The following is a 109248-nucleotide window of genomic DNA, read 5'->3' on the forward strand; positions in this document are numbered from 1 at the left end:
GTTCTTACTTTGAATGTGGCTGAAAGAGGGCATTGTACAGCATTCTGCCAGCTCTGACCTACTGCTCATCTCAGTACCAGGGAGACTCGTTGCCAGTGGGGCACAACCTCTGCAGTTAACTGTGAGTAAACGTGCTTATTCCAATAAAGGACGTTTTCGGAGAGATTAGTCTTCAGGTGTCAACTGGTGTGCCAATGTTATACAGCAGCAACAAGTCCTAGAGGCCTGCGTGTATGCAGGTCCCTGGAGCACTTTTAGTGGGTACCGCAGTGCACTTCAGGCAGGTGGACTCAGGCCCATCCCCCCCACCTGCAACACTTGTGCTGGTAAATGGGAGGTCTCCAAAACCCACTGTACCCACATGTAGGTGCCCCCTTCACCCCTAAGAGCTATGGTAGTGTTGTACATTTGTGGGTAGTGGGTTTTGGGGGAGGGGGATTGGGAGCTCAGCACCCGTGGTAAGGGAGCTATGCATGTGGGAACTTTTTCTGAAGTCCACCGCACTGACCTAGGGTGCCCAGTTGGTGTCCTGGCATATCAGGGGGGCCAGTGTACTACCAATCCTGGCCCCTCCCACGACCAAATGGCTCGGATTAGGACGTTTTTGAGCTGGGCGTTTTTAGTTTCCATTATCGCAAAAAAAAAAAAAAAACGCCCAGCTCAAAAAAGTCCATTTTTTCGAAAATACAGTTAGGCCCGCCCCTTCACGGACTCGTTCTCGGAGATAAACGCCCATGGAGATAGTCGTTTGCATTCGATTATGCCCCTCCACATCACCAATACTATTTAATATCATGATGGCACCACTTGGAAAGAAACTGGAGAACCTGGGCCTCAACCTGTATATATATGCTGATGATGTCACAAACTACGTACCTTTCAGCAAAGATATCCAAGTCATATTAGATATGGCAAAAAAAAGGAATAGACCTGATAGAAGATAGGGCTAAAACCTTCAAACTCAAACAGAAAAAACCCCAAACTACGGGTACTATCAAGCCTGCAAAACCCCACTTCCAACCAAACATTAATAATAGACCAAACAACATATCCTATTGAACTTCAACTAAAAATATTAGGAATCATTATAGACAAACATCTGTCTCTTGAAAACCAGGTAGCAGAAGTGACAGCAAAGAGCTTTAAAACCCTATGGAAACTGAGACGGATTAGAGACTGTTTTCCCAGACAAGCATTCCGCCTCATAGTACAATCTCTGAAAGTACCACAACTAGACTACTGTAACGCGGCATACATAGGATGCAAAGAAAGCATGCTAAAATCACTACAGACAGTCCAAAACACAGCAGCGAGACTAATATATAGAAAGTCAAAATATGATAGAGTAACACCACTGCTTGTAATGCTGCATTGGCTATCAATTAAGGCCAAACTGTTCTTTAAAACAAGCACACTAATCTTCAAAACACTGTTCGGCATGGCTCTCAACTACATGCTAGACCTGATTGACTTATCATCAAGAAATGTGAAACCAGGAATTACTTATTACTACAGCTACCCAACTGCAGCAACATCCTCTACAAATCAATCTACACAGCTGGGTTCAACTACCTAGGGTCAAAATGGTGGAAGATATGTCCTGTCTGTCCTAACCCTTATCCCTTACTTGTCCTGTCTTCTGTCATAATTAGATTGTAAGCTCTATCGAGCAGGGACTGTCTCTCCATGTTCAAGTGTGAAGCGCTGCGTACGTCCGGTAGCGCTATAGAAATGATAAGTAGTAGTAGTAACTCAATCCTCAAGCCTATAAGAAGCATCAACAATTATCTCCAATTCAGAAAGGAACTGAAATGTATCTATTCAAGAACGTTTATGACTAGTCTTAAACACCACTAAGAACTCACCAGTGCCTAATGTCCTGACCCACCCTAATCCCTCAGCGAATTTGTAATCCCGATCCCATCAACTGTAAACCACATTGAACCAAAACTTGTTTTTGAATAACTGGGGGATTTAAGATTGATTGATTGATTGATTAAATACATAAAATAAAATAGTGTCCACCCGATAAGGTCTCTGCCACTGGCCTCCATGCCCTAAATGTCACACTGGTAAAAGGATTTTCTATTACCCCCTTGCTGTAACCAAATGACATCCCTCAATGGGGTAGTCCTATAACTGAACTGCTTTAGAAGGACCCATCGATTTGTTAGGCTAGGGTCCCTCCACTATTTTAATGCCTTTCTTTGTGCTGCAAGGTAGTAAAGTGGCAGAGAGGGTACTCCCAGACCCCCCTCCCCCTCCTCCATTGGGAAGAATAAAACTTTCCAGGAGGTTCTCAGCTGTCACTTATTCTATATAAATGAGAAGAGCTTTGTCTTCCAGCTCTTCAACAGAGACGACAGGAATTCAATGGACATGCTAAGGAACAGATAGGCAATCTGAGCAAAATGTTCATTTTTCAGGTTACTACTCACCCAATCCAGGATGGGTGTAACTTCCGCCATCTGTCTGGCTAATGGTCCAAGTAAGGGTTTCATAGTTTAACAATCCCAACTCTTCTCAGTCTGCGCTGACCTTAACCCCTAATTATTTAATATATCAAGAGGTCCATCTAAAGGGGAAGCTTAACCATAAGTTTGCTTCATATTGGGCAGCTAACTTAATTTACAAGGCTTCAGACCTATTCTAATTTATTTTGTAGCCAGATACTACACTATAGTCTGAGAAATTCCTGCATTAAATTTGATAGTGAGGTTCAAGAATGGTTCAATGAGAAGATCACATCATCTGCAAATAATGTAATTTTATAGCCTCTTTCCCCAACATGAAAACTCTGAATGTTTTCATCCTCTTTGACCTGAACTGTTAAAGAGAACAAAAGAGGTGATAGGGGAAGCCCCTGCCGGGTACCCCTTCCTAAGTGAAATGGTTCTGTGTATTCCCCATTTACCCAAATACAAGCCTGTAGAGGTTTATACAAGGCTCTGATCCATCTAATGAAATTTTCTCATACTCCAACCCTGTGCAATACCCCAAACAAAAAAACCCATTCTACCCTATCAAAAGCCTGTTCAGCATTTACCGACAGTAACATGGTCAGTATTGGTCAAGTTTTCAAATGTGTCACTCGCTTGGTGGCCAGGTATAAAACCTGATTGGTCTTCATGAATAATTTTAGTAATTACAGTCTGAAGTTGATCAGCCAATATTTTTGCTAATAATTTAGAAAAATGTCATCCACATTGATTCTGGAATTTCACCTGTCTTCACTATATCATTAACATCGTAACTAGTCTAGGTGACAGTACTTGATTGAAATTCTTGTAGAATTTAGCGATAAACATATCCAAACTGGGAGATTTTTTTTTATTACACATTTTTATGAGTTCTCTTGAACCTCTTTCTTTATTGACTAAGTTATTTTTTCTTATGCAGATGATTCTTTTATTTTGATTCCAGTTTAATCTGATTTAAATTCTTCTTTCTCTAAAATAACCATCTACATTGCCAAACTTAAAGATTGGGCTTTATCTCACATGTTAAAATTGAAAGCCAGCAAAACAAAAGTGCTCTGGTTCAGCAATCATTTAGAATTGTTGCCTGAGTCCATCTCAATCGGTCAAAATGAACATCTGACTACGGAAAAGTCAACTAAAGTCAACTGCCCCTGGATCCGGCATTTGTGCCCACCCCACCCAGCAACCCTCAATCTATCTCAGGATCTTTGCAGGTGGCGGCAGCAACACACATCTACTGCCTGCGTTAGTCTCGCAGGCTTCCCTCTGCCACATCCTGCCAGAGAGGAAAAAGGAAGTTACGTCAGCAAAGGCAGGATGCAGCAGAGGGAAGCTTGCAGGTCTGACTCAGGCAGTGGATGTGTGTTGTTGCTGCCAAGATGCTGAGGTAAATTGGGTTGGGAAGTTTCTGGGCCACAGGCGGAAGGAGGTGTTGCAACTGCTAGATCCAGGGGTGGGAGACAGGAGTGAGGTGGCTGCAGCTGAACTTTTAGGGTGGGCCTGACAGGGTGATCCTGAGCCAAGAATGGGTAGGCCTGTGTCCACCCAGGCCTAGCAGTAACCATGCCACTGATTCTTAACATATAATGCCACTCCCCCCCCCCCCTTTTTTTTTCCCTACCCTGTCCTTTCTGAATAGATTATAGCCAGGTATAACTATATCCCAGTTTTGGTTCTTCATGAACCACATTTCTGTGATTGCCACTAAATCCAAGTCGACTTCTACCATTATAGCCCCTAGATCTAGAAACGTGTTTCCCATACTACTAGCATTGGTATACAAAGTTCTACAGATGTTAACCTTTTTTTCCCTATAAAGCAGGGGCGTAGCTACGGGCGGGCCTGGACGGGCCTAGGCCCAGCCACTTTCCCTCCAGGCCCGCCCATCCATGATCCCACATCCCCACCGTTCCGGAGCACTGAAATTTGAAGCAGCACTGCGCTCCGCGTGCCTCGCTCGACGACACCAGTCATAGTCATGCCGCTGCGCGTCAGATGCGCTTCGCCGAGCCGCCACTTCAGTTCAGCCGGCACAAGAAGAAAAACAAGTGCGGGGCCGCACCGCTGCAGGCATGTGCTGTTGGCTCTGCCTGTCCTCTGCTCCCGGAACGAGAAATTGACGTCAGCGGGGGCAGAGGATGGGAGAGCTGACAGTGCATGACTGAAGGCTGCTGCGGGCGGCTCCGCACTTGTTTTTCTTCTTGTCTTGACGCTGCTGCTGCTGCTGCAGAGGGCCAGAGTGAGAGAGGAAACGTGGCTGATAGGGGAAGGGTGTCCGAGAGAGCAGAGGGGAGAGAAAAAAAGAAGAGGACGCTGGAGAGTACAGAAATAGAGAGAGCGAGAGATGGGGAGAGAGGGGGCGTGGAAAAGAGCAGAGGGGAGCAAGAGAGAGAGAGATGGGGAGAGAAGGGACATGGAAAAGAGCAGGGGAGAGACAGGCTGCTGGGGAGAAGGAAGGGGAACAAGGGGGATACCCTGACTGGTCAGATGGAGAGACAAAGAGGAGAAATGCTGGATGAAAGGAGGGTGAAAGAGGAAAAATGCTAGAAGGAAGGGCAGAAAGAGGGAAGATGCTAGATGGAAGAGGGGTACAGAGACAGAGACAGATGAGTAGAAAGATGGGGGAGAGAAGAAGGGGACATGGAAAATGGCAGGAGAAAGAAAGAGAAGCTGCTGGAGAGAAACTGGTGGAGACCTTAGCTGGTCAAATGGAGAAAAGCTGGATGAAAGGAGAGAGAAAGAGGGAAATGCTGGAAGGAGGGAGCAGAAAGAGGGAAGACGCTGGATGGAAGGGTAGGAAGAGAAAGAGGAAAGCCACTGGTAGGATGGTTGGGAGAGAGAGGACATGCTGAATGGAAAAGGGTAGAGAGATAACTGTCTAGAAGGAAGGGGAGATAGATGGAGACAATGGATGGAAGGATTGGGAGAAGGTAATAGGTGGAAGGATGGAGAGAGAATGAGGGATGACACTGGATAGAAGGGTAGGAGAGAAAGAGGGAAGATGCTGGATGGAAGGTTAGGGAGAGAAAGAGGAGACGCTGGATTCAGAGAGAGGGAGAGACACTGAAAGGATGGGGAGAGAAAGGGGGAGAGGATAGAGTTAATGAAAGACTGCAGAATAAGAGGAAGGGGCATGGGGAGAACAAAAGTGAGGAAAAAATGAAAAGGGATAGGTAGATGAAGTAAAAAAAGGGAAATTAAAGAATGGATAGTAAGATCGGATGAAAGTTCCGGAGCGCGGAGCTGCCTGGAATGAATGGCGGCTCCCGCTCAACTGCCTGTCCAGGACTCCAGTCCAGCCCACCACCACCACCAAGTGCACGCCATGCAGTGCACGTTTTACAGGAGGGTTGCGGAGCGGAGGTGAGGAGCACGAGCCTGGCCCTTGAAGGTTCTTCTTCATGATTCGACATTATTTTGAGGCGAGCCCAGCAGCAATAGGAGCCGGTAATAAAAATTTAAATACTTTTTTTCATCATAATTTCTAACATTGTGTGATGTGTGCTGTGTAATTTTTATTAAATTGAGCTAGCTGGGGCCTGCTGCCTGCCTGGGGCTGGTGGTCACTATTAAAATTTATTGTTGGGGAATTTCTGGGTTGGGATGGGCTCCTCATTGCCCTAGGTAATATGGGTGGGTAATATATATATATATATATAGTGCCCACCCATGTTAGCTCTGGGCCCAGCCAAAATATCAGGTCTGGCTACGCCACTGCTATAAAGGCATTTGATGTCTTACATTTCTGAGGATTAATGGCCTTGGGGCTTTTTTCCACCCATCCCAAGTGAATTGTGCATGTAAATTTGGATGCACACCCAATCTGGCACACAATTTAATTGAATAACAAGCCAATTAGTGCTGATTAATTGGATGCTAAAAATCAAATATCAATGCTAACTGGCATTAATTAAAATGTACATGCATATTTTTAGGTACTGGGATTCACGTGTAAAAGAAGAGGGATGCGGCCATGGCAGGGTCATGGGTGGATCGGGGCATTGCTGCAATTTATATGTGCTGTTATAGGAAAAAAGGGAATCTATACCTATTTAGGTGCAAGGATTTACATCAGGGTTTAGTCAATATAAATCCTCACGCCTAAAGTTAGGCATGGATCCCAGCGCTAAGTGCTATTCTATAAATGGTGCCTAACTTTGAGTGCGATTTATAGAATAGCGCTTAGTGTGGGGTTTTTTGGCACCATTTATAGAATTTGGTCCCATCTGTGCAGTAATGTATTCATCTCCGGGATGCAAGCTTCCTTGATTTGGCCTTTAACCTCAATAGGAAGGATCGATGAGAACATCACCTGTGCACCTATCTGCTTCACCCTCTGTCCCAGAGCCATGAAGTTACTTTTGATACGTTCAGTGGAATATCAGCAGTATCATTTGTGCCAACATGGATGAATAGCATAGTATAGTGGTCAGTGGGCTTGATGAGTTCTGGCAAACATTCTGTTACATCTCGAATCTTGGCACCAGGCAGACAGCACACTACCCTGGACATCATGATGGTGGAGGAGTGGCCTAGTGGTTAGGGTGGTGGACTTTGGTCCTGAGGAACTGAGTTTAATTCCCACTTCAGGCACAGGCAGCTCCTTGTGACTCTGGGCAAGTCACTTAACCCTCCATTGCCCCATGTAAGCTGCATTGAGCCTGCCATGAGTGGGAAAGTGTGGGGAACAAAAATAAATAAATAAATGACTGGTTGGCAGATGGGTGCTTCTGTTCCTTCAGAATAGAATCACTAACCACCACTACCCAGAAGAAATGAGAGAGAAAGAGGAAATTACAAACCAAATTTCAGTTTAGGATAGCAAAGTAATTTTCTGTATGTTATTAACAAATTCTAAGCTTTATATGATGAATACTGATATAATCTAATAGAGTGGGCTTTTTGTCTTGTGTTAGGTCAGAATTTATGCTTATTTTAATAATTTTGTGGATGTTATTGTAACCTGGCTTCTCTTTGAACCCGGTGTCAGTCTTACTTTAACAGAAAGATGTAGTTGGGCCGGTTTACCTCAGACCTTGACACCAGTTTCAAAGGACTCGGTCCAAATATAAACAAACCTCATCTGTTTGTTTCAAAAACATTCAGGGAAAAGAAATCTAAATAGATTAATGCAAACTCAGAGTCAGATGTCGGTACAATAATTATAAAGTGTTTATTAACAATAATTGATATCGATTGTGTGTGTTGGAGATTTTAATACATGTGATAAGGCTTAACAAGTGTAACATTTAGTTAAACCCACACTTTTATAACTGCAGGTGGTAAGCTGTCACTTAAGTTTTCTCAAACAAAGAATTTGGATTGAAACTTCAAACAGAATTTCTTCACAACTACAAGACAACATCAGATAACTAAAGTTTCATTCAGATTAACTTTTTTTTTAGAACTCAGGCATTTTGTTTTTCATTTTCAATGAAAGTATTGATTGTTTCCTAATATTCTATTTCAGGTGTATGTGGGATAACCTCTCAGATGTATATGAGACTACTTGGCTTCTACAATAGATTCTCAGGTAAGTGAATAAGGATAAATTAGCTATGTCTAACTCAATTCAGTCTGTATTCATTGGTGCTGCTCTTTTCCTTTCGTGATCTTGTTTCTTCTCCTTGCTTACCTAGGAGCCCTCTTCAGGCTTGCCTCTGGGAGTTCTTTGTCCCATTATCCTTTTTTCCTTATTAAACTCAACAAGGAATAAATCTATCTGCCTAAACAGTTGATTTCTTTCCCTTGCTTTTAAATTGCGTGGGCCACTAATATAAAACTTATGCTTATATTGTATTCTCTTTTCTAAAGAAAGGCACTCTTCAGCTTTTCACAGCCAGGTGTCACTCAATGACACACAGCCTGTCCCTGGCCTATTCATACAAACAAGACTCAGTATAATCAGTCCAATCACTCTCTAGAAAAATAAAATACCTTCAATTACACTCAGTTACACTCTCTCAGTTACTGTATACTGTGTATCCCAATTAAAAATCAAACTTTTCTGAGCCCAAATAAGATAAGTCTTTAACACTGTTCCGAGAAACACAAAATATTAAGGAAATTTCTCAGCCTTTCTGAACAAACTGTACCATTTTCATCTCCAAGACAACAGAGTCTGTATCCATGGTTACTGACTCATTTGACATCACTCATGATATCACACATTCCCCCTCTCGGACCCTAGTCTAATTACAGCCATGCATTTGGAATACTTAATTAGGGCAGTTATGCACACTACAAATTTTGCAGACACTAATCTCCATTTTGAAATTAATCTTCCCTATAGGTTTGAATGGGAAAAGTACATTTTCAAATATTTATGTAAGAAAACAAAAACCAAAAGTCACCAAATTTCCCATGCCACACTAGCACAACTATACCAATATCCCTGTGTTTTTAAATGTTAAAAATATGATTTTTTAAGACATCACACATTTTTCTTAATAAATTGACTTTCTCAAATTATCACATAAACCATTTTAATAAAAATCCCCACTCATCACCACAATTAACAGAAACCAAAAATGCAAGTTTTTTAGAGTGCAGGACCTCCGCACCCAAAATGCCCATAGTTAGCCATAAAATAACCCCATCCAAAATTCAAATGTATCTAACCCACCTCCCAGAGACCCCCAGAACCCCCAAGGACCACCAAAATTAAATTTAAAATTACTTTTGGAGACCAAGCGCCACAACATTAAAAAGTACCCTAAAAATTTGTAAAAACTTAAAACCAGCCCCACAGACCTCTTTACCTGGATCCCTAGATTTGAACCTGACCACCTCCACAATGATCCTCAAAACCAGCAGTATAAAACCACAAATTACCTGGAACTCCTGCTGGGCAGCTCAAAACTTGAGGCCCTGACTTCAGTTTGGGCCTAAACATAGCTCCGAAGGTAATTCACGGATCTGCCAGAACCTCTGGAGCTGGCACTAGGCTTCAAACCAGCCACTTTCCTGATTGCGGCTGCCCGGGAAAGCTAATTTCCCGGCCAGGCAGCCATGGAGGAGGTCACCCCCAAGATCCATGGAGCCCTCCAGAATCCTCCAACAAGATCCCAATGGAACACCAATGAATGGAAGAGACCTAGGACCCTCTTCTCAGGTACATTTTATTCTATTTTAAATAAGCTAAAAAATGTTAATTATTTAAATTTAAACTTTTTTTCCCTATAAATGAACCCTTAGGTTACATTATGTTTACCTCTTATGTTTTTAAAAATATAGATTTTAATTTGTTTTATGTAAATAGCTCTGGGCAATTTTGCTAGTAGGGCATTTGACAAATGTAAAGTATAAACAGATGCTTAGGGATTGTTTCAATCCAGTCATCTGTGCGTCCATTTGAAGACAAGGTAACCTGCAAAAATTCATCAGTCAATTCCAAGATTGGAAGAACGATGTAACATGGACCTGGCACCTTCTTCCTGAAATGGAACTTGATTTGCTAATGTTAAGAGGCATTACATTAGAGAAGTGGTTCTCAAACCTGGTCCTGGAGGCACCCTATACAGTGGAGGCAGTGCATGCAAATTTCTCTCATGAATATTAATTGTGGGTATCCTGAAAACCTGACTGGCTGGGGTGCCTCCAGGAGCAGGTTTGGGAACCACTGCATTAAAGATACCAGTTTTGTCTAGAGACTGAACTTATTATTCTTGGAGACTGCAAGAAAAGCCAGGAGGCCTGGCAACCTTACGCTTAGCATTACACCAGCAAGATGCCTCTTCTTTCTGTAAATGGAGTCACAAAAATCACCAAACAGTTGGTGAACTGCTAATCACTGTCCCCTCTAAACTGAGCGGGAGTCCTTCAACTACATTGCTGCTAATAGGGGGTGGTGCTTCGGTATTGTGTTTTCAGTCACAAGGGGCAGGTTCCCTGGAGTCCTGCAGAGCTTACCTGTCCCTCACTATTGAAAATGTGATGGTGAAACAGCACCCCCCACTGGCAGGACTGTAGGTGGAGGACTCCCGCTCAGAAGGAACAGTGCTGCTAATAATTGCAACAGCACAATGTCATCAGGGGCCTTCTTTGCTACAATAAAATCAAACATATAACAGTCTGTTGTTTCGAGCAATAGTAATGGCATTTAGAAGCAAAATAAAACAAAACAAACAACCCCCCCCTCCCCATTTCACCATAATCAGATCTCAGAACGGATGTGTAGCACGCTGGGAGAAGTTGACACTTCTCACTTCCTTTTGCAGTAGAAACTTTAAAAACCACAGAAATTTTTGCTAAGCCTGCTGAGTGCAGGCATGGCTGAGGCTAAGGCAGGAGGAGCTGGAACCTTTGCGAAAAAGGTCCAAAAGCGAATCGTCCGGGCCCAGGAGAAGGTAAGGATCATATTACATGAACAATGACAGTGCCTACAGATAAAAGGAAATATTAACTGTAATACTCATTCCTACAAGCACAAACAGAAGAGTCTTAGCAGTACCACTATCCACCTGGAGGTAAGGATAGAGTAATGTTAGCAGTAATAATGCAGTATTACATTCATTGTCTGCAGGAAAGGACACGGCAATATAATATAGTTACATTTGTGAGAGGCCTGTCTTACAAAAAGACTAAATTAATACAACACAATACATAAAGAATCAAATAAGCAATATGTCTACAAATCATTCAAAAATAAAAACACAAAGACAATAAAACCAGAGATAAGTAAAAGCAACAGAATGCTTCTTGTATTGTAAATAATCAGGAATGGCCTGAATCTCTCTAGAAATAAAGTTCCACAACTGTGGAGAAAGATAGGAAAAAGCTCCACTCCAAGTCCTAAAATAATTAATCAATGAAACTAAGGCTGTCTGTAACAATACTTCCTGAGAGGAAGGCAACGCCCTCCTGGGGAGATAATAAAATAGATCTTTTGCAAGTGAAATGAGCAATCCTGGGTATTCACCTTAAAAATGAGAGTTAAAACTCTAAATTTATGTTAGTAAGAATGTTCTGTACCTGTAGGTGAGGATAGCATTAGCAATAAACAGAAAAAAAATGAAGGTAGATAAAGACCTGGCCTATCCAGTCTGCCCAACCATGCCATCTACTCTCCATATCACTCCACTAGAGATCCTATGTACATGTCCCGAGCTTTCTTGAATTCAGATACAGTTTTTGTCTCCACCATTTCCACCAGGAGGCTGTTCCACAAATTCATCACCGTTTCCATGAAGAAGTATTTCCTCAGGTTTCTTCTGACTCTGTCCCCTTTCACCTTTATCTTATGCCCCCTCATTCTAGAGCTTCCTTTCAATTGAAAGAGACTCACCTTCTGTGCATTTATGCCATGTAGGTATTTAAACGTCTCTATCATATCTTCCCTCTCCTGCCTTTCTTCCAAAGTATACATATTAAGGTCTTTAAGTCTGTTCCCATATGCTTTATGATGAAGACGACTGACCATTTTAGTAGCCGCCCTCTAGACCGACTCCATCATGTTTATATCTTTTTGAAGGTGCGGTCTCCAGAATTGCACACAATATTCTAAATAAGGTCTCACCAGAATCTTATACAGAGGCATCGTCACCTGTTTTTTCCTACTGGCCATTCCTCTCCCTGTGCATCCAAGCACCCTTCTAGCTTTTGCCATCGCCTTTTCTACCTGTTTGGCCACCTTAAGATCAATATATATATGATCACACCCAAGTCCCGCTCCTCTTTTGTGCCCAAATGTCCTTCACCCCTGACATGTACTGTTCCCTCGGGTACTTGCAACCCAAATGCATGACCCTGCATTTTTAGCATTAAATCTAAGCTGCCAAATTCCAGACTATTCCAAGTTCTTTCTCATGTTATCCACACTAAGAGGAGTGTCTATTCTATTGCAGATTTTGGTACCATCTGCAAAGAGGCAAACCTTACCAGACAGCCCTTCAGAAATATTGCTTACAAAAATGTTAAAAAGAACCGGCCCAAGAGCTGAACCTTGCAGCACACCTCTGGTAACATCCCTTTCCTCAGAGTGAGCTCCATTTACCACTACCTTCTGTCACCTTCCACTCAACCAGTTCCTAACTCACTCCACCCCTGACATCTCACTGATGCAGCCTATGGCACCAGCAGAAGTTTCCCTTTCCAGTGGCAGCAGGAGACACTTTAATAAAATATCATCTCCTGCTGCCGCTAGTCCAGTCCCACAGCTCTTATTGCGAGAATGGTCCTGCAGCAGCAGGAAATGATGTTTTATTAAGGCGTCTCCTGTTGTCGCTGGAAGGAGAAGTTGTTCAGTAGGAGATCCTGGCTCCCCAGCAGGAGTACGGGAGATGATCCGCAAAAGTGGAAGACTCCTGCTGAAAGTGAGAGAGTTGACAGGTCTGTTCGGAATCTTGTTACTCTTTGGGATTCCGGAACCTTGCTACTCTTTGGGATTCCGGAATCTTGCTACTCTTTGTTCTTATCCCTTATTTGTCCTGTTTGTCTGTCCTAATTATATTGTAAGCTCTGTCGAGCAGGGACTGTCTCTTCATGTTCAAGTGTACAGCACTGCGAACGTCTAGTAGCGCTATAGAAATAAGTAGTAGTAGTAGTAGTAGTAGAGAGGCTCCTGGCTGTTTAAATCGTCTGCCCAGGGCTAATTGGGCATATTCAGAAGCACTTAACTGAATAGTGCCGCTGAAAATGCCCAGTTAGAGCCCAAGCCACAATCAGGTATTTTGTGGGCAGTCTGGGGGCACAGTTAGCATTTAACCAGTTAAGTGCCAATATTCAGCTGACTATCATACTTAACCAGCTAAGTTTTAGCTGGCCACATATGCTTGGATATTCAATGCCAGAACCTGGACGCAGCTTAGCATTGAATACCCAGACATAAAGCCAGTGACGGTCAGCAAAACACTGACCACCACCAGAAGAATATCTACCACCATATGTTTTTCAATTTGCGATGCACTGAGAGCAGGATTTCTTAGGATCAGCAGAACAGAATGGGTCAATATTCAGCCAGAGAAGTCATCATTTTTTGAAACACTGGAGGCTGTGGCTGAAATGGATCTGGATAGTGGCCGGTGCTGAATATCCAGATAGGGTGATCAGCTCTGCTTCTATCCAGAGATCAATAATATTCAGCCCACTATCCGGATAGACTGCCTAACTTCATCCGATTACCTTTCTGCTGTTACCCAGTTGAATATCACTGCTAACCAGATAATGCCAGAGACTCCACTCGCTGTGCTCATGGACCGTCCTGGCACTACCTGGATAGCACCGGTGGTAATGCCCAGATGATGCTGTAGAAAATTGCAGACAGACCCTGACCAGCAGTGCTTGTCTGATTTGCAGGTGTTGCTTTTGAATATCGGGCACACGTGCTTGAACCAGGGCCACCAAGAGGGGGGCAGGAGGGGCTAAATTCCCCAGGCCCAGCCTTCAAAGGGGGGTCTGGGCTCAGGGCCTGGCAAGCTTCTTCCTACCTGCTTCCAGGTCTATCCTCTCCTGCTCCTGCATGCCGCCCAGCATTCCGGATGATTGAATTAAGGCAATATTGCTTTAATACAATCATCTGGGTCCTGACTCCTGGCACAAAGGAGCACTGGAGCAGGAGAGGACAGAACGAGGGAGCAGCTCAGCTGTGCTACATAGACAGAAAGGTGTGGAGGCAGGGGCAGGCAGCGTCGGCCCAGGGAGGGGGGCATGTGCGTGACGGTGCAGTCCTGCCCTGGCCCGGCTGTGTCTCTAGACGGCCCTGGTTTGAATACTGTCAGCTTGTGCAGGGGGAGTATGAGACAATGTGAAGTCAAAGAGGGAGGAGAGAAATGAGCCTTCAGTCTAAGGTCAACGAGACCTCTTACTGTGTGTTTACCTCCTCCATGCTAGAGGACTTGGGCTGACACAAGATCTTTGTATGCTCAAAGCCTAAGATCCCTGGTTAGATAAATAAGCTCTCCGTGCCCCCCCCCCTCCCCTCCACTGTACCATCAACATCTTAATTCTCTAAGGAAATGTTTATGGAGAGAGTCCATTAGAAAAGGAAATGACCAAATGGCTGGCCAAACATGCTGCATACTTAAAAAAAGACATATGAGCATGGCTGGTGGAGCTGACACAGACACTGCAACACTAAGATTCAGTGCAGTGCAGTTTCCTGCTCTCTCTGCTTCCTCTTTATTTCTCAATTTCCAAACTGAAGGTTTCCCCCAGGGGACCTGCTGACCTGGGTTCCAAGCACCCTCCTTCCCCTTTAGCTGCTTTTTCATTTACATAGGTTCTACGCTGTCACTTGAAGAGGCTGAGCTCAGTGCGTTGATATTTTGTTTCAAAGATCATGAGGCCACAACAGCACCATACACAAGATTAACAAGAATAGATATTCTGAAAAAAAAAATTCAACCAACTCCAACCAATTGTCAGTTGTGTTAATGGGACAACCATAGAACTCTGAATGGGTACATTCTAGAAGAATCTCCAAAGTTTCAATCACCCATTCGAAAGAGCCACTAAGAAAATGTATTTGTGGATTCTTTTTTAAATGTAGCCCACCGAAGAGTACATTTTCTTTTTGAAAAAGGTCACCTCTCAAAATGTATATCCCATATATACCAGAAAATTACACAAAATACTAATATTTGACCTAATCATTGAAAACTCCACATTCAGCCAAATCCACAAAGGGACTGACAAATAGATAGTAACATAGTAGATGACGGTAGATCATAAAGACCTGTACTGTCCATCCAGTCTGCCCAACAAGATAAACTCAGTACATACAATATGTGATACTTTATATGTATACTTGGTCTTGATTTGTCTTTGCCATTTTGCATGGCCTGTAGAAGTCTGTCCAGCACTGTCCTTGTTCTCCAACTTCTGAAGCAGAAGCTGAATCTGTCTAGCCATGATCAGGGCACAGACCGTAAAAGTTTGCCCAGTACTAGCTTTACTTCCCAATTACTGGTGCCACTTCCTTATCTCCACTAAGATTCTTTAGATCCATTCCTTCTAAACAGAATTGTTTGTGTTTCTCCCAGAGATTTTTGAGTTCCGTTACCATTTTCATTTCCACCACCTCCCGTGGAAGGGCATTCCAGGTATCTACTTCCCTCTCCGTGAAAAAATTTTGACATTATTCCTGAGTCTGCCCCTTTCAATCTCAATTCATGTCCTCTAGTTCTAGCGTCTTCCCGTCTCTGGAAAAGGATTGTTTGTGGATTAATATCTTTCAAGTATATTTGAATGTCTGTATCATATCACCCCTGTTTCTCCTTTCCTCCAGAGTATACATGTTCAGGTCAGTAAGTCTCGCTTCATACTTCTTGCAATGCAAATCCCATGCCATTTTCGTCACTTTTCTTTGAACCGCTTCAAGTCTTTTTACATCCTTCGTAAGATACAGCCTCCAAAACTGAACACAATACTCCAATGAAAAAACCCCAACATACTTCCAAAATCTTGTTTTGATCATGTTACCCCTCTCCTTGTCCAGCACCACTGGCTCCCTATTCCTTTTTGTCTGCAATATAAAATTTTGGTCTTAACTCAGAGAGTTCTTCGTACAACTCTGTCCTCTTGGGCTCCTTGTTCAGCCTATGAAAATCATCTCTCTCTCTCTCTCTCTACCCCCTGTGCACTGTTGTTGTCTTCAGTCCATTTGCCAATCTGCCTTCTTCTTTGCTGCCCTTTTCCTATGGAACTCTCTTCCACCTTACCTTTGCTTGGAGTGTTCCAAGTTTAAAGCAGCATTAAAAACTCATGCCATTTCCGGATTTTGCTAGGCTAGGAGACTGGTAGCTTGCCTTGTTGTGTTTTTTTTTAATTTTTGCTATATTGTACAGTCTTGACTATCCGACATAAACAGAACAGGCCTGTTGTCAGATAAGTGAAAAGTCAGATAATATGAAAACAATGGTAACCCCTCAAACAATGCATAAACAAAAGGGATAGGGTTCCTGATTTTCAAAAGTTCTTTATCAACAACACTATAGTACATTCTGCAGCATGACTGGAACACTAAAATATAATTACTGTACTATACTATACCATAAAATGAGACCAATACTGTAAAAACACAATCATAAAGAGTACTACTTTCATGCTTTATCAATATCATGTTACCCAAGTTACTTCTGTAATACTAAATGTATTTCCACCATTCATGATGTATTGTAAGCCACATTGAGCCTGCAAAGAGGTGGGAAAATGTGGGATACAAATGCAACAAATAACAAAAAAAAAAATACTGTACTGTATAGTAGTAATGCAACTGGTAAACAAATTGAAAAAGTGCATTGTAAAATTTTGTTTGTTTGTTTTCCCATTTTACTTCTCTTCCTCACTACAAGGTCACACCAGCACCTAAATAATATTATATCAGTTGTTCCACATATGCCAGTGCAACTTCAGTTGCCTTGACCCCTTCACTATGACTGACTTTTACAATTGTATCTACATGTTCAGCCTCACTTAAGGTGTCTTCAACGGCATCATCTCCGTTCACATTCCCATTCGCCATAGCAATCATATCATTGTCAGTTAGTTCATCTTGCTGGTCTGTCTGTCTGTCTGCATCCATTCTTGTGTGTCATCCTCACAAGCATTTTTACAGCCTGGTATTTCCTGTAACAAAGGAAGGAGATCTTCCTCGGCTGCTCTGTGTTCAGTGACATGTCCTTGTTCATTTTCATTTTCAGGAATTAACTTTCTCCGTGATTTTGCTAGGGTTGGAGGCTCAATTTCATCCTATGACTGAGCGATCCAGTAGATAACATCTTTAATGTTCACTTTCTTTAAAACTTCAATCATTCCTTTCCCTTCATCCAGTGCATAAACAAATGTTGTAAGAAGCTCAAGGCAACAGTTTTTCTTTAAGGCTTCCAGTACACCCTAATGTGACATTGGGAAGCAGAAAAAGCATTCTGTCAGCACTTCTCAGTTCATCCTCGTCAAGATGAGATGGTGCATTATCCAAGAGAACGATTGCTTTCCTAGGCAGGTTTATCATTTTCAAGAAGTTTTCTACTGATGGAACAAAATCCTTGGAAAACCAGTTACGAAAGATGTCTTTGTCCATCCTGGTTCCTATAGGACACTGGAAGTGCAGCAGGAGCCATGTTTTTAAAGGCCCTAGGATTTTTTTGACTTTCTAATGAAAGCCAATGGTAATTTATGTTTACCAGTTGCATTGCTACAGGCAAAAACAGTCACTCTTTCTTTACTCCATTTATAATCTGGAGCTGAGGCTTCGAGCCATGATACAAGACTTCTTGATGGCAACATTTTAAAATTTAACCTGGTTTCATCACAGCTGTATATTTGGTCCCTTGATATGCCTTCCTTTTTAAGGAGACACTGAAATTTCACTTTCAATGTGACAAATTCCTCAGAGTTTGCGGAAGCTTCGTGGCTTAGTAAAAGGGCCCCTTAAAGAATAAGTTAGTCCTTTACACACCTTTGAGAACTCTAAGGTCCTCTCAAGGAAATTATTATCTGTCCCCTCATCAAAAGAAATTGTATGATTACTACTACTATTTAGCATTTCTATAGCGCTACAAAGCGTACGCAGCACTGCACAAACATAGAAGAAAGACAGTCCCTGCTCCAAGAGCTTACAATCTAATAGACAAAAATAAAGCAAGCAAATCAATTAATGTGTAGAGGAAAGAGGAGAGGAGGGTAGGTGGGGCGAGTGATACCCGTCAGCGAGCCTTCTCAGGAGTAGCCCCCACACTCTGGAATTTACTCCCAGAGGGGCTACATCTAACTCAAGACTACATTTACTTCAGGTGAAAGCCTGGCTCTTCTCCCAAGCCTTTAATACATAGGGTGACTGACTATACACTACTCTGTACCTGGACTAGCTTGCTACACACACTGTAACTTGTTTAACTGTACAAGAACTTGCCTTGAGTTTAGCCACCCATCTGTTTATCCCATCTATATGTCTGCACTTGGCACCTCATCTACATGGTAAACTGCATTGTAGAAAATCATTAGCATCATATCTGTGCTATTTGAATGTTCTAATGCAGGGGTAGGCAACTCCGGTCCTCGAGAGCCGCAGGCAGGTCAGGTTCTCAGGATATCCACAATGAATATGCAGGAGATAGATTTGCATACCAAGGAGGCAGTGCTTGCAAATCTATCTCCTGCATATTCATTGTGGATATCCTGAAAACCTGACCTGCCTGCGGCTCTCGAGGACCGGAGTTGCCTACCCCTGTTCTAATGCATGCTTATTAGATGTTTCATTAGTATTATGCTGACATCGTAATATATCTCTGTTATTTGAATTTCAGTGCTGTTAATTGTGTATGTTTTTGATACTGTTTCAAGGTAGTCCTATTATTAGGTTTTAATTTGCTGTTCTCAAATTTACATCATTTATTATATTTATGTTTATATTTGATCATTTTTATTATTGTTATGCTGTTAACAAATTTGTAAGTTTTATGTTAACCTGTACTTAGGTGAATCTCTTCATAAAGGTATTTAATAAATCCCAATAATTAAAAAACATATGCATTTCCTCTGAAAACAGGTGTAAAACCACTGGTAAAAATACCCCCCGACTTTATACCAAGGAGGGCAAATTTGAAAACTGGCCCCTACCGCCTTTGTGTCTTATGCCCCTAACCACTATTAGTCCTATCAGGGAAAATAAACCTGTGAAGAAGGGTCATTACTACATATGTACCATAGGGTGTCAGCATGCTGACAGAATGTGACCAATTCCATGTGTGCATGCAAAAAAAAAAAAGGTTTGTGGTTAAGAAACGTAGGTGCCTGCTGCAGGAAGCTTTTTTTTCTTCTTGTTTTTTTCTCCCCTATCAGTAGTATTTCAGTGTTATGTTCTCACAGGCCTTTGGTAATGGTGGAGAAATCACCTTCCTTGCCTGTACTGGTGATTATGAAAAAAAAACGGAATGTGGTTTCACTGTGCTGTTGACCCAGGGGAAAGTTCATCGGATGTAGGCTGAGGCAATGCTGCTTAACTTCTCCCCTCCCCCATCCCACCACCGTCACATTAATGGATTTTTAACACACACAGTAAGTGTCGGCACATAAAGTACTGCATGGTCCATCCAGTCTGCCCAAAAGGTGGTTAGATCCACACCTGTACAGGTTATAGTCATTCATAATTAGACACTGGTTGGTATTTTGCCATCATGTCAATCATATAGGCAGTTAAATATGATGACGTCTTGGAACAATATATGTTAAAACCAAAAATATTGCAAACAGTATTTAACTTGCTAATTTCAACATTAAGAAATTGTAAGCTAGGCTAGGATTTTTGTGAGTCAGAACCAGGGCTGTCCTGAAGGTTGGTGGGCTGGGAATATGCAGGTGTAAAAAAGCAGAAGCAGGACACATTCTCCATGAAACGTCAGAGGAACAACGTGGGAGTAGATGATGATAAACTGACTTCCAGCCTGGGAGGAGATGTTCAGAAGTTCTTTATTTGAAAAGCACCAGTGGAATGACCCGACATGGGTCCATGTTTTGGTGGATGCAACCGCCTGCCTCAGGGGTCACAAGAAACACTCTTCATATAGTGATGTTTGAACCTGGTGCACTGGATGAATAAAAACTTCAAGGTAACAGACTGCACTGGATATACGATGTACAGTCTCCCATGAAATGGTGACGGTCAAAGCCAGAAGGATGCTCGGATGCATAAGGAGAGGGATGACCAGCAGGAAAAAGAAGGTGATAATGCCCTTATATAAGTCTCTGGTGAGGACCCCAGTACTGCATACAATTCTGAAGACTGCACCTATAGAAAGATATAAACAGGATGGAGTTGGTCTAGAGGGCAGCTACAAAATTTGTCAGCGATCTCTGTCATAAAACAGATAGGGACAGGTTTATGAACCTCAACATGTACATGCTGGAAGAGAGGTGGGAAAGAAAGGATATGATAGAGATGTTTAAATACCTCAGTGGCATTAATGTACAAGAGGCGAGCCTTTTTCAAATGAAGGAAAACTCTGGAATGAGAGTGCATAGGATGAAGTTATGAGGAAATAGGCTTAGGAGGAATCTAAGACAATTCTCTTTCACGGAAAGGGTGGTAGAAGCGTGGAATGGCCTCCCGGTGGAGGTCATGGAGACAAAGACTGTGTCAGAATTTAAGAAAGCATGGGACAGCCACGTGGATCTCTTAGGAAAAGGAGAAGTTAGTGGTTACTGAGGATGGGCAGACTGAATGGGCCATTTGGCCTTTATCTGCCATCATGTTTCTATCTAACTTCTCTTAGGGAATATTTGTAGAGAACGTCCATTAGGAAAAGGAAAAGACTGAATGGCTGGTCATCCCCAAACGTACTGCAAACTTAAAAATAAACATATGAGCATGGCTCGTGGAGCTGATACAGTCCACCCCTACTCTTTTTTTCTGTTTTGCTTTTGGATGTCTATAGGAGTTGTCTCTCCATTTTTGTCTTGATTACCTGGGTATTCACACCAGGCTGTCCCCAGATAACTATCTGGACAAGTTAGGACAGTACCAGGGCAGTCTACAATGATTCTCAGCGGCATAGACCACGGATTCTGTAGAGACCACCCAAATATGGGTGCAGATCATGGATCTGCACATAAACTAATTAGTCCATAAGGCACTAACAATCAGTTATTGGAGTTAACAAGCACTTCATTGGCAGTAAATAGGAGTTATGCAAACATCTGCCCTATGTCCTATTCTATAACGTGCACCTAAATTTCATAGCAGCAAACCCTAAAGGGGGTGTGGCCATGGGTGGGTCAGGGGCATTCCCAGAAATTAGGCATGATGTTATAGAATACCTGCATTTGCACATCTAATGGGCGTGAGCATTTACACCAGCTTTTTGCAATGTAAATGCGCGCTAAGCTAGTATTCTATAGATGATGTGCAGAGCACCATTTACAAAATGTTAGCTTAGGGCGGATCATCCTGGCACTTAATTGTAGGTGCCATTTATTGAATCTAGCCCTACGGACTAAATTCTATATGTGGCACCTAAAAAATCAGCGCTGAAAAAAATGCTGTTCTATATACCGTGCTTGGTATCTAGAATAGCGGGTAAGCCCATGAATTGCGCCTACATTTAGACATGGCCATTTGCACCAACAAAAACGTGGTACAAATGCCCGGGTGCAGAACCCCCTTATTCTATAATTACTCGTGTAGCTAAAAGTCATGCCCCCAAACTGCCTCGATCCACCCATAACCCTTCCATTTCTGTGCCCCCTTGTCCTCTCACGTGAAAATATTTAGGCGTGGATATGTTAATTGAATCTAATTAGTGCCGATAATAGCTTGTTAAGCCAATAATTGGCACCAATTAGCACAATCAAAATGTGCACGCAAATTAGGCGCACCACCAAATTTGCGTGCAAATTTTTTAGCGCTTTTTATAGAATTAGGAGGTATATGCATAATGCTGCTGAAAATGTACAGATGGCCCTGTTCAGTTGCTGTTATCAGGGTAGCACCTGCTGCTCTCTAGATAACTGCCTTTGAACATTGGGCTCCTAGTTGAGTCTGCTACTTAACAGCTCTAAACTAAATATACAGGGCTAGATTCTATACATGACGCCTAAAAAATTGGCATTGAAAAAAATACGAGTATAAAAGAGTAGGGGTGGGCCAAGGACTCTCATCAGCCGGTGGTAAGTTGAAGTAACTTTATTTAGCACCAGATGTCCACTTTGTTTATTCTTCTTTACTTCTGCACTCACATTTTTGTGATTTTCATCACAAGTGTTTGACCCCTGAAGCAGACTGTAGATCCGTTGAAACACAGTCCCGTGTCGGGTCACATGCACATCTGGTGCTGAATAAAGTTACTTCAACTTTCCATCAGCTGATGAGATTCCTTGGTCCATCCCTATTCTTTTATACTGGTTTTTGGACTACCCATGAGGGTTTTCATACCCTGACCCGTTGGTTGCTGTTGAAACAAATACTGTAAGAACTTCTCAGCAAGCACCTCTCCGTGCTGTCTGCTCTCGACCTGCACCTCTCCGTGCTGTCTGTCTTCACCCACACAAGAGCTTGTGAGCATGACACAGGAGACCTCGTGGCACTCTGCTGACTTGCCTCTGGAACTCGACCGCTCCCACTATCCCCACTCAGGAGACCTCCTCTGGAGACTGACGCCTTTTCCACTCAGCTTCACTTTGAGTTCTCTAGTCCCCCAGAACCCGCCTGTAGTCAGTGGGCCTTTCTGCACCCTTCCCTGGGGATACAATTATTGCCTGGGTCCCACCAACCCTCTGCTCTTCCCTTGGTTTCAACTTTCAGTCACTGTTATTCAACTGTCAAGGGTAGCAGGGATTCTCTGGTGTCCTTGTCTTCAGGGGATTATTCAACAACAAGGTCCCATCTGGGATAGTGCCCTTTGTAACCCCCACAGGGGCGCTCTCTGGTGTGCATTGGCCCTCTAGTGGCTCCTGCCTGGCTTCCCCAGCCTTTTACCTCAGGGAACCACCTTGAAACCAGACTTCTCTGTGACTACATTCATTCAGGCCTCTAGGTTTGGTCCTCCCCTTTCCCTCAGGGTGACCTCTTCCTTAACCTGCAGTCCTGGCCCGGCCTCCCCCGCTGTATCACCTGGTAACCGACCCACCTTACCAGTTCTTCTGGTGGGGCCCCCAGGTCACCCTTCTCTGGAAGATCTCACAGCTTCCTCTGCTTGCAAAAATATGCAAATTAGCTGGTTGCATGTAAATTCAGTTTATTAGCTAGGTTACAGTCTTGTGGGCCTGGCTTGCCCTCTATTAATATGTTACTGCGATTCACCCCTGAGACCATTTACTGGGGACATCTGGGTCTCAGGGTGTAACAGCCTCCTCCCCTGGATAGGACCTTCTTTATTCACATTAACCTTACGGTCCTATCCTCCACCCCACGGCTGTTAGTTCTGTCTCAGTAGCAATTGTGCATAACAATCATATCCATTGCCTGGCCCCCACCAGGTAAGTACCTCTTTGCCTTTGGAGGGAATCTTCTCCTGATCTCTCTCTTGAGCTCTACTTCAGCCAGCCTCTTTCTTCAGTCCCTGGCTTATAATTCTCCAGTTCTGGGTGTTGCAGGTCCCCCCCCCCCCCCCCCCATCTTCTCTCCTCTCCCTTGGCTAGAGGATGCTTTTTATAGGGTGCCCAATAATCCACTCCACCTTTCTTTAGACCTCTCCCCCTGCTTCCAGAAAGGTCCGCACCCAGAACTTTCTCCACCTATCCAGCTTCCACTCAGAGAGTCCCCCTGGTGGCCTCCCCGGGAAGTACAAGTCCTATGCCAGGAGCACCCCCTAGCTGTTCCTTCTGGTCACTACCATGGACTATACTCTTTGGCTCCCTCTAGGGGCCAGATCAGGACATTTTAGGTTTTCAATGGGAGAGCGCCCTCTGGCGGCCTCCTCATGTAAGGGCAGCCTCTTCCTTCTCACAATACGCCTAAGCATATTCTATAACGTATGCCTTAATTTAAGCCTCCTGGACACTGGGTGGGGGGCGGGGATGGTGCTAAAACTTCTGCACCAGCTGATATAAATGCTTGTCGTCATTGCCTTACCTTTCTCTGAGCCAAAACTAATTCACTTGCGAAACTCCATCCTTGGAACAGCCCCCCATTCTGAACAACTGCCTCCTTCACAAGGACACTGACCAAGACAAAACTGGAAACACTTGACCATTGGCAAGCAAATACACTGGGTCTGACCAAACACCAATATTTATCTTTTTAACCACTGTGGCTATGCTGCAGATAATTCAGGACATTCTCAGCTAAAGGAGGGAAACAGTTAGATGCCACAATTTACAGACCTCACTGCTCTGTATAAATGTACTGAGTTTCAAAGTGAAAATACATGTATACTTTCACTTTGAAAATTAATATAAAGCCTAGGGGTAAAACCTCCACATGGCCTTTATGCTCAAGCTGACAGATTGAAAATCACCTCCTAAATACATGAACTTTCCTATTTTTTTCAGGTTCTTCAAAAACTGGGTAAAACCATGGAAACAAAAGATGAACATTTTGAGCTGTGTGCAGACAACTTCAACAAGCAACAGGTAATGTGTATAATGCTCGAATTACAGAAAGAAATTTGATGAAAGATCCTTACCATTATCAAGCCTAGGCAATTTTACTCCATTTCAATTGTAGTTCAATTGGTAAAATCTCACAAATGCTCTGACACTGAAATCAGAAGTAAGACTGTAGGATCCTGAAACTGTAGTACTAGAGAAGGCTCAGCTTGGCAACACTCAGGGAGAGATTCCTGGAACTGCAGATCTGTATCAACCACAGCTTGAGGTCAATGACTGTTAGATTCCTGAGGTATAGCACTGTGGAGGAACAGTGAACAAGGCTCCCCATAAGGCTGTATTACTTACTGGAGAAGGCTCAGCCTGGGATCACTGAGCATGGATCCCATGAAGACGTAGTACAGAGAGAAGCTCTGCTTGGGATCAGTGATTATGAGACCCATGGACAGTACCACAGAGGATAGCTCAGTCTAGCAGTAATGAGTATGGGGACCATGAGTTTGTCGTACTGGGGAGAGGTGAACTTAGGATCAGTGAGTGGGGAGCCATGAGGTTGTAGTACTTCCCTACACCCCTTCCCTACACCCCTTCCTGTGCACTCCGCTCCATGGATAAATCCTTCTTATTTGTTCCCTTCTCCACTACTGCCAACTCCAGACTTCGCGCCTTCTGTCTCGCTGCACCCTATGCCTGGAATAAACTTCCTGAGCCCCTATGTCTTGCCCCATCCTTGGCCACCTTTAAATCTAGACTGAAAGCCCACCTCTTTAACATTGCTTTTGACTCGTAACCACTTGTAACCAATTCAAACATGCGTGGGATAAGCATAAAGGAATCCTGTGCCGAAGGAATGGACCCTCAGGAGCTTAGTCAAGATCGGGAGGCGGGGCTGGTGGTTGGGAGGCGGGGATAGTGCTGGGCAGACTTGTACGGTCTGTGCCACAGCCGGTGGTTGGGAGGCAGAGCTGGTGGTTGGGAGGCGAGGATAGTGCTGGGCAGACTTATACGGTCTGTGCCCTGAAGAGCACACGTACAAATCAAAGAAGGGTATACACAAAAAGTAGCAAATATGAGTTATCTTGTTGGGCAGACTGGATGGACCGTGCAGGTCTTTTTCTGCCGTCAGCTACTATGTTTTTTTACTATGTAACCACTCGCCTCCACCTACCCTCCTCTCCTCCTTCCTGTACACATTAATTGATTTGATTTGCTTACTTTATTTTTTGTCTATTAGATTGTAAGCTCTTTGAGCAGGGACTGTCTTTCTTCTATGTTTGTGCAGCGCTGCGTTCACCTTGTAGCGCTATAGAAATGCTAAATAGTAGTAGTAGTACTGGGGAGAGGTGAGCTTGGAGCCAAAGTGGAGTTGTGAGGCTGTGGCTTAACAAGTGGGGAGCTGTGAGGTTATAGTACTGGGAAGGGCACAATGGCAAAACCACTTATTCACTCTTCTGAAATGATAGATCTGTCTTCCAAGCTCATGTGATTGTCTCTAATCTGCATTGTTCAGACAAATCCACAAAATGTTAGGTTGCCAGATGAAATAACAGACTCTTCATAGGCTTCATCCTATTCCTCTTGATACACTTCAGCTCTCTTCTAAAGTGCCAGCTTTTCTGCCATTACATTTAGATTTTATTATAGCACATCTTTTGATGGATTCCTGGTTAAATTGGTCTTATAGCCTTTCATTTTCTACAGCTGGATTCTTTTTGTAAGTGAGGCTATAGAAAGTCTGTACCCCCTTGAACATCTTACATTTTGTTGTGTCAGTGCCTCAGGATTTGCAGGTGGAGCATACCATGCTCCACACCTTTTGAGGGACAAATCATATACTCAAAAAAACTAAACTGAAATACATCACCTAGAAAATTCTTTATGCCCCTAACCTTGGTGAAAGCAACTTTGGCAGCAATTGCAGCTGCGAGACTATTGGGATATGTCGCCACTAACTTTGCACACCATGGACTAGATTCTATACATCATGCCTATAAAATTGGCGCCTAAACATATTTTATAAAGTATGCCTTATTTTAGGCATACATTATAGAATAAGCCTAAATTTCCTCGTGGGATATAGAATACAACAAGCACCGGTCTGCATGATTAAATTTAGTCACTGGCAGTTACTCCAAGTAAAACTTGGTGTAGATTCTGACGCCTAAATGCGTGGGACAAACACGAAGGAATCCTGTTTAGAAGAAACTGATCCAAAGAAGGTTAGTGGAGATTAGGTAGGAAAGCCGGTGCTGGGCAGACTTCTATGGTCTGTGCCCTGATTGAGGCTGAATAGATTTGGATGGGCTGGAGTGGAGCTTTTCAGGGGCTATGACAACAACTTCAGAAATGTTAGAACAAGGCTAGTGCCGGGCAGACTTCTACGTTCTATGCCCTAAAAAAGGCAAGGATAAATGAAGATCAGATATATATATATGATGTATCACATCATACCATATATAATGAGTTTATCTTGTTGGGCAGACTGGATGGACTGTAAGGTCTTTAACTGCCATCATCTACTATGTTATTAAATTAGGCACGGTCCAGGTGTATTCTATAACAATGCACATAGATTTAAGAAACACCCACAGACCACCCATTCAGTGCCCGTCTAAATATTCTTGTCCTAATAGAGTCAAGACTGATAAGATGAAAGGAAGATACAGTAAGAAGATTCTCCTGAGATGATCTCAGTCCTCGATGGAACATAAGGAATCAGTAATCTTGATGGGTATAATGGAAGACCAGTGTGGACAACAGAAAGGATCTTGTACATTATTCTGTGGTTAATAGGCAACCAGTATTCCTTGCTGGTCAAACTTTATAGAATGTGTTATCAATGTTAAGGCCATGTTCGGAACTGAAGTCTTTTCAAATCCTAGAGAGTAAGTCATTACAATAATCTGTTTGGCTAATGATCATTGGATGAACAGGTACACAGAGGGCTGGTTTAGTGAATATGCCTCTAAGAGAGGAAATCATGTGAAGCTTATAAAAACTATGTTGTACTATACTGGAGATATGTGCTTGAAAGGTCAAATATTGATCAAGGATCACAGCCAAATCTTTGACCATAGGAGTAAATGAAACTGCTATTTCTGTAATCTTAATAGAGTTAATCAAGTCATCAACCCCTGTACATGAGAACAGAATACCTCGGGATTTTCCAGGATTCAGTTTACGTCTATGATCTTTAAGCCTATTAGTGATAGAATTTAACTTCTCATTAAAGGAAAGTATATCCTGAGTACTGGTACAATCCAAGATACCTAAAACTTGAATATCGTCAGCTTACACATAAGCCGTAAGATCAAGGGATTTATGAAACTGAGCTGAGGGGCCATGAAGATATTGAAAAGAATTGTACCAATATAGAGCCTTGTGACACGCCACAGGGAAGAGTATAGGGTGATGAGTGTAGATCTTGCTAAAGCACAGAATTATTACAATTTAAGAGATAAGAAGTAAACAAATCATAGGCAGTATGTGAAATACCAATGTCATCCAGATGGCACAAAACCAGAACATGACTGTAATGCGGTCATATATAGGAATATTTCCAAATTGGAGGCACTAAATCCTGAGCCAAACTATTGGTGATCATTGTGTGAATATAAGGTAACAAAAATGATGAAAAACATTTTACATATTTTGAGGACACAGAGAGAAGCATTTTTGAAAGGGACGTCCTCATTTCGATTTGGACGTCCTCGCAAAACATCCCCATCTAGGTGTATTTTCGAAACAAGATGGACGTCCATCTTTCGTTTCGAGAATATGGTCAGGGACACCCAAATCCTGAAATTTGGTCATCCTTAGAGATGGTCATCCCTAGACTTGGTCGTTTCTGGTTTTCAGCGATAATCGAAACCAAGGACGTCCATCTCAGAAACGACCAAATGCAAGCCATTTGGTCATGGGAGGAGCCAGCATTTGTAGTGCACTGGTCCCCCTCACATGCTAGGACACCAACTGGGCACCCTAGGGGGCACTGCAGTGAACTTCATAAATTGCTCCCAGGTGCAAAGCTCCCTTACCTTGTGTGCTGAGCCCCCCCAACCCCCCCCCCAAAAAAAACCTACTACCCACAACTGTACACCAGTACAATAGCCCTTACAGGTGAAGGGGGCACCTAGATGTGGGCACAGTGGGTTTGTGGTGGGTTTCGGAGGGCTTGCTGTTTCCTCCACAACTGTAACAGGTTGGGGGGATGGGGCTGGGTCCGCCTGTCTGAAGTGCACTGCACCCACTAAAACTGCTCCAGGGACCTGCATGCGCTGTCATGGGCCTGAGTATGACAGCTGAGGCTGGCATAGAGGCTGGCACAACATATTTTTAAAGATGTTTTTTGAGGGTGGGAGGAGGATAGTGACCACTGGGGGAGTAAGGGGAGGTCATCCCCGATTCTCTCCGGTGGTCATCTGGTCATTTCGGGCACCTTTTTGTGCCTTGGTCATAAGAAAAACATGAGCAGGTAAAGTCATCCAAGTGTTCGTCAGGGACATCCTTGTTTCTTTCGATTATGGGTCGAGAACGTCCTAGTGTTAGGCACGCCCAAGTCCCGCCTTCGCTACGCCTCCGATATGCCCCCTTGAACTTTGGCCGTCCTTGCGATGGAAAGCAGTTGGGGCTGTCTAAAATCGGCTTTCAATTATACCGATTTGGACGACCCTGTGAGAAGGACGCCCATCTTCTGATTTATGTCGAAAGATGGGCGTCCTTCTCTTTCAAAAATGAGCCCAAGAGTCATTAGGAGCTGTAGTCATTTTAATAACTCCAAGTATATGTGACAGCACAGGTATGGATGGTAGACTAAATGAAGAAAGAATACTCCTTGGAAGAAAGAGCATATCAGATGACGGAGTAAAACAAGCCATTGACACAGTAGCCATCTATAAGGGCAATTGACCAACCAAAGTTTGAAGATTCAAGATTTTATTAGAGAAGTGAGTTGCTAATCCATCCATTACAGCACAGGGTGTAGAACAAGCATCTACAGGTCTGGGAGTACTTAATGGTCACATAATACTATGTAGTTTAGCAGAGTGAGGAGCTCTTAAGATTTGTTTGGAATAATAAGTGCACTTTGCTGACTGAATAGCCTGTTCATAGGGATAAGCAATAGTTCCATTAGCATATAGGGTAGGTGTATTATGATTTTTTTCTCCATAAGTGCTCTTTTTGTCTGAGCTGGCGTTTTAACAATCCAAGAGCGAGATCAAACCAATGTTCTCCTCTTCTATTAGAATCAGTAGTTGTAACCAATATAGGACGAGCCAATTGGGAGTAAACTTCTGAAATAGTGTTGTTCCATAAGGAAGTCTGCTCCAGACTATTATTCATAAAAGTATCCTCCAAAAGGGGAAAAGCTTGTAATCCTTGTCATCCTATTTAAATTTCTACATTGTTGTAGACAATCTTTGGGCATTTTTGCAACATTATAAAGATTTATTTGGCAGAAAAGCAAAAAAATGATCTGTCCAGAGGGAGAATAAATAGTCATATCTGAATAATATGAAGAACTAAATAAGATCATGTCTAGGGTGTGTTGGGGAGTTAATAGTTGAAGAAGGTGTAGGTCTTGAATGAAATCTGTCGTGTACTCTGATTGGGGGTTGTCAAGGTGTATATTAAAGTCACAAAGGAAGAGGAGTGAGATACAACAAATGAAGATTCCAAAATATTAAAGCAATCCAGTGGAGGTGGTGGAGACAAAGACTATACAATAAAAGCCTAGAACAGGCACCTGGGATCTCCTAGGGAGAGGAGGAGATAGTGGATGCTGCGGGTGGCCAGACTGAATGGGCTATTCAGCCTTTATCTGCTGTCATGTTTTATATTTCTATGATGTGCAATTACATGCTTTTACAGAATCAATTGAGGAGTGGGGAGATGTGGTCAGTGTTTGAGTCCTGGTTTATAGTTTATTTTATTTACTATACCACCTTTCCTATTAATATAAAAAGCAGTTTACAATATCACACACACACACTCACCTTAAACTGTATAAAGTACTTGGTTCACACTTTCCAAATGAATCACATTTGCTAATTATCGCTAGTGCCCTGTTAGTGTCCAGACAGCTTCTGTCCAACAACGGGCCTATCAATGACTGCAACTGGCCTGTGCTTGGTCAGTGAGCACAGTTATAGGGATAGACATGCAGAAAATACTGTCCAGTGGAGCCGTGAACTACAAATGCATGTAGAAGTACAAAAAGAGAAGTATAAAAATAGCTGTATGCATGACACGTTGCATTGTACTTTGGCAAAGCAGAATATTCAAAGAATGGTATAAGCAAGTGGGCAAGAGTGGGTTCTTCCTCTGTCCCTCTCCAGTAGTCATAAGTCAGATCTGTGTTATCTCAGAGCAAATCAGCTCTCATGATTGATGGCATGAAAGATTGTTGCCAAAAGAATCAATTAGGGTAAAAAAAAAAGTCCATGTGCAAGTGTATTTTCAAAGCAATTAGACTTACAAAATTCCATAGTAACCTATGGAACTTTGTAAGTCTAAGTGCTTTGAAAATGAGCTCCATATTATCCATAGCACAGAGTCTCTCTGAAGCAGCATAACAAGAGGTGCATCTGGAATTCAGTGTTGTGACTTTGGTAAAGAGTTTACACTGATAATGGCTGTCTGTAGGTACCAAGTCTCACAAACGGGCACAGCAGGGAATAAACACAGTTAGTTAGTGGACTGATGGGTAGAGACTTTCCTGACTTCCTCTTTGCAGCACATACAGGTAGGAAAAAAGGCCCAGTGTTTGCGGCAGCGGCCGTTTTTGCCAATCACCAGGGCCCTTTTTACCGCAGCAGATTAAAAAAAACTGAAAATCGACATGGCCATGTGATAAAATTACCTTTACCACATGGCCATGCAGGGGGGAGCACTTACCGCTACTTGCTGAGGTGGCAGTAAGGGCTCCCATGGTAACCCGGCAGGTTAGCGTCACACTAATAATTACAGAAAAAAATTACAGAAAAAATTTCCATAGCGCCGGAGATGGCGCACGCTCAAGACGGAACTACCGCCGGATAACCATGTTGTCCAGCGGTAGTTCTGGGTTGCTGTGCAGCAACCCTTTAGTAAAAGGGCTCCTATGTTTCCTGCTGTCCTTGGAGAACACCTACTACAATCCATACATATATAACAGCATATTAATAATATGCCAAACTATATGCCCCTCTTTGAACAGAGAAAGTGATACGCCTACATGTAGCCACATAACAACCTGATAGAGAAACTGAATTTATGTGGCTACTTTGTGTTTGAAAATTGGATTGCTTTGTGTGGGCTTGAAAGAACACAAGTAGCCGAGCACTTAGTCGCAGTACTGAAAATTTACCATACAGTGCTGTAGAGGCAAAAGCCATTTTCCCTGGAGGGAGGGAGCCTCTTCCATCACTCAACAGTGAACCCTAATGGCCAGGCTTAGAGTGTAAGGGTACTAGGTTCCAAAGAGAGCTGAGCAGGAGAAACCCCAAAGGAAGACATTAAAAAAAGGTTTAATTTATAATGAAAAGAAAAGAGATTTGAGAAATCAAAGAGTGCATAAAATACATGTGAATCCCTAGTAACACATTTTACTTCTTTATTTTCTTTTCAGAAAGAAGGCATCAAGCTTTATCAAGACTTGAAGACGCTGTTGTATGCGTCCACCAGTAAGTACCCAAAGCCAGCACTAATGCGGTGTGAGCTTTAGGGAGAGGATTAAAAAGAGGTTATTGGAGGCTGTTCTGGTGGCTCAGTGGCAATGCCATGTGCTATAGAAATGCTAAGTAGTAGTAGTAGTGCTGTCATGCGCAGTCACTGGGGTCTGTTTTCGGGCACAGCTTCTGCTTCTTAGTGGGAGATGGTTGGGTTGGTGGATGATTGAGGATGGTTGGGGTGGTGGATGGTTCACGGGCCCTGTAGAGGGAGGGAGGAGTACTACCACCATTCAGCGATGACTCTTATTGACGTTCTGATTCCCAGCCAATGACCATCACTACAATGGCTGGACTAAGGTAAGGTTATCAAAATAGGGAAAACAATCCAGGTAGTTGTGAATATTAAGTACAATTACTGCAGTAGAATTCAGTTTTAAAAGGAGGACCATGATAAAATGAGGAAATTAGTTAGGAACATATTAGAACGGGTGACTACAAGACTTAGACATGTATTTATATAATCTATATTCTGCTGAATCCAGTTAAATGGTATACAAGAAAGAGTACAATTAAAAAAAACATCCTACCATCTAAAAACAAATAAACACACAACTTATACATAACAACCTAACCATAACAGGGTACATCATAGCTGATCAACATGCAGACTTTTGTGTATTGTGTGGGGTGTGTAGAAAGAGGGTAATTTTTCCGCAGGGTGTCTAGGAAGGTGCATATGATACGCCTGCTTTACAAAGGCAACATATGTGTCTATGGCACTTGTTTTTGAAGCATATGGATGCCCCAAAATCTGAAATGGACACCCATGCAGAGCTGATCTTAGGCAAGGGCGACAGGAGCGGTCGCACAGGGCCACACGCCTTCAGGGGCCCCGCGGCACTTCCTGTCGCTCCCTGTCATATCGTCGCTCAGCTGCTTTCCTTCCAGCCGCCCTGTGTTTAAAAAGTCGCAGTGGTGGCAGCAGCAGCGAAAAAGCAGGTTAGCCTTTAAGCCTTCCCCTTCTCTCTCAGCGTGCCCTGATGCAATTTCCTGTTTCCAGTTTCTGCGAAGGCAGCACAGTGCACGCTGAGAAAGAAGGGGAAGGCTTAAAGGCTAGAAGCAAGCCTGCTTTTTCGCTGCCGCCGCCACCACTACAACTTTTTAAACGCAGGGCGGCTGGAACAAAAGCAGCTGAAGAAAACTGAGGGCACAGATGGGGCTGGGGTATAACGGGTTGGGACCTGAAACTCAGGGGCTGAAAAGGGGGGTAAATTAAGTTGGGGGCTTGGACGGGTGAGTCACAGGACATGGAGGGGAGGGCAGAGGAGAATCGCTGGACATGGATGGGATGGGAGGGGAGGGGATGGGATTGGAGGGCAGGGGACAAAGGAGAATCACTGGATGTGGATGAGAGGGGAGGACGGGGCAAAGGAGAATCGCTGGGCATGGATGGGTGGGGAGGGCAGGGGAGAGAGGAGAATTGCTGGACATGGATGGATGGAGGGTAGGGCAGGAGAAATGCTGAACATGGATGGAGGTGAGGGAAGACAGGAAGGAGATGCACATGGATGGAGGGGAGGGGTGGAGAGGGCAGGGGACAGAGGAAAATCACTGGATGTGAATGAGAGGGGAGGACAGGGGGGCAAAGGAGAATCACTGGACATAGGACATAGATGGGAGTTTAGGGCAGAGGAGAATTGCTGGACATGGATGGGTAGGGAGGGCAAGGGAGAGAGGAGAGTTGCTATGGATGGATGGAGGGGAGGGCAGGAGAAATGCTGGACATGGGCAAGTCACTTAACCCTCCATTGCCCCATGTAAGCCGCATTGAGCCTGCCATGAGTGGGAAAAGCGCGGGGTACAAATGTAACAAAAAAATGTGAGGGAAGACAGGAAGGAGATGCACATGGATGGAAGGGAGAGGAGAAATTCTGCATACGGATGGAGGAGAGGGGAGAGTTGAAATGATGGATATGGATGGTGGGGAGGGAAGAGAGGGGACATGAGATGAAGTGAGATGAACATGGATGGAGGGGAGGAGAGAGAGGAGAAATGCTGGAAAAGATGGAGGAGAGGGAAGAGAAACATATCTTGTCAACAAGGGGCGGGGTGGGGCTAGGTGGGGGTGGGGCTCGGGGGCCCAGTGACTGGTCTGCACAGGACCCTGCAGTTGCTAAGACCGGCCCTGCACCCATATGCTTGAAACATCCAAATCCCAATTTTGCCAAGGTAGGATTTGGACATCTGGCACTGTCATTTATCCAAATAGCAAAGGAGCATGTTGTGGATGTGTTTTGGGCAGGATTAGGGAGGGTCCAAAATAAGGGCATCTAATAGTGATTACCGAAGGGGAAGAAACAACCTTCTTTGTTAAACTGTTCAGTGCTGCGTAACCCTAGTAGCGCTCTAGAAATGTTAAGAAGTAGTAGTAGTAGTAGACCTGTTTCAGGCACGTCCAGGGTACAAAAAGGTGTTCTGATTGAGCAGCTGTCCACTACAGGAGTTAAGGCATGACACCCCTTTAATCCCCCAGTCATTGCTGTCCCCCTTCCTAATACTACTACTACTACTTAACATTTCTAAAGCGCTACTAGGGTTACGCAGCGCTGTACAATTTAACATAGAGGGACAGACCCTGCTCAAAGAGCTTACAATCTAATAGACAAGTTAACGGTCAGTCCCAAAGTGAAGCTAAAGGGATACCAGACTCAATGACAGCTTTTGCTATTATATGCATTCTTAACAGAGCAGGAAGCAAGTACTAGTGGTTAGTACAGTGAACTTTAAACCGAAGGACCCAGGTTCAATCCCACTTTTTTTCCACTGTAAGCCCTCCAGGAACAGAAAAACTCTTACTGTACCTAAAAGCAAAAGCCACCTGCAAGCCTGAAGGCTATTGAAGTAGTGTACATTCCGGTACAGTAGGTATTTTTCTGTTTCTGGAGGGCTCACAATTACAAAATAAAAGAGTTAATGTTGGATTTGAACCAGGGTCCTTTGGTTTCCAGTCCACTGTACTAACCACTAAGCTGCCCCTCTGCTCTACATGGATGTCTGTGTGGTCATGCTGCCATACAGACGTCCATGTCCCTTGTTCCCCCCCCCCCCCCCCTTCTTAATTTGGATGCTCCAGTTTGTAAAATGGCTGTTCATGCTGGATGTCTCCAGCACATGGATGTTCATCTCACATATTTTCAAACAGGAAATCTCAACATATTTACTGTTTGAAAATATATGTGAGATGGACGTCCATTTCAGAAGTTCTGATGTGGACATCCTTATTCTGACTTGGATGTCCTTTCAAAAATGCCCTTCAATGTGTCTTTATAGGAGGATGATCGAAACATTGATATTCAGTACCAGGGCCTGGATAGTTGCCAGCATTGAATATTTGAGCATAAATCAGTGCATGGCTCTCAGTGTTTGAAACAAATGCTGACCTCTGCTGGCTGAATATTGGGTGGGGGAGAGGGTAATTGAATTCTGTGCTTCAGCCTTTACTAAAGAGGATGTTCTTTGAAGCAAATCACCCTGAAATGAGAAGATATATTAGAGTACATTGAAAAGATAAATAGTGGCAATCACCAGGACCTGATGGTATTTATCCTAAAGTTATGAAAGAACTCATATATGAAATTGCAGGCCTACTTCTGATACGTTACATATTTAATTAAAATCTGACACTGTACATGAAGTGCTGAGGGTAGCTAATATAGAACCAGTTTTCCAAAGAGGCTCCAGAAGTGATTCAAGAAACTACAGATCATTGAACGTGACATTGGTACCAGGCAAAATGATAGAAACTGTAGTTAAGAAAAGAATTACTGACTATATGGATAGACATGCATTAATGTGGAAGAGCCAATATGGATCTAGATAAGGGAAGGCTTGTCTTATCAATCTATTAGACTTTTTTGAAAATGTAAATAAATATTTGGATAAGGTTGAGCATGTCAATAGAGAGAGTTGTATAACAGGCCATCTAACTTGTACAGTAGGTAGGCACATAGTTACATCAGTTGTCAAAGGGAACGATCTTGGCTGTAGAGAGGGAGAAGTGGGATAGGTGGTAGGATGGGGGAGGAGCATAGGGCAGAGCAGAGGCAGGATGAGGAGCGATGTGGCAGTTTTTTCTCTTTCAAGAAGTTGTCAACTGTATGAAATAGGACTATTTTCCCTATCTGGATTTCATGTGAAGGGTTACCACCAGGGGTGTGCTGGTAAATTTTTAACAACAGGCTCTTTCTCCAGACATAGCCAGCTCTGCAGTTGGAAGGGCCAGGGGTGGCCGGGTGGAGGGGGTGGGGGGAGCAACACTTGCCTCTCTCTCCTCCCTCCCTTTGTGTGGGCAGGCTAGGCATACCTTTGCTGGCAACCAATAAATGGACTGCCACCACTCCCAAGGTCTTGCTCTGAGCAACATGCTGAAACTTCTCACACATGCTGGAGAAGTCCCAGCCTGCTGCTCAGAGCTGGAAACAAAGAGCGGGGAGCAGCAGCAGTCTATTTACTTGGCTGGCAGGGCTCAGCATCCCCACCAGCAAAGTAAAAGAGAATTCAGCAGGGGTCCCAAGCCTACATTTTGGGAGCCAGTTGTTAAAGTAGCCATGGAGGGCCTTACTTTAACAACCGGCTCCCAAAATTCTTAAAAACTTAACAACCGGCTCTTGCGAGCCTGTGAGAGCCTGCTCCAGCACACCACTGGTTACCACCAAGGAAAAGGACCTTGGAGTTATTGTGGATAATACATTGAAATCCTCAACTCAACATGCAGCAGTGGTCAAAGAAGCAAACAGAAGGTTAGGAACTATTTGGAAAGGGGTATAAAACGAAAGTAGGAATAGAAGAATACTTCTGGTTCAATCTATGGTGTGACTGCACCTCTAGTAATATGTGCAATTCTGGGCCTCATCAGGGCTGGCTTCACCATTAGACAGACTAAGTGGTCGCCCAATGCAGCAAGTTATGGGGATGGCAAAGAGCAGCTGCCGTCGAAGCAAAACAATAGGTCCCAATTCAAAGAAGTGTTGGTGCTGTCAGAACTATTTTTCTTTTACTGTACCTACAGTTCAAAGGTGCCACCCCTAGGTGTTCACCTAGTTTGCCTAATGGTTAAGCCAGCCCTGAAGCTGGGTTTGGACAAGTTTTTGAGCACAGGTCCATTAATAAGTATTAGTTAAACAAACTTAAGTGTCCACATCACTTATTTCTGGGAGTGAACAACGTTTATGTTTATTAATTTTAATATACCACTTAAACTAAATACCCTCATAATAAAAACAATACACTGATATCATACTATGGAATGCCAATAAGCAATACGAAAGCCTATCTCAAACAAAGACTACATTCATTCCACCCATAGTATCTACACTAAATTATTAAATCAATAAAATTTTATACAAGCTACCAGTCATATTTCCAATATGGAACAGATTTTTCTATTGAGATCTCCTGGGTACTTTTCAAGTTACTGAGACTGGCCACTACCAGGGAAAGGATGCTGGGTTCAGTGGACCTTTGGTTCAGCCCAGCATGGCAATCCTTATCTTCTCAGGTTATCAATAGAAATCAAACAAAATAAAACATGGAAAAGAAAATAAGATGATACCTTTTTTATTGGACATAACTTAATACATTCTGATTAGCTTTCGAAGGTTGCCCTTCTTCCTCAGATCGGAACCTTCGAAAGCTAATCAAGAAATGTATTAAGTTATGTCCAATAAAAAAGGTATCATCTTATTTTCTTTTCCATGTTTTATTTTGTTTGATTTCTATTGATAACCTTTAAGAGTGGACTAACACGGCTACCACACCTCTCTACTTATCTTCTCAGAAATACATGAAAAACAAAAGTAGACCAGACAGACAGGAAATATAGAGAGGAGGGTAGTAAGAGTTACATATTAGTTCTAGGCATTTTCCAAACTTTGCCATTGTCATTTCTGCTTTTTAAGCTTTCTGTCTATTCGCGAACCACCACAAGTCATGCCTGGGTCACCCGCTTAAAGTTCTGTTTGCAGTTGTTCATGTCTAATTGACCAGTGCCTGTCTGGGCATCTTATTTAAAAGAGGACCACATTAGACTCCTGATTCTGTAAAGATTGCCGGAAATTGTGTGCGCAAATTTAGGTATGATCCCGATTTGCACGTGAAGTTTAATTGTTATGTGCCTAAAATTTACCCATGGTCCCCCAAAAAAAGAGCTCAGAAAGGGCGTTTCAGGGTGGAATGGGGGTGGAGTTTTTAGTTACACATATAATTTACAGAAGGAAGACCCCTTCTCGCAAAATTTAGGTGCAGGGATTTGCATCACGTTTTCATTGGTGCAATGGTAGTGCCTCAATTTATGCGGAACGATAATGATTCTATAAACTGCGCCTAACTTTAGGAGCAGCTTATAGAATACTGCTTAAGCGAGGGTTTTTCGATGCTGATATTTAGGCACCATATATAGAATTTACCTTTATATCTACCAACTCAATGTGATTCTTGAGAATGAATGTATTGAAGCTTTGGTACAGCGAGTTTGTTTGTCCTAATACCAGTGCTGGATTTAACTTTTAAGTGCCCACAACTGCCATTGTCCAGATCCTCCCCTTGATCCCCTCTCACCTGCAGCTCTGCTATTACCACACAGTAGCAGCATGGTTGGGAAAAAAAATCTAGCACAAGGCCTGCTTCTCTTAGTGCTCTGACAAGCCTTGAGGTGCCCTGCTCCCTCTTTCTGCATGAGTTTCCCATAACTAAAGAAGCCCGCGTGAATGGCCAGGGCGCCACAGGGGCCTGTCAGAGAACTATGATCCCACACTGGATTTTTACTTTCACCTTTCTACTGCTGCTGCCGGGAAAGGTCAGAAAAGCAACAGCAGGTCCAAAAGGAGATAGTAGCAATGCCCTGGTGCCCATGAAAATTTGTTGCTGGAGGCATTTGCACAAGCTTGCCTAATAGTGGTATGTTACAAAGATGAGACGATGAATTTAAGAGAAATCAGTGGGTAGAGAGTCCTGACCACTGCTCTGTAATCCCCTGTGTCATTTCTTCTTTTTCTAGGAATGCATCAATCCTCCAAGGAATTATCCAAAACACTGCAGGAAATCTTCCAGCCATACTGGGATATAACTGATGACCTGAAATCCATCGTGGAGGTACAAAACAGGGATGAGCACTTGGGCCTTAATAGACAGAGGAAGTTTGGCCAGGGTTGGCCTAACCATTAGACAGACTAGGTGGCCACCTAGGGCAGCAGCTTCTAGAGGAGGAACAAAAAGCAGCTGCCCTCAAAGCAAAATAAACAGCCACACAAATTCCAAGAACCATCAATGCAGCCATTAATCTGCAAAACAAAGTTTCATATTTAAAAGCATGAAGGTTTGCCTAGGGCATCCAATACTCTTGCAGCAGCTCTGAGTTTGGCTAGAAAAATAAAAGAGAGATAACCATGTAGGGCAGTGGTTCCCAAACTGGTCCAGGAGGCACCCCACCTACTATTCAATACTCTCCCCAAAAAAGGTATACAGGTAAAATTCACCAATCATCACTTCCGGTGGAGCCATGAGGTAGGGCAGACACTGAATAACACTGCTCCTCGCCTCCCTTTCAAAAGCTTGCATAAAACATGGATTTTTGCCCTAATTCACTCAGCTAATTACCAGAAACACTTTCTGGTGAGCCACTGATTGTTTCATCTGCCCACATGGCTACAAAATCTTTGCGAAAAGAGCAGGACAAGGGCTGACTCTTGAAGAATAAGATGGTGCTGAGTTCCGTCCCACTGAGCCCCTCTGTTAGCTTGGAGTGGACTGCGGAAATAATCTCTGAAGTAAAGGTGGCTGTTGAAGCTGCTATTGATAAAATGTTGCAGCAGTTTTTTGATAAAATCGATGATGCTCACAAGCGCATTGATGGTATAGGCCTGGAACTGGATGAGGGGCAGCAGCGGACTGGAGTGGTGGAGGATTCCTTGCACTGGGTGGAGACCAAACAAAGCACCTGGGATAAGCAATTGCACGCCCTTACTGACAAGGTTGAAGATTTGGAAAACAGGGCTAGGCAGATAATCTGCATTTGGTGGGCATTCTAGAGCTCATTCAGGAAAGGGACCTGTTGAACTATCTAGAGACCTGGATTCCCCAAAACTTACAATTGAGTAATCAGCATGGCCCGTTCCGTATTGTGTGGGTCCATCACATGGGGCTCAAGGACCTGACATGGCCAGACCACGTGTGGTGATCCTGCGTATGCTAACTTCACTCACAAAGTGGAAATCCTTCGTGCCTTGTGAGCTGAAAAGATATTGCATGTGGATAATCACAAGATTTTGTGTTTTCAGGACTATTCGGTGGCAGTTGCAGCCTGCCGCCGAGAATTCAGCTCGTTGTGCTCAGCACTATATAAACATCAAGTCTGTTTTGCACTTCTCATCTAGCCCGCCTCTGGGTGTGCATGAGAATTGTACTGCTTTTTATGACACCCTTGCAGAGGCGCAGGCCTTTTGGACTCGGTGGTTTGGGGAGGTAGTCCAACTTCCCCATCTGACTTGAGCGTTGAGCTTCTAGGTGCTTGCTGGATAATATTTCATCATTTCATTTTGTTGGGATGGAGTTTGAGATGCCATCATTTTGCCCTTTCTCCTGGCCTTTTGGACTTTTATTTGACTGTTGCAGGGCACTATGTAGTGACTATTGGAAAAGACATTATGTGTAAGCCTGCTGCCAGTTTCATAGGCCATTGTTCTGTTGCTTTTTTTGAGGAACTTTGTGTTCTATTTGGTCTATGTATCTTTGATTGATGGATGTGGATATATGCTTAGGGGTGATGTGTCAGTGGGGTGTTGTGTGCGAGTGTTGTATGGAATGGGAATGGGATAGACATTCATGGGGGAGTCTTGTGTGGGGGTATGAGTGAGAAAGGAAACTTGGGGTTTGGGGTAGGGGCGAGAGGGTTGGTTTAAGGGTGTGCTTCAGGTGTGTTTGGTTAATTGCTACTGAGTGTCATCTGGGGCCTCTGTGGTTTGTGGAGCGGTGGGATTGACCTGGTGAGGGCTTGGCATTGGGTCCCCTTTAATAGTATTGTTTCCTTTTTTTGGAAAAACGTACTATGGTTATACTGGGGGATCCCCCTTGAGAGTTTGTTCTTGGAATGAGGTGGTTATTAATTCACCCATCAAGAGAACAAAAGTTTGCAAGAGTTAAATAAAGAAGGTGTTCATATGGTTTGCCTTCAGGAAACCCATCTTAATGATGGGGAACATCAAAAGTTGAAGTACAGCTGGGTTGTTACTGTGCAGTATTCTTCTGGTACTACCCATAGTGCCGGGGTGGCAATTTTGATCAGTAAATTTGTTCCCAGACAGATTTATAAGGTGCTTGTGGGGTGGTAGGGTTAGATATGTGTTGGTCCACTTGATTGTTCACAATACAGAGTTGATCATACTCAATGTTTACACCTGTTCCTTATAATTTGGGGGGACTTAATATTGCAATGGATCCTTCATAGATTGGTTGGAGGGAGGGGGCCATGCAGAGCTTAGAGCCAGACAAGGTTTACAACATTTTTGCAAGGTTTTAGATTTGGTAGACCCCTGGCGGATTCTTCACCGTTTAGACAAAGATTTTACTCATGTTGCCAGGGCACACTCGATCATGTCCCACATAGACTGTATTTTTGTGACATCCCTTCATTTTTACCAGGTATTAGATGCGGCCATAGATCTTCACACTTCATCTGATCATTCCTTAATTCGATTGGCCTTGCAAGGAGTCTTGAGCGAGTGACTACCTAATGTCTGGCGCTTCCCATCCCATCTGTATTGGGACTCCAATTGGATGAAGTGTATGGCTTTTGCTACTGATATGTTGTATGTCCTCACTCATCCACTGTGCTCATTGTCTTGGCTTCTGCACTTGGTGCATTCCCATGGCAGAGTTTCTGGTTTGTCACTTAACCTTGCTAAGTCTGAGGCCATGGCCAAGGGAGGGTACCAATATGCTGACTGGGGGGATGACTGTCCATTGCAGAAGGTGCACCATAAACTGAAATATTTGGGGGTTTATTTGACTAGTAAAGTGACAGATGCCTACCGGGAAAATTATACCATATTACTTCAAAAAATCTTTAGATGTTTTTGCTCTGTGGACTCTTTACCATTGTCCCCTTATTGGGTGTACAGCTTTATATAAGATGGTGTATTTCCAAAATGGTTATATGTTTTATAGACCTTCCCAATATATTTAAACTAACTGTGATGTGGCTCTTTTTCAGAAACGTTTGGCTAAGTTTGCTGTGGACTGGACTTCTAAAAGGCCTAATCTCCCTATAACAGCTATCTTTGCCCTTTTGGTCAGGGAGGCTTGAACTTACCTGATCTGAGATGGTATAATGTGGCTTGTATTGTGAGACATTTAGTGGACTGGATTGAAAGGGATTTTATTATTTTACTCCTACTGTTAAGGGATTTAATATTTTACTCCTACTGTTTTGGAACAACAGTTGGTCTGCATCCACCCACTTGCTGTACTAGCTTCATAAAAAGCATCCCACATGAGTAATGACAGCTGCAGCACATTCTATTTTAAAAACTTTGTGCCAAGACTGGAAGTGGTTTTGTAAACAAATAAAACTTCCTTCCACTTCTACTATGCTACTTCCTCTCTAGGGTAACAGAGATTTGGACCCTGATGCGACAAAGTTTTACTTACAGTGCTGGTCCCCAGCATGGGTTAAACTATGTTTGTCATTTGTGACTGATGAAGGGGCCATGAAATCTTTTGAGCAGCTTCAGCTACTGACTGGCTGGCATATCGACAAGTGCAACATTATGTTAGAACCCTGGACATATCTATGCTGAATGAAGATGCAGTGGATCTGCTTTCTGAAACTTTACTTTTGGCTCAAACACTAAGGCAGGTTATCACTTTACCAGTTTCCGCTGTGTAGCTTGGCACTGGAGCCGACTCTGTGGGTGCTGTGGGTGCATGAGCACCTCCAATATTGAGAAAATTCCTTGTATGTGTCCAGGGAGGGGTCATTTCCATTGGGCTTAGCACCCCCAATAATTTTGAAAAGTTGGCTCCTATGTAGCTTGGCACCTGCCTAGGACTAGCAACTTCGGACAGTGTTTGGGATATGGACCTACGAGTTGAGAAGCAGGTTACAGGGGATGGTCTTTGATTGCTCATAATACATTTGAAGTGCCTGGCTCACTCTACATGCTTTCAGGAACAACAGTATAAATTTCTGCTTCACCTGTATATTTCTCCCCATCAGGCGTATTTGGCTCAGCTGGCGTGTATGGCCAAGTGTCCACGATGTAGAGATGAACCAGCCATGTTGGTGCATATGTTTTGGACCTGTGTATTGATAAAACCTTGATGGCTATGGGTGCTGAATTATCTGTCTATGATCTTGAGTAGACACCTGCCTCTTCGAGTGATCGAACGATCACTGTTTTCAAATTTTGTTGCTTTGGGCCTTATCTTCTTTTACACAAAGCCTTCTTCTTGTCCAGAAAGTGCATCTTGATGTGCTAGCGGCCAGCATGATGCTGCCCCTTCAGTGACTCTCTGGAGGAATGAACTCTTTCATCTGATGAAAATGGAGAGATTGGATATTGGACGGAGATCTCCTAGGGCATGGAAACTCTTCCAACAGGTTTGGTCCCCGGTGTGGGATCATTTGCCTCCATCGTACTCATAGTATCTGCTGAACTTGTAATCTGCAGCACTGAACTTTTGGGGGAGAGGGTGAGAGTGGTTGTTGGTTTTAGGGTTCGATCACTGTGAAGAATCAACACAAATGATTTGAACTGTTTGGTTTGGGGGAGGGGGTTATGGGAGGTGTAAAAATTGAAAAATCACCACGTTGTATTGACTTTTGGAGTGTTTTTGATGTTTTATTGTGGTTATAATAAAGATTAATAAAAAAAAATATTCACTAGTCATCAATTGCTTGTTCAACCAAAGTGATACATATCAATTATGCACAGCATAGGCATCCATCTAATGAGAAGGGAAGGAAAAATCCTCAGAATCATACCTCCGCTATATAGTGTGAGTGGTAAGGATTTAAAGGAATATTCATGAGAGATTGGCTTGCAGTGGTAGGCAGTACATGCAAATCTCTCTCATGAATATTCATTGTGGATATCCTGAAAACTTGACTGGCTGGGGTGCCTCCAGAACAGCTTGGGAATCAATGATGTAGGGGCGTCGATATTCAGCAGTGATCAGCGTTTTGCTGGCTGCCACTGGCGCCAAACTGAAATTCAGTGCTGGGCCATGTCAAGACACTGGCATTCAATTTCTGAGTTTGCAGATCCAGCTAACATAGAGCTGATTAAGGACAATATTTGGTACTTAACCAGCTATGGGAACATCCCTACAATAGCCAGTTTTGAGTTTGTCACTAACTGGTTACTTTCAGCGGCACCAGCCAGTTAAGTGCCGCTGAAAATGACTGGTTAGCCCTGAAAAAGCCTGATTTTATCCATTTCTAGCCAGTTAAATCGCATTAACTATCGACCCCGTAGTCTCATTCCTTCTAACGAGTACTGGATGCTAGAAAGAAAGGGACAAGCTTATAACACAGGCACTAACATTTGCATGCTCATTACACACATACATGCTTAGAACAGGCTTGGCCAACCTACAGCCCACAGGCCAGAACCCAGCCCGTCAAGCGCTGCTATCTGGTCCGCACCTGGCTGGCTTCAGCTGCATCAAAAGTGCCTAACTTCAGCTTCCCTGCTGCAAGTCTGGCTCTCTTAGAGCTTGAGCCGCGTGGTGCAGGAAGTTCGGGAGCTCTCACAGTTTCAAGTCATCAGTGGTACGTGCCTTAGGTTGAGTTTCTGTTTATCTTTCCCCTGCAGAACAATGACCTCCTTTGGAAAGATTATGAGGAGAAGCTCTCGGATCAGGCAGTGACAATCATGCAGAACTATCTGGACCAGTTTCATGAAGTTAAGGTGTGGCCTGACATTGTGAACCCAACATAGGGTTTCTACATGTGATCCCTCTGCTCCTGGTGGTAAAGCTGCCAAGTTACCCATTCCAGGAGGGAGACTTTTTAGCCAGTCCTGGATTTCTGCCAACCTCATCCTGGTACATTATTGGACCTGCAGCAGTGATTTCAAAGGATCAAATCATGGACTACAAATACTATGTTGCTTAGGGATGTAAGTTTAAACCAAGGACTGGCCAAAAAGTCTCTCTCCTGCAATGGGTAACATGACAGCTGTGTGGTGGTCACAGTTTATTCTGAATTATACATTCTACTTTTTCTTCCTTACTGAGCCCCTCTCCTCCCATCCCACTCAGTTCCCTTTAAGGGGCCATCCTGCATGGCTCTACTCTTTATTTCCCTCTGTCTGTCTCTCATAAAAGAGTCAAGAAACAAAACAAAAAGCACCAAGGGCCTTAAAGAAAAGGGAAGTTAGAGTCTTTAATCATATACGTTGATGAAACAATGATTAAATGGACCCAACACGGTCCGTGTTTCGGCGCCCAGTGCCTGCGTCAGGGGTCGCAAGAAACAGCTGACAACATGTGGCAGCATTGTAAGAACAATACAATTTTGAGAAATAATGTACTGCAACATCGTGTGATCCCATTCACACAAAATGGAAAGATATTTGGATGAACAAACGCAGCCCTTCAGTCGTGGACTGCGTTTGTTCCTCCAAATATCTTTCTATTTTGTGTGAATGGGATCATACAACATTGCAGTACATTACTTCTCAAAACTGTATTGTTCTTACAATGCTGCCGCATGTTGTCAGCTGTTTCTTGCGACCCCTGACGCAGGCGCTGGGCGCCGAAACACGGACCGTGTCGGGTCCATTTAAGCATTGTTTCATCAACGTATATGATTAAAGACTCTAACTTCCCTTTTTTTGAAGGCCCTTGGTGCTTTTTGTTTTGTTTCTTGGCTTTTTGGTGCTTTGCTCCCCCTCTCTCTGTTAGTCTCATAAAAGAGTCATCATGTCTGTAAAGTTATTTTGCATTCATGTACAGGGGGAGAGAGAGTTTAGTGCTGTACCTTCCTCTATAGCTTATGTTTCATCTTACCTTTGGTCTGCTTGACCAATTATGTGATTTGGCTATCACTTTCACAGGAGCGTATCGCCAAACGTGCCCGGAAGCTGGTGGACTATGACATTGCCAGACACAATCTGGAGGCTCTGCAGAATGCCAAGAAGAAAGATGAAATCAAAATCATCAAGGTAAATGTCCTGGTACATGCCTCTGGCTAAATACATACCTGTAGGTCCAAGTGCTCTTTTGCAGAGATGCCCATTTCCAGGCTGGAGATTTTGGGACAGTCCTGGAGTTCTGATCACCTTATCCTGTTGCATTATGGGTCTTGCAACACTGATTTCAGCACTACAAATCCCACACTGCTTTGGGATATAAATTCAAAACTAGGACTTGCCAAGAAGTTGCCAGCCTGGAACTGAGTAAACTTGGTATCTCTGCCTTTGGTGCCCAAGACTGAGTAATAAGTATTTATCCAGAGGGAAATGTAATTAGTTAAAAATGCACCAATGTAGCTGGTTAGAGATGAGTCTTAATGAGGTGCTGTGAACTAGGGTTCCTTCCTTCCGTACTAGCCCAGGAGGCAGGACAATCCTGATTTTTAAGAAATTGCCTTATGTCTTACTTAAGCAGGAAGAGGATAGATCACGGTCCTGTTTTTAGCTTGGCAGTACACCAGAAAAAAAATGTGACTGTACCCCAGGGTGGGGTAATTTATATTGTGCGTTACACCTCCAAGGATTCATTTTGAAATGTTGGCAACTTGTGATTGGACCCTCCCCAGGTGCACAAAAATATACAAAGGTAGAGCAATTAAAACAAAAAGGCATACAGTCCATGACAAACAAAGTAAGATGATAGTAAAAATGCTCAAACTTGCTCAGTGTCAATATCTCTTAATCTCCTTTGTTGTGTGATGTCACTTCTGCATCTCTCAGCTGCCGCTCTCCTCCTTTCTCCTGCAGAAGGCTTTTGCACCCTCTCTGCTCCTCCCTGTTGCAGGGACCATTAGCAGCCCCTTAACCTCCTCCTCTGTACCCCTTAGTGCTTGGTGAGCTGTGAAGTGTAGGGCCAGATATATACTCTGACCTCCCCTCCTTGCTCCTGCTTTCAAAGTGCACAGTCACTCTGTATCATGCAAGTCCCTTCTCCTCTTTCTGGGATTTAATGGTCCTCTCCTTTCACCACGAGTTCAGCCTCTCTGGACTAGACAAGTAGGATGCACCCAGGGCTTGGGTCCTACCTCCTGTCACTAGGGTCTTCAGCAAGCACCTGCACTACCCTTCTGTTCCATTCCTTCGCCCTGTTCTGGATATTGACCTAGCTGCAGTCTTACTCTTCCTAGTTCTCCTGGCAATGGGATCTTCCTTTCTCCTTATTTAAAAGGGTGATTCTGTAACAGTGGGCCTGGGTGGGGCTTATTCTGAAAAGGACAATGGAAGCCTGTTTTCTTTTATGCAGTTAGGTGAAAGCTTACTGTAGAGCTGGTGTAAACCCTCAGCTTGAATGCCGAAGATATGAGCGTCATTTATAGTAAAGTGACACGTGTGGGAGTCTTGCCCAGACTCTGCCTATGTGCACCCCTCCCTATAAAATACACACTGGGCTAGATTCAATAAATGGTGCCTAAAGAATCAGCACCAAAAGCCCCCACTTAAGCAGTATTCTATAAGCCATGCGTAACGTTTGGTGTGGTTTATAGCGGAGAGGTTGCGTATGAATTTAGTTGCTGCCATTTGCACCATAATTTACATGCGAAACACCGTTATTCTATAATTACACGTGTAACTCAAAATGCCCATGACCCTCCTATTTCCACTCATAAATTTATGTGTGTTAGTCCCAATTAAATCTATTGCCAATAACTGCTTGTTAAAAAGCCAATTATTGGCACTAGTTGGCTCATTATTCTATTAAATTGCAAGTGTAAATTGGGGACCACAATTTTTGATGACATATACAGAATCAGGGGGACTGTATAAAATATGTGTATATTTACAGACTAGTGCTTAGGTGGATTTTGGCATTTATGTTTCAATTTACTGTTTTCAAGTTTACCTCATTTATTGTACTTAGTTTATTCTTGGTTATTTTACTATTGTTATGCTGTTAACAAAATTGTAAGTTTTATGTTAAACTGTACCTGCTGTGCACCGCCTTGGGTGAATCTCTTCATAAAGGTGGTTAATAAATCTCAATCAATCAATCAATAAATAAATGTATGTGCTTATGTCCACACATACATGCCTATATATCAGTATTCTAATCATTTACATGCATAAATGTTTGCACCTACTGCATGGTTACTGGGATCCCTGTATGGGAAGGAAGGAAGACCCAGGACACACCCTTTTACCCAACCAGCCCACCCCTTCGTTCCTCTGCAGCAGGGGCCCCAAATGTTTCTCCTGTTACTGCAAGGACAGCACATTGTGGCGTCCTGCTACAGACACACATAAAAAACACTACCACAAAGCCTACAGAACTTGCACCTAGATTGAAGGCGAGCACATTGGGCTATGGCGCCTGAAAAATCTGCGCAGAATAAATGTCCACCTAAGTGTATTCTATAAGCGGTGCCTACATTTAGGCATGCTATAGAGAATATGCTTACTTGATATCCCAGTGCCTAGAAGTATGCGCATCCATATATACCAAGGGAAGCATGGCGTAAATACCGACACATAGATTTAGGTGCACAGGGGCATATTCTATAACAGTGTGTGTAAATTTGAGAACACGTACAAAATGTCCATTTCCCAGCCTATAACCACGCCCCTTTTTGGCTCCGCACATTAGAATTTAGACACTGTGCATTACAGAATAAGCTTAACAAGTTAAGCAAATAAATTCTAATTATTCCCAATTATTGCTCATTAAGACCTGTTAAAAATGCTGATTGGCTTGTTAAGCCAATTAAGTTACATTTGTTGTTATAGAATATGCTTGTATTTCAGCACGGAATGCTAAGCATGATATATAGAAGCTTTGCCCTTGGTCCATTCTAACTCCTCTCCTGAGCAAGTAGATACTGGCTTGCAACAGGCGTACTTTTAGGCATGACCTCAATTTATAAAGAGACTTTTCATACATAAAATAGAATTGTACATGCAGATAATCACCCCCAAAATGTATTGTTAATTCAAAAAATATCACTGTATATTGTACTTTTTGTTTTCTTTTGATTTAATAACCTTCTATTTTTGTCTCTCTGCAAACACATCATAAAAGCCTAACAAAAAGGTAGTGAGTAATAAAGGGCAGTGTTGGCTCGATTCGTAAAATGGGGAAGGGTGCAAAAATGAGCAGCATGAAACAACAAAGGACCTTATTCTAAAAGGATGGAACTCATTGTGTGCCTAAAGAAAAATATCTTTTATGGAATAAGGCCTGAAATAATCCTCATGTAGCTTCTGCTGCTGAAAACTTCCAATTATTCTGGCTTTTCCACCATCGTGTCAGCACACTGCACACTCACAATGAAGATGGAAATGGAGAAGGGGTTCTCAACCTAGACCTAGTCGGGACACATCGTCATTCAGGTTTTCAGGATATCCACAGTGAATCTGCATGAGCTAGATTTGCATATACTGGAGGTAGTGCATGCAAATTTGTCTCATGCATATTCATTGAACAGGCCAGGCTATCAACCCAAACAATGATCCAATTTTCAAATATTTAAACAAAAATCATTGACAATCTCTACAAATTATTATTCCTTTATTACAATAAATTACACTTTAAAATGAATTTTTTTTAAATTGTCTAGTCTAACCATAAACCTTATCTCTCATTAAACTTATGTGATATAATACAATGATCTGATCTAGACAATCAGCACATTTCAGACTCACTGGGACTTACAGTCCAACCCACCCTCCCCTCACCCACCCACCCCAGGGTTTAACCAGTCATATATAGACAAGCCAAAAATCATTAACTTTACTCCTCAGTCACATACAGGCAATCTTGCCGACTGTTAACCCTATCATAGTACACCTGTTCATACCCATTTCAACCAATCAAGATGACTTTTATTCTTTGTAATAATTGTGGTGCGGAAGAAAAAGCAATGATGGTGGAACAAAAAGATATGAAGATGCCCAAAGAGAAAAGACACCCCCAAAGCACTAATGTTGAAACCCATACCAGGAAACTGTTGGTACTAGGGGATTCCATTATCAGAGGCATTAACTTTGAAACACAGTTCAAGGGGCCATGCAAAGTGAAATGCCTTCCAGGCTCCTCAGCTACCAGGAGTACCAAGCAAATAATCTCTATAATCAGAGAAGAAACTAAGGAGTCAAACACTGATATTGTTATTCACCTGGGAACAAATGACTTGTCCAGTAATACCCCACTTGCCATGCAGAGAGCTTTTCAGGAGCTGGGAGAGGGGTTAAAACCTTTGATACAAACAATAGCTTTCTCTGAAGTACTACCTACCTTTGGAAAGGAAGAGAAAAGATTGCGAAGTACTGAAAATTTCAATAGCTGGCTCAAAGCCTGGTGTCACAAAGAAGGTTTTAGGTACATAGAAGGATGGGGCAATACATGGAAAAACAAAAGACTATATTGTAATGATGGGCTGCATCTCACTGTGGCAGGAAAAAAAAGTGCTTGGGGAGAAATTCAGACAATATGCTTGTAGGCATTTAAACTAGATGGCGGGGGTGGCATATGGAGTCAGGTCACGTCAAGTGATCATCCTCAGCTAAAGACAAGATGTGACACTAGAAAAGAAAGCAATGAAAACAACAATCTTAGTAAATCACTTCTTATCAACACAGCAGAAAGTGAGACTAAACAAAAAACTAAACAGAAGACAAAAATGCCACTGAAATGTAGATGGAAAGCGATGATCACAAATGCTCGCAGTCTAAGCAACAAAGTTCATGACCTGCAAGCCCTGATGTTAGAGGCAGACTTAGACGTTGTTGCAATCATGGAGACATGCTTCAATGATTCCCATGAATGGGATGCAAACATACCAGGCTATAATCTATTTAGGAAGGATAGAGATGGTCATAAAGGTGGAGGAGTAACTCTGTATGTGATTAATGATATCGCAGCGATTGAAATGACAAGGGCCTGAGGAAAGGAAGAAGCGATATGAATCACCTTAAAAAGAGATGATGGAACCTCTGTCCACATGGGTGTTGTCTACAGGCCTCCGACACAATTGGAGGAACTAGATAAAGATCTGGTCACAGTTGGGAAAGAAAAGAGAGGTGCTGTTGCTGGGAGATTTCAATCTGCCAGATGTGGGTTGGAAAGTTCCATCTGTGGAATCGGAAAGAAGTAGAAAGATCATGGATGCTTTTCAAAGTGCTCTACTCAAATGGTGATGGAACCCATGAGAGAGGAAGCAACGCTGGATCTGGTGCTCACAAATGGGGATAGTGTGTCAAATGTCTGAGTGGGTGCCCATTTGCGCAGCAGTGACCATCAAACAGTTTGGTTTGATGTAACAGCTGAAGTTGGGGGCAGCCACTCAAAACTCAAAAGTCCTGGATTTTAAGCATGCTGACTTTAGTAAAATGGGGGAATACCTGAGGAAGGAGCAGATGGGCTGGGGGAACATACGAGAAGTGGAAGGGCAGTGGACCAGGCTGAAAGAAGCTATAAATATGGCCACAAACATTTATGTAAGGAGAGCAAATAAAAGCAAGAGAAAAGGGAAACCGATATGGTTCTCCAAGCAAGTGGCTGAGAAAATAAAGACTAAAGAGTTGGCGTTCATGAAATACAGAAAAACTCAAGAAGAGGAACACGGAGAGGAATACCAGATGAAAAGAAGCCAAGAGAGAGATACGTCTGGCAAAAGCGCAAGCAGAAGAACAAATGCCTAGAAATGTAAAGAGGGGCGACAAAAATTTCTTCAGGTATATTAGTGAAAGGAGGAAGACTAAAAATGGAATTGTGAGACTGAAAGATGCTGCAAACCGCTATGTGGATAATGATGAAGGAAAAGCAAATTTGCTAAATAAATACTTTTGTCCTGTTTTCACTGAAGAAAATCCTGGAGAAGGACCACGATTGATTGGTAAAAGTACATTTGAGAATGGAGCGGATATAGCACCATTCACGGAAGCGAGTGTGTATGAACAACTTGAAAATCTAAAGGTGGACAAAGCCATAGGACTGGATGGGATCCACCCCAGGATATTGAGGGAGCTCAGAGAGGTTCTGGCGGGTCCTCTTAAAGATTTGTTTAATAAATCCTTGGAGACGGGAGAGGTTCCGTGGGATTGGAGAACAGCGGATGTGGTCCCTCTTCACAAAAGTGGTGATAGGGAAGAAGCTGGAAACTACAGGCCGGTAAGCCTCACTTCGGTTATTGAAAAGTAATGGAAGCGATGCTGAAAGGATAGTGAAATTCCTGGAAGCCAATAAGTTGCAAGATCCGAGACAACATGGTTTTACCAAACGAATCTCATTGAATTCTTTGACTGGGTGACCGGAGAACTGAATCAGGAACGTGCTATAGATGTAATCTACTTAGATTTCAGCAAAGCTTTTGACACGGTTCCCCACAGGCGGCTCTTGAATAAAGTTGACAGTCTGAAGATAGGGCCCAAAGTGGTGAAATGGATTAGGAACTGGTTGACGGACAGACGCCAGAGGGTAGTGGTAAATGGAATTCGCTCGGATGAGGGAAAGTGAGCAGTGGAGTGCCTCAAGGATTGGTGCTGGGGCCAATTCTGTTCAATATATTTGTGAGTGACATTGTTGAAGGGTTAGAAGGTAAGGTTTGCCTTTTTGCAGATGACAACAAGATTTGTAACAGATTGGACACCCCGGAGGGAGTGGAAAACATTAAAAAAAGATCTGCAGAAGCTAAAAGAATGGTCTAATGTTTGGCAATTAAAATTCAATGCAAAGTGATGCACTTAGGGAATAGAAATCCACAGGAGACGTATGTGTTAGGCGGTGAGAGTCTGATATGTACAGACGGGGAGAGGGATCTTGGGGTGATAGTATCTGAGGATCTGAAGGTGATGAAACAGTGTGACAAGGCAGTGGCCATAGCCAGAAGGTTGCTAGGCTGTATAGACAGAGGCGTGACCAGCAGAAGAAAGGAGATGTTGATGCCCCTGTACAGGTCGTTGGTGAGGCCCCACCTAGAGCATTGTGATCAGTTTTGGAGGCCGTATCTTGCTAAGGATGTAAAAAAAGAATTGAAGCGGTGCAAAGAAAAGCTACAAAATGGTATGGGATTTGTGTTATAAAACGTACGAGGAGAGACTTGCTGATCTGAACATGTATACCCTGGAGGAAAGGAGAAACGGGGGTGATATGATACAGACGTTCAAATATTTGAAAAGTATTAATCCACGGGAAGGCAATAGAACTAGAGGACATGAAATGAGGTTGAAGGGGGATAGACTCAGGAAAAATGTATTTTTTCATGGAGAGAGTGGTGGATGCTTGGAATGCCCTCTCACGGGAGATGGTGGAGATGAAAACGGTAACGGAATTCAAAAATGCATGGGATAAACATAAAGGAATCCTGTTCAGAAGGAATGGATCCTCAGAAGCTTAGCAGAGATTGGGTGGCAGCACCAGTGGTTGGGAGGCGGGGCTAGTACTGGGCAGACTTCTACGGTCTGTGTCCTGAAAATGGTAGATACAAATCAAAGTCAGGTATACATATAAAGTAATGCATATGAGTTTCTCTTGTTGGGCAGACTGGATGGACCGTACAGGTCTTTTTCTGCCATCACCTACTATGTTACTATGTATCAATTACTATCTGTTGATTAGCCCACAATGTTTCAAAAGTTCACTACTGCTCTTAACCTAATGTTCACTATTTGAGGTACAAGAATCTCAAAACTCTCTTAAATCAAGTCCGCTCACATGATGTGCCAGAGCTTAATTCTCAATTGATCAAACAGACTCTGTCCAATGTTAGATCGTTGTCTCAGATCCTGCTGTTCACTCCACTGTAACCTCTACAATCATGTAACTGAAGATCATGCACACTAGCCACTGGAAGTAGAGAGCTGCACAGGAACGGGGTTAGCTGGAATCCCGCGATTACTGCAAGGATTCTCTGGATGGACTCAGGTCCGCCGGGATCCAGAGAATAGGACCCAGGTCCTGTGGGGGCTCCTGTGGAAGTGCAGACAAGCCTTCCCCCACCTCCTGCTGAGCCTCAGGACGCCCTCCCCGAACACACCTCAATGAACCCTGGTGGTCTAATGGTCTCATCGGGGCAGGAAAGATCCTCACTCTTTCCTGCCCACTGCCACTGATCCGCTCGCTGCCGCCGCTTCATCAAAATGGCTGCTAAGATTTCAAGCGGCAGCCTTATGAGACTTCAAAGGGTGTACTGAGGTGCATTCAGGGAGGGCAGTGCTGGAGGGGAGGAAAGGTGGATGGATGGATGGACAGATGGATGGATGGGAGGGGGCTGTAAAAAGGGTGGATGGAGTGTGGGTGCAGGGAGGGAGGGGGTCTGGAAAAAAGATTGATAAGGAGGGTGAACGTGGAGGGGGAAGGGAAAAGGGGGAAAGAGAGCATATGGGATAGAAGGGGATGGAAAGGAGAAGAAAGGGGGACATTCTGCTAATGGATGTTTGCTTTTTTGAAAATGTACATCTTTTTTAATTTTGTATTTAGTAGAGTACGGAAGAAAACACATTTATGTTACTTTTACCAGTATTTTCACTGCTTATAGAATCTGGCTTTCTTGGGAGGGAGGTCAAGGTGACTGTGAGGCGGGTGCGATTCAGTGCAGCAGGGGCAGGGCTGGGTGGGCCAGGGGTAGGGATGGGTGGTAGGGATGGAGAGATTACTTGCGGTGAGGACGAGTAGTGATGGGTTAGATTCCCGCAGGGGCAAGCAGGGACGGGTTAGATTTTGGCGGAGATGGGTTACATTTCTGTCCCCGTGCAACTCTCTAACTGGAAGTTCACCTCTGTCTTAGTCTCAACATGAAATCATGTTTCGCCTTGACATTGTCTTCAGGAGACTAACTGTGATATATAAAGATAAAACCCCTTACATTATATATCCCACTAAATTAAATACAACATTGTAACAAAATACTATAAACAATAAAAATCAACTCACCTTACATGCTATTCATTGTGGATATGTGTGTCACGAGGACTGGGTTGAGAACTCCTGTAATACTGGAATCATCTCCAAGCTGTAACACACCTCTTTGTGACCTGTTATTAGTCTGAACACTTTCTCTCATGCAGGCAGTGGAGGAGTTCAACAAAGCTCAGACTGTATTTGAAAATCTTAACAGGGAACTGCGGGAAGAGCTGCCAGTCCTGTACAACAGGTAACGGAGTAAGCATCCTAGTACCAGAGTAAATACTGTATTGCAATATATCTAAAAGTCTGGTCAGCCACCTACTATTCATGGGTATGATGTCACTTCCACTGTGAATTAAAAAAAAGTTCACATTCCTTCTAGTTTTCAGGTCATTCATATACAATAGAGTCATGTAGGTGACAGCCTCTGCAGAATTTCAGAAATTAACAAGTGGGGAAAGCATGCAAAGCATGTCTCATGGAATTCTTTCCAACTCTGCATATATGTGTGTGTAAGCGTGCGCGCATGTATGTATGTATGTATGAGTGAGATAGCGAGAGAGTGCACATGCAAGTCTCTGTTTGAATCTGTGTTACCTGTGTGCTCTCTCTGTTTTGTTTATGTTTCACACATGTGTTTTGTGTGTGTGTGTCTCTATTGTCTGTTTTGTTTCTATGCATATGTCTGTCTGTGCATACTTGTATATATGTTTCTGTACATGCATGGGTAGGTGTCTTTGCATCTATATCTGTGTATCTGTGATCTGGAGAGGAAGACAATTTCTTAATCACTATGGGGCTCATTTTCGAAACAGAAAAATGTCCACAAGATGGCATAAAGTTGCAGATGGCTGTTTTTCTTGGAATAACATCCAAATCATGATTTTCGAAACTCATACTTGGAACTTTTTCTCTGCAATTTGTCTAAATTGCAAGGGGGCATGTTGTAGGCATGTTTTGAGTAGGACTAGGGCGGATTTACGATTTGGACATTTTTCTTCAACAATGGAACCTGGAATGTCCAGGACAAAAAATAGGACTTTTTTTTTTCTAGACCCGATGAGCAGTGGCGTACCAAGGGGGGGCGGTGGGGGCGGTCCGCCCCGGGTGCACGCCGCTGGGGGGTGCCGCGGCGCACGCCTGCTGCGAGAGTTTGCTAACTTCTCTCGATCGCTGCAGCTCCCTCTGCCCCGGAACAGGTTACCTCCTGTTCCGGGGCAGAGGGAGCTGCAGCGAACGAGCAAAGTTAGTAAACTCTCAGCAGGCGCGCACTGTGGCACCCCCCCCCCCCCAGCGGCATGCACCCGGGGGGACTCTTTTGTGGGGGGGGGGGTCTTTCGCCTGGGGGGGTCCGCGCTGCATCGGGGGGGGCGCTGCACCCAGGGGCCGGGGCGTCACCCCGGGTGTCCGCCCCCCTAGGAACGCCACTGCCGATGAGTGCTGAAAAGGTGTCCATACTGACCAGATGGCCATTGGAGGAATGAAGGCATAACCCCACCCCCTATACACAATCCTCCAGTGATCACTGACCCCCTCCCACCCCCCCCAAGAGGTGAAAGTGACAGTACATATCAGATCTATGACCGCAGCAGATATAATGGGCATTCCTCTTAGAGCAGGAAGCAGGTCCATGGAGTAGCCTGGTGGTCAGTGCAGTGGACTATAGCAAAGGGACTCAGGCCTATATCTCACTCTAATCAGTATACTTGTGATGGAAAATGTGAGTCCTCCAAAATCCACAAAATACCTACTGTACCTACATATAGGTGACACCTGCAGGCTTAAGGGCTATTGTAGTGGTGTACAGTTGGGTACAATACATTTTTTTTGCTATTCCTGGAGGGCTCACCATGCAATATAAGAGGATTATGGTGAGATGTGTACCTGAGACCTTTTATATGAAGTCCACTGCAGTGCTCCCTAGGTTCCCCACTGCTCTGCTGGGATGTCTTTTTGGCCAGTTTACTAAGAATCCTGGCCCCCAGACATAGGCGTAGTTTGACTGTTTCATTTGGGAAGGCAAAGAATGGGGGGAGCACATTAGCATATCATTTGCATATATACATATGCAAATGATATGCTAATATGGAGGAAGGAATTGAAATTTACAGGCAAAATATCACAGATGCACATTTCAAAAAGCTGACACATTTCAATTAATAAATTATGAATAAAATACTTTTATCTACCTTTGTTGTCTGATCATTTAGTTTTTCTATTCGCTTTGGTCCCAGTGTCTTCTGTTTTATGCAGTGTCTTCTTTCCAGTAGGCTTCCCTCTGCTCCCCACCCTCCCAGTCCCATCCATCTCTTGCTCCTTCCCTCTGCTCCCCACCCCTCCCAGTCCCATCCATCTTCTGTTCCTTCCCTCTGCTCACCATCCCTCCGTCCCATCCATCTTCTGCTCCTTCCCTCTGCTGTGCCTGACCTCTCCCAATCCAATCCATCTCCTGGTCCATCCCTCTGCTCCCCACCCCTCCCAGTCCAATCCATCTCCTGGTCCTTCCCTCTGCTCCCCACTCTCCCAGTCCCATCCATCTTCTGTTCCTTCCCTCTGCTCACCATCCCTCCGTCCCATCCATCTTCTGCTCCTTCCCTCTGCTCCCCACCCCTCCCAGTCCCATCCATCTCTTGCTCCTTCCCTCTGCTCCCCACCCCTCCCAGTCCCATCCATCTCTTGCTCCTTCCCTCTGCCCCCCCCCCCTCCCAGTACCATCCATCTTCCCTCTGCTCCCCACCCCTCCCAGTTCCATCCATCTTCCTTCTACTGCCCCCCCCCCCCGCGAGGTCCAAGATCGTGACTCCGTTTACCCCTCGCTTCCTCCCTCCCTCTGGCGCAGGCAACAGTCTTCAGCTTTTTCAGCATTCCTGGCAGCGGTAGCGATGTACACGCTGCCTTCGGTCTGCCCCGGAAGCCTTCTCTTCAAGTTCCTGTTCCCACCTATGCGGGAACAGGAACTTGAAGAGAAGGCTTTGGGGCCGAGCCGAAGGCAGCGTGTACATCGCTACCGCTGCCAGGAACGCTAAAAAAGACTGCTGCCTGCGCCGGAGGGAGGGAGGAAGAGAGAGGGGTAGACGGACACGCTCCTCTCCGTCCGCTTGGCTTCCCTGCCCTCTCTGTCTGCGTCCCGCCTTCCTCAGAGGAAGGCGGGACGCAGACAGAGAGGGCAGGGAAGCCAAGCGGATGGAGAGGAGCGCGTGCCTGCATGTTTTATTTTTTAAACTAATGGCGCGGCGGCGCCTCGTCATCGTTTGGGCGGGCATTGCCCCCCCTCACCCCCCCAGTCTACGCCTATGCCCCCAGACATCCCAATGGCTTATTTTTTTGTGCAGTTTTCCCTAGTACTTGTTTTTTATTCAAAAATGATACCAAAAGATATATGCACTGAGCACAAAAATGTCTAGAAAACATTGATTTCTGAAACAAAAGATAGACGTTTTTCTGGTTTGAAAATCACTATGTTCACCACTTAATTTTTGGACATTTTCAGCAAAACGCCCTAAATCGGACTTAGGTGTCATATTGAAAATGCCTCTCCACGTTACAGCAGATCAGTTCATGTATGATGCAGCTGTTGGAACTGGTTCTCCCATAGAAATGAATTGGGGCTGCTGAGGGAGGGGGACTCTTGCCTCTTCCACCCATGAGAACTTCCTCCAGATCAAGTCCTCCCTTCCTGTGACGAGAGCTGCTTTCCCATTGGCTGAGTCCTACCCCACGTCTCTGCTGTTAGTTAGAATGGAAAAAGGCAGGACTGGCTCATTCACACAGTAGGGGAGATGCCAGGGTGTGCCCATCCCAAAGCTGGAGATTTACCACAGCAGTGATGGAGATTGATAGAGATACCCATTGCTGATGCAATTGCACTGGTTGCCATTATAACGGCGAGTTTATTTTTAAACTTTGTTGTTTGGTATGTTTGATAGTGCATGCTGAAGCATCTCGCTTATAGGTCTGTTAATAAGATTGTCTTCTAGGAATATTTCCCCTGAATCCAGATGTTTTTTTTAATTTACAGTTTCTGGATCCCAGAAACGGTGGTTTATAATAAGGTTTTGTCTAGTACATTACATATTTGGCAACTATACACTGGAACGATGTACCAACTGGTATTAGAAGACAATCTAATTACATGATTTTTCAAAGATTGTTGAAAACGTTTTTATTTAGAAAATTTTACGGAGTTAGTTGTCATAATGCAAATGCTGTTAACAGTAATTCCTGGAGTTGTTCCAGTTTTCTTTCTCGTTTTGTGAGCCACACAGAACTTTCTAGGTATGTGTGGGAGTATAGTGTCATGTATGTAACATAATGTAAGAGTGAGGGTTTTTTTTTCGCGGGGCCCCAGGCATGTCCTAAAACTAATTCTGACAGATGCACATTCCAAAAACTGACATATTCCAATCAATAATAGAACATAAAATTTTTTTTTTACCTTTGTTGTCTGGTCATTTTATTTTTCTTATTGTGTTGGTCCCAGTCTCTGGTTTCTGCTTTCTTCTTTTTCTCTTCCTTTAATTATCTTGCCAGAGTCTCCTTGTCTATTGGCACTTCTTTTCTCTCCATGGTCCACCATCCATCTTCTCTCTATGTCTCTATCTATCCAACCCAGCATCACACCTGTGGCCTTGCCCCTATCTTCCCGCCATGTTGAGCATCTCCCATCTCTTTGTCCCTATTTTTGCCCTGTCCAACATAACTCTTCTGTGTCTCTATGCCCCTCTAGTGGACCCCCCCCCCCAGCCAGTATCTCTCCCTATCTCTTCTCTCCCTCGGCCCCATCCCTCACTCCTGTCTGTATCCCCTTTGCACATCCAGCATTTCTCCTCTTACTTCTTTCTCTGCAGGTTCTGAAATCTCTTCCTCTCCTCTCCTCATCCTGGAAGCTGTTTCTTCTTCCTCCCCACCCCAAGTTGGCAGTTATCCTGGCCTCTCTTCCTCTCCTCCCATCTTGGCTTCTCTTCCTGGCAACTGCCCTGGCACTTTCTTCTCACCCCCAGCCATCTTGCCATCTTTCTATACCCCCCCATCCTTTCTCCTCCCCCATGTGCACCGTTTTGCCCCCGCCCTTTCTTCAATCCATGTGCAACATTTTCTCCTCTCCCTTCTCTTCCATCCACATGCATTTCCCCCCATCCCTCACCTTCCATCCATGGTGCAGCATTTGCCCCCTCTCTTCCCTTCATGTGCATGCCAATCCCTCACCTCCATCCATGTGCAGTATGTGCCCCCCTCCCTCCTCCCTCCTGCAGGTTCACAGCTCTTCTGATCTCTCTCTATCCTCCCTTCCCTCCTGCGGGTCCAGAGTGGTTGCATTCCTACCATCCCTCTGTCCTCCCCCTCCTTGGGCCATACAACCTGTGGTGTTCACAAAAGGCCCCCTTCAGCTGCCCCGATGCTTTCCCTCTGCCACGTTTTGCCCACGTGGCACAGGAAGTTGCGCCAGAGGCAAGAACCCTGGGGCGGCCAGCGAGAGCCTGTTGTAATCGCTGCCTACAGTGCCGGGTAACAACACAGGTTTGTAGGGCTTGGGGGGAGGAAACAGAGGTTAGGTAGGAAGGTAACATTGGACTTGCGGGAGGGAAGGGGGGGGATAGAAGGAGGTATGAGCCAATGCCACATTGCCAGAGAGCAGGAGGGAGTCAATGCTTAAGATCGAGCCCCTTAAGCGTGTGAGCTGAAGGGGGCCTGAATGCATGTGTCACACACCTGAATGCATGTCTGGGATTAGAGAACTGGAGACAGAAGTTTAAACTCTGAAAAATTTCCAAACATATTAGCTATTATTCTACCTTCTGGACATTGATCCAAAATTCTGCTGAATCCTGAAAAAAACTTCCTGAGTCTGAACACATCTCACAGAGCCCCCTAAATATGTGGATACAAGTATGTGCCCAGTTTACCAATGGCTTCATCTGGCCCTGCCCACGGCAACTGATATTAGTTAGTAAAACACATAGCAATGAATAAGAAAAGTGTATGATTCATTATGTTACTATTCACAGTAGAATTAACAACAAAGAAAATGAAATACAGATATAGGAATTCTTCACAATCCCCGTGTATACATCTGTGAGGTGTATGGGAGTGTGTGCATGTATCTCTGTTCTGTGTTGTGCATGTGCTGGACATATGTTGTGTCTGTGGGGAAGGTAGAAGGGGTGGTGGGGCACTTGTGTGTGTGTGTGGGGGGGAACTAGTTTGGGGTGATTGGGGGAAATTTGGGGCATGTTGTGTTTAGCAGCGGGGGTGGACTACGTTTGAGCAGTGGAGTCAATTTGTGAAGTGTTGGAGCAGGTTGCAGGGGATGGAGACAGTTTTGTGGGGGGCAGTTGCAGGGCAGTAGTTTGGGGGATGGGGCTGTTTGTGGAGTGGTAGAAAAGTTACAGAGGTGCAGTTTTAGGTTGGGGGCAGTTTGCAGGTGATGGAACAGTTGTGGAGGGTAGGTTTTGCTGTTGAGATAGTTTGTGAGTAGTAGTTTTTGTGGGTGGGGTAGGCCTGTCATACTAGTATTCTATAAAGGGTAGTAGGCCCCAGGCCCTACTTTATTTCATAGAATAGACTCTGTTATAGAATTACCCTCCACACGGGAGGGGGGGAGAGGGCGATACATTTTGAGGTGGGACGTTTCTATGGGGTAGATTTGGTTATGGGGGTTGTTTAGGGGTGGTCAGTTAGGTGCAGAGGAAGGAGTATGTGTTTGAGGTGGGGGTAGGTGGTGGGAGAGTAGAGAATGGGGAAGATAGTTTAAAAGGAGGAATTCTCTAACTGCTATTTCACTTTAAATATATATTTCTATGCTACAGAAACTGGAACTTGTTCACCCACAGAAATGCATTGAGCAATTGGGGGGGGGGGGGGGGTTGGAGGGGGAGGAGGATTATCTCTCTGAACATCCATTCCAATCTGGCCCATTTTAACTCAATGTTTCTTTTTTTACCTGCTTTTCCCACGTGCCAAGTTTAATCCCATTCCATTAAGTTTTCATAAAGTAATTTTGTCCCCAGACAGAGAGACCTTTGTGGGGTAGGAAAAAATAAAACTGGAGTAACAGGATTGTGTTCCATTCAAAGTAACAAGGAAATTGCTAACAGTAGTTACTGGTAGTACCCAGTTTTGGGTCACCTGTCTAATGGAGGTGTGGGAAACAATGAGGCACTTGGATCCAAGGGAGAGGGAGGAGTGCAATGGGATGGTGCTCACTACAAAGGTAACCCTAACGGTGGACAAACAGTGCAGCTTCAGAGAAACCTTTTCCACCTCCTGGCAAACAACTGGATTGGAATCAGTTAAAAACTTTCAAATCTACAGACAGTGTTACTGAAACTTCTTACAGACCACCCTGGCAATGTCCAGATAGTGTTGAGACAAAGCAAGGGTTTCTGTCAAACTGTGTTGGTATCAATTGCGCCAGAATTTCCTATATGACGTGGAGCCACATTTCACTCTCAGAGCTTTTTCAAGGGAATGTATTCCAAATCTATTGAAATAAACTACAACATATATCTGTAAGTAAATATAATCTCTATATATTGAAGCTCATAACCTTTTATAAACATTACCTACTGAAATCTATTTCTGAGCTTACCGGGAGAGATCACTGTGCTCGCTCCTCCCTGCTGCTATGAACCAGGACCTTGTTAAAACGCTCCTATTTATACGTCACTGCTATAGCTGTCTAGTCTAAATGGAAATTCTGGCACAATTGATATATTCAGTTAAAAAATTACCAACGCCAGCTTACATTTATTAGATCCCTAATTGATAAACTGTATTGGTAGCCAGCAATATTCAGCAGCGATCCATACAGCAAAGCAGATTAATTTAGGTCCCGATGATCAGTTTCCCTGCACTGTTCCAAAAAGCTTTGTACAGTTAGCACCAGAAACAGTGCAGGGGAAACAACGTCCTGATGATCAAAACTAATAGCATGCAAATTTATGCGCGCTATTAGTTTTGATCATCAGGCGACTTCTGCGTGAGGATTGTGCCTGGGCATGCAGCCAATGCACAATCCTCCCGCAGAAGTTGTTTGACAGGTCTGGGCTGTCAAAAAAAAGCTCAGACCTGTCAAACATACTGATGCAGGGCTGGGGTCTGATGGACCTCCAGACCCCCAAACCCAGTGGTGTGCTGGAGCAGGCTCTCACAGGCTCGCGAGAGCTGTTTGTTAAGTTTTTAAGAATTTTGGGAGCCGGTTGTTAAAGTAAGTCTCCCCATGGCTACTTTAACAACTGACTCCCAAAATGTGGACTTGGGCCCCCTCCTGAATTCATTTTTACTTTGCTGGCAGTAAATGCTGGCCCCACCAGCCAAGTAATAGACTGCTGCTGCTGCTCCCTGCTCCTTGTTTCTGACTCTGAGCATCAGGCTGAGACTTTTCATGCAAGCGCAAGAAGGTTCCATCATGCTGCTCAGAGCCAGAAACAAGCAGCAGAGAATGGTGGCAGTCATAGGCGTAGACTGGGGGGGGCGAGGGGGGGCAATGCCCCCCCAAACGACGAGGACGGGACTGGCGCTAGAATGAAAAAAAAAAAAAAAACAAGCAGGCACGCGCTCGTCTCCGTCCGCTTCGCTGCTTCCCTGCCCTCTCTGTCTGCATCCCGCCCGAAAGGAAATGACATCAGAGGAAGGCGGGACGCAGACAGAGAGAGCAGGGAAGCAGCGAAGCGGACAGAGACGAGCGTGTCTATCTACCCCCTCTCTTCCTACCCTCCGGCGCAGGCAGCACCAATCTTCTCTAAGCCTTTCTTGTTCCTGGCAGCGGTAGCGACGTACACGCTGCCTTCAGCTCTGCCCCGAAGCCTTCTCTTCAAGTTCCTGTTCCCGCTTAGGTGGGAACAGGAACTTGAAGAGAAGGCTTCCGGGGCAGGACCGAAGGCAGCGTGTACGTCGCTACCGCTGCCAGGAACACAGAAAGGCTGAAGAAGACTGCTGCCTGCACCGGACGGAGGGAGGAAGAAAGGGGGTAAACGAGTCACGTCCTGGACCCTCGCGGGGGGGGGGGGTGCAGCAGAGGGAAGATGAATGGGACTGGGGAGGGTGGAGTGCAGAGGGAAGGATTAAGAGATGGATGGGACTGGGAGGGGTGGTGGGGAGCAGAGGGAAGGACCAGGAATTGGATTGGACTGGATTGGGAAGGAGGTCATGAGGGAAGGAGCAGGAGATGGATGGGACTGGGAGGGGGTGGTGAGCAGAGGGAAGGTAGGCAGAGATGGATGGGACTGGGAGGGTGGGAAGCAGTGGGAAGGAGCAGGAGATGGATGGGACTGGGAGGGGGGGAAGCAGAGGGAAGGAGCAGGAGATGGGTGGGGACTGGGAGGTGGGAAGCAGTGGGAGGAGCAGGGAGATGGATGGGACTTGGGAGGGGTGGGAAGCAGAGGGGAAGGGGCAAGAGATGGATGGGCCTGGAGGGGTGGGTGGGTGGGGGGAGCAGAGGAAGGACCAGGAATTGGATGGGACTGGGAGGGTGGGAAGCAGAGTGAAGGAGCAGGAGATGGATGGGACTGGGAGGGTGGGGAAGCAGTGGGAAGGAGCCGGGCGATGGATGGGACTGGGAGGGGTGGGAAGCAGAGGGAAGGAGCAAGAGATGGATGGGACTGGGAGGGGTGGAAGCAGAGGGAAGGAGCAAGAGATGGATGGGACTGGGGGGGGGGGTGGGGAGCAGAGGGAAGGACCAGGAATTGGATTGGACGGGAAAGGAGGTGAGCAGAGGGGAAGGAACAGAAGATGGATGGACTGCGATGGGTGGGGAGCAGAGGGATGGACCAGGAGATGGATGGGATTTGGAGAGGTCAGGACACGCCGAGGGAAGGACAAGAGATGGATGGGACGGAGGGATGGTGAGCAGAGGGAAGGAACAGAGATGGATGGGACTGGGAGGGGTGGGGAGCAGAGGGAAGGAGCAGGAGATGGATGGGACTGGGAGGGTGGGGGGAGCAGAGGAAAGGAGCAAGAGATGGATGGGACTGGGGAGGGGTGGGTGGGGAGCAGAGGGAAGGAGCAAGAGATGGATGGGACTGGGAGGGGTGGGTGGGGAGCAGAGGGAAGGACCAGGAATTGGATTGGACTGGGAAAGGAGGTGAGCAGAGGGAAGGAGCAGGAGATGGATGGGACTGGGAGGGGTGGGGAGCAGCGGGAAGGAGCAAGAGATGGTTGGGACTGGGAGGGGTGGGGAGCAGAGGGAAGGAGCAAGAGATGGATGGGACTGCGAGGGGTGGGGAGCAGAGGGATGGACCAGGAGATGGATGGGATTGGGAGAGGTCAGGCACAGCAGAGGGAAGGAGCAGAAGATGGATGGGACGGAGGGATGGTGAGCAGAGGGAAGGAACAGAAGATGGATGGGACTGGGAGGGGTGGGGAGCAGAGGGAAGGAGCAAGAGATGGATGGACTGGGAGGGTGGGGAGCAGAGGGAAGCCTACTGGAAAGAAGACACTGCATAAAACAGAAGCCACTGGATCAAAGCGAATAGAAAAAACTACATGATCAGACAACAAAGGTAAATAAAAGTTTATTTTATTCATAATTTATTAATTGAAATGTGTCAGCTTTTTGAAATGTGCATCTGTGATATTTTGCCTGTAAATTTCATTTCCTTCCTCCATATTAGCATATTCATTTGCATATGTATATATGCAAATGATATGCTAATATGCTCCGCCCATTTTTTTGCCCCCCCCAAATGAAACAGTCAAACTACGCCTATGGTGGCAGTCCATTTATTGGTTGGTGGGGCTCGACAAAGGTATGCCTAGCGTGCCCGCACAAGGGAGGGGAGAGAGAGGCATGTATTCCCCCCAAAAAAAGAATTTCAGGGCCGGCTATGCCCAGAGAGAGAGCCTGTTGTTAAAAATTTACCAGCACACCACTGCCCAAACCCCAGCCCCAGAGGCCCTGGATAGCAAAAATGTTGTCCTAAATTAAACCACTTAGCAGTGCTGACAAGGGCTTCACCTGTGTCAAACAGAGGTGTGGCCTAATAGTTTGTGCAGTGGCCTAAGGACCAGACAACAGGTTCAATTCCCACTGCAGCTTCTTGTGATTCTGTGCAAGTCACTTAACCCTCCATTGCCCTAGGTACAAAAACATAGATTGTGACCCACTAGGGACAGAGAAAGTATCTGCATAGATCTGCCATTTTCAAGTCCCAAACTTAAGGCATTTTGTGTCTAGGCTCCGTTCTAGATAGCACAGTGGCGTACCAAGGGGGGGGGGGGGGGGTGGTGGGGGCGGTCCGCCCCAGGTGCACGCCGCTGGGGGTGCCGCGGCGCGCGCCTGCTCTGAGTTCCCTGACTTTGCGCGTTCGCTACAGGTTACTTCCTGTTCCGGGTCAGAGCAAGGGAGCTGCAGCGAACGCGCGAAGTCAGGGAACTCTGAGCAGGCGCACGCTGCGGCACCCCCCCCAGTGGCGTGCACCCGGGGGGGTCCGCGCTGCATCGGGGGGGGGGTACTGCACTCGGGGAGGGGGACTGCGCTGCATCGGGGGGGGGGTGCTGCACCCGGGGGGGGGGCGGGGCGCCGCCCCGGGTGTCCGCCCCCCTAGGAACGCCACTGAGATAGCACCAGCGTTTTTGCTCTCAGTTGTTTTTATTCCATGCAACTTTGGAGGCAACATTTGTATATGTCAATTTGAAGACCCTTGAGGAAGGCCTTTCTGGCTGAACACGGACCAGTAGGGTCCTAATAAAACTATTTTGGTGCTCTTACTATCGGTTTCAGTCTGGTCCTTTTGGTTTCTTCCGTTCTTCTTGTGGTTGCTCAAACTTAAGGCCCACCTCTTTGCCATTGCTTTTGACTCCTAACCTCTACTCACTTGCCCTGTCCTTTAGCCTCACTTATTTATTCCCTTACCCTTAATTGTTCTGTCTGTTTACCTGTCTTATCTAGATTGTAAGCTCTTTGAGCAGGGACTGTCTTTTTGTGTATGGTGTACAGCGCTGCGTATGCCTTGTAGCGCTATAGAAATGTTAAATAGTAGTAGTAATATAATACATGTAAACTGCTTTGGCAGTATATCAAATCCATGACCATTTGCTGACTATACATTTAGGGCTAGATTCTATATATGGCGCCTGAAAAATTGGCGCAGAAAAAAAATACACCTAGGCATATTCTATAAATTTAGGTGTATGTTATAGAATACGTGTAAATTTCTGCTCAGAATATAGAATATGCTGAGCGCCCATCTGTGTGACAAAATTTAGTTGCAGGCAGTTACACCAAGTAAAACTTGGTGAAAAATCCCAATGCCTAAATTAGGCGCAGACCAGGTGTATTCTATAACAATGCGCATAGATTTGAGAAACGCCCATGACCTACCAATGACCATGCCCATTTTCTACTATGCAATTTAGAATTTACGCACATCATGTTGCAGAATATACTTAGACAGTTGTGTGTGCGTGTAAATTCTAATTAATGCCAATTAGTGTCAATAATTACTTAAGCAGAAATTATCAGCACTGATTGGCTTGTCAACTAATTAAATTGTGCATGCAAATTTGGAATATGACTGGATTTACGCATTGGACCTTATTTTGCGCTATAAGTCGTGCATATATAATTCTATATATGGCGCTGAAGGAAAAACATAGTTAGCACTATTCTATATACCTCATCTAAAGTTAGGCACGGTTTATAGAATACAGGTATCGCTCATGCCTGCGTCTAAAATTTAGGAGTAGCCATTTACACCAACTAAAAAACCTGGTGTAAACGCTCATGCCTAACTCAGGTGCAGATCGGGCATATTCTATAACAGTGTGTGTAAATTTTAGGGATGCCCATGACCCGCCCATGCTTCTCCAATAGCCACGCCCCATTTTTGCAATCCACGTTTTAGAATTTACATGTACCACTTTACAGAATATGTTTAGAAAGCTGCACGTGTAATTCTAATTATGCCAATAATTGCTTGTGATTGGCCAATTATCAGTGCCTACTGGCTTGTTAATTAAGTTGCACATGCAATTTGACCGCACTGCCATATTTGCGCACAAAACTTTAGTCGCCATATACAGAATTACCCCCATAATGGTGCTGGATATATAGGAGTTGATTCAAATTCTGTGGCTGTCATTTTAAAAACCCATTGTTTGTGAGGTTTAAATATTGGCCTGCTTAATAATAATACTAACAGCATTCTTCACTGCTGAATATGCAGTTCCCAACTGGATCTCCCCACTGTTCCCACATATCCTAGAGAATCTCCCCTTATGCTCTCTCTCAGACCTGTTATTTGTGTCTTCATTCCTCAGCCGGATTGCATGTTACGTAACCATCTTTCAGAACATCTCCAACCTAAGGGATATCTTCTACAAGGAAATGAGCAAGGTGCCCTTTCATTTACTTTTATTTTCATCAAGTATAGACCGGCTTAGAGATCTCTTACAAAGCAAGAGATAGGTCTAACTTTCTATCTTCTTGTATTGAAAGTGAGTTCCATATGCTGGAGTTGAGGAGTAGCCTAGTGGTTAGTGCAGCAGACTTTGAGCCTGGGGAACTGAGTTTGATTCTCACTACAGCTCCTTGTGACTCTGGCCAAGTCACTTAACCCTCCATTGCCCCAGGTACAAATAAGTACCTGTATATACCATGTAAACCACTTTGAACGTAGTTGCAAGAACCATAGAAAGGCAGTATATCAAGTTCCATTCCCTTTGGGATTCCTCCACTCATTCCCAACTGTGTATCACTGAAAAGAGGGTGTCTAATTTTGGCTATGCTCATAAAAAGTTATTAATCTGTGCTTCCAGTTACATGATCATATAATTTTGGAAGCTGAAGCCCCACCATGGTTAGCTATGGCTAGGGTTGTAGTGTCACCATGCTCACAAACTCGTCCAATTTTTCAGCTGTGGAGAATTAAAGTTATCATGGACGCCAGCCTTTCCAACATAACTCCTTCCTGGAGGACAAGTTTTAGCTTTCTTAGTCTCCTCAGAAATAAATGAACATGGAAATCTGTGTTTAGAGATGTGAAGTTTAATTTTTTGTATTTCTTGCAGCTGAACCATGACTTGTATGACATGATGAGCAAGCTGGAGAAGCAACACTCCAACAAAGTGTTTGTTATTAAGGGAGTAAGGTAAAGCTCTGTTCCCCCCCCCCCCCCCCCCTCCTCCTCCGCTACAGGCTGGCTCCTAAGTTGTACAGATCCAGAGGATAATTCTATAACAGTGTGCCTATATATAGGAGCTTGGAGGGCACCTATATGATGTAAATTCTTTAAAGCATGGCTTCCCAGTCTTTTTGTGTCCATGACCCCCATGATTGGTACCAAATAAAATTGTGTGACCCTTGGAGGTGCAGAATAAATGATGCATCTATGGAGTGCTCATTTGTCATGTCCCCAAACTTAGATTTGATGACCCTGTTTGAGGTCCCAACCCTCAGTTTGGGAAGCTGTGCTATAAAGGACACAGGTGCCTACTTTCCTTATAGGATACTAGCATTGTAATAAATGTAAAACTAATAATAATAATATGTAAGAAAATGGGAATGAACTAATATATTTGTTGAATTACATTAACCTGCACTGTAAGGTTTAAGGACATGTGCTCAGAACATAAAGACCATATATTTAACTTTAAAATGTTTATTTACAATACAGGTAATGTAATAATGTTAAAAGAGAGGCGGTTTTTAGGAATCTTTCACAAGGGAAATGTGATTTACAAGATTAGAAAGTATGAATTATAAATTATGCCTTTGATGGAGGCTGCTGGTTGGAGTGATGAAGGAGGTCCTTGCTGGAAAAGAAGTCTTTTTGTTGCAGAGTTGTTGTTGGAGCCTGGAGAGAGACTTATCTTGGATGTGTGTGAAGTCCAGCAAGGTCCATGGTCCATGGAGGTGCAGATCAGGAAGCAGCAGAGAGGCAAGAGGTAGAGCGAAGAGAGAGAGAACTGAAAATGTTCCAGGCTTTTTATAATTTCTTGTTGGACAATAGACTGAAATCAGGTGGGGTGTACTCGATCCAATGAAAACGCAGGGATAGCTGAAAACTGGTTCCATCTAGTTTTGAGACAGAGCATGGTAACTGGTCCCATGTTTTAATGACATCATAAGAGTTTCTGTCTGGACATCTGCTGGTAGTGACAGGATTAGGCTTTTTTGTTGTTGTTGTTAGACTAGATAGATAGATGGCCTTTTCAGTCTCTGAGTCATTGTCTAGTGTAGGTGGGCTTCTTGTCAGATTAGGTGGAGTTTCCCTGTCTTTTGTTAACTCCAGTCTCTGTGATTGCTGTGAATATGCAGATTTTTGTTCTTTGGAGATGTGTTGATTGACTGTAAGTATCTACTCGGCTAGCTTTTGTTATCAGTAGTCTCCAGGAGGAAGCGGAAGGTGAAAGCTAGACCAGTTTATCTGATTCTATTCCAATAAGTCTATTATATATATATATATATATATATATATATATATATATATATATATATATATATATATGTTTCCAGCAAAATCAATAACTCTGACAATTAAACTCATTTCATGCTACAGCATAAGCAGGTATATGAGTGTGCGCGCTGTTAGCAAGAGCACTTGCATCAGCTTAAATACTTTAATGTGTCTGCATAAAGGGGAATCTCACCCAGGCTCTGCCCATGTGTACACCTACCTGAAAAAAAGGGACTATATAAAATATGAATGTATTAACCAGGGGCGTATCTGGACTCTGGCGGTAGGGGGGGCCAGAGCCAGAGGGAGGGGGCACATTTTAGCCCCCCCCCCTGGCGCCACCGATCCCCCCCGCCATTTCTGGACCCCCCCGCCACTGCTAGACCCCCCCCCCTCGCCACCAATGACACTCTCCACCCCCTCCCGCCGCCGCCAACCCTCCCCCGCTGCTGTCACTTACCTTTGCTGGCGGGGGACCCCAACCCCCCGCCAGCCAAGGTCCTCTCTTCCATGCAGGCTGCGCCGCTGCAAGTTGCAATGCTTCCTGTTCTTCTGAGTCTGACGTCCTGCACGTACAACGCGCAGGACATCAGACTGAATTCCAAATTCTGAGTCTGACGTTCTGCACGTTGTACGTGCAGGACGTCAGACTCAGAAGAACAGGAAGCGTTGCAACTTGCATCCTGCACGGAAGACAGGACTTCGGCTGGCGGGGGCTTGGGGCCCCCGCCAGCAAAGATCGGCGACGGGTTGGTGGCGGGCGGGCGGGAGGGAGGGGGAGGTGGAGAGGGTCTGTGGTAGGGGGGTCCAGGGCGAAATCTGCGGGGGCCCAGGCCCCTATGGCCCCACGCAGATACGCCCCTGGTATTAACAGAATTGCGTTAGGCAGGTTTTGGCATTTACACATATATGTGAACACATGTATACCATTATTCTAATCATATGCATGTAATTGATGCACAAATGTTAGCATCTATTTTATAAAGCTGCATCCCCTCCCCTCAGTTCTTAATAAAATTTTCTTTTTCTCATGTCCATTCACCAAAGCCATAGTTCTTTCCATAAAAAAAGGAGTTAGCTTAGTAGGGTTTTAAAAAGTTTTGGATAATTTCCTAAAAGAAAAGTCCATAAGCCATTAGTAAGATGGACTTGAGAAAATCCACTGCTTATTTCTAGGATAAGTAGCATTAAATCTGCTTTACTCTTTTGGGATCTTGCCAGGTACGTGTGACCTTGATTGGCCATGGTTTGAAATGAGATACTGGGCTTGATGGATCTTTGGTCTGTCCCAGTATGGCAATGCTTATGTTCTTAATGCATTTTATCCCATGTGAGCTGCACCTATAGGCAGTGGTGTGCTGGAGCGGGCTCTCACGGGCTCGCGAGAGCCGTTTGTTAAGTTTTTAAGAATTTTGGGAGCCGGTTGTTAAAGTAGGCCTCCCCATGGCTACTTTAACAACTGACTCCCAAAATGTGGGTTTGGGCCCCCCTCCTGAATTCTCTTTTACTTTGCTGGCAGTGATGCTGGCCCCACCAGCCAAGTAAATAGACTGCTGCTGCTCCCTGCTCCTTGTTTCTGACTCTGAGCATCAGGCTGGGACTTTTCATGCAAGCGCAAGAAGGTTCCATCATGCTGCTCAGAGCCAGAAACAAGCAGCAGAGAATGGTGGCAGTCCATTTATTGGCTGGTGGGGCTCGGCAAAGGTATGCCTAGCGTGCCTGCACAAGGGAGGGGAGAGAGAGGCATGTATTCCCCCCCCCCCCCCCCCCGCAAATTTCAGGGCCGGCTATGCCCGGAGAGAGAGCCCGTGGTTAAAATTTTACCAGCACACCCCTGCCTATAGGTTCTATCCTTAAGCAACAGGCAAACACAAAGGTATTGTGTAGTCTGCATCTCATAACTATCTCAGGTCTAGTAGTGTATCTCCATTTTACAGAAGGAATTTAGGGCCTTTTTAGTCATGGACTCATTCCTCCTCTGCTCCTACAGAAGTTCCTCAGTCACTCTAATACCAAAGCTAACCTCAGGGGCAAGATTTCTATTGCCCCTGAGAAGTTACTGTGCAACTTAGAGTGGTTGATTTTCAGCAGTGGACCTGCAGAGGGTTCCTAAGGTCTGTTTGCTATGCTCAATCTGTTCTGCTGGCCATGACTCTTTCAAATGTGTGGCAGTGCTATTCCAACAACGACATACAATCTTGTTGTCTAGGAATATCACATACTTACATAATTTCCAGCCTTCAAAATTGTAATTTTTTAATTTAGGATTTATTTATTTATTACATTTGTACCCCACATTATCCCACCTATTTGCAGGCTCAATGTGGCTTACAGAGTGTTATTATGACATATTCATGAGGGAATAGTAGATATAGTCAGTGGTAGGATGAAGATATTTAGAGAAAGAGAAGAGGGTGTTAAGTAGGGTGATGTAGGAGGTGTAATTGGTTGTGTGGGTGGGTTGTATAGTGATTTGTGTTTTTAGAGGTTCTTTTTGTAGGCTCTGTTGAAGAGATGTGTCTTCAAGGATTTGCGAAAGTTATTTAGATTGTCCATGGTTTTTAAGGTTGGGGGTAGCGCATTCCATAGCTGTGTGCTTCTATACGAGAAGGTGGTGGCGTGTGCTTGCTTGTATTTAAGCCCTTTACAGCTAGGGAAGTTCAAGTTGAGGAATTTGCGGGCTGATCTCTTGGCATTTCTGGGCGGTAGGTCCACTAGTTTAGACATGTAAAGAGGGGCATCTGCGTGAATGATCTTGTGTACGATCGTGCATATCTTGAATTCAATGCGTTCTTTGAGTGGTAGCCAGTGAAGGTTCTCGCTTAAGGGTGTCGCACTTTCGTATTTGGTTTTACCAAATATGAGTCTGGCTGCGGTATTTTGGGCTGTCTGGAGTTTCTTGATAGTCTGTTCTTTGCAGCCGGCGTACAGAGCGTTACAGTAGTCCAAGTGACTTAGTACCATAGACTGTACCAGGGTGCGGAAAATGCTTCTCGGGAAGTAAGGCTTGACTCTTTTGAGTTTCCACATCGAGTAGAACATCTTTTTTGTCGTGTTCTTCACGTGGGTATCGAGAGTGAGGTTTCGGTCTATGGTAACTCCGAGAATCTTCAGGTTTTCTGAAATAGGAAGGGTGCAGTATGGTGTGGTAATAGTGGAGTAGTTGTTTGTGTTATATTGAGAAGTGAGTACTAGGCATTGAGTTTTTCCAGCATTTAGACGGAATGAGTCTGCCCAGGTGTGCATAATTCTGAGGCCTTGGTTGATCTCGTTGGTGATTTCGGTTATATTGTGTTTGAACGGGATGTAGATTGTGACATCGTCTGCATATATGAAAGGGTTAAGGTTGTGATTGGCTAATAGTTTGGCTAGTGGTATCATCATTAAGTTGAAGATGGTAGGTGATAAGGGGGATCCTTGAGGAACTCCGCATTCCGGTGTCCATGGAAGTGATCTTTCGGCATCTGTTATTACTTGGTAGGATATAGCATTGCTTACCATTCATATCAATAACAGTTAAGAGCATCTCTAATTTAATTTGTCTCAGCCAGATTCCATGGAAGATTATTCCAGGCCATTATTTTTAAAAATCAACAGAAAATAGTTTTGTCTTGATTATAGAGTAAATTTATCCCTGGTTACTTTTAGTTAGGAATCTATGGTGCTCATTTTCAAAGCATGTGGATATCTTAAAATGCCTAAAAAAAAAAAGCCCATCTATTAAAAATGTCCAAATCCTGATTTTGGAAAGTCAGAATTTGGATGCTTCACACTGCAGTTCATCCAAATAGCAAGGGGGCATGTTGTGAGCAGGTATAGTGAGGGCCCAAAAGTATGATGTCAAACAGGGATTTATGGATGGGAAGAAACGTCCATGTCTAAAAAGGACATTTTTATCTAAACCTGTTTCATTCACTTCCAGGTTACAAAAAGTTACTCTAATTGGCAGCTGATCACTGGAAGGATTAAGACATGACCCCCCCCCCCCCCCCCTTTTAATCCCCCAGTGGTTGATGTCCCCTTCTCTCTCCCCTGAAAGTAAAACTGGAAAGGAAAACCAGGCTGTAAGTCAGCTGCAGGTATTTATAGGCATTCTGAACAAAGTATTAAGCAGGTTAGAGGCCTGGAGGTTAGTGCAGTGGACTGTGACTGAAGCGACCCAGGTTCAAGTACCACATCAACTTTTTTTTAATTTTTTAAAAATAATTCTGAGCCTTCCAGAAACAGAAAAACAATTACTGTACATGAATATATAAGACATTTCCAAGCCTGAAGGCTATTGAAATGGTGTACATTCAGGTACAGTAGATATTTTTCAGGTCCTGGAGGGATCACATTTACCAAGGAAAGGGTTATACAGTGGGGGAAATAAGTATTTGATCCCTTGCTGATTTTGTAAGTTTGCCCACTGACAAAGACATGAGCAGCCCATAATTGAAGGGTAGGTTATTGGTAACAGTGAGAGATAGCACATCACAAATTAAATCCGGAAAATCACATTGTGGAAAGTATATGAATTTATTTGCATTCTGCAGAGGGAAATAAGTATTTAATCCCTCTGGCAAACAAGACCTAATACTTGGTGGCAAAACCCTTGTTGGCAAGCACAGCGGTCAGACGTCTTCTGTAGTTGATGATGAGGTTTGCACACATGTCAGGAGGAATTTTGGTCCACTCCTCTTTGCAGATCATCTCTAAATCATTAAGAGTTCTGGGCTGTCGCTTGGCAACTCGCAGCTTCAGCTCCCTCCATAAGTTTTCAATGGGATTAAGGTCTGGTGACTGGCTAGGCCACTCCATGACCCTAATGTGCTTCTTCCTGAGCCACTCCTTTGTTGCCTTGGCTGTATGTTTTGGGTCATTGTCGTGCTGGAAGACCCAGCCACGACCCATTTTTAAGGCCCTGGCGGAGGGAAGGAGGTTGTCACTCAGAATTGTACGGTACATGGCCCCATCCATTCTCCCATTGATGCGGTGAAGTAGTCCTGTGCCCTTAGCAGAGAAACACCCCCAAAACATAACATTTCCACCTCCATGCTTGACAGTGGGGACGGTGTTCTTTGGGTCATAGGCAGCATTTCTCTTCCTCCAAACACGGCGAGTTGAGTTCATGCCAAAGAGCTCAATTTTTGTCTCATCTGACCACAGCACCTTCTCCCAATCACTCTCGGCATCATCCAGGTGTTCACTGGCAAACTTCAGACGGGCCGTCACATGTGCCTTCCGGAGCAGGGGGACCTTGTGGGCACTGCAGGATTGCAATCCGTTATGTCGTAATGTGTTACCAATGGTTTTCGTGGTGACAGTGGTCCCAGCTGCCTTGAGATCATTGACAAGTTCCCCCCTTGTAGTTGTAGGCTGATTTCTAACCTTCCTCATGATCAAGGATACCCCACGAGGTGAGATTTTGCGTGGAGCCCCAGATCTTTGTCGATTGACAGTCATTTTGTACTTCTTCCATTTTCTTACTATGGCACCAACAGTTGTCTCCTTCTCGCCCAGCGTCTTACTGATGGTTTTGTAGCCCATTCCAGCCTTGTGCAGGTGTATGATCTTGTCCCTGACATCCTTAGACAGCTCCTTGCTCTTGGCCATTTTGTAGAGGTTAGAGTCTGACTGATTCACTGAGTCTGTGGACAGGTGTCTTTCATACAGGTGACCATTGCCGACAGCTGTCTGTCATGCAGGTAACGAGTTGATTTGGAGCATCTACCTGGTCTGTAGGGGCCAGATCTCTTACTGGTTGGTGGGGGATCAAATACTTATTTCCCTCTGCAGAATGCAAATAAATTCATATACTTTCCACAATGTGATTTTCCGGATTTAATTTGTGATGTGCTATCTCTCACTGTTACCAATAACCTACCCTTCAATTATGGGCTGCTCATGTCTTTGTCAGTGGGCAAACTTACAAAATCAGCAAGGGATCAAATACTTATTTCCCCCACTGTAGTAGGGTTTCAATCTGTGTCCCTAGGTTTACAGTCCACTACACTATGCACTAAGCTACTTCTCTGTTCTACAAAGATAATTGTGTGGCCATATTTTTGAAAATGATGCCAGACAGACATTCATGTCCCTAGTTTATTTGTCGTTCAAAAGTTGGACATTTCACTTCGGAAAATGGCAATTCATTTTGGACATTTTCAGTGCAAAAATGTCCATCTCACCACTGTAATCAAACAGGAAATCTAGATGTTTTCTCATTTGATTATGGCTGTGAGATGGCCAGTTTTTTTTAGATGTTATGAGCAGGACTTTTTTTTTTTTACTTAGACTTTTTTTGATAATGCCCCTCCATATGTTTCCATTCAGGATTAACTGCACTACAATGGGTGAGAAGTAAAACATGTGTTTTTCCATTCCAGTAACAGGCGTTCACTGGTGATCTCTGCTCCTTTAAGTCCTTCCAACATCTTATTTGCTGCTTCAGAGAACAGTCTTGATCAAACTCCCATCTCACCTTTTGCTATACGTTCCGATAATGACATGAATTCCTTCTCAACAGTCAAGGAAAACATACCTATATCTTCAAAACCCAGTGTAACACAGAATGTGGCTATTGAAGGAACCTCAGATAAGGAGACATCAGAGGAAAAAGTTATGGAATCTACCATTACTTCTGAGGCAAATTCCCTTCCAATGACTGAAGCAGAGCTCAAGGTTTGTGTCTCAGAAGGAAATGTGAGACCACCTTCTAATGATGCATCAATGGCAGAAGATGATGATGGAGAAACTAAAACTGATTCTCCCAAGACAAACATAGAGGGAAATTCTGAGGCTAAAGATTCATCTTGTGACCATACCACACAAATGGAAGTTCTTTCTCTAGATAAACACGAGGACAGTGTTGATGTAGATGTGAGAGCTGTTTTACTTAAAGAAGGAGAACTTACCGAGTCCCAACTGTGCAATGAAACTCCACCTCTTCAAGATAAGGTGGACCCAGGAGGATCTCCTCAACCACAAGATCTCCAAGATGCCTCTAGTCAATCAGAAAAGAGCAGGAAGTTAGTTGAGGAGTCAATTACAGTTGAAAAAGCAGTTCAAAGCTCATCAAGTCTTACATCTAATGAGGCTTCTCAGAGTACAGAGGGTGTCAGAAGTGATCCATCAGCTATACTAATGGCTAACAGCAACAAAACACAAGTAACAGCCATTGAAGGGGAATACTTCCAGCAATCCAGTAACTATGAGGATACTCCAAGCAGAGATGAGGGGGTGGAAGAGATCGGGCACTTCCCGGAAAGGATACCGAATCAGGTAACAAACAAAAATAACATAGTGGTGTAATTCAATCAACTTGATAAGCACTTTTTATTAAAATTATCAGAAGATCTTTTTTACATATCTGGCTAGACGATTAAGATGAAAATAGAGGACAGGAAGGATATTTAAGCATGGTTAAGCAAGCTGTGCAGGAATGTGGGAAATGTTCTAGTGCAGCAAATATTTTCATGAAGATATGGATTCCCTAAAAAAGGGACCAGTGTACATTTCACAGCAGAACACCATATTCCCTTAACTTAGAACTTTGGCTAAACTCATGCAGATATGTTTGTTCTATTTACACATTGCTTATATTTGTATATTTTGTGTTACTCAAACAACCTGTGATCTATGCTGCCCAGAGTAATTCAGATGCCTGCAAGGATCATGTAATCTTTAGTCTAACAGGTCAAATAACGCATATGATCCATGTCTGTTAGGCCCATTTGAGTCTCTGCTCTCATTCTGTAGCTCTGCATGTAATTTTTTAACCCTACTGGTCATTTCGAGAGATCCTGGTTATTATGGAAAATTAATTCTTACCTAATAATTTTCTTTCCATTAGTCCTAACAGATCAATCCAGAGACTTGTGGTTGTGTCCCTCTACAGCAGGTGGAGATAGAGAGAACCTCAGAGGTTTGCTATATGTGGACCTGTGCAGCCAAGTAAACCTCAGTATGTACGATACCAAAGCAGTGGAATGGAAACAATAGAAAACTCTCCTGACATTGTCAGACCAAATGCCCAAAATACTTCCACCACTTCCAAATGTATTTGTTTTTATTATTTAATCAAACGAAGGAACATTCAGAACAACGAAATCCAAAAAACCTAACCAACCGAAACAAAACCGCAGACAGTAAATCCAGGGGGGCCTCTGGATTGATCTGTTGGGACTAATGGAAAGCAAATTATCAGGTAAGAATTCATTTTTCCTTCCATAGCGTCCCACAGATCAATCCAGAGACTTGTGGGATGTACCCAAGCAGAAGAGTGAACGTATGGGTCGAAGCCCATGTAGCGGCTCTGCAGATATCTTCCAGAGAAACCAAATGGGACTCTGGATAGGACGAAGCCCGAGCTCGCATAGAATGAGCACAAATCTGCGCAGGGGCTTGCTTGCTCAATGCCACATAGGCTGAAGTGATGACCTCCTGCACCCAACAGGCTATGGTGGCCTTGGAAGCCATATGACCCTTCTTACTGCCTCCAAAAAGGACGAAGAGATGGCCAGAAAGACAAAATTCATTCATCACCTCCAAATACCTGAGAAGAGCCCGTCTCACGTCGAGGCAGCGAAGAGCCCGGAATTTCTCAGGGTAATCTTCCCAGCGAAAAGTCGGCAAATGCAGAGACTGCCCCAAATGGAAACGAGAAACAACCTTGGGCAAAAACGAAGGACCTGTCCTAATCGATACCCCCGCCTCCGTAAAACACAGGAAGGGGTCTCTGCAAGAAAGAGCCTGCAACTCTGAAATTCTCCGAGCTGAAGTAACAGCTGCTAGGAAAATTGCCTTCAAGGTATGATCCTTAACTGTAATCTCCGATAAGGGTTTGAAAGGAGGATGCTGAAGCGCTCTGAGAACTAGATTAAGGTTCCAGGATGGCAGAACTGGCACGTGCGGAGGACACAATCGATTTACGCCCCTCAAAAAACGAACCACATCCAGATGGGAGGCGATCAACGCCCCCTGAAGCCAGCCTCTAAAGCATGCCAGAGCTGCCACCTGCACCTTAAGAGAACTCAACAAGAGTGATTTCTGTACACCCTCCTGAAGAAACGTGAGGATAACCGATATCGAAGCTGAAGCCGCTTACAATCCCAAACTCACACACCACGAATTGAAGGTACGCCACACCCTAGCATAAGCTATCGAGGTGGATCTTTTCCGAGCCTGAAGCATCGTAGCGATAACCGTGTCTGGATACCCTTTCCTTCTCAACTTCGCCCTTTCAAGGGCCAGGCCATAAGACCAAAGGGGGAGGGATCCTTCATCACGACTGGTCCCTGCAGCAAGAGACTACTACTACTAATAATAATTTCTATAGCGCTACTAGACGTACACAGCGCTGTACACTTGAACATGAAGAGACAGTCCCTGCTCGATAGAGCTTACAATCTAATTAGGACAGACAAACAGGATAAACAAGAGATAAGGGAATATTAAAGTGAGGATGATAAAATAAGGGTTCTGAACAAGTGAATAAGGGTTAGGAGTTAATGGAGCTTGAAGTACTGGCTCAGGAAGTCTATTCCAGGTATATGGTGCAGCAAGATAAAAGGAATGGAGTCTGGAGTTAGCAGTGGAGGAGAAGGGTGCAGATAAGAGAGATTTACCCAGTGAATGGAGTTCCCGGGGAGGAATATAGGGAAAGATGAGAGTGGAGAGGTACTGAGGAGCTGCAGAGTGAATGCACTTATAGGTCAATAAGAGGAGTTTGAACTGTATGCGGAAACGGATAGGAAGCCAGTGAAGTGACTTGAGGAGAGGGCTAATATGAGCATAACGACATTGGCGGAATATTAGTCGTGCAGCAGAATTTTGAACAGATTTAAGAGGAGAGAGATGGCTAAGTGGGAGACCAGTGAGAAGCAAGTCGCACCTCGATAGCTTATGCTAGGGTGTGGCGTACCTTCAATTCGTGGTGTGTGAGTTTGGTATTGTAAGCGGCTTCAGCTTCGATATCGGTTATCCTCACGTTTCTTCAGGAGGGTGTACAGAAATCACTCTTGTTGAGTTCTCTTAAGGTGCAGGTGGCAAATAGGTGGGAAATAGGTGGGAAATAGGTGGGAAAATGTGGGATACAAAAGCGAATAAATAAAATAAATAAAATAAGGGGAGGGAAGCAGGGGGGAGAAGGGGAATAGAGATGAGATTGGAGGCATTATGTGGATATGGAGAGGAGAGGTGGGGGGGACCTGGATTGGGATTGATGTCACCTGCGGAAAGTAGGAGAAGGAGTAAGAGAGTGCAGAGGAGGGTGGGGGAGGAGGGTCGACGAAGATGACGAAGACGGGATGTGTTAAGGAGGAATGGGGATGGGTTAATGGTGGGGAGGAAGTGTAGAAGGTTGAGAGCTAGGAATGACGAGGGGGGCAGGAGAGCTGGGGAGGTGGTGGGGGGGGTGGGGGGAGGTAGGGTAGGGGAGTAATCAGCAGGACGGGAGGGGACAAGGGTGGGCAGTGAGTTCCTGAGGTAGACAGTAGAAGGGGAGGGGGAAAGAGGTTAGAAAGGGACAGGGTGATGAAGAGAATGTGTATAGGGGCCATATATAGGGGCTAAGGTGGATGCGGGTAGATGTGAAGTGGCTAAGGTGGTAGGAGTAGAGGAGGAAGGCAGGAAGGCTAGGACAGGGACAGCAGGCAGCAGCTAAGGCATAGGGAATGATAGTGTTTAAAGGAATCCTAGCCAAAAAGCACCTGGAGACTCTGTGCACTTGGAGCGAGGGCCCTGGGAAGCTCGGGGTGGACCTGGAGTCACCCCCGATACAACTGTGAGGAAATGTAGAAGGGTTGCAAGTCCTCCACAGCACCTGGTTGGAGTGCTGGGCACCGAGAGCGGAGGCCCTGGGTGGATCGGAGTGGACCTGGGTGTCACCCCGGAGAAGGCTGTAAGGATATGCAGATGAGCTGCAAGTCCTCCACAGCACCTGAAAGGCAGCCGGTGGTAGAGCTGGGCACCTCTCAGCTGAGGAAAGGCTTACCAGGGGTTAGGCCGAAGCCAGCATTCCTCCCCCTGAGGGTCGCCTGATCCACAACAGCGGCCAGTCAGAGGCCAAAGGCACCTGGCAAGCTTCCCAAACGTACAAACCTTCTATACATGTTATTCCTGGAATTGTGGACTTTTCCCAAGTCCATTTAGTAGCAGTTTATGGACTTGTCCTTTAGGAAACTGTTCAACCCTTTTTTAAACTCTGCCAAGCTAACCGCCTTCACCATGTTCTCCGGCAACGAATTCCAGAGTTTAATTACGCGTTGGGTGAAGAAAAGTTTTCTCCGATTTGTTTTAAATTTACTACACTACTAGTTTCATCGCATGCCCCCTAGTCCTAGTATTTTTGGAAAGCGTGAACAGACGCTTCACATCCACCTGTTCCACTCCACTCATTATTTTATATACCTCTATCATGTCTCCCCTCAGCCGTCTCTTCTCCAAGCTGAAAAGCCCTAGCCTCCTTAGTCTTTCTTCATAGGGAAGTCGTCCCATCCCCGCTATCATTTTAGTTGCCCTTCGCTGCACCTTTTCCAATTCCACTATATCTTTCTTGAGATGCGGCGACCAGAATTGAACACAATACTCAAGGTGTGGTCGCTCCATGGAGCAATATAATGGCATTATAACATCCTCACACCTGTTTTCCATACCTTTCCTAATAATATCCAACATTCTATTCACTTTCCGAGCCACAGCAGCACACTGAGCAGAAGGTTTCAGTGTATTATAGATGACGACACCCAGATCCCTTTCTTGGTCCATAACTCCTAATGTGGAACCTTGCATGACATAGCTATAATTCGGGTTCTTTTTCCCCCACATGCATCACCTTGCACTTGCTCACATTAAACATCATCTGCCATTTAGCCGCCCAGTCTCCCAGTCTCGTAATGTCCTTCTGTAATTTTTCACAATCCTGTCGCGAGTTAACGACTTTGAATAACTTTGTGTCATCAGCAAATTTAATTACCTCGCTAGTTACTCCATCTCTAAATCATTTACAAATATATTAAAAAGCAGCGGTCCTAGCACAGACCCCTGAGGAACCCCACTAACTACCCTTCTCCATTGTGAATACTGATCATTTAACCCCACTCTCTGTTTCCTATCCTTCAACCAGTTTTTAATCCACAATAGGACTTTTCCTCCTATCCCATGACCCTCCAATTTCCTCTGTAGCCTTTCATGAGATACCTTGTCAAACGTCTTTTGAAAATTCAGATACACAATATCAACCGGCTCCCCTTTGTCCACATATTTGTTTACTCCTTCAAAGAATTGAAGTAAATTGGTCAGGCAAGATTTCCCCACACAAAAGCCGTGCTGACTCGGTCTCAGTAATCCTTGTGATCGAAGACCAGAGGGTAGAGTGTCCACTCCCCCGGCTCCAACTGGTGGCGACTGAGAAAGTCCGCTTGCACATACTGTGACCCCGCTATATGAGCCGCTGTCAAGAGAGAGAGATGAGTCTCTGACCAACGGTAGATCAGGTCCGCCTCGCACGCTAGTGGTGCACTCCCTGTGCCCCCGACGGTTCACGTAGGCGACCACCGTCGCATTGTCCGAGAGAACTCGAACTGGGCAACCATGGAGAAGAGACAGAAACTCCTGAAGGGCCAGACGAATCGCCCGTAACTCCAAGCGGTTGATGGACCAAGACGCCTCTGTCAAGGTCCAAATGCCCTGGGCCGTCTGTTGGAGGCAATGAGCCCTCCAACCAGATAGTGATGCATCCGTGGTCACAATCTTCCATTCCGGGGGTTTGCAGAGGAATGCCCGACACCAGATTCTTTTGAATGAACCACCAGTTCATGATTGTGTGCAGACGGGTTGAACATGGCATCCACCTCGTAATCCTCTGAGAGAGGAGACCAACGGCTCAGAAGGTGCCACTGCAGGGGGCGCATGTGAGCTCTGGCCCACTTTATGACATGCAAGGTGGAGGCCATGGAACCCAGAACTTGTACATAGTCCCAAGCCCGCGGGTTCGGAGTTTGGAACAGAGCTCGCAACTGACCCTGCAACCGCTGTGCTCGAGCTAAAGGAAGAGAAACTATCCCTGTTTGGATATCAAAGCACACTCCCAAGTATTCCAGCGTCTGGGAGGGCGTAAGGCAGCACTTTGGGAAGTTGATCACCCAACCAAGCGACTGAAGCAACCCGACCACTCTGTCAGTTGCCCGTTGACTCTCCTCGAAAGAAGATGCCTGCACAAGCCAGTCATCTAGATAAGGATAGGCTTGAATCCCTTCCTTTCTGAGATAGGCCGCCACTATGACAAGGACCTTAGAAAAAGTCCGAGGTGCTGTGGCTAGGCCAAGGGGCATCGCTTTGAATTGAAAATGACGATCAAAACTGCAAAGCGAAGAAAACGCCTGTGGGGAGGCCAAATTGGAATGTGTAAATAGGCCTCTTTGAGATCGAGAGACGTCAAAAACTACCCTGGCTGTACCACTGCGATCACCGAACGGAGGGTTTCCATGCGGAAATGCCGAACCCTGAAGGACCTGTTGACGCACTTGAGATCTAGGACGGGTTACCAAGAACCACCCTTTTTTGGCACCACAAAATAAATGGAGTATTGACCGCACCCTCTTTCTGCTGGGGGTACAGGCTGGAAGGCTCCCAGTCATTGTAAGTTGAGGAAGGTGTGATGAACTGCCCGCACCTTGGCGGGAGATTTGCAAGGAAATTCCAGAAACGAGTCTACTATCGGACGAGCCAATTCCAACTTGTAGCCGTCTCTGATAACCTCCAAGACATATCCGTCGGATGTTACCCTGGCCCACTGCACCAGGAATAGGGACAGCCTGCCCCCAATAACTGGCTGGAGATGGACCAGGGCCCCATCATTGGGTGGACCTGGCTGCGGGCTAGTTTCTGTTACTGGAAAGGAAGGCCTGCCTGTCACCTCGAAAGGGCTGAGGTCTCTGAGAAGACCTTGCTCTCTGAAAGAGGCCCCACGACCTGGACAGTAACAACGTGTATCCCTAAACTTAGGTCTAGGTCCCGTCGGTCGCACAAATTTGGACCTGTCCTCCGGGAAGCACTGGCCCTTAGAGTTACCGAGGTCCTTCACAATCTGTTCTAGGTCTGTCCCAAACAAAAGCTTTCCCCTAAAAGGAAGCCTTGCCAGCCATGACTTACAGGCCACGTCTGCAGCCCAATGTCGTAAGCACAGCCGCAAGGAAGGCTAAACCGGACTCTAAGGCCAGCAAACAGCCACGAGATCCTCCGGAGAGGAGGCTTTCTGTACCCAAGATAAGCATGCCCGCGCCGCATAGGAGCCACAAACTGAAGCTTGCAGGGAAAGGGCCGCTACTTCAAAGGACAGCTTCAAGCTAGTCTCCAACTTACGATCCTGAGGGTCCTTGAGGGTGAGTGGTTTTCTTAGTGACCGCTGTGATTAATGAATCCACCGTAGGAACCTTCAGCAAGTCTAAGTCAGCAGCAGGCAGCATGTAAAGACGCGACATAGCTCTAGCAACCTTAAGCCTACTGTCCAGTGTATCCCACTGTGCTGAAATAAGGATTTTCATGGCCTCATGCACATGAAAGGATTGAGGTAGGCATTTGGTGCCAGACATAATAGAGGGCACCAGACCTTTTCCCCCTGACGATTCAGGGGGTGAAATGGCCAAAACCTCAAAAGCCCTAATAAATCAGGGATGGAAGCTCTTTCATGCAAAAAAGGCGGGCAGCCGTCGGGTCATCCCCCTCCTCAGAAGGCAGGGTGACCTCATCTGCCAAATCCAATAATTCTGAGAGAGAGCCCGGAGACAAAACCGGGCCATCTGTGTCAGATAGCTCCTCGGGATACAAAATCTCCACACGGGGACGTTTTGGCAGGAAAGACTGAGAGGCTGCAGCAACCGAAGTTTGATGAGGAAGAGACGGGGCTGCCTGAAGAGAAGCTGCTGACTTCTGACATTGTGCATTAATAAAACAAAATCCGGGGGAAAAGGAACTGAAAGGGACTCCCCTGCTCCCTCTAAATTGCTTTCCTCCATTGGAGCCTGTGCCACAGAAGCGCACTGTGCCTTCTGTCTGTCAACCGCCACATGCAGAGCTGGTCGCGCCTGAGAGGAAAAAATGGCACCCGCCAACGCGCACTGCACTAACTGCCCTGAGGAAACCGCCGAAACTATCCCCTGCGCTTCTGACTCGCCGGACGCCTAAGGGGAACCCCCGTTGTGCTGAACACCCGCTGTGGGCTGACGGCGGCACGACTCACACTCCCCCCAACTCTGCTCTCCGGCCCCCACACCGGGAGTAGCGCTTAGCCGCCTCAGAAGGCACTGACATGCTCCACAAATGCCTGCCCCTCAAACAGACTCGGCAGCCCGTCTAACTCCTCCATATGATTAAACAAAAACAAGGTCTCTTAAAGAGACGCTTACCTTTTTTTTTTTTTTTTTACTCAGGAGAGAAAGGCAACACCCGATCAGGCCCACGGCTCTGGGCCACGGAGGAAAGGTAGGGGGAGACCGAGAGGGACCTGGCCACCAGGTGTACACCAGAAGCTACAAACAGCCACTCAACCCCTGACTGTGCTAAACTAGGCCCAAAGGACACCAGTAGCCAGATCAAACCAGAGCTGCACAGAGATGTCCCTCCACCTGCTAGATAGAGAGTACTGAGGTTTACTTGGTTGCACAGGTCCACATATAGCAAACCTTGGAGGTTCTCTCTATCTCCACCTGCCGGTAGAGGGACACAACCACAAGTCTCTGGATTGATCTGTGGGACGCTAAAGAATAGTAAGCTACTGTTGCCCCAAGTCAGATCTCACTTTTAGATGCAAAAGGTCCCAGTTGGCTTCTTGCAACTTCTCTCCCTGTAATCAGCGGTATCTTTTCACCCATATTGAACCGAAATATCTTCAGAAAGACTATTCAGTCACTAGGATTCATAATAAAATTTACAACAGTGAAAATGATAAATGCATCTGAATCACTGAGATCTAGCCCAGCAGGGTTAGGTGTCTGGCTGTGTGGAGAGGGAGTGAGTGATGGGGAAAGCATGCAGAGCATGCCTTGTGGAATTATTTCCAACTGCTCTGCATGTGTGTGCCTGTGTCTGTGTGTTATCTAGACTATGACCAAGAGAGGAAAAGAGAGGACAGGGTAAGTACAACTTGAAATGCACAATTCCTTAACTGCTATGTTTCAGTGTTTCTATGTTGTTGCAGCTGCAACTGCCTTTCCCATGCATTGGGCCATTTTTATTCTTTCCAACCCAATGGAAGTTGCAAAGAATTATACAAAAGGGGTTGAGAATGTCTGTCTGTCAGTCCGTCTGTCTCACCCTCTGTCTGGGGGCAAAATAACACTGAAAATGTAATGAAATGGGATGAAACTTGGCATAAGGGAAAAATCAGTGAAAAGATCTGAGTTTGAAAATGGTTCAAATTAGACTGGGAGTTCCCAAGATATAAGCCCCGTCCCCCTCCCCCCCCCCCCCCCCAAAAAAAAAGACCTGTTGCATATCTGTGGGACGAGCTCAAGCCAATGTAGCACAGAAAAATTAATAGACTGGGATTAAACCTGGCATGTGGGAAAAAATACGGTAAAATGACATACTGAGTTTGAAAATGGGCCAAATCAGAGTATGGGTTTCAGAGAAATGAGCTCCTCCTTCAAATTATGGCTCAATACATTTTCTTGGGAAAAGGAGTTCCATCTTCTGTAGCACAGAAACTTAAATAGAGTGAAAGGCAGCAGTTAGAAAACAGATCAAGGGTGTTTAAAAGATAGAATTCCCTTCTCTTCCAAACCCTAAATTGCCCCCACAGCCTGAGAACTATGCCATCTGCCACACCACTCCACAAACTGCCCCATCTCCAAAACCTGCTTCCTACCACTACCATACCACCCCACTTACTGCCCCAACTTCAAAATCCCTATCCACCTCACAAACTGCTGCCACCCTCAAAGATTACCACTGCAACTGCCCCACCCCCTAAATTAGCTCCCCACAACTGCCCCAACCCTTCACAAACTGCCCCAAGAATTACCCCTGCAAAATGCCCCAGCATCCTGAAAACTGCCACACCTTCAAATACTACCCCCTGCAAGTGCCCTCACTTGCAAATTCCACCCCAGAGCCATCCCCTGAAACTTACCCAAACCCCACAAACTGCACCCTTGAATTTTACTACTATCCTGCAAACTTCCCCATTAATGCCGAATCACCCCACAAACTGCTCAATCCCCACATTCTACCCTTCACAACTGCCTTACCATTCCACAAACTGCCCCAATCACAAAACACAGAAGACCCCCCCTGCAATTTCTCCACCACCCCACTAGCTGCCACATCCCATAATTTGCCCTCCCTCAGACTGTACCACCATGCCACAAACTGCCCCAGTATCCTGAAAACTGCCTCCTACATATTGCCCCACCACCCTGCAAACTGCCCCACCCTAAACCCTACCCTCACACTTTGGCCCTTGCCCGACAACTGTACTACCACACTGCAAATTGCCTCATCCCCAAAAATTACCAAACTGCCCCATCATTCTGCAACCTGCCTTTTCACCTAAAATTAACCCCTGCAGCTGCCCTACCACCTTGAAAACTGCTCCCACCTCTAAAAACTATGTCCCCATCCTCAAAACCCTGCCCGCTACAATTACTTCACCACCCCTCAAACTGCCCTGATCCTCCATAAATACTCCCAGCAACCACTGCACAACCCCCACAGACACAACAAAGGCAGGCAGTGCACATTCTCACACACACAGGTATTGGAAAGAATATAATGAGCCATGCTGTGTGTGCTTTTCCTACTTGTTTGGAGACTTTTATTTTCTCTGGAACCCCAGTCCAAACTGGCCCATTTTCAAACCTGGGGGTCCTTTTACTAAGGCGTGCTAATAATAAAACACCCATGGGAATATAATGGGCATCTTATCATTTAGCAAACGTTCTACATCTGCTAGCGTGTCTTGGTAAAAGAACCCCAGAACCCCTTGATGCGTGTTTCCTTGATTTCTTCCTCACACCAAATTTGCTCCCATTCTGTGTTTTCAGAGAGGCAGGCAGATAAACAGACATTCTCGACCCATTTTGTATAATTTCTTCCCAACAATCTGTTGGATTAGAAAGAATAAAAACAGCATTTAAAAATCCAAGAAAACTAAAAGAAGCTTCAAACAACCACGCTTTGTGTGATTTGCAAATGCAAATCATCTATCATTCTTGAAATTATTTGGTCAAGTCAAATCTCATGGAATCTGCACACCCAGAAACATTGTTTTCAGAATAATTAGAACTAATGCAATTAGAGCTGACTGATCAAGGAATGCACCCACACAGGCATGCTGAGGATGGCTGTTGGTGTCACATTTTACCTAAAGCAGTGTAGTTGCCCTGAGTTCTGCTCTCTTATGTGGTATATTTCTGTTCCAAGGTTGAACCAGGCTCAGCTGAAGACTCTTCCTCAGGTGATATCAAAGAGGAGAGCAAGCAATCTCCAGGATTCCTGTATAAGGTACATTACATCAGATAATACCCTTTGAATTACCATATATAGGGCCCTGTTTACTAAGCCGGGCTATAGGCAAACTTAACGTTTTTAGCGCATGCTAATGCTGGAGACACCCATAGGGATATATGGGTGTCTCTAGCATTAGCATGCGCTAAAAACACTAGCGCACCATAGTAAATAGGGCCCTTAGTATCCCTCATCTGTACAGTTTCTCAAAAGGCTTTCCAAATGAAAGGAAACTTAACGATTCATGGAGAATATTCTTGCATTAAGAACAGTGCCTTCTAAAGTATGATACTACTTGAGTTTCTTGTGTTTCTTTTTTAGTTCCAATATTTTTATTGTGTTTTATAAATGATAACAAATGGCTAAAATAAAGCAATTAGCCAGCTTAACAAGTTAACAGTAACAAGCATCAGCATACATGTTCAAGTTAGGGCAAGTCCGGGATTATTTCGATAACAGATCATAATCATAAGTCACAGGAGTAATACATAATTTCAATTCTGGCAAAGGTTATTACGTAGTGGGTTTAGTAAAGGAGACCATATTTTGTTGTACTTAACAAGTGAGTTATGTTTTTCAGACGCAGCATATTCATATTTAGCTAAAATACACACAGAATTCCACCATGATAAATAAGTTACTTTGTCAAGATCTTTCCAACAAAAGAAAAGTGTTCTAAGGGCTTGATGTAACATTAAATCCAGTAATTGTGCTTGATATTTGTCTATTGATGATTGTAACATTAGTGATCCACATATAACTATATTATATGATAAAACATCTTGAATATTCAAGGTGGAAGATATTGTGTCCCATACAGAATTCTTGTGTTTTAATCCTTCTGTTTAAATTTTATATATATAGAGAGGGTGGGTTATTTATTTATTTATGTATTTATTTTTTGCAAGGCTGGGCTGTGCCGTTTCACTTTCTCAGCACTGAATTTGGGGATCAGGCTATCCCCAGGATCACCTGCTGCACCCAAACTCTGTTATGTCATACTACCACCCAGATACCACACCACACAGCCTATAAGGGGTTTAACAGAGTCCTTGTCACTCAGTTTTGGATACCAAGTAGCATGCCTGCTGTGTTAGTCCACCTTAGTGAACATAACAACTGCCATTAATGTCCAGACCAAAGCTCTGTCAAGCCCAGTATCCTGTTTCCAGCAGTGGCCAATCCAGGTCACAAGTACCTGACAGGACCCAAAAAGTAGCAATATTCCATGCTACTTAACCCTAGAGATCAGCAGTGGCTTTCCCCAGGTTTACCTTAATAAGAGTTTATGGACTTTTCCTCCAGGAATTTGTACAAACCTTTCTTACACTCAGCTACATTAACTACATTTACCACTTGCTCTGGCAATGAGTTCCTTGGAATTCTTTTTTTTAAGTCGGGGGGGGGGGGGGGGAGGGCTACTAGAGTACCATGAATTTTTTTTTTGGGGGGCAGGGGGTTCAGGTCAGATCGGGGGAGATAAGGGGACCCACTATACCAAGGACCAATGCAGGAGGCTAATGGGGGCAAACATATCAGGTTGAGGGGATGGATGGGGTGCCACTGGACACTCATTCCTTTCAACCAACCCTTCTATGCTGGCTGGGACCTTGTGGAATATTTTCCACATTAGGCGCATGTCAGAACCCACTGTTGCCTTCTGTCTATTGCAGCAGAGTACTTAATGGCCTGATTACCATCCATCTTGATGGAGTGTTTGGTCATATCTTCCACATGAATTATACGTGTGCTCAACTCCTCTCTGTATTGCTCGGCAGGTAACGTGGACGTATAATCTGCAGGCTAAAAACAGACACCTTCCAGTCCTATTAACCTAGATGCCCTGTTCTAAAATGAACTTCTTAAAGTCTCATTGCTGCGTGGTTCGAGTCCTTGGCCTGACTCCTCCTTCTTGGGTCAGCTGGGCTGAAGATGCTGCAGAGGCAATACTCACAGCTCTGGGGGAGAGAGTCTTAGGGGCCCTTTTAAAACACTGCAGTACAGCTACCGTGGCATTGACATGCACTAAATCGGGACTACCAGGTACCCACTCCCAGCATGCACCATTTCCAGCATGATAAAAATATTTTTACTGCCGGGTTAGCGAATGAGCCCTTACTGTTGCCTAAATAGGTGGCAGTAAGAACTCCCCCTGGAAATGGCTATGCGCCAATCCCTGTGATTAGAACTGGTCCATTTCTTTATTTTTTTTTTTGGCCGAAAGCAACCTTTTATCCCCTGCGGTAAATGGGAGCCTTGGTGTGCAGCAAATCCACGAGCCGATGCCACCTAGGCCCCCTTTTACTGCAGCTTGGTAAAATGGGCTGTTAGCCACTGCTCAGACCCAGGGGTCCATATTAGCCAAGTTTCAGAGCATCAGATGGGAGGGGGATATAAAAATATAGGTGAAACCCCCAAGCTGTTGTGAAAGAAGGCTGGTGGTTCATAGCCCAATAGGGACCAGTTCTGATTAAGCTGAAAGCCCACCAGCACAGGAGGAAACAGCGGTGACAAAATAATAATAATAAATACAAATAATTTTCCATGGAAGTAATGTCTGTATTCATCCTACATATGAAGTGAAAATTTCACTTATTACCTGCACAATGAGTACTTTTAGGCATGACCTAATCTTTATAAGTGGCTTCAACACAAAAATGGTTTACAAAATTACCCTATGAGGGTCATAGATAGTTCATTAGGGGAGGCTGAGCCAATCCTGGTTTTTACCCCCCCCCCCCCCCTTACCTTTAGGGAACGATGCGGTTATAAGTCCATAGGACCAGGGGGGTAGCCAGACACCCAATTTTGGGAGGGCCTTGGTCCAAGATGGGTGGGCAGAAGAACTACATTTGTCCCACAGTTGATATGGTCTCTCCCTCTCTCGCCTGCATGCCATATGGTCTCTCAAACATCCCCCCCTCCTACATACCTTTGAAAGAGCAGATTTTCACCAGCAGCGAGCAGCAACTAATACACACTGCTCATGTTGGTCCCACAGCCTTCCCTCTGATGCAATTTCCTGTTTCCGCATAGGCAGGAATACATCAGAGGGAAGGCAGTGGGGCTGGTGCGAGCAGTATGTGTCAGTCACTGCTCAATGCAGATGAAGATCTGCTATTTACAAGGTATGCAGGAGGGACACTTGGGTACTTATGCACTTATTGGGAGTTTTTGGCTGATGGGGCTTGGGAATCCCTGCCAGCCACATCATAGGTATGCTGCTACTGGGTGGGCCTGAGCTCAAAGTGGGTGGGCCTGGGCCCACCCAGGTCCACCCTTGGCTACGCCACTGCATAGGACAGTAGGGGTAATGCCAGAACTGGCTCAGCTTGTCCCTGCTTTATGCTGGGATCTTGGAATTCTGGGAAGAAGATTCAAAATTAGAAACTTTATTGTATTGCAGGTTGAAGCAATCCAGGCTTACACATCTGAGTACACAGGTCATCTACAGTTCAAGGAGGGAGATATCATCCTGCTAATACCTAGTGCAGAAGTACAGGTGTAGAACAAGCAGCAGTCATTAGCACCTCAGCAAAGGACCTGCTGTCAAGGACATGCATATTGTCTTTGCTAGTAGCTAGTAGTGATATAGAAATAAGTAGTAGCTGTAGGATTTAATATTTTCTGCCAGCTGTCAAAATCCAACAAAAGATTTTGCTAAAAACAAACAGGAGCATGGGACCTCTCAGCATTATGATAAATTCTTGCAAAATAATAAGAAAAAATTGCTCAGTCGTTTATAATGCTTGTAAACTGCTTTGAATGACCAATTGGAACAGGAAAGTGATATATACATTATTATAAATAAATAAAATAGGAAAGTTGATTAATCATGTTAACTAAAATGATTAACATGTTAATTTTCAGCATGATTAAACATTTTAATCATGATTAATCAATAGCCAGGGCCAGTGCTGTCCAGTAGTTCTCTCTCTCCTTTTCCTCCTCCCCCTCCAGCCATTTTCTAAACTTGCTTGGGTCATGGGCAGTATTTCAATGCAAGTAGGTTTCCTCTGCTGACTCCGAGAGCCTTCATGCAGCTGTGTCTCACCTTCGTGGATAAAGGAAGTTGCATCAGAGGAGGCGGGCCACAGTAGCAGGAAGGCTCTTGGGGCCAGAGGAGGACGTCTGCTTGCATTGCAGATGCTGCCTGTGATCCAGGCAAGTTTAGAAAACGGCCAGAGGGGGAGGATGGAAGGGAGAAAGAGAGAGAAAATTGCTGGACCACCCAGGGAGGGGAAATACAAAATAAGCGTGAGATTAAGTGTGATTAAAAATTTTAATCATCCAACAACCCTAAAATAAAATAATATTGGGTTGATATTTTTCAGCATTTCTATGGCTAGCAGCACCTGCTACCTGATTAAATGCTATTGCAAGAGATATTCAACAGCACTATCCTGCATCACCTCAGCAGGGCGGTCCAGGGCAGAAAGAGACAAATTAGTACATAAGTATTGCCATACTGGGAAAGACCAAAGGTCCATCAAGCCCAGCATCCTGTTTCCAACAGTGGCCAATCCAGGTCACAAATACCTGGTAAGATCCCAAAAAAGTACAAAACCTTTTATACAGCTTACCCCAGAAATAGTGGATTTTCTCCGTCCATTTAATAATGGTCTATGGACTTTTCCTTTAGGAAGCCGTCCAAACCTTTTTTTAAACTCCGCTAAGCTAACCACCTTTACCATATTCTCTGGCAACAAATTCCAGAGTTTAATTACACGTTGAGTGAAGAAACGTTTTCTCCGATTCGTTTTAAATTTACTACATTGTAGCTTCATCGCATTCCCCCTAGTCCTAGTATTTTTGGAAAGCGTAAACAGACACTTCACATCTACCCATTCAACTCCACTCATTATTTTATAGACCTCTATCATATCTCCCCTCAGCCGCCTTTTCTCCAAGCTGAAGAGCCTTAGCCGCTTTAGCCTTTCCTCATAGGGAAGTCTCCCCATCCCCTTTATCATTTTCGTCAACCCTTCTCTGCACCTTTTCTAATTCCACTATATCTTTTTTGAGATGCGGTGACCAGAATTGAACACAATATTCGAGGTGCGGTCGCACCATGGAGTGATACAACGTGGAACCTTGCATGATGTAGCAATAATTCGGGTTCCTCTTTCCCACATGCATCACTTTGCACTTGCTCACATTAAACGTCATCTGCCATTTAGACGCTCAGCCTCGTAAGGTCCTCTTGTAATTTTTCACAATCTTCCTGCAATTTAATGACTTTGAATAACTTTGTGTCATCAGCAAATTTAATTACCTCACTAGTTACTCCCATCTCTATGTCATTTATAAATATGTTAAAAAGCAGCAGTCCGAGCACAGACCCTTGGGGAACCCCACTAACTACCCTTCTCCATTGAGAATACTGACCATTTAACCCTACTCTCTGTTTTCTATCTTTTAACCAGTTTTTAAGCCACAATAGCACAGTACCTCCTATCCCATGACTCTCCAATTTCCTCTGGAGTCTTTCATGAGGTACTTTGTCAGACGCCTTCTGAAAATCCAGATACACAATATCAACCGGCTGGATAGTGGCAATTTTTATTATTATACTGCTGTCTGTACAATTAACTGGATAACACAGAGCAGCCAAAAAACTCTCTTAACTACTTTCCGGATAAGTCCCCATTAAATAGATATTACTCAAGATGTTTAGTAGCAGAGTTTGATTTACAAGGTCAAATGCACTTGACAAATCAAGCTGCATTATAAGAGCTTTTGTTCCCTTATTCACCAGAGTACATATAGTGAATATTAGGTTACATAATAATGTCTCAGTACTAAAGTCAGATCGAAAACCTGATTGTGAGGGAAGTAGAATATTGAATTTATCCAGTACGTTGTCAGTTGTAAAGTGACATGGCTTCCATAAGTTTGGCAAAAAAAAAAACGAATTGAGGCAACTGGTCTATAGTTATTAATTGCTGCTCGAGATTCTGATTTATTTGTAGGAATAGGAGTTAAAATAATATTTCCTAATTAAGAAGGAAAATGTCCTTGAGACAACAGAGTTGTCAACCAATCATAAATCTTAAGCTTGAATTGTAAAGAAGCTAATTTCATGTAACCTGAAGGACAAGAATCCACTTGATAAAGTGATTTAGCAAATTTGTTAATTAACTGATTCAAATCATTCCATTTAACCTCATGAAATTTGCACCAAATCATATCTACTGGGGCTCCATCTAGACAATTTAAAATGTGAAAAATCTGCCATCTGACTACCAGTAAATTGTCATCTGCTCTTAAGGACCCTGTTTACTAAGGTGCGCTAGCGTTTTTAGTGCATGCTGAAAATTAGAATGCGCTAACCGTGTAGATGCCTATAGGAATATTATGGGCATCTACACAGCGCACACTAAAACGCTAATGCTCCTCTAGTGTGGCTTAGTATCTTATCCCTAAAAAATTGTGCTAGTTGTTCCACTGAAGGAGGATCATGCTCTGTTGTAATTTACAGAATTTTGGTAGCTTAGGCTCACGTTTAGACTTTACCAGTATTTTTAACTCACCCAATAGAGGGATTAATTAATGATCAGAGTACCATCAAAATTACTGCTCACACACAGTACTCCAAAATCACTGAATAAATATAATTTATTAAACACCATGTGTTCAATCAGAAAACAACCTACTGCCCCGAAACTCACATCCACTCACACCGCAGCATTCATACCTGGCTTATTTATTTATTATTACATTTGTATCCCGCGCTTTCCCACTCAAAGCAGGTTCAATGCGGCTTACATAGTAATAGAAATACAGAATATTGTTAGAGAGGGTAAGAGTTAAGTATACCAGAATAATAGAAGAGATATTACAGATCTAAACAATTAATTATGCATTACTATAAACAACGCTGTATAATAGTTCAATAGAACACGTGGAATGACGTGACATTCCACGTGTTCTATTGAACTATTATACAGCGTTGTTTATAGTAATGCATAATTAATTGTTTAGATCTGTAATATCTCTTCTATTATTCTGGTATACTTAACTCTTACCCTCTCTAACAATATTCTGTATTTCTATTACTATGTAAGCCGCATTGAACCTGCTTTAAGTGGGAAAGCGCGGGATACAAATGTAATAATAAATAAATAAGCCAGGTATGAATGCTGCGGTGTGAGTGGATGTGAGTTTCGGGGCAGTAGGTTGTTTTCTGATTGAACACATGGTGTTTAATAAATTATATTTATTCAGTGATTTTGGAGTACTGTGTGTGAGCAGTATTTTTAACTACCACAGTAAAAAATCCATGAATCCTAAGATTAAATCAACATCCATCAGCAAATGATTTTTGATTTTATAACCAAAAGAGATACAAACTCACTTGAAAATGTGATTTCAAATCTAAAATCAAAATTAAGGTAAAAGAGTGATTTCAAATAAAAACAAATCATACAAAATTATTTGAAATCATCATTTTAGTTTACTTGATTTGAAATCATACCCAACACTGCTGGAAGCTCACTGCTTTATCCGGATATTCAGCATCAGCCACTGTTCGGATGCTGTTGCTGAGTATCTAGATTTTTTTTTACCTATGACAGCTGGCATTTAAAAAGAACATCACTGCAGGCTCAATTTGAGAGGGTATGCTTTCCGAAAGAATTTCCACAAGAACAAGATGGGGTTCACACTTTCCACAAAAAAACAACAACAACAAAAAGAAGTGGAAAAAAAATCATCAGTACACCTGACAGTATACCTCCCCTGATCAAGAGATAGTTGTTTATGCGCTCCATCATCAGTCGGTATAATATTGAGCACTCATCGATTGACCCCTGATGAAGGCTTTTTAAAGCTGAAACACGGACCGTGTAGGGTCCAAATAAAGCTGTATTTGGAGCATCTTATCCTGGTGTTTGGACTGATCTCTTGAAGTTGGTTTCTTTTTCCACTTCTTTTTGTTGTTGTTCCCAAAGAATTTGCAAGGGCACGCATTGCACTTTTTACACAAAGGGGCATCTATTTGGAGCCGGTTCTACAAAGGAAAGGAGGCACCTTCTTTTCTTTAATAGAATATTAGCATAACAGGTATATATGCTGGTTAATCAGTCAGATTCTGATTAATTGAATTGCACGTGACTTCTGTTTTGAGTGAATCATTGTGTAGTAGACTAAATTATTAATCTGTATTATAATTCCCAGACATTTTGGTCTGGCTTCTTTTAGTTGTGATCCACCCTGAACTGAATAGGTAGTGGTAACAAGACATGATGTAACATATATACATTTAGGCACGAGCACTTATGGCAGCCATAAAGCTGGTGTAAATTCTTGGTCCTGGATTAGGAGATAGGATTCTGTAGGTTACAAGGGTAAGTGTGTGCCCTGCCCACACTCCCCCAGACTCTGCCCATGTTAATGCCCATCAACAAACTATGCAGTATGGAAGATATACGTGATTTACACAATATCACATAGATTTTTGTCATTTACACACATGTTCACATATATACTAAATGACTAGAATACAGGCATTTACTCCTGTATGTGTCACCTAAATCTATACAGCGCCGTATAGAATTACCCCTTCAATACAAAAATGTGCTTTTTGTACAGCAATAATCAAAGATCGCCAGAGTAATCTTCTGTTTGAAGAAAATAACTTGGATATCATATGAAAATTTTGCTCCAGTTTTTGCTTTGCTGCTAAAATTGCTCTAGTTTTGTCTTGGTGCTTTGCCCTTGGAAATGAGTGGAGGAGTGCCTAATGGGCTGCAAAGCAGGGAAGCCAGGGCTCAGTTCTTACTTCTGCCACTGCTGCTCCTTGTGATCTCGAGCAAGTCACTTCACCCTCCATTGCTTCAGGTACAGATTTAGGGCCTGGTTTACTAATTTGTGTTATGTAAGTTATGTAAATACGCCTCATTGACACATTAGTAAATCCAGCCCTTAGAAACATAGAATCAAGACAGCAGACAAAAGCCAAATGACCCATCCAGTCTGCCCATCATCTGTAACCCCTAACTCTTCCTTTTCCTAAGGGATCCCACATATTTATCCCATGCTTTTTTAAACTCTGATACAGTCCTTGACTCCACGACCTCCACCGAGAGGCCATTCCACACTTCCACCACCCTTTCCGTGAACCTTCTTGGCAGTGGCGTAGCAAGGGTGGGGCGGTGGGGGCGGTCCGCCCCGGGTGTTGGCGGGTGGGGGGGGTGCTCCGTCGTCTCCTGCCACTACCACCTTGCCTTTTTTTTAAAAATCCATGCAGCGACGCAGGCAGCGCCTCGCGTCTGCCCTGCGTGTGCTGTGTGAAGAAGAAAATCGCGTCGCTGGCGTCGGGCCTTCCCTCGCTTTGTCCCGCCCTCTTCTGAGGTAACTTCCTATTTCTTCGAGGGCGGGACAAAGCGAGGGAAGGCCCGACGCCAGCGACGCGATTTTCTTCTTCACACAGCACACGCAGGGCAGACGCGAGGCGCTGCCTGCGTCGCTGCATGGATTTTAAAAAAAGGCAGGGTGGTGGCAGGAGAAGAGGGCTCTGTCAAAACGGAGGGGGCGGGGGAGGGGGACGGGACCGGCTCGGGGGGGGGGAGCTCAGAGGGGTGCTCAGAGGGCAGAAGGGGATTGGGGAGGGGTGGGGGAGTGCTCAGATGGGAGAAGGGGTCTGAAGCTGGAACTGGGGTCTGACAAGGGGGCAGGAGGGAAAATGGGTCCATGCCTGGGGCAGGTGGGAGAATGGGTCTGGGGCTGAAAAGGGGGGATGCAAGGCATGTGGTGGATGAAGGGGGCTGGAACTGGAGGATGAAAAGAGGGGGCAGAGAGAGGGGACAGACCCTGGATGGAAGGGGTGCACGTGAGGGAGGGCAGACCCTGGATGGATGGGAGAGGGAGGGCGGGCGGATTGAAGGGGCAGAGAGAAAGGGCAGATGGTGGGTGGAAGGGGGAGAGAGAAAGAGGGCAGACTGGGGCAAATGGTGGATGGAAGGGGCAGAGATAGAGGGCAGATGTGGATGGAAGGGAGAGAGACAGGGCAGATGTTGATGGAAAGAGGAGGGAGAGATGGCAGACTGGGGCAGATGGTGGATGGAAGGGGCAGAAATAGAGGGCAGATGTGGATGGAAGGGAGAGAGAGAGGGCAGACAGTGGATGGAAGGGACATTAGAGAGGGCAGACACTGGATGGCAGAGAGAGAGCGAAGACAGATGCTGGATGGAAGGAAGACAGTGAAAAGAAGATGAGGAAAGCAGAAACCAGAGACAACAAACTGTAAATAAAATATATATTTTTATTTTTTTGCTTTAGGATATAGTATTGTAGCTGTGTTAATAAATGTTTATAAATAGAACATGTAAATAAGGTAATCTTTTTATTGGACTAATTTTAATACATTTTTACTTAACTTTCAGAGAACAAAACCCCCTTCCTCAGGTCAGGATAGGATACTGTAACAGTACCAGGGGCGTATCTGCGTGGGGCCTCAGGGGCCTGGGCCCCCGCAGATTTTGCCCTGGCCCCCCCTACCGCCATCAACCCTCCCCCGTGCCCGTTCTTACTTTTGCTGGCGGGGGACCCCAACCCCCGCCAGCCGAGGTCTGCTTCCACCTGCCGCTGCCTTCAAAACTTCTTCTTCAGCCGGCGGGGGACCCCAAACCCCCGCCAGCCGCCCCGCGCTGTTTAAAATTCATCTTCGGCCTCCGTGGCCGTGCTGCTGGGATAGGCGGCGCTGTTGAAATCCACTTCGGAGTCTGACGTCGCAGCACGTACAACGTACAACGACGTCAGACTCCGAAGTGGATTTCAACAGCGCCGCCTATCCCAGCAGCACGGCCACGGAGGCCGAAGATGAATTTTAAACAGCGCGGGGCGGCTGGCGGGGGTTTGGGGTCCCCCGCCGGCTGAAGAAGAAGTTTTGAAGGCAGCGGCAGGTGGAAGCAGACCTCGGCTGGCGGGGGTTGGGGTCCCCCGCCAGCAAAAGTAAGAACGGCAGCGGGGGAGGGTTGGCGGCGGGAGGGGGGTGGAGAGACTAAGTCATTGGTGGCGGTGGGGGCTCGGCGGCGGGGGGGGCGGGGGGGGGGGGGGCGCTAAAATGTGCCCCCTCCCTCTGGCTCTGGCCCCCCCTACCGCCGGAGTCCAGATACGCCCCTGAACAGTACTATACTGTATTGACCTAAGGAAGGAGATTTTGGCCTCTGGAAGCTAAATGTATTAGTCCAATAAAATGGTATTATTTTATTTTCTGTATTTGTTTTATTTCTATTTGTTAATTTGTAAAGTGGTGATTGGTATTAGTTTTTTCAAATTTACATCTGCTGTCTTTATATTTTGCACAGTACTAGGGGACATTTTCTGTTTCTGTGGTGTTGCATTGTATGCAGAGTCTGGCATCAGGGGTTCAGTTTAATTTTTGTCTAAATAGAAAGTTTATGATTACTTATTCTATAGTGGATTAGGGTGTATCTGTGTTTGTGAAAAAGACATGGCTTTCAGTTGGCATTGACTGTGCAGGATTGACAATCTGTACTAATCTGTCTGCTTTCGTTTTACAATAGGTGAATTGATGTTCTAGTGCTCACTGTAGTGTTTAAGATGCATTCCTTTTCCTTGTGTGACTCGTACAAATTACTGCTTATGGTATGGTAGAATTGCTCTATAGGTCCTGAGTGTTTTGTATTCTCGGTATGCCTAGTACTGGATTTGGGGGGGGGGGGGGGGGTGTTAAAAAATGACCGGCCCTGGGTGTCAACTACCTTAGCTACGCCACTGCTTCTTGGACAGAGAAATAAATACTGTTCCTGTTTATAACTCACCTTGAATTTGGGAAGGTATAATTTCCATTGCAAAAACTAATCGCACAGTGCCCTCTAATGGGAATAAATAGGTAATTCACCAAGCATACAAAAAGAGGCAACAGTCCAGACCCAGTCCATGTCGTTGAAAACCAGTTCAGTCAGTCCATGTTTTTGCTTTTCTTTCAGAAAGTAGCACCAAAAGACTTATAGTGACCTCAGATAAAGCCCAAAATGGGCCCATCTAGTCTGCCCATTAAGGTACCGGTAGTTAGAGTTGTGATTCCTGTTCTGTGCAGGTCACTCCCTGATGCCTTTGTTTAGAATTGGTTTAGGGTGGTAACTGCTTGTCCCTGCAGGTTACCCCATCTCTTCTTAAAAATGCATTTCACTTGTTTCCTGAGTTGTCCCCAGTGCGTGGTTTCCATCTTCCCATTAAGGGATTCTGTGCTTAATACACCTTTATGATTTCCATCACTGTTTTTGTCTCCACCACCTCCTTTCAGCCATCCACCACCCTTTCCGAGAAGAAATATTTTGTGATGCTGTTTCTGAATCACTGTTCTCACAGCTTCAGATCATCTATCCTAGTTCTATCAGTTCCTTTCCTTTAGTAAAGGATTGCTTCTTGTTTTAAACATCTCTATCATGTCTCCCTTCAACTTTCTTTCCTCAATCCTATATATAATTTTGTTGCTCAAGTCTCAGATATCTTCTAAAGATCCCACACCATTTTGGTTACTTTTCTTTAGACTGCCTCTAGCCTCTTTATAGCCATCTTTAGGTACGGTTTCGAAAACTGAACACAGTATTCCAAGGAAGTCTCACCACTGGTGCCAGCCATGACCTGTTCAACCTGTTTCTGAGGACGTGAAACCATCTGGTAATGAACAGGAGACATAGATGCATCTCTAGCTGGAAAGAGATGAGGCAGAGTGATTCCAGAGAAAATCTGCAAGACACCTACCTAAATTTTCACAGCTATCCCTGTGGCCAGGGCCCTCAGTCTTCCTTGATATTGCACCCAAGGAAAAGGCTGCAAAATCAAGCCCTTCAATTTGAAATTACTATGGGAGACAGAGGGCCAGAGCGCAAGCAGCGATGGCTACCCTGTACATAAGTATTGCCATACTAGGACAGACTGAAGGTCCATCAAGCCCAGCATCCTGTTTCCAACAGTGGCCAAGCCAGGTCACAAGTACATGGGAAGATCCCAAAACAATACATTTTATGCTGCTTAGAAATAAGCAGTGGATTTTCCCCAAGTCCATTTTAATAATGGTCTATGGACATTTCCTTTAGGAAGCCTTACTACATTCTCTGGCAACAAATTCCACAATTTAATTACAGTTTGAGTGAAGAAACATTTTCTCTGATTTATTTTAAATTTACTTTCTAGCTTCATTCTGTGCCTCCTAGTATTTTTGGAATGAGTAAACAAGCAGTTCACATATACCCGTTCCATTCCACTCGTTAATTTATAGACCTCTATCATATCTCCCCTCAGCCGTCTTTTCTCCAAGCTAAAGAGCCCTAGCCGCTTTAGCCTTTCCTTGTAGGAAAATCGTCCCATCCCCTTTATCATTTTCGTCGCCCTTCTCTAATTCCACTATATATTTTTTTGAGATGCGGTGACCAGAATTGAACACAATATTCGAGGTGCGGTCGCACCATGGACCGATACAAAGGCATTATAACATCCTCATTTTTGTTTTCCATTCCTTTTCTCATAATACCTAACATTCTATTTGCACTTGCTCACATTAAACGCCATCTGTGATTTAGATGCCCAGTGTCTCAGTCTCTTAAGGTCCTCTTGTAATTTTTCACAATCCTCTTGCAATTTAACAGCTTTTTGTCATCAGCAAATTTAATTACACCCATCTCTACATTGCTTATAAATATGTTAAAAAGGAGTGGTCCCAGCACAGACCCCTGGGGAACCCCACTACCTACCCTTCTCCATTCAGAATACTGACCATTTAACCCTACTCTCTGTTTTCTGTCTTTTAACCAGTTTTCAATCCACAATAAGACACTACCTCCTATCCCATGACTTTCCAATTCCCTCTGTTCCCGGCTATGGTCTTCCCCATCTGTTTCTGCTGTGAACTTCTGAGTTCAAAGTTTGACAGTTTGGGCCTAACAGAAGAGAGGGGTAATAGAGAGTGAATGTATGAGTGAAAAAAATGGGGGGGGGGGGGGGGGGGGGTCAAGGGAATCACAAGAGTGTGAATGAGAAGCAAAGGAGATCTAGCAGGTAAAGGCATGGGAACTGTAGGAGAATGAGTGAGTAGTTGAGAATGACATGGGGACAAAATTTGTCCCCGTACCCGCCCCGTGGGTTCTGTCTCCATCCCCACCCCATCCCCGCAGGTTCTATCCCCACCCCCACCCCGCAGGTTCTATCCCCACCCCCACCCCGCAGGCCCTGTCCCCATGTGCTCTATCCTCATCTGCAGAAGCCTCAAACAATTATGAATTTATATTTAAATCTTTTTATTAAAGTATAAAAAGGAACAATATGCTGTGCAACTGTTGTTTATAAATTACAAATAGAAAACAATAATAACAGCGAGCAGCTATAATAACCCTCCTCACCACCACCCTCTACCCTTCCAACCCCAACAATAGCTGATTTCTACTACCCCAAGGAATCCTAATCCACCCTGTTAAAATGTCCAGGGGTACAAAATACAACCCATTCTGTATGCCTTAGAGGGGAGAAATATGCCCTATGAAGCATAGTTATGATTTTTTAATCTGTGGATGAATGCGTCATCAACAATCTCAGGATTCAGTCTAGCTCTCCTGTCTTCCACAGTCCTTCCTGCAATAGAAGATGTCTTCTTAGAAGATTTGCTGTAGCAGGATGTACAGGACCCCCCCATGCAAAATTTGCTAGTTGTGGCCAGCATGTTTGCTTGTTTTTCCAAAAAATCAAAATATTGTTGTCTGCATCATTCAAACATAAGTAACAGTCCAGTTCATTAACAGGCTTCAAAGTAGAAAATGACATGGGGACAAAGTTTGTCCCCGTCCCCATGGACTCTATCCCCATCCCCGCAAGCTCTGGCCCCATCCCCATGGTTACTGCGGGTACCCGTCCCCGTGTCATTCTCTAGTGAGTGGATGGGGAAGAACAGTGAGTGAGAGAACTGGAGGGACAAAGTGAATGAGGGGATCAAAGGAGACTGAAGGGGATGTTTAGAGGTTTTCAACCCGTGTGCACCAATTCTAGAGTGTGAGAGAAGGTATTAGTTTGGAGAGCAGGGGTGTGAGCAGACTGTCCCCAATCTGACCCTGGATCCTCTCTCTTTCTCTACTCTACTTCCTCCTCCCTACTGCACCTCTCTCCCACACCCTCTGTCTTTTCTTCCTGATTCTCCTCTCCCTTTATGACAATGCTTTTCTAACCCAGTTCTCAGGGTACACCCAGTCAGGCAGGTTTTCACAATTTCCAAATCAAATATGCATGAGAGAGATTTGTGAGCAGTACCTCATTGGTATGCAAATCTCTTTCTTGTATATTCACTGTGGATATCCTGAAAACTTCACTGGCAGGGTATGCCCTGAGGACTGGTTTGAGATGTGTTGCCAGAGGATATGGTAACAGTGGTTAGCATATCTGGGTTTAAAAAAGGTTTGGATAAGTTTTTATAGGAAAAGTCCATAGTCTGTTGAGATAGATATGGGAGAATCCACTGCTTGCCCTGGGATTAGCAGTGACGTAGCTATGGGTGGGCCTGGGTGGGCACAGGCTCACCCATTCTTGCCTCAGGCCCACCCAGTCTAGTGACCCCCAAAGCACCTCACTGGTGATGCCTCTCTCCCTCTCACGGCAGCTGCCTATCTCTCTCTGAACTCCTCCCACCCCCCTTATACCTTTGAGCCATGACCGTCACTGGCAGCAATCTGCACCAGACCTGTAGGCTTCCCTCTACCGCATCCCGCCCCCCCCCCAATGACATCACTTCCTGTTTCTTCACTGGTGGGGATGCGGTAGAGGGAAACCCGCAGGGCTGGTTCAAGTTGCTTATTGGAACTGCTGCCAGCAATAGCTTGGTGGTAGGCCGGGAAGGGAGACAGGAGCATATGCTGAGGGGAGGGGGTGGGGGAGAGAGAGAAGCAGATGTCGGGGGGGAGAGAGAGAAGCAGATGCTGGGCAGAGGGGGAGGAAGAAGACGATAGCAGGGGCAGAGGGAAAGCTTTTTTTTTAAAGCTGTATGTATGTACGGGGGTGGGAAGGGCCCACCCAGATTAACTTGGGCCCCACCTAAAATGGCAGGTCTAGCTACGCTCCTGGGGATTAGTAGCATGGAATGTTGCTACTATTTGGGTTTCTGCCAGGTACTTGTTTATGGTTTATTTGGTTTGCTATACCACAACAGACCAAGGCAGTTTATAATTCAAAAATACAAACAAAAGGAGAAAAGGAACTCCATTAATTTGACAGGATAGAGGAAAGCAGCCATTCAAGATTAGCAGTCAAACAGTTCTTCAAAACAATTAGACACAGACACCAGAATCAGGCTTCGTCAGGTGGGAGTCCATAGGTTTGTGAAAATAACAAAGCCTTGAGAAGAGATTTAAATTTGGTGAGGGGACAGCTCTTGTAAAAAGAATGGTGGTGCCAAGCAAAAGAAAGCCTGATATCAAATTTGTTCTTGCTGGGCAAATTTAGGACCAGGTAACACTAAATGATGATTGTTCAATGAGTGCAATATTCGAGCATGTGAATACGGTATCAGAAGGAGGACAAATAGAAAGGGGTGCCAATTTGCAAGGCCTTAAACGTTAATAGGAGAATCTTGTAATAAATTCTGGGAAGCCAGTGATGAAGTCTGAGAAAGAGTGCAACTGTCATATTTTTTGACACGGCTAAAGAAGATGAATTGCAACATTTTCAACTAACTTAAGTGAAAATTGAGGAAGACCAGCAAAGATAATGTTACCCTAATCTAATTTGGAAATTATAAGAGACAAAATAAGAATGTGAAAACTATTCTGTCTGAAGTATGATCTAAGTGCTTGCAGTTGTCCTAATACACAGAATGAAGATTTAATAACAAAGGAAATGTGTTTCTTAAAAGTGAGGTGGGAGTCAATTGTGACTCCTAGATAATGAAAAGATTCATCAGGTTGAATGAGAGATACAAACAAGGGGAGCGGCTGGCTAGGTACAAAAGACTTATTTGTGATCCAGCAGGCTACATTTTTTTTTTTCAGTATTAAGAACTAAGTGGTGATCAGAAAGTCAATTGGCCACAGAGGTCAAGCAAGACTGAAGATTACCCAAAGACGGTGCATCTGGATCAGTATAGTAGATGCATAAGATGTCGTCTGCATAAATGTAAACTGAAACCACATATTCCTGTATAATTCTAGCAAGTAGACTGAGGAACAAATTAAAGAGAAGGGGCGGTAGAATGGACCCTTGAGAAACATCTAATGTTAGGGGTTTAGGTTTAGAAAAAAGCAGTGTAGGAGACATGGACAAAATGGTAAAGGCGCGGTCAGTCAAACAAGAGGAAAACCATGCCAAAGAATAAAGAAAAGAAAGAAAAAGGTTAAGGTCAATTAGTTCGAAGGCAGCAGAGAGGTCTAAGGAGACGCAAGGTACTCCTGCCTTTATCAAAGTTGGAAAGAATTTTGTGATAACACTAGTAAGCACAGTCTCTGTACTGAAGTGGGTCCTGTATCCAGATTAGCGGGGATGGAGGACTGAAGGGTTTTTTTTCAGCAAAGAAGAGCAACTGGTCAAAAACAACCTTTTCTAAAAAGGTTTGAGGTAAAACACAGGTTGGAAACTTGTGACTTGGATTGGCCACTATTGCAGGACACTGACACAGTATGGCATGTTCTTAGGCTCTATGACTCAATCCCCCTCATCCCCTTTTCCTTCTCGTCCTCCTGCCTGAGATCCCTTCTGCATTTCGGAGATTCCCCCCCCCCCCCCCCCAATCTCTGCTCCTTACCCTACCCTCCTCCTCTCTTCCCAGCACTAGAAGATCCCTTTTCCAAAAACAAGGGTCAAATAAAAGTACTGGGAATGCAACAAATACTAGAAAGTAACATTTTATAAAGTAACAACTAGTTTCAGATGTAAATATGTGCATATTTATGAAAATATACAACTGTACCAGAGCCTTGAATAATGTGCCACAGAATATGTAAACTCTTGCTGCAGAATCTTGAAAAATCTGTTGCGGGAAACGGAGGCTGTGCCTGTGAGCCTTGTGACAAACTGATCTGTGGTTGTGTATCTTTCTAGGAAGACGGTGTTTTGACAGGTGTCAAGGAGCAAGACTGGCAGGAAGATTCCCTACTCTAGCAGAAGGGATGTTTCCCAGAAAACATCACCAAAAGAACTGGCTCCAACTAGAACAGCTGGTGCAATGCTGAACTGCAGATAATCATAGGGTCTTCAGGCAGAGATGCCAAGATACCCAGTTCCAGGCTGGAGACTTTGGCCAGTCCCTGACCACCCCCATCCTGGTGCATTATGGGACTTGCAGCACTGATTTCAATGGGCAGGATCAGACCAAGGAGGTTTGATAACAAGAGATGGCATGTGCCTATCTGGCCCATTATATGGGCTGAAGCCAGTAGGCACTAGCATGTCACCCTATCAATGTCATTGTTTTGGGTGTACTAAGATGGAAGCAGCTGCATTGAGGAGAATTAAAGCCTCCTTGGGTGGAGTGAGCGGAAACAGGCTTCAGCCTTGTGACATCATGATAGCTCTTGTTATCAAACCTCCTTGGATCAGACGCTACAAACCTACATTACTGTGTGATGAAAGTTCAAAACCAGGGCTGCCCAAAATCTCCAGCCTGGAACTGGGTAACTTGGCATCTCTGGCTTCAGGTCAGTGGGAACAGCCTAAGCCAGTCCTGACTTTACCCCTATTACACACATGGAGATGTCTATGGCATTGTCTCCTGAAGCCTATGGATGGCACAGGAGGCAGAGCCAGAACTTGGATTAGCCTGTCCTGATGACCTGGAGCTGGCTGGTAATCTAGAGATGCCAAGTTACTCAGTTCCAAGCTGGAGACCTTTTAGGTCAGTGACAGTCATAGTTTTACATCCCAGAGCAGTGTGGGATTTGTAGTGTCTGATCCTGCCCCTTGAAATCAGTGCTGCAAATCTCATTATGCAACAGGATGAGGTGGTCAGAAATCCAGGACTGTCTCAAAATCGCCAGCCTGGAACTGAGTAATGTGGCATCTCTTGGTAACCCTAAAATTATACTGAGCACATTGTAGGCACAAGAACACAGATTTCAAATATGAAAGCAACTTAAGCCTGGGACTATAAGAAAATGAATGAAAAATACATGGCGAATGAAGAATGAAAGTAAACAATGAATGAGTGGGGAAAAGGTATAACTAAAACCATGGAATGCTGGTATGATTGTACGATGGCTATCACTGTTATGTGAGTCTGGTATATTTGAACTATTTTGATTCTTGCAACTTGCTTCTCACAGGTCTCCCACTTAGCCATCTCTCTCCTCTTCAATCTGTTCAAAATTCTGCTGCACGACTAATATTCCGCCAGTGTCGTTATGCTTATATTAGCCCTTTCCTCAAGTCACTTCACTGGCTTCCTATCCGTTTCCGCATACAGTTCAAACTCCTCTTATTGACATATAAGTGCATTCACTCTGCAGCTCTTCAGCACCTCTCCAGTCTCATCTCTCCCTACATTCCTCCCCGGGAACTACGTTCACTGGGTAAACCTCTCTTATCTGCACCCTTCTCCTCCACTGCTAACTCCAGACTCCGTTCCTTTTATCTTGCTGCACCATATGCCTGGAATAGACGTCCTGAGCTGGTTCGTCATGCTCCATCTCTGGCCGTCTTCAAATCTAAGCTAAAAGCCCACCTTTTTGATGCTGCTTTTAACTCCTAACCCTTATTCACTTGTTCAGAACCCTTATCTCTTGTTTGTCCTGTTTGTCTGTCTTAATTAGATTGTAAGCTCTGTCGAGCAGGGACTGTCTCTTTATGTTCAAGTGTACAGTGCTGCGTACGTCTAGTAGCGCTATAGAAATGATAAGTAGTAGTATATTCTGAACAGATCTCTTTGTGTGTGATGAGTTGTTACATGACGATTAAGTCTCAGAACTGAAAGAAAACTGCCCCTTGATTAGTTCACTGTGAAACAACTGTCCCTAACTCCATCAAGAACACATTTTCACTTTAAAATAGAGAGCCGCATGGGAATGGGGACTGTGGGAATCCTGAGGGTATAGAAGTTACCATGGGATTCCCAAGGGGATGGAAGAAGTTGCCATGAGATTCCCATGGGAGTGTACTCTCTGATGATTCCAGAATGAGGCTTAGTATGCACTGAGAGAGGCAACTGGCGCGCCAGAATGAGATTTGGAATGT

General features: G+C 44.6%; 1 protein-coding gene across 1 annotated transcript; it reads left to right on the plus strand.

Moving 5' to 3' along the window:
- Window positions 1-10743: 10743 nt before the first annotated feature.
- BIN2 (bridging integrator 2) lies at window positions 10744-107351 on the plus strand. Its single transcript, XM_030198278.1, has 12 exons — window positions 10744-10828; window positions 24405-24485; window positions 32071-32125; window positions 39168-39262; window positions 44983-45078; window positions 46228-46335; window positions 55363-55448; window positions 68459-68534; window positions 69209-69288; window positions 76965-77859; window positions 88999-89079; window positions 107122-107351. The coding sequence occupies exons 1-12, from the start codon at window positions 10751-10753 to the stop codon at window positions 107179-107181; spliced, it is 1791 nt and encodes a 596-aa protein (XP_030054138.1). The 5' UTR covers window positions 10744-10750; the 3' UTR covers window positions 107182-107351.
- The last annotated feature ends 1897 nt before the right edge of the window (window positions 107352-109248 follow it).

The sequence above is a fragment of the Microcaecilia unicolor genome, chromosome 3, assembly GCF_901765095.1.
Source record: "Microcaecilia unicolor chromosome 3, aMicUni1.1, whole genome shotgun sequence".
NCBI lineage: Eukaryota > Metazoa > Chordata > Amphibia > Gymnophiona > Siphonopidae > Microcaecilia > Microcaecilia unicolor.

What these genes read in the sequence shown, in the direction of transcription:
- BIN2 (XM_030198278.1), top strand. Translation starts at nt 10,751, where the DNA reads ATGGCTGAGGCTAAGGCAGGAGGAGCTGGAACCTTTGCGAAAAAGGTC. An exon ending in ACCAGTTTCATGAAGTTAAG is followed by an intron (nt 45,079 to 46,227) that starts GTGTGGCCTGAC and finishes TCACTTTCACAG; the next exon opens with GAGCGTATCGCCAAACGTGC. An exon ending in ATGAAATCAAAATCATCAAG is followed by an intron (nt 46,336 to 55,362) that starts GTAAATGTCCTG and finishes TCTCTCATGCAG; the next exon opens with GCAGTGGAGGAGTTCAACAA.